This window comes from Phoxinus phoxinus (assembly GCF_949152265.1).
Source record: "Phoxinus phoxinus genome assembly, chromosome: 1".
Classification (NCBI taxonomy): Eukaryota; Metazoa; Chordata; class Actinopteri; order Cypriniformes; family Leuciscidae; genus Phoxinus; species Phoxinus phoxinus.
The window spans coordinates 1,400,178-1,529,840 of NC_136876.1; the positions used below are offsets into that span (position 1 = coordinate 1,400,178).

The window sequence follows — 129,663 nt, forward strand, 5'->3', positions numbered from 1 at the left end:
TAGTAATTTCCTACTACTAAATTCAGAAAAAACAGAGATTCTAATTATTGGACAAAAAACTTCCACACGTAATAATCTAGAGTACTGTCTAACACTTGATGGCCGCTCTGTTAAGTCTTCGTCGTCGGTTAGGAACCTGGGTGTGCTCTTTGATACCAATCTTTCATTTGAAAGTCACGTGTCTAGTATCTGTAAAACCGCTTTCTTCCATCTTAAAAAAATATCTAAATTACGTCATATGCTCTCAATGAATAATGCAGAACAATTAGTTCATGCGTTCATGACCTCAAGGCTAGATTATTGTAATGCTCTACTGGGTGGTTGCCCTGCACGCTTAATAAACAAACTACAGCTGGTCCAAAACGCAGCAGCTCGAGTTCTTACTAGAACCAGGAAGTATGACCATATTAGCCCCGTTCTGTCAACACTGCATTGGCTGCCTATTAAACATCGTATAAATTTTAAAATATTGCTGATCACTTACAAAGCACTAAATGGTTTATCTCCGCAGTACTTGAGCGAGCTCTTAACGCATTATAGTCCTTCACGTCTACTGCGATCTCACAATTCCGGCCAGCTAATAATACCTAGAATATCAAAATCGACTGCTGGCGGTAGATCCTTTTCCTATTTAGCACCAAAACTTTGGAACAGTCTTCCTAACATTGTCCGGAAAGCAGACACACTCTGTCAGTTCAAATCTAGACTAAAACCACATCTCTTCAGCCTAGCATACACATAACACATTATAGACTTCTATAACTCAATGTTAGGCTGCATAGTTTACAACAGCCGGGACCGGGAACACTTCCCGTAAATCCTGATGTACTTGGTACATCATAAGAAGGATGGCGTCTACGCTAATATTAGTCTCTCTGTCTATCCCGAGGTTTACCGCTGTCCACCGGAACCAGGCCGTATCCAGATCTGATGAAGGACCAGCGCCAGGACACGACGACGCCGCTGACCTGAAGTGTCAACCAGTCCCTCCTCCTCTCCACTCCGACTTCACCCAACCGGAACTGGACAAATACTCTGATTCATTCTGACTTCTGACCTGTAATGCTCCTGAATCATAATCATACACTGTTCACTCATTGGCCAGAGAACTGGCCCCCGACTGAGCCTGGGTTCTCCCAAGGTTTTTTCTCCATTCTGTTCCTGATGGAGTTTTGGTTCCTTGCCACTGTTGCCTTACCTTCTGGCTTGCTTAGTTGGGGACATTTAATATTCTACAATATTATAGATCTGCCTTAAAGGTGGACGATGATGAAATTGTTTTTTGTATCATTTTCATGTTATCACTGTGAAGCGGCTTTGATACAATCTGTATTGTAAAAAGCGCTATATAAATAAAGGTGACTTGACTTGACTAGCTGTGTACATAGGTTTCAATGTACTAAAAGTGAACATATGGTTGATTAGCATGTATGTTAAGTGCATAGGAAATTGAGTGATAAACCGGACAATTTGTTTAATCTAAAGTTTATTGAACAGCTGAATAATGATTATTTTTGTTTTCTCTCGTTTTTTCTTCTGTTTCTGAATTCATCGAGATCGTTGCCTATTGAGTCCTGATCTGTCCCTGCTGTGGATGTTCTGTCTGTGGTTTGGACATGGCGAGCCAACCATCTACTTGAGCGTACCTGGAAAATTAAAACATCTATTGTTTTGCTGAACTGGTAGGACAAAATATACTCACCCTGAACTGTGCTATATTGTTTTTTTTTGCTCTTCTGGATTTTCCCTGGATCAATCGTTGGATTTTTCCTATTGAACCGGAACTGAACTAAAAATATTCAGTGACAGCTGAACATTGAATCTGATTCCCGAAGTTGTTTTTCTTTTGTTAATCTGGACACTGTTTTTTGAATTGTGAAAACTGGTTTTAAATCTTGATTTTTGAAATCTAAATGTCAATTGTGAACTGAACTACTGTTTATTATTGCTTTTTATTTGTTTATTTATATCATTTTATTTGTCAAAAGATTCAATTATCTTTTTTCCGTAATAACAATACATTTAATTTCTTAGTAATTAACATTTATATTTGAGTCTGAGTTGCTTTCTTTCTTTAGTCTCTGTTATAAATTTCCTATACTCCAGTGAGTCAAACCTACCTTCTGTAATCTGGTCCGAGACACAAATAGATCACATGTACCCAAGTTATTACGCCATAAAACGGGTAGCTGCGGGTTACATGTAGCATTGACTACATGCATCGACCCTGTTACTGTTGTGGAAAATTCTAAGTCTTCAAAGTCTGGTTCAGGGGCCTCATTTATAAACGTTGCGTACGCACAAAAGAAGGCGTACGCCGCTCTCTACGCAATAATTGGTATTTATAAAAAGCAAACTTCACGGGAAAATGTGCGGTCCTTCACGCAAGCTCTGACCCAGGCGTACGCACAAAAACGGGTGAAATGAGAAATGGCGACACCGTCGGCAGATGGAAGAAACACGTGAAAGTGTTTGAAACTGTAGACCGTTGTGTAAAAGAAATGGCAATACTGCCTCTCATAAATAACATGAAGACTTCACAAAGCAAGTCATTCAATTAACAGCCTACACGAACACCGTTCGATCGATCTGCAGTGTAAAACAAACAAAATCAAACGAAAATTACAACAAATGCAAATTAACACATATTTGCAAAAAGAAAAGTGAAATATGTTCTGCAATAATATTGGCATGTTATGCAAATCATCCTCATAAATAATATGGTAAACAGAACGAAATAATGTACAAAACTGATATTCTCGTCAATGTGTCCGTCTGGCGGAGCAGATAGATGCAATTAGATCAGACAGATAGATAGATAATTAGATAGATAGATAGATAGATATAAAGATAAATAGATAGATAGATGTAGCCTATTAATTGTCCACTGGGGAAAGTTGTTTTCATAGTAAAAATGTCTTCATCAGCTACGGAATGGTATTCATGCATATGCCTTTAGTTTGTTTGATTTTTGATAAACGTATGAGGCCTATGTCTCAACCATTCAGAAAGCTGCAAGAAATTACATTTGCACTGAACTATTTCCCATTTCCACGTAGATTATAACCGACATCGGTAGCTTGTCAGATGCAATTAAATGGATGGAAATAAAATGCCCCATCACAATGCGTAATGACGCACAATGGCTGATCTTGTCCGATCATTTCTTTTTTATTTCGGCCACGGTCCGAGGTTGTGAGGCTACAGCATTTACGGCGTCTGCAACCTTTTGCCACTCAAGTGCCTTTTTGGCATTAGTAATGCCCACACTGTGCCCTCCAAACAACATCTCCTCTTTTCCACCTCGCCAACGTTAACTTCTACTTCACATTGAGTGAAGTTACGTTTTTTTTTATTTCCTCTCTGTGTTTGCCATGATTTCGCAATCGATGAATATTAACTTGTGGGCGTTTCACTGACTATTTATGGGCAACTATGGGCGTGACATGAAGTCGCAAAAGCTGCGCTACATTTAGAACTGATTGTGATTTATTAAGGGAAAACTGCGTAGGATGTGCGTGCGCATGGTTTTATAAATCTGGATATTTCTGTGCGTACGCACGTCCTATGTTTCATCCGTACACCACTTCTGACGCAAATCCTACGCAAAGTTTTATAAATGAGGCCCCTGGTTTCAAAGAAGTTCTAGCAGAGTCGAAGTTTCAGGTCTCAGAAGAATCAACTTTATTGAGCAGTTCAACAAAGTGAGATGTTAGCTAGGCATCTGGATTTTACATGGGCCAGTTTACAGGTCTTATACATTTTCTTATCTCTAGGTGTCCAATTAGTGGTCTTCCCGCTATCTTTTAGCGGTTGCTCCTCCCCACTATTTCACCACTATTTTTCTCATTTTGTACCATTGCACCTTAGACACATGTATTTGATAGATGGATTTCTCCCACATTACCAAAGCTACTGTAAGAAGAATCTCTATAACTATGAATAACTTGTATGATATTTGACAAATACAACTTTATCAGTAACTTGGTGTTCACTGATTGTTCCTAAAAAATAAAAAATAATGTGGAAAATGACAAATTCTGGTAATGCTGTTGCAAATTGGAAACCAGGTATAAAATAAATGTTAAATAGTATTTAGCCTGATCTGATATTGACAATCAATATAAAAATGTCTCAAATCTCCCTTTACTGACCATTTGTTGAAGAAAACCCCGAACATTCTGTACCATTTCATAGTTGAACTGTTTATCAAAATGTGATGAAGTGCTTGAATATTTCTAACATGAATGTTGTTCAGCATCATGAATGAATGAAGAATAAACACCAACCTCTCTGTTCTTCAGGATCTTCAGTGTGTTTCATTCTGCAGGGTTCTGGATCACTCGTGTTCTCACTGTCCTCTTTAATAAACTCAGTCTCTGCAGATTTCAGCTCTTCCTGATGCTTTCATGCTCGTCTTCACTTGTAGCTGACGGGGATTTACAGCATTTATTGGGGAATTGCAGTGGGAGGAGCTTCACTGATGATGTGATTCAGGAGATCTAATAAATAAGGAGAAAACACAAACTATTGTCATGAAATAAAGAGTGTTTTCAGCAGATCTGTTAATATTGATGAGCCTCAGACTATCAACACTCATTCAACTAGCCATTCAGGATCATCAGCAGATCATCTCACTTTATTCTGAGTGTTTGCTGTTAGAAACACATTATTTGAGTCAGATAGATGACTAAAGACTATTAAACTGCTCCATTGAAAGACAATACTGTTATTTCTCACACTATGACATGGATAAAACATTTTCATATAGTAGCCAACAATTACCCTCAGTCTGCTGACACCAATGAAATTAGATTTAAGTGTCAATTTACAGGAGATCTGAAGACATCAGCATAATAAATGAGGTGAAAACAGGAACTATTGTCATGAAATAAAGAGTGTTTTCAGCAGATCTGTTAATATTGATGAGCCTCAGACTATCAACACTCATTCAACAAGCCATTCAGGATCATCAGCAGATCATCTCACTTTATTCTGAGTGTTTGCTGTTAGAAACACATTATTTGAGTCAGGATACATGATAAAAGCCTGTAAAACTGCTCTACTGAAAGAGAAAATATGCGCGCGGCACGGAGATTACAAGCTGCACGGAGAGCGCTGACACTAAAGTACATATTGCCATATCATTATAAAGTAATTAATTTGTTGACTAGATGCTGCATTAGCAGAGAAAGAACAGAAGTATGTTTGCCGTCGAGTCTGAGAGGAATAGCATTAGTAACGGCTACCTCAAGCGATTAAAGCAATGTGACAAAAACACACGGAAACCTGACCCAAATGTTTTATGTCGCAATTGTTACCATCTATGTCCATTAGTTTATATCCAGCTGGTCACTTTTATGCATTCATTAGCCGGCGAAGTTGCATATTTAAAGCTAGTGACGTGATTGCTTTCTCAACATTGATGTTCATGCAGCCGACAGAAACAAACAAATCAGAGACGCAATCGATTTCAGTACTTTTTTATCACTACAATACATATTGTTATTTTGTTTAGATATCAAGTGTTCTTAAATCTAAGCAGATAAAGTGAGAGACTGTAGCCTACATGTAATATAGGTCTACATTTATGTAATTTTAATGCTCTGGGCTTTGCAGATATTTAAATATGGCCATCTTCTTCAAACATGATTCATATGAATGGTAACACTTTACATTACAATTAGATTACAATTTTTGCATTAACTATAAGGTTAATAAATGTTGAAATCATTCATTGTTTGTTAATTTCAACATTTACTTACATTTTAAATTGAGTTTAAATTTGTATTTTATCTGTAATCACCTTAGTTAATGTACTATGAACTAACATGAATGATCAAGGTACAATTGTATTGCTCAAATATTATTACATGCAGTAAAAACCTATATTGCATAATGCATATAGATCATGAAAGCTAGCTTATACATCCTTGTTAACAAATGGGACTTGCAAAGGGTTACCTATAAATGTACATAGGCTGTGTTTCTAGGTTATAGCTAAATCTATTTGACCTGTAATATTTAAATGTTTAAATTATTTTCTTTAGAGTTCGTTCTGTACAACTTCTCATTTTAATATATTCATATTTATATATTTATTTCATTTAGCACATTTCAGTTTAGCACTGTTTTACTTGGAGTGTTATGTTTTCTTAAAATCCCAGTACCCATTTAAAAAAATATCGGTTGAATAATTGGTTATCGGAATGTACGGTCAAACCTAAATATCGGTAAAATCCACTATCGGTCGAGCTCTAATATTAACATTTAAGAGTTGATTTAAATGTCTCACGTTGGCTCAATCAATGTAAAGTAACTTATATCAGTATAACACTTGAGATCGTTTCGCATCAATTCCCCTCACAGATCTCAAACTTTACCTCTTGACTTGACATTCAGGAACAGTTTTCAGTCCAAACATCGAAACAATCACACAAAAACACAAACTCGCTCAGGACTGAATGAACTCCACATGTTCTCCTCATGCTCGCTGCTGCACTAGCCTACATGTTTATTTCAGTGAGAAGACGCCAGAAAAGACGCACAAGTATCGCTGTGATCGATGAAAACAATACAGAAATGAGTCTGTCGCTTAATCAAACTGTATAAAGTGTGTTTGCTGGTTGTGTAAAGATGAGAAATACCGTGAACTGCTCTCCTCGCCTCAGAAGACTCGACGCTGAAACTCAATGACAAAAGAGAGTAGACTGCGCGAGCGAGCGCTGACGTCATCGGCCACCAACGCACGCGGTCACGCGCGCACGGGACACCTCCGCAGCCAATCAGGGCCACGCAGCTTCAGCTTTACTAGTAGGCTCCCATTATTATTATTTTAGAACTGAAGTGACTCCAGTTACCCTTATGAAACAAAAATATATTGCAGTAGGCCTATATTGGAAAATATCATGTAATATATTAGTCAATATATTCTCATATATGGGATTTAATATTTATCAGAGGTGGGGACAAGTCACACATGGTCAAGTCCAAGCAAGTCTCAAGTCTTAACCATCAAGTCTCGAGTCAAGTCTCAAGTCTTAACCATCAAGTCTCGAGTCAAGTCTCAAGTCACAGTTCAGATAAATCAAGCAAGTCAAGTCAAGTCAAGGGTTCACCCTAAGCAAGTCAAGTCAAGTCCTGATAAGTTTCAAGTCAAGTCAAGTTTTAGTACTAAAATAAATAGAGGTAAAAATTTTCGATACATATTTTTGCACAGAAAAGATGAACTTGTATACATATGTATCTTATTCATTATACATTTGCTATATAGCCTATATATATATAATATGCATCCCCACTAACACAGAACGTTTAGGGAACGTTAGTTTATGGTTCTCTAAAGGTTAGTTTGAACCAAACCAAAAATGAACGTTTAGGGAACGTTCCCTCAGGGTTATACGTTCCCTAAACGTTAAGGGAACCAACCAACTAAAACGTTCTCCCGTGGTTGCACTGTACCTCCACACAACGTTCCCGTTTGGTTGTTTTTGGTAATGTTTATTTAAACAAGCTCCATTTAAGTTTTTGACCTAGCATATAAAAGGTTTGCAGTCAGTTGATTTAATTAACTCAAAAATGATTGGTCTTATGAAATCCAAGTAAAATAAGCAGATTATCAAAAGAATATATTTAATTTTAGACTGATCAATTTAGCAAACAATACTTTTGTGCCTGATTTCGTTTTTTTAACTGTATTAGTTGAAAATACTTAAAACAAGAATCTATCAATCGAACGATTTTCACAAATAAGAAAATTCACTTCCAACAAAGTAGCTAAGTTCAGTGTACAAATCCAACAGTTACACCCCCACGCCAGTAGGGGCAAGTGCCTCTGTTTTCAGGTGACCGAATGAAATCCTGTCCTGTGTCCTGACTTCCGTGTTCTGCGATTTACACCAAAGTCCTTCTGGATACACAACTTGCCTGGGAATCCGTCTTCTTTCAGTGGCTTTCGTGTAAATGGACGCTCAAGATAAATTGTTTGAGCACAGGTATGGAGCCCTTAACGTTATAGTGCTAGTTCATTTTCGTCTCTTTAGAAATACACACGTTGCACCCACTGTTTGTGATTTTCACGTAGGATAATAATAGTTTGGTCAAATATTTTTAGAATACGTTTCTGCTATCACTGTTAGAATACATTCAGAACATGTTTAATTTATTCCTGTACCGTTGGCATTTTACACTCACTTATTTGCATGTATGCAAAGCAAGGCCTCTGATTAGGTGGCAATGACATTCCAATGCCGTGTTAAATGTGCTAACGTTATAGCATTGTGTGTCTGATCGCTCCTCTATCAGCTTTAGAAACTGGTCAGACAATAACAGCTATAGTCTACATAATCCTATTACTGAAATTGACAATCTAAAACAGTGAAATTAAAAAAGCCATTTCACTACATGCTAATCTTGAGCAATATCATTTCCCCTTTTTTCCACCTTTTCTCACACCAAACAACGACGTACAACGTCATCAGAAAGCGCATTTTGGGAAATGTGTGGATCCGACCGTTCGCATTTCTGTGTTTCTATGAGCATCATTGTGGTACGTGTATGTTTGCCTGAACCATGTTTGTACAACTAAATGTAGAACAATTTGTGTGTATATATTATAAAATAATCTGTATAGTGGATGTAATGTCCGTCCGTAATGCTCGAACCATGATGCAGTATCTGTCTGCTTACTCGAGCACATACCGGATGTGTAATGTCACACACTGTAGCATTATACTTTTACGTTTAAACAGTGCATTAAAAAAAAAAACTCCATATCTAATGTTTAAGAAAGAAATAACATATATTCGTGGTCGGAGATAGCAACACTCCATTTTAGTTTAAAATTACCCTCTAAAATGCTGATTGGCCAGGTTTGCTGACGTCAAGGCATGTGACGCAACACGGACGTTCCTGATTGGCTGGAGGAAATGGATAAGTCTACGTAGAACTCAGTAGACCGTTCACTATCAGGAAGTCTTGGAAAAACAACCAACAACAGCAACCATCGAGCTTCACATTCTCAAAAAGTAAGTGAAATACGTTACAGTTTCATGGTTGTAATGCAAGGGTTTGGGGTTTAACTTTAAGCCGTCTTTCTCGTGGGGCTTTGTTATATTGCGGTACTGCGCATGTTCATATGACTGTTCTGGGTCCTGTAACCATGGTATTATCTTATGATACAGCCGAGGGATGTATGTAATGTTATGTATGCTGTAAAGCCTGTTACATGGATGTAATGTTAACGTCATTAATGGTAGCGTTTCCCAAAACTGCCGGGGCTATTGGTTCAAGGTATAATGGAGCTAGGTAGCGACGGTTAACTTAATATCTTATATGTCCCTAAGAGCCGATGTGGGTTTAAAACACCATTTCCAGTAAAACACCATATTAAATAAAAACAGTAGAAAACAAAACTCTAAATTAAACCGATAACAATCGGTGCCAGTCCTACAATACAAATGCACACGTTAGTACATTTCTAAAACAAAAACAATTAACATCAGGTATCGACTCGGCTAATACCTGGTTTTAATAGCTCGTGCTGTCCACTGATATATTAGCAGTGTTGGGGAGTAGTTAACTACAAGTAGCGACGCTACTAACTTAACTACATTTTTCAGTAGCTTGGCAGTAACTCAGTTGCTTTTTAAACAGTGTAGCTTTTCCAGTAGCTAACTACTTTTTGCAGCAAGTAGCGGTGTAGCGCGAGCAAAAGCTACATTGCGTTTTGTCGAGCCTGCGCGAATCAGCCCGATGTCAGGATATGCTTCTTTTAGAGTTGTTGTGACGTTCGCGAACGAACCGATTCTTTTGAATGGCTCATAAACATGAACGATGGGAGCCGAGTCGCGGCTGGAGGGGAGCCGTTCTTTCTGTCGTTCTTTTTTTCACAGAGATGCACACAAATTAGCTCCTCCGCGAGACAGAACAGTTATAGGGGGAGGGGCGCACCCAGCGCAGGGGTGTTGTGTGATGATAGTTGTGTTCCATTTTATTTATTCTAATTTTATCTACAGTATATATTTAAAACTTTAAATATTTTTTGTTTTCTATCAAAATGTTCTTGTGTGATAACAATGTTCTTGTGTGGAAGTGTTTTAGTAAAAGCTGTTTTGCACAGAAATTCATTGCAGCCGGCTTTGTTTTTGATGTTTATTTGTGAGTATGTATGTGTAGCCCTATGGAAAAAATAGTATTTCCATAAGCCAATATTTTATTTTGGTTATTTTCATTGTAATATATATTTAACTGTTCTACAAGTGTTTATATTATGTTTACATGTGTTAATATATTAAGTTTGTTTGAAAATGCACTTACCCGTGAGAGTGTCCAATCAGGAGCGGGGTGAGAGGTGAGGAAAAAGAAAAAGGATGAACTGAAATGAGATGGAGAGACATGTGAAGATTGTGCTGTGAGAGATACGATTTAAAAGTTGGTAAAACACTGAGTTAAATGTTTTATGATAAGTGACATTGTATACTGCGCGAAGAGTGAGTTACAGACACTTAAATAAGTTACAGTGTGATAGTGCATTTCGTGGATTTTGCGGTTATAGTTCGCGAATCGCACCACGAGGAGAAAGTGTGGACGGCTAGTTACCACGCGCGAGCAAAACAGACTTTGCCAGCGAGTAGCCTGCTCGGTTGCTGTGTTGAGTGCATCGCCTGAAAAGCCTAATCCTCGAGGAAAAGACTGTGAAGGTTCGGAGGGATTCTTTCGGGCTGTTGAGCATTGGAAGCATCGTGTTCCGGAGCGCTGAAGGACGACACGGTGACTCATCAGTTCTGACGCGTGAGTTTTATTTTGTTTGTTGCGCCGAGGCGTGAAGCGACCATTGTGTTTTAGGTCTCAACGATCTCAAGCTACACAACAGGCCTGCCACGGGTATTCATTTGACTGTCGGGGTATTCATTTTGTTTATTCATTTTGATGGCCATCTAGTCACTTGCCGGCATTAGATTTATAATTTAAATTGGTTTAATTTGGGGAATTGAATGTGATTGAAAATTGTGATTATTTGAATTTGTTTATTTGAATCTAATTGTATATTTGTACATATTTTATATTTTCTTTAAGTAAATAGTTCATAACTATTTCCTGTGAAGATTGTCTTTATATTTTGGGGGTTATATATTTATACGGGTGATTATATTGAAAGTAAATAATATAATTTAGCGTATAATAATTTGGTTTAGAGTGGATGTAATCAGTTGGGTTAAATTAACATAATAATTCCTTTCCAGTCAAAGTAATATTATACTTATAGTAGTATAGTAATTTAAGTAGGAATAAAAGTGGACATATAGTGAGAAGTTAGTAATTTACATTAGTGCATTAATTAATTAACAGAAAGAGAGATCTTTTGCGAAGTAGGAATTCGGGGAGCGCACTTCAATAAAATAGCTAACACACGCTAAAGGGGCGCTACATAAAATGGGGGCTCGTCCGGGATAATTAATTAATGCAAGTAATTAATTAGTGAGTTTCGCTAATAGAGTTAGCAACTAGAGAGAAGTTTGTTAGCGTTCAGAGAAATTAAACACTAATTACTGAGAAGCTAAAAAAAAAAAAAAAAAAACGTATAGAAAATGGAAGCTAAGTGTAGTGCAGTGGAGTTAGTCCAAGAGCTCAAAGACTGGTGCAGAAGAGAAGAATTGGATGATGCCCATGCTCTCATGGTACTGATACCAGAAGATGTTACAAATGCCCAGGTCGAAGACGCTCTAGGAGCCATAAAAGCATTAGGGCGAGTACGAGTGAGGGGACGGACAATCAGTCTGAAGCTGGATAGCCACAGAGTGCTATGCGAGTCCAAAGAGATGGTGGATCCCACCAAAGTCCCTCCTGAGTTGTTGCCCGAAGGTAAAACGAAAAATTGGAGGACTGTCGTTGCTTCTGAAAGTCATGCTCCTCCCAGCCCGTTAAAGAGCTTGTTGGAGGAAACACAAGAGAGTGGCTCGGCTGAGTCTATTATTCGTGCAGTAGGTGATTTGCTTACCAAGATGGGGAAACCGTCAGGGGAAAACAGCAGTTACCGTCGACTGAGAGTGTTCTCAGGAACTGTGCCGACGCCAGTGGGAGAAGAGTCTCTTGAACATTGGTTGGAACATGCACACCTAATGGTCGAGGAGAGCGAGTGTTCAAATAAGGAGAAACGACAACGCATCATGGAAAGTCTGAAAGGTCCTGCACTCGCCTGTGCGGACTGCTGATCCAGAGGTTAGTCCTGCTCGGTGCTTAGAAGCTCTCGAGAGTGCTTTTGGTTCTGCTGAGACTGGTGAAGACCTGTATTTTGCCTTTAGATTGCTACAGCAGCAGCCAAAGGAGAAGATGTCTGACTTTCTAAGACGCATAGAACTGTCATTGACCAAAGTAGTTCGTCGGGGAGGTTTACCCACGAGTCGTACTGACCGTGCCCGAGTGGAGCAGCTACTAAGAGGAGCTATCCACGCAGATATGATGCTTGTTCAGCTTAAACTCAGAGAGAGAAAGGAAAACCCTCCATCATTCTTGGAACTGCTGAGTGAGATAAGGAGTGAAGAAGAATATGAGTCATCAAGGATGAAGTTGAACACCTCTGTCCGAAGTGTCCACACAAATCCGACTACAGACAGTAGGCAGGATGATGTCGAGCGATTGAGAACAGAAATTCAAGAACTCAAGTCCATGTTCACTGCCATGAGTACTTTGCCTAGCCAGGTAGTAGCAGACCGCAAAAGACCTGAGGCTATGACAAAGATGCACACTTCAGAGATAAGTAACGAGACTGAAGTAGCGTTGTTGAGAAAACAGGTGAACGACCTACAAAAGCAACTGACAGACCAGAAACTTAAGAACTCTGAATCCCCTATTTCAGTAGCTCGAGTGGAGTCATCGAGACAAGCATCTAGTGATAGTAGAAGACAATCCTATAATGACTCAGATGGAAATTTCTGTTATCGCTGTGGTGAGAGCGGCCATTACTCTGTCAAATGCCAAAACGCAGAGAATCAGGCCAAAGTGATACAAAAGCTGATACACGCTCTAAAGAGAGCTAAACAGAGTGATCCATCGTTGGAAACGGCAGGAGGTCGTCACACAGAATGTTCAGCTAAGAAGAGTGAAGTTATCACCCTTGGAAAAGGTATTCCTCAAGGATTGATCGGCCCCTGTTCAATCATACCAGTGAAGATAAATGGCCAGTACTATGAAGCACTACTGGATAGTGGCTCTCAAATCACTATTATCTTCGAGACCTGGTACAAACACCACTTATCTGATATCCCAATTCAGCCAGTGTCAGGGTTGGCGATATGGGGGCTGAGTGACACAAGTTACCCTTACTTGGGATATGTAGTAGTGGAAATGGAGTTTCCAGAGAAGGTCACGGGCGCAAAGGAGACACTCTCCGTCCTTGCTCTGATTTGTCCAAGTTCCAAAAGCCCTGAAAAGACACCTGTGATTCTAGGCACCAATGCCAATCTGTTCCAGCGATTGTCTATGCTCTGCCGAGAGACCACAGGAGTAGACCTTGCACAGACCCTTGGCATAAGAACCAAGAACTCCCATGTTCGCACAGACACACCAATCACAGAGAGTGATGAGGGTGAAGTGGCATCTGTGAAATGGATGGGCCCAGGCTCACTAACCTTACCTCCAAGGGGTGAATGCTGCGCTATCTGTGACGTAGAGTTGAAGAAACCGCTGGGTAAAGACATGTTGATGGTTGATGCATCACCCGCTACGCCATTACCAGCAGGAGTACTGCTGCAGCCTATGGTGGTACATGGCACTGCCGTGGATGGTCACCTCACTGTACTTATCCAAAATGAGTCTCTAAGAGAAACCGTCATTCCAGTTGGAACTGTCTTAGGTCAACTGTGTCACGCTGATCCAGTCAGTCCATCCATGAAGGTTAAAACTGAAACAGTGACTGTACCAGCAGAGTTAGACCCTCATCTGATCCAGTTTGGCGATTCACCCATATCACCACAATGGAAAGCACGACTCCGTCAACAACTATGTGAGCGAGCAAACGTTTTCTCATTGCATGAGTGGGATGTCGGCCTGGCAAAGGATGTGGAACATCATATCAGGATGACCGACGAAAAGCCATTCAGAGAGCGGTCAAGACGCTTAGCACCAGCAGACATTGATGATGTTCGTCAGCACTTACAAGAGTTGTTAAAGGCTGGGATCATTAAGGAGTCACGGAGCCAGTATGCATCACCAATTGTGATAGCCAGAAAGAAGACGGGGCGTATCAGAATGTGCATTGACTACAGGACCCTTAATCAGCGTACCACTCCGGACCAGTACACGACTCCTCGCATAGACGACGCATTGGACTGTTTGACTGGGAGCAAATGGTTTTCTGTCCTTGACTTACGTAGTGGCTACTATCAGATTGCCATGGCGGAGGAGGATAAAGAGAAAACCGCCTTCATATGTCCGTTGGGATTCTTCCAATTTGAAAGGATGCCACAAGGAATAACTGGAGCACCAGCTACGTTCCAAAGACTCATGGAGAAAGCTGTCGGTGATATGAATCTCCTTCAAGTGTTAGTCTACCTGGATGATCTCATAGTCTTTGGACGTTCACTGGAAGAACACGAAGAACGCCTCATGCGAGTGCTGGACAGACTCTAAGAGGTGGGACTAAAGTTATCACTGGACAAGTGTCAATTCTGTCAACCAAGAGTGAAGTATGTTGGTCACATAGTGTCCGCTGATGGTGTTGCTACTGACCCTGAAAAGCTAGAGGCAGTTTCGAGATGGCCTAAGCCCACAGACCTTAAGTCCTTGCGGTCTTTCCTGGGGTTCTGTGGGTATTATCGACGTTTCATAGCAAACTACTCTGCTATCGTTAGACCCCTAACAGAACTGACAAAGGGATATGCACCCACACAGCGAGGGAAGAGACAACTCCCAGACAAGACCAAGACGTACCTTAAAGACTCAGAACCATTCAATGACCGATGGGATCAGTCCTGCACGGATGCATTCCACAGTGTCATTCAGTGCTTGCTAAATGCACCTGTATTGGCATTTGCTGATGCCAGTAAGCCATATGTTCTACACACGGACGCAAGTTTCAAAGGGCTTGGTGCAGTACTTTATCAGGAACATCCAGAAGGTTTAAGACCAGTGGCGTTCGCAAGCAGGAGATTGAGTTCTCCTGAACAGCGATACCCTGTACACCAGCTAGAGTTCCTAGCATTGAAATGGGCAGTCGTTGATAAGTTTCACGACTATCTCTACGGAGCCAAGTTCACGGTACGCACCGACAATAACCCGTTGACTTACGTACTCACAACGGCAAAACTAAACGCGACAGGTCATCGATGGCTTGCAGCCTTAGCCTCCTATGATTTTGATGTCAAGTACAGGCCTGGAAGAGCAAACATTGACGCTGACTTGTTGTCTCGCAACTTACCTGAAGGAGAGGAGTGGGATGGCATGGCTCAGAGCATAGTGAAATCCATATGTCAGAGGGTGGAAGTGAATGTAGAGCAGAATTCGTCCCCCAGATATGTGGAACAATTAGGAGCTTCACCAGACTGTATTCCCGAAGTGTATGCTTTCCCATCTCAGCTACATCTCAGTCCACTGGAGCAACTATCTAAAGCAGATTTGATGAAAGCCCAGAGGAGGGATGATGTGATTGGATGCGTGATGGATGCAGTGAAACAGGGAGTCTGGCCTAGTAACAAAGACTTAAGCCCAGAGACAAGGTTGATGAAAAGAGAAGTGGATAGACTTGTGATGAGAGATGGACTTCTGTACAGAGTAAGCAAGAAAGCTGCTGAGGAGGCACTACAGCTTGTGTTGCCTACTGAGTTCAGAGACACAGTGTTGCATTCTCTTCATGATGACATGGGACATTTAGGCGTGGAGAGAGTAACTCAACTCCTGAGAGCAAGATTCTACTGGCCCAAAATGGCTCATGACACCGAAGAATATGTGAGGAATTGTGGATTGTGCGTCACTCGCAAAACACCCGCCAAGAAAAGCGCTTCTCTACATCAAATCACAAGTAGTGGTCCTATGGATCTGGTGTGTATTGATTTCTTGTCAATGGAGCCTGATGCTGGAGGCATTGGTAATATTCTGGTCGTGACGGACCACTTTACCAGATACGCACAAGCTTTTCCTGCAAAGAATCAGAAAGCACTGACAGTGGCTAAGATCCTAGTTCAAAAGTACTTCGTTCACTATGGGTTACCTGTTAGGATTCATTCTGATCAGGGAAGAGACTTTGAGTCGAAACTGATAAAGGAACTGTTGACAACCTTAGGCATACGGAAGTCACGAACGACTCCGTATCACCCTCAAGGAGACCCACAGCCGGAGCGGTTTAACCGTACACTGCTCTCGATGTTGTCTACGCTAGGACTAGAGAAGAAAAGATCCTGGAGTCAACATGTAGCTTCGTTAGTACATGCGTACAACAGTACCAGAAATGATGCCACCGGATACTCACCTTACTACTTGATGTTCGGTAGAGAGGCGAGATTGCCGGTAGACCTGTGTTTCGAAACGTCGAAAAATGGAACCGACGAGAGAAAACATTTCCAGTATGTTGACTGTCTGAAACGTGATTTACAAAGAGCATATCAACTGGCTGGTCAAGCTGCAGACAAGACTCATCTGAGGAACAAGAGAGCCTATGATCAGAAGGTCAAGTTTCAGAAAATTCAGGAAGGAGACAGAGTTCTGTTGAAAAATCTAGGACTCAAAGGGAAACATAAGTTGGAAAGCCGTTGGAGTTCTATACCTCATGTAGTGGTTGGACAAATGCCGAACTTACCTGTATTCCGGGTGAAACCTGAGGAAGGAAGAGGTAGGGAGAGAACCATTCATCGAGATCATATCTTACCAATTGGACAATCGGTGAGGATTCCAGTGGAACAAGGGTGTGAAGAAACCCACGTGAGACCTAGAACACGTTCAAGCAGAACAAGACAAAGACAAAAGAACGTGAATCAAAGAGAAGAAATACCAGAGGTAACGGATTCATCATCTGAAGTGGAGTATGAATATGCCAGTAGACCATACATGGAGTATGGGGAGTGTCTACTGAAGAGGAGAGAAACTCGTGATGGAATCTCAGTACGTTCGCAGTATGAAGAGGACAGAGAACCTGATACTGTGCAATCAGCTGAAGAACTGGATTCTGACGAAAGAGATGATGATGATGAAAGTCAAGAAGCAGAGAGAGATGTGGATACAGATGATTCCGAAATGGACATGGATGGTGGAAGAAATTCTGTTAAAGCACCTGGAGAGAGTCTGAGCTCTAGGACAGAAGTTAATAGAGTACCTAGCACCAGAGTAACTGAGAGGAGAAGAATAAAACCAGTGTTGAGATTAACCTATGATGAACCTGGAAAAGCCAGTGAGCAACCTATTACTATAGTTCATAGAGGAGTAACTATTACTATAGGCAAAACCAAAGTTTCCACTTAGTTATAAGTAGGAACTGATAGTTCTACTTAGAAACAAAAGTTAATCTATCTACATCGCCTATGTGGGTTATGTGTTATGTCTTATGAGGACATGTAGACATTTAGTAAGGGGAGGATGTAGCCCTATGGAAAAAATAGTATTTCCATAAGCCAATATTTTATTTTGGTTATTTTCATTGTAATATATATTTAACTGTTCTACAAGTGTTTATATTATGTTTACATGTGTTAATATATTAAAGGCTATGTTGCAGGTTAGAGTACCCAGTGAGCCAATGTATAGAAAAATAATGTAGGAACTATATTTAAATATGAACATATACTTATAAAACGCTATTTAGGCTTCTGGAGTCGTTTTTGTGAGAAAATTTTACTTCCGCGTTTGAAAACCGCCAAACCGGAAGTGACGTAACATGAGGCAGAGCGGTCAAAGTAAACAATAGGAAAGCAATGGATCGCAATGACAGATCGGACGCTGAGGAAATTCTAGCCTAAATGTTTACTCGTATGATGGACCTCAGCCATATAATTATGTGCCTAATATGAAGCCAAGAGACTCTAGACAGGCCAGGATTAGACTGAACAACGGTCAGAGGAGACACATTGAGCTGTGGTGTGAGGAGAACAGGGCAGGGGTCTCGATGAGAGAACAGTGTTACTAGCTTAGATTTATTCACGTTAGCCGACGATATGTATAACACTATGCTCAGATCACAATATTGTACAGATTATTATCATGTATCAGGCAAAAGTAAAGCTATTATTTAGACCCTTACCTGCATGTGTTGTGTATGTCAGCCATTAGGAGACAGTTTCCAGAGGAAGAAGGACTTTATAAAGGCTTTGAATGGCCCCATTTGGTGACAATGAATACAAAAATAATCACAATCACAACTGTCTTACTGTATAAAAACTTTATATGTAGAAACAGCCAACACATACATTAAAATTCGGAGTACAGATTGGAAATGAACTTAATATATTATATTTAGGCTATAATAAGTGTCGGCTGCAGACTAATAACAAACACATAAATGCATTAGGCTACATTACAAGTTTATGTAGGATATGTTAATTAAATTAAGACAAGGCATATTAAGACAGGTAGGCTACATGTAGCCTATGCATTTTGTAAAACAGAAGTACAATAAGTGATCTCTGACTCTGACGGATCCGTGACCGTCATGTTTCCCGCCCGCGGCCGAAACACAATCTGACGGCGGACCGGGCGACCCGATGAAGGAGCCGGGACAGTGTGCACATATCGCCGTCATCATATAACTCCATGTCGCCGAGATTAAATAAACACAAGATTTTGACGCGTATCCGAGAGTGGAGTGTGAGCGCGCACTGCATGGCACGGGCGCGAACACTAATCAACAGTGAAACAATTTAAAATACTCTATCATTTCTGGTCATACAGAAAATAATAATACATTATTCGCAACTACTTTTATTTGTGTAAACTCGGAATAACAAGAAAGCGTTGTGCTTTTGTCAAATAAAATAAAACAATCAGGCGCGCTTTCATGATCTCCGTGAACTGGAGCGCGAGAACTGAAACTAAATATGTAGGCTAAAGCTTGAAATGTCCACTTCAAAACGAACAAATTCGAATCGAAAGCTAATACCTTCTGATTATGTAATCCGTATGAAAGGTGCATTTCTCTCTAAAAGCGCACCCGCTTAACAGCGGAGATGGAGATATAGAAAACAATAGTTTATTAATGAACAATTAAAATGCCTCGTTATTTTTTCAGACACATTTATTATTAAATCACCTATAAATCACCTTTCTGTAGGCTGTGGTTCCAGAGACATATGGCTCTTCTCATTCAGTACTGCGGGAATAATATCATTTCCAGGTTCTAATTTTGTCTCAGAAAAATAAATCAACAACAACAAAATCTATATTAATTTGTGAATATTTTAAATGTTTAATTAAGGGGCAACAAGTAGCCTAATAAACAAAAATTCGTCAATATTATTTTTTTTGCGCAGCATTTGGTGTAGCCTAGCCTACAGTTCAAATTAAAATTTTGCCTTTTAAAAATAGCCTACAACAACCGTTTTTGTTTTGTAGGCCTAATTACGGGTTAAAAATATTTTTGTTCTCTCTGTTTTGTAATTTAGTCAACTTTATAGATTTCAACCATATTATTCCTTCTTGAGTCTTTTTAACAAGAATTTAGATTAATGTATGAATTGAATAGTGATTGTGTGACCTATGATGAGGGAACAACCAGTGATACCCTTGGTAGTACCATCAAATGATGCCTATAGCGATGTCATCAGGATACACATACAGCGGTAGGCAGTGGCCCACCTTACCGGGTGACCACGTCGTGGTTCACCAGAATTTATAGTTTACCCACCTCTTTTTTTACCACTACACCTCTGACCACGACGATGATTAATTGAAATACAATAACCGCCGAAAACACACTGAATCACGACCGCTCCAACTGAATACCAACCTACTCTGCACTGAGCGAACGCACAACGCAGAGCCCGGCGGCAAACGACTGCCTCATGTGACGTAATATGACGCGATGGTGAAAAAAAACGGTTTTTCAATACGGTCAAGGAAACGGTCACGTTTTCTACTAAATTTGTGCCCTTATGTCTTGCAAAACGATTTTAAATCCTGCATTTACTTTTCATATGGTATTTTCATACAAGGTTATATATTAATTTTGAAAAAAAAAAAACCTGCAAGATGGCCTTTAAGTTTGTTTGAAAATGCACTTACCCGTGAGAGTGTCCAATCAGGAGCGGGGTGAGAGGTGAGGAAAAAGAAAAAGGATGAACTGAAATGAGATGGAGAGACATGTGAAGATTGTGCTGTGAGAGATACGATTTAAAAGTTGGTAAAACACTGAGTTAAATGTTTTATGATAAGTGACATTGTATACTGCGCGAAGAGTGAGTTACAGACACTTAAATAAGTTACAGTGTGATAGTGCATTTCGTGGATTTTGCGGTTATAGTTCGCGAATCGCACCACGAGGAGAAAGTGTGGACGGCTAGTTACCACGCGCGAGCAAAACAGACTTTGCCAGCGAGTAGCCTGCTCGGTTGCTGTGTTGAGTGCATCGCCTGAAAAGCCTAATCCTCGAGGAAAAGACTGTGAAGGTTCGGAGGGATTCTTTCGGGCTGTTGAGCATTGGAAGCATCGTGTTCCGGAGCGCTGAAGGACGACACGGTGACTCATCAGTTCTGACGCGTGAGTTTTATTTTGTTTGTTGCGCCGAGGCGTGAAGCGACCATTGTGTTTTAGGTCTCAACGATCTCAAGCTACACAACAGGCCTGCCACGGGTATTCATTTGACTGTCGGGGTATTCATTTTGTTTATTCATTTTGATGGCCATCTAGTCACTTGCCGGCATTAGATTTATAATTTAAATTGGTTTAATTTGGGGAATTGAATGTGATTGAAAATTGTGATTATTTGAATTTGTTTATTTGAATCTAATTGTATATTTGTACATATTTGATATTTTCTTTAAGTAAATAGTTCATAACTATTTCCTGTGAAGATTGTCTTTATAATTTGGGGGTTATATATTTATACGGGTGATTATATTGAAAGTAAATAATATAATTTAGCGTATAATAATTTGGTTTAGAGTGGATGTAATCAGTTGGGTTAAATTAACATAATAATTCCTTTCCAGTCAAAGTAATATTATACTTATAGTAGTATAGTAATTTAAGTAGGAATAAAAGTGGACATATAGTGAGAAGTTAGTAATTTACATTAGTGCATTAATTAATTAACAGAAAGAGAGATCTTTTGCGAAGTAGGAATTCGGGGAGCGCACTTCAATAAAATAGCTAAGACACGCTAAAGGGGCGCTACATATGAATAACATTTTGGTAAATCCAAAATAGTGATGTCACTGTCTAAGCAGAGGGATGTTGTGCGACCCTATATGGCCACATATGACAAATTAGGTAATAATGATTATTTCAGAATAATTCAAACTCAGATATTGGTGTGTGATATCTAAGTTTTAATTATTTGACTACAAATCTCACCTCATCATTCCTCCCAGTGATTATTTCCAGGCTAAACTGAGATGTCCCCAAGCTGGCTTCTTAAAACTGACTACTGGTAAATATTTAAAAAGAGCCAAAAACAGATCGCCAAGTTCCGGATCCCCTCAAAGAGCCATTTTTTGCCATTACCGCCACCTGTTGTTTAATCACGCATCTTGTGGCTAACGGTTCACTGACGTACAGAAGTGGGTTGACACACCCATATTATCCATGATGGAGCAAGACGTGGCGGCAGATTTGAAGGATGGATAAACAACTAATGTTAATTACCCATGGCCTTATTTGTCCAAGTTCATATTTGTTGCAATTTTGCACTTTTGACAAACAGTCTGATATATTTGAGTGTAGTGTGTAATAAAACAATACTCTTTGAAATCATAATTGTATTGCATTGTTTTAAACACTAAATATTTTACTTAAAACATTCCTCAGACACTTATTCAGTTATTTATAATATACGTTGTTCAAAAAAATCAAAAGTAGTTTCAATGTAGCTAGCTACTTTTTGATAGTAACTTTTAGTGTAGCTAACTACTTTTCCAAAAGGGTAGCTTGACTGTAGTTTAACTACTTTAACTTACGAGTAGCTTGTAGCTTGTCAAACTACAGTTTCAGAGTAGCTTCCCCAACACTGTATATTAGTCACCAGCCCCGCTCATGAAGATGCTTGCCTTGCTCTGCAATAATCATCAGCTCGCTCCTGAATGATCAAAGAGCCCAGCAGCTTCCCGTTCACCTTCTACTCTTCTGATCGTTTGTCTCCCTTTAAATTAGTTCTTTCACCTGGTCTAATTTGTGTGACAATTATTAATCCTAGCACCCTTATCGGTCATGCCTCACACATTTCTTTCCCAGGTCTTAGTGACCCCCTACCTACCACAAGCATAATTCTTCCTATTTTGTGCTTCATTTAAAAAAAGTTCCTTTCACATTTAATAACTGGACTGGAGTCACTTCAGTTCTAAAATATTAATAGTTGTAAAGCTGAATCTGCGTGGCCCTGATTGGCTGCGGGGTGTCCCGTACGCACGTGCGTTGGAGGCCGATGACGTCACCGCTCGCGGTCTCTTCTGTCATTGAGTTTCAGCGTCGAGTCTTCTGAGGTGAGGAGAGCAGTTCACGGTATTTCTCATCTTTACACAACCATCAAAGTCTATGGGAACACTGGGCGATTCTCGGCCAGGGTAAAATCGCCCCAAAAAGAGGCAGTACTCCACATAACGTGACTTGACGCTTATTGGACTATATCCAGAGGCAGAACAACAGGGAATGCTTGCATAACTCTGTGGTTGAAAGCGAATGTGATTGAAAAAGTCACTTTCACACTTTTGGTGGTGTGTCGCCCTACTGAAGAAACCGCCCATGGAAATCCCTACCCCTAAACCTAACCCTACCCATAACTGTTCCCTAAAATCAGAGGGAGATGGCTGGTGAATAATACTGATGTTGAAGCACCTCGCCCTTGTTCTAAGCCTAAACTTGACATAAACTGTAAACGTGTCCCTCAAATCTGATTGCTTGTTTGGAAAGTTGTTCCAGGATCAACAAAGATGTGGATCCAGGAACATGTGGTACTTGGTGAAATCACGTTCACCTTGTTGCTGTTGCCATTTTCATGTTTAACTTTATTTCTTTGTACATTTATCATTTACCGCACTATGCATCCTCAGCTAAATGATAAATGCATAGTACCGTACCGCTAGCATAGTACCGACATTTATCTTTGACAGATTACATTTACTTATTAAAATGGATGTCTATTTTAACTATTCTATTCTAGCATGTTAATGATGGAATTACTTTATTGCAATTAATAGTTATTATAAAGTCAAAATATATTTAGATTCACATATTATGGTGTTGTAGTTATTTGCCTGTAGAGGTTCATAAAGAGATGTTATTTATTTAATTATTTTGTTTTATTAATGATGATTTATGTCATATTGTGAAAAATAACAGTATTGTCTTTCAGTAGAGCAGTTTTACAGGCTTTTATCATATATCCTGACTCAAATAATGTGTTTCTAACAGCAAACACTCAGAATAAAGTGAGATGATCTGCTGATGATCCTGAATGGCTTGTTGAATGAGTGTTGATAGTCTGAGGCTCATCAATATTAACAGATCTGCTGAAAACACTCTTTATTTCATGACAATAGTTCCTGTTTTCACCTCATTTATTATGCTGATGTCTTCAGATCTCCTGTAAATTGTCACTTAAAGCTCATTTCATTGGTGTCAGCAGACTGAGGGGATTTGTTGGTTACTACCCAAAGTATATTTCTGTTTATGCTTTCAACTGTTTTTTTTACTATTATATATACATTATTATATTCTGTTGTCCATGAGCAAAAAACAAACAAACTCAGTAACTCAGTAGATTTGGAAAGATCAGCTCCTCCCACATCAATCACATCATCAGTGAAGCTCCTCCCTCTGTAATTCATCATCAGTGAAGCTCCTCCCACTGCAATTCATCATCAGTGAAGCTCCTCCCACTGCAATTCTCCAATAAATGCTGTAAATCCCCATCAGCTACAAGTGGAGACGAGCATGAAAGCATCAGGAAGAGCTGAAATCTGCAGAGACTGAGTTTATTAAAGAGGACAGTGAGAACACGAGTGATCCAGAACCCTGCAGAATGAAACACACTGAAGATCCTGAAGAACAAAGAGGTTGGTGTTTATTCTTCATTCATTCATGATGCTGAAGAACATTCATGTTAGAAACATTCAAGCACTTCATCACATTTAGATAAACAGTTACACTATGAAATGGTGCAGAATGTTCTGGGTTTTTCTTCAACAAATGGTCAGTAAAGGGAGGTTTCATATTGTCACCATCAGGTCAAACAAAATGTAAATATTTTACCGGTTTTATTTTACATTTATTTTATTTATGGTTTACAATTTGTAACAATGTTACCAGAGCTTGTGCATATTTTTACAAACATGTATAACAAATAATAATCATTCCAAAATGTAAAATGTTCAATCTACTCCGCTTTACTGCAAACATTTGTGTTCTTTCTCACAGTGAAATTCACTTGATCTTGTGTTTCTTGTGTCCCACTTTCACGTCCATGTAAATTCAACGGAAGGAGAAGTTTAGTGTGAACGGCCCTTAATTAAAACGTTTTAGTAGTTTTTAACATAATTAAATATCAAAAAGTTGGTGTCAGTATATGCCAATATTGTGTATTTTAATGTTCATATCATGTTAGATAAGTGTGTCATTGATCAAACATATTTAATAGTTCTCACTCCAGAAACATGGGATTTGTGCCTATAATTTTCAAAAAATAAATAACTGGAAGATCAGTGTACTTCATTCATGGAAAGTTTCAGGGACGTATAATACATTTTTAAAAATACATAAATTATTGTAATATTTTATAGAAGTTGTCTGTTACATCTGGGATAATTTTAATATCCATTCGCTCCATATTTCTCTCTGAATTATTTTGATTATTTAGAAAATTTTCAAATGAGAGTTTTTCTTTCATGTCAGACCCGATGGAAGAGAGCGAGGAGAGTGAAGAACTGAGTGAAGTGGAGGAGGAGAGAGAAGAACTGAGAGAAGTGAAGGAGGAGAGTGAAGAACTGAGTGAAGTGGAGGAGGAGAGAGAAGAACTGAGAGAAGTGAAGGAGGAGAGTGAAGAACTGAGAGAAGTGGAGGAGGAGAGAGAAGAACTGAGAGAAGTGGAGGAGGAGAGAGAAGAACTGAGAGAAGTGGAGGAGGAGAGTGAAGAACTGAGAGAAGTGAAGGAGGAGAGTGAAGAACTGAGAGAAGTGGAGGAGGAGAGTGAAGAACTGAGAGAAGTGGAGGAGGAGAGAGAAGAACTGAGAGAAGTGGAGGAGGAGAGAGAAGAACTGAGAGAAGTGGAGGAGGAGAGTGAAGAACTGAGAGAAGTGAAGGAGGAGAGTGAAGAACTGAGAGAAGTGGAGGAGGAGAGTGAAGAACTGAGAGAAGTGGAGGAGGAGAGAGAAGAACTGAGAGAAGTGAAGGAGGAGAGTGAAGAACTGAGAGAAGTGAAGGAGGAGAGTGAAGAACTGAGAGAAGTGGAGGAGGAGAGTGAAGAACTGAGAGAAGTGAAGGAGGAGAGTGAAGAACTGAGAGAAGTGGAGGAGGAGAGAGAAGAACTGAGTGAAGTGGAGGAGGAGAGAGAAGAACTGAGAGAAGTGGAGGAGGAGAGTGAAGAACTGAGAGAAGTGAAGGAGGAGAGTGAAGAACTGAGAGAAGTGGAGGAGGAGAGTGAAGAACTGAGAGAAGTGGAGGAGGAGAGAGAAGAACTGAGAGAAGTGGAGGAGGAGAGAGAAGAACTGAGAGAAGTGGAGGAGGAGAGTGAAGAACTGAGAGAAGTGAAGGAGGAGAGTGAAGAACTGAGAGAAGTGAAGGAGGAGAGTGAAGAACTGAGAGAAGTGAAGGAGGAGAGTGAAGAACTGAGTGAAGTGGAGGAGGAGAGTGAAGAACTGAGAGAAGTGGAGGAGGAGAGTGAAGAACTGAGAGAAGTGAAGGAGGAGAGTGAAGAACTGAGAGAAGTGAAGGAGGAGAGTGAAGAACTGAGAGAAGTGAAGGAGGAGAGTGAAGAACTGAGAGAAGTGAAGGAGGAGAGTGAAGAACTGAGAGAAGTGGAGGAGGAGAGAGAAGAACTGAGAGAAGTGAAGGAGGAGAGTGAAGAACTGAGAGAAGTGAAGGAGGAGAGTGAAGAACTGAGAGAAGTGAAGGAGGAGAGTGAAGAACTGAGAGAAGTGAAGGAGGAGAGTGAAGAACTGAGAGAAGTGGAGGAGGAGAGAGAAGAACTGAGAGAAGTGAAGGAGGAGAGTGAAGAACTGAGAGAAGTGGAGGAGGAACATCATGTCCAAACTGGAGAAAAACCTTTGAGTCGCTCAAAAACTAAACAGACATTTTTAAAGAAAAGAAGAGCCAAGAAATCTTTCACCTGCACTCAGTGTGGAAACAGTTTAATAAGCAAACATAATCTTGATGTTCACATGAGGATTCACACTGGAGAGAAGCCGTTCTCATGTGATCAGTGTGGGAAGAGATTCTCAGACAAACAATCTCTCAAGATTCACATGAGAGTTCATACAGGAGAGAAGCCACATGTATGCAATCAATGTGGGAATAGTTTCAGTCGATCATCATCCCTTAAGAAACACATGAGGATCCACACCGGTGAGAAGCCGTTCACATGCCATCAATGTGGGAAAAGTTTTAATCAATCATCACACCTTAATGTTCACATGATGATCCACACCGGATTAAAGCCGTTCACATGTGATCAGTGCGGAAAAACATTTCTTAGTGCTTTACACCTGAAGTCACACCTGACAGTTCATATGAAGGAGAAGCCGTATTCATGTTCTGTGTGTGGAAGGAGTTATTCACAGCTGCAATCTTTACATAAACATGAGAAAACTCACACTGGTGTGAGAGAGTACATGTGCTTTGAGTGTGAGAAGACTTTTCCTTCAGCAAGCCATTTAAAACTGCACCAGAGAATTCACACTGGAGAAAAACCTTACAAGTGTTCACACTGTGACAAGAGATTCAGTGAGTCATCAAATCGTAAATCACATGAGAGGATCCACACTGGAGAGAAGCCGCACACGTGTGATCAGTGCGGAACGAGTTTCGCTATTAAAAGTGACCTGAAGCTGCACATGAAGATCCATACAGTGGAGTAACCACATCACCACAGTCTGAGATCACAGTAAATAGTTCATCTTTATGTGCTGAGAAATAAAAGCTGCTTTTCCACCTTCGGAAAAGGTTCCAGTTGTGTTTCCACTTGAGCCTGGTACGGCACGGCACAATTACAAACCGTTCTCGGCCCTGAACTCTCAGCACACGTGGCTAACCGTGTGCAAAGTTCAATAATGACAACAACATGTTCCAAGACCATGGTTCGTGTTCTCACCATGCACCATTAATTTTCAACTGCGTTTTGTCCATAGAAATGTTTTTCTATGGAAGCAGCTTCAACTCGAGCTTAGATAAACCACCCAGTGGGACTAATGATGCTTGGATGATGAGTATGGTAGCAAGATACCTAAGTTATGCAGCTGGGGAGGTGGAGGAACGCCTGAGGGCAATTCCATGCAAAGATCATCCTTACCATGAAAACATTTTGGTAAGAAAATTATCAAAGTTTTTACCAAAAACACAAAACCCTTTTTAAGTTGTCCATTTAGGCCTATAATATACTGTAATCCACCAGATATGAGGTGAGCAACATTTTTAACCAGCCATATTTCATGCTTTCAAAAGAGGTCTCAAAGACCCTTCTTTTTGAACTTTATTTTAACAGTAAGCATTTTGCAGAAAGATGGAGGCATGCCTGATAAATAAATACACTCATTTAGTCATAACAGCACTGCCGTTATGCATATGACTATTGTGATCTGTTTCAGGTCAGAAATGATTTTGGCCACTTCATTAAGTTTGGTTTTGTAGAAAGACTTTCTTTAAAGTGAATTTCATTTTGTATAAATTGTATCTTCATTTTAAATAAAAGTTTAATCAACCAATTGCCTGGATTTAATAAATAATAACAAATATAGCAGACAATATAATCATGGAGGTGCCGGCGCGATCACTTGCATTGCACGTGAACTGGAGCGTCTCATAAATGAACAAAAACTCAACGTATGACTCTCACAGACATGAGAAGAAATATAGCCTATCTATAGAAAGATGGAAATGTCTACTTTTAAACTAAACAATTCAAACAAAAAGAAATGGGCTACTCTCTGATTGTGTAATCCGTATGAAATGTGCTTTTCCCACCATGTCCCTTTAGAGGATCGGTATGATCACAATGACAAAATAATAATAATAATAATATTGCGTGTCAATTATTTTGTGTCAAATAATTTATGTTATTTGACATTCAAGCTCAGGTTTTGACAGCTCGAAGATAGCGTTATCTTAAAGCTAATCGTCTACCACGACAACCGATGGATAAAATAGGGTTTGGAATAAATCCCACACTACAGCCAGAGCGTAACTGCTTTCACATGTGGCGAAAGACTGATGTGCAAATATAGTGCACAGTGCCATCTAGAGGTTGTTTTGGGATGTGTTTGGTAAATTGACACAGAAATTATAAGAACATGTAAAGGGAACATAAACGTTCATTTTGAATGGAATATTCTGTGTTTTTCCACCAAAAAAAATTATGGTGACTACAGTCACATAAATGTAAATTGTTATTTTGTTTCTTTATATTTTTTCACCTAATTTTATTACAGGTGTTCTAAAGCCTTTAATTTTGAGGAATCAATATTTGATGTAAAATCCCTTATTCATTATGGTTTACTCTTTTTCTATAATAAAAAACAAAACATTTGAACTTCCGTTTTTGTATTTATTGGTTGTTATATGCTTGGTTCTCTCTGTCAATCACTCTTCTCACAACCGCATGTTGCTCAGTGCTTTCACTTTACTTCAAGTGCTCGCGCATCTCAGTGACGTCATATACACAGGACTCACAATTCAACCATACATGGTCTGTCACATCCTTCTGACAATATATAACATATTGTAACATCTTTCCCTTTTTATTTATTTTTATATAACACTGTGGTCACTGTATGCAATAAACTTGTGACAAAGAACAACAACATAACACCATATACTCAAAGTAACTCTTCTGTGTCACAATAACATTTAAACAGGTTTAAACAAAATCGTTCAAGTGTGTTGGTGTCTTGACTATTCTGCCAAATCTGGTTGTCACAACACTGTTGCTGTTATCTGAATGTTGTGTGCGTGTGTGTGTCTCTGGTACTGTCTGTGAATGTTTCTCATCCAATTGGATCTTCTGATTAGACTGTTCAATCCTGACACTCATGTTTTGTGTGTCTGCTCTCTTTGGTCCTCCAGGCACAATCCTGAGATCTTTCCAATTTCTTTCCAATTAAATTTTGATATGTTTTAGCTTACCTGAAGTGCATCCAAGATGTAGGTGTCTTTGTCTCCACAGTAGTTTCAATTTTGATATTTTTAGGTCAAACCGTTGTTGTCTGTCAGTCATATAATGGAGGTCTATGGGTACAGACTCCAAGAGCATGCACAGAGACGTCCAAATTAAACAATTCCCCATCGTTAGTGCACATTGATGGCCTAAGACACGAAACGAGCGGTTTGTGTGAGAAAACGAACAGTATTTATATAGTTTTAATCTATTTCAAGCAACCACGTCCTTGTGATCTGTTTACTTAGTCTGCGCAAGCGCCGTAGGGCGCCGGAATGCTCCGGAAGTGCTCTCAGTTCTTGATCTGTATATTCTGGTTCAAATAAATACGGTTGTGAAAAAAATTCAATGTTGTCTGTTGATGTCTCAAAATCGTCTTCCATTGCGATTTCTTTTCCGTCTAAATAACTTTAGATGTTCTCAGTGAAAGGTAATACTGCAGAAATCTCTGTGTACACAATGAGTGACGTACATGCGCGAGAGAGCACTTCCGGAGCATTCCGGCGCCCTACGGCGCTTGCGCAGACTAAGTAAACAGATCACTAGGACGTGGTTGCTTGAAATAGATTAAAACTATATAAATACTGTTCGTTTTCTCACACAAACCGCTCGTTTCGTGTCTTAGGCCATCAATGTGCACTAACGATGGGGAATTGTTTAATTTGGACGTCTCTGTGCATGCTCTTGGAGTCTGTACCCATAGACCTCCATTATATGACTGACAGACAACAACGGTTTGACCTAAAAATATCAAAATTGAAACTACTGTGGAGACAAAGACACCTACATCTTGGATGCACTTCAGGTAAGCTAAAACATATCAAAATTTAATTTCAAAGTGAACTATCCCTTTAACACTTTTGCTGTTGTCCAATCAGATCTGCGTTTCGTGTCTAGCTGAACTGTTACGTGTTCTCCTTGCCAGAGTGGTCGAAGATCTTTTGCTCCTCTGTTGTAGTAGAATGCTTGTTTGCGTTGGTTGTCTTTTACGGCATGTTCTGTTTTTACAACACCTGGCTGCAGGAGGCTGTCATGTGTCGGCAGTAATGTTTTAGTCCTTCTGCTCATGAGTCTTTGTGCAGGACTGGCATGGAACCCCTGAGATGGTGTGTTCCTGTGTTCCAGAATAGCTAGATATGGATCAGTCTTTGCTCTCTTTGCTTTTTCCATTAGCTGTTTGGCTGTCTTTACCGCAGACTCCGCTTTGCCGTTGCTTTGTGGATATGCTGGAGATGATGTTACATGCTTAAATTCCCAAGCTGTGCTGAACCTCTTGAATTCTTGTGAGCTGTACTGTGGTCCGTTATCAGAGATCACAGTGTCTGGGATCCCGTGTCGTGCAAAATGGGCCTTTAACTTGTGTATCACTGTACTTGACCTGGTGTCTGTGAGACAGTCTACTTCCCAGAAGTTGGAAAAGTAATCCACTGTGACAAGATATGCTCTGTTGTTAAATGAAAACAAATCTGTTCCCACTTTTGACCATGGTCTCATGGGAATGTCATGTGGGCACATTGTCTCTTTCTGCTGCCGTGCGTCCACCGCTCTGCAGACCGCACAGTTTCCTATGAATGTTCTTAAGGCGGCACTCATCCCAGGCCAATATACACAGTCTCTTGCTCAGCGTTAACAGCGTTCTATGCCTAAGTGTGATGCATGAATTCTCTCCATGATTTCTGTTCTCAGCTCTGCTGGTATTACAGCTCTCTCTCCTCTGAAAATCAGACCATGTTGCACACTAAGCTCTTCTCTTACTGAAAAAAATGGTCTCATCTCTTCTTTCAGCTTAGTTTTCTCTTCTGGCCATCCTTGAACTATCACTTGCTGTAATATCTGAAATGTCCCATCCCTAGCTGTTTCTGTCTGTATCTTCTGTAGACTTCCTTCCTTCTGATATAGACAGGTACTGTAGCATGTTAATAGTCTCAATTTCTGTCTCTACGGATCCTTCTGCTGCACACTCTGGTAAGTACGCTCTGCTGAGGGTGTCTGCTAGGTACATTAGTCGACCTGGAACATAGACAACATTAATATCATACCGCTGAAGCCTCAAAAGCATTATCTGCAATCTCTTAGGTGCGTCTAGAAGTGGCTTTCTTGTGATAGTTTCTAGGGGTTTGTGGTCAGAATGGACTTCAACGTTCCGGCCATAGGAGTACTGGTGGAATTTCTCCATCCCAAACAGGATTGCCAGGCATTCTTTCTCTATTTGAGCATACCCCTTTTCTGTGGGTGTAAGTACTCTGCTGCAAAAAGCAACTGGTTGTCCTGCCTGTAGAAGTGCTGCACCCAGCCCTGTCTCTGAGGAGTCACACTGAAGAACCAGGTCTTCTTCTGGATTATAGTATTTCAAAACAGGTGCAGAGGCAATCATTTGTTTCAATTTATTGAATGCTTCTTCCTGTATCTCAGTCCATTCCCAAACCACATCTCTGTGTGTCAGTTGTCTTAATGTGTCGCAGCTATCTGACAAGTGTGCACATAATTTGGACAGATAGTTCACCATACCTAATAATCTCTGCAGCCCCTTCACATCTGACGGTCTGGGCATCTCCACTATGGCTCTCACCTTCTCTGGATCAATCTTTAGACCTTCCGAAGTCAGCCTGTGTCCGATGTATGGCACCTCTTTCTGTTTCAGCTTGAGTTTGTTGAAGTTCAGTTTGATGTTTCTGTCTCTACATCGCTCCAGTAGTTGTCTTAGTTTTTCGTTATGATCTTTCTCCGCTGTCTCATCATTATCACCTTCCCCACAGATGAGGATGTCATCCGCTATTATCCGGATTCCTGGGAGCCCCTCCAACGCCTGAGTCAACCTGTGCTGGAAAACTTCTGGAGCCTGGCTGATCCCCATGGGCATTCTGATCCATCTATACCTGCCAAACGGAGTAGCGAAAGTAGTAAGAAAACTTGACTCTTCTGAAAGCCTTACATGCCAGAATCCGTCCTTTACATCACACACTGTAAAAACTCTCGCCTTAGTCAGATCCGGGAGAACGTCGTCTATGGTAGGCAGAGGGAAGTGTTGACGCTTAAGTGCTCTGTTTAGTGGTCTAGGGTCAATACAAATTCTTAATTTTCCACTTGTTTTTTTTCACCACCACCATGCTGCTAATCCAATCCGTGCTCTTTTCCACCTGAGCTATGATGCCTCTCTCTACCAGGCTTCCCAGTTCATCTTTTAGATGTTTCATTAGTGCCACCGGAACTCTCCGCTTTGGAAGCCTCACTGGTTTAACTTCAGGATCCCACCTCGAGGACTTTACCGGAGAAGCGTGCCATCCTCAAAACGCGATGAACCATCCGTGAATCTGACGAAGAAACTGCGTTTTCATGCCATTGATCGGAGGGCGTGTGCGATGCGTAGATCACCTAAACTATTACCATGTGAATATAGATCACCTAAACTATTACCATGTGAATATAGATCACCTAAACTATTACCATGTGAATATAGATCACCTAAACTATTACCATGTGAATATAGATCACCTAAACTATTACCATGTGAATATAGATCACCTAAACTATTACCATGTGAATATAGATCACCTAAACTATTACCATGTGAATATAGATCACCTAAACTATTACCATGTGAATATAGATCACCTAAACTATTACCATGTGAATATAGATCACCTAAACTATTACCATGTGAATAGCGCCGGTGGGCGTGGCGGCCTCAGCTCATTAAAAATAATGAAGGGAGAACGAAAAACTGTGCCTCTCCTTGGTTTCAAACGGATTACATAAACTAAGAATGTGTTTTTTTATAAAAATTACTTTATTTAAAAGAAGAGAATTCTAGCTTCATAAAGACAAATCTCTCGTTCCTGAGTGACAAGTATTCGCAAAGTTAGTTCATTTTCGGACGCGTTTCAGAATGGACTTCCCTGATAGAGAGAAGGCAGAACTCGCATCATGTTTATTTTTCTTTATTTGGCGAAAGACACAACACTTTGTTTTTATTGTGAGTATACACAAAAAAATAGAAACTTAACTGGATCGAATGATGTAAAACACTTAAATGTAAGATCAAAACCAACAGAGTATTTTGAATCTCTTTTGCACTGATAAGAAAAAAAGCGAGCTGATCACGCCGGCGTGATTGCCGACCCCAGAGGGTTAACCCTATAGAAAATCTATGGGGTATTGTGAAGAGGAAGATGCGATACGCCAGACCCAACAATGCAGAAGCGCTGAAGGCCACTATCAGAGCAACCTGGCCTCTTCTAACACCTGAGCAGTGCCACAGACCGATCTACCCCATGCCACGCCGCATTGCTGCAGTAATTCAGGCAAAAGGAGCCCCAACTAAGTATTGAGTGCTGTACATACTCATACTTTTCAGTTGGCCAGCATTTCTAAAAATCCTTTTTTTTTTTTTATTGGTCTTAAGTAATATTCTAATTTTCTGAGATACTGAATTTGGGATTTTCATTAGTTGTCAGTTAAAATCATCAAAATTAAAATAAATAAACATTTGAAATGTAGCATCGTCTGTGTGTAATGAATGAATGAATATAATACAAGTTTCACTTTTTGAATGGAATTACTGAATTAAATAAACTTTTTCATGATATTCTAATTATATGACCAGCACCTGTATTCTAGATCTTGCATTACATTGCAACATTCCCTAAGGTGTAGAGCCTAGGCATGAAGAGATTTTCCATCATCAGCTTTTATGGCTGTCCAATTCAATGCCTTTTCTACGTAAGCATTTGCAATCATTTAATTGCCGAAATGTTACTTTAAAAGTTGCTGAGCTTCAGTATATCCTCTGGAAGCTTCCATGTGCAGACAGCTACGAACAAGATCTCTGGCTTGGCCAGCAGTGAACTGTTCAAGAAAGTAGAGTCTATCCTGACTGCTGCTAGTCTTGTCTTCAATCAGATATTTAAAATCATGAAAGAAAGACTGATAGGACAGTGGATCTCCATCAAAAACAGGTACTTCTCTCTTAGGCAACAGAGAAAGATTTTGCTGCATAATCATAAGATCAGTCATTTCCTTTTGCCTTTGAACCATTAAGCTTAAGCCTTTTGTCAGAGCCATTACTGACCTCCAACTGTGGACTTGATGGACTTGCGGCTGCTGCTACTCGAGAGCTTCTTTACACGTGACAAACTGCTCTCTGGAGTGGAGTTTTAGGTATTGTTGTCACAGGAGCGAATTCTATTGCAGAGGCATCAGTAAAGGTGGGTTCAACATTATCTTCCATGTTTGCATCATAATAGTCATTCATAACATCACCTTGTGACTCAGCATTATTTGTCAGCACTTTGATCTTTGCATCTGCTGCTGCCATTTGTGTTTGCAGCTCTGCTCTTTCAATCTTTGATTTTATAATGGCTTCTTCCATCTGCAACGCTTGTATATCAGGCAGAGTTTTGGCACATGCTTCTAAAGCAGCCTTTTCAGCGGCAGCTATTTTAGCTGCAGAAGAGGCCTTAGATCAGGGATGGGCAACTTCGGTCCTGGAGGGCCACTGTCCTGCAGAGTTTAGCTCCAACCCTAATTAAACACACCTGAACAAGGCAATCAATGTTTTTAGGATTACTAGATAGATACAGGCAGGTGAGTTTTAATCAGGGCTAAAGCTAAACTGCAGGACAGTGGCCCTCCAGGACCAGACTTGCCCATCCCTGCCTTAGATGATGTAGACTTTACAGACACACTAGAAATGTTTGAAATACTGTCTTTTGATTCCACTGCTATTGGCTGACTTGGTTGTTCTTTTTTCTACACTCACCTAAAGGATTATTAGGGAACACCATACTAATACTGTGTTTGACCCCCTATCGCCTTCAGAACTGCCTTAATTCTACGTGGCATTGATTCAACAAGGTGCTGAAAAGCATTCTTTAGAAATGTTGGCCCATATTGATAGGATAGCATCTTGCAGTTGATGGAGATTTGTGGGATGCACATCCAGAGCACGAAGCTGCCGTTCCACCACATCCCAAAGATGCTCTATTGGGTTGAGATCTGGTGACTGTGGGGGCCATTTTAGTACAGTGAACTCATTGTCATGTTCAAGAAACCAATTTGAAATGATTCGAGCTTTGTGACATGGTGCATTATCCTGCTGGAAGTAGCCATCAGAGGATGGGTATATGGTGGTCATAAAAGGATGGACATGGTCAGAAACAATGCTCAGGTAGGCCGTGGCATTTAAACGATGCCCAATTGGCACTAAGGGGCCTAAAGTGTGCCAAGAAAACATCCCCCACACCATTACACCACCAGCCTGCACAGTGGTAACAAGGCATGATGGATCCATGTTCTCATTCTGTTTACGCCAAATTCTGACTCTACCATCTGAATGTCTCAACAGAAATCGAGACTCACCAACATTTTCCAGTCTTCAACTACCCAATTTTGGTGAGCTAGTGCAAATTGTAGCCTCTTTTTCCTATTTGTAGTGGAGATGAGTGGTAGCCGGTGGGGTCTTCTGCTGTTGTAGCCCATTCGCCTCAAGGTTGTGCGTGTTGTGGCTTCACAAATGCTTTGCTGCATACCTCGGTTGTAACGAGTGGTTATTTCAGTCAAAGTTGCTCTTCTATCAGCCTGAATCAGTCGGCCCATTCTCTTCTGACCTCTAGCATCAACAAGGCATTTCCGCCCACAGGACTGCCGCATACTGAGAGTTTTTCCCTTTTCACACCATTCTTTGTAAACCCTAGAAATGGTTGTGCGTGAAAATCCCAGTAACTGAGCAGATACTCAGAATACTCAGACCGACCCGTCTGGCACCAACAACCATGCCACGCTCAAAATTGCTTAAATCACCTTTCTTTCCCATTCTGACATTCAGTTTGGAGTTCAGGAGTTTGTCTTGACCAGGACCACACCCCTAAATGCATTGAAGCAACTGCCATGTGATTGGTTGATTAGGTAATCGCATTAATGAGAAATTGAACAGGTGTTCCTAATAATCCTTTAGGTGAGTGTATATTTCAACTTCTTTAATAAAGTCATCGAAATTTATACTTCTAGGTTCAAACCAATCTACATGATAATTTTCCTTTTCTTCTTCGGCTAAGAGCTCTTGCACTGCTTTATGCACACATTTGAAGTCGTGAATAATGCAATCATCTACCTCTTCAACGTTTCCACCTTCAGCAAGCGGAACTTTAATTTCCTTTATTTTCCTTGTGCATACTCCTAATTTGCCTCTAAGCGTTGCAATACGTGAATTTAAAAGCTTTTCGACTACAGCGGCTGTCTCAATCTCCTCATCCATCATTTAATACAGGCCACAAATACTAGCAGCTCTTTTAGCATTTAAACGCACAATCCAAACCTCTGTTTGTCTGTTTGTTTACATGCATTTACTCAAACATTCAATCCGACCCTTTCCACCGCAGGAACTTTCCCCAGGAACTAGGAACTTTGGGCTGGTACTCGGTGTGTTTACACCGCATATTTATTTCCCCATCTGAAAGTCCCTGCTGGCGAGGTATTACTTTTTCAAAGTTCAGGAACTTTCGGGGGTGGGACTTGTGAGCTGAACATGCTGATTGGTTGTGTTCACGCCGTATTTTGATTGGATGACTCCACGCAGCATTTAATTTTAACCGCCATTAAAATCTATTGCGGTTCGTGGATTCGTGCAGTAAGAGTGTCTGTCTGCATAAAAAAACGGCCGCTGGACCGACGACGAGGTTCAGGCTTTATTAAGCGTATTAGTGGAAGAGGAAATTTTCTGCGCGTTCGTCCCAGGCATCTCACGGTCAATGTCCACCATAGCTGATAACATATTTTATATCTAGCATTACGAGCTTTCTGAACACGCTTTAGTATCAGTGCTCGTCTCTTTTCTGCCATTTTGTTTATTACCTCGTTAGTAAACCAATAGATCACAAACAACTGCAGCACAGCTTGAATCTACTCCATACTTATTATAAATGTGGCGCTCAAAACTGATTACTGTCCGTGGCCGACTGGGAGGAGCAGTCGTGCGCAGTTTACACAATCTTCCCGTTACTTTAGACCGCGGTGTAAACGCAGAAAGCAACCGGTCTGGGGCAAAAAAAGTTCCTGGGACCAATTTCTGGGTAATTTCGGTGTAAACTCGGCTTAAGATTCATTGATCAGTTGTGCTGCTTGTTTACACTCTCGTACTCACAGCTGATGCGTTGTTTATTCATAAATCGCCTCCATTCATTTCGGCTGTGAACAGCACAGCTTCCAAGATTTCTTGAGAAGATAATTCATAGTACAGTCCTTTCGATCTCGTCGATCGATCTCTAGTGCGAGTTTTCTTCAATAATTGTTGAGGCTTATCTTCTTTAAAAATGTATTTAGCACTTTGAGGTTAGCGGAGGAGTCTCTCCCGATACAGAGGTCCATAAAGCATGCACGGAGATGCAGTCATAACAACAAAAAGTTGCGGTTTATTGATCACAATCTCCGGTTTACATTCAAGCAAATACAATGGGGATTTTGCAGGCTTTCCTACTTACATAGCATGTAGAGGTTGTTATGGAAATTTTACTTTTTAATGAGTTCTTTTGCTTTTGTATGGGTACAACTTTTATTAACGTTGAAGATTCATTTTTACTCATGAGCATTTAAAGGAATATAATCATATAAGCAAAAAGCACATTATTAAAGATATAAAACCAAGCTTTTAGAAGTATAAAGTTAGGACAAACTTTCAGGAACGAAATGTTCTCTGAGTCATGTGAAGGCTGACAATATGTGTGTGCTCAGTTTCGATCAGCACACGAGATCTGTAGCAGGAAACTTTTTGCTGACATGACAAGTTGTTCTGTCTGATAGAAATAGTGTTGGACATGAGATCATGAGCACATGAGACCATGAGCTAAGAAGTCTGGGTTTAAGGTAACAAAAGGTTTTTTACACAGGATGTGTTAGGGTATATAACATTGGCGAAAGGGACTAGCCTTCGCCTTCTCATGTCAGATGCTCTCTGCGTGAGAAAGCCATGGGCCTTCTCATATCAGACGCTGTCTGTGTGGGAACGTCTTATTTCATGCATGAAATAAAATACTTTGTTTAATCTTTTGAGAATCGACTTTGTCTCCTTCATCCAGGTTTTTGAATATTGATCATTTCCACAACAAGGTCTGTAATTTTTATCATAGGTACACTTCAACCGTGAGAGACGGAATCTAAAACAAAAATCCAGAAAATCACATTGTATTATTTTTAAATAATTAATTTGCATTTTATTGCATGACACAAGTATTTGATGCATCAGAAAAACCTTTGTTTGCAATTACAGAGATCATAGTTTCCTGTAGTTCTTAACCAGGTTGTAGTTCTTATGTGGTTTCTCCACTGTATGGATCTTCATGTGTCGCTTCAGGTTCCTTTTAATAGAGAAACTCTTCCCGCACTGATCACACGTGTGCGGCTTCTCTCCAGTGTGGATCATCTCATGTGTTTTCAGATTTGCTGATTGACTGAATCTCTTGTCACAGTGTGAACACTTGTAAGGTTTCTCTCCAGTGTGGATCCTCTCATGTGTTTTCAGAGATGATGAGTGACTGAATCTCTCGTCACAGTGTGAACACTTGTAAGGTTTCTCTCCAGTGTGGATCATCTCATGTGATTTCAGATATGATGATTGACTGAATCTCTTGTCACAGTGTGAACACTTGTAAGGTTTCTCTCCAGTGTGGATCATCTCATGTGATTTCAGATATGATGATCGACTGAATCTCTCGTCACAGTGTGAACACTTGTACGGTTTTTCTCCAGTGTGGTTCATCTCATGTAATTTCAGAGATGATGATTGACGGAATCTCTTGTCACAGTGTGAACACTTGTAAGGTTTTTCTCCAGTGTGGTTCATCTCATGTGTTTTCAGATTTGCTGATTGACTGAATCTCTTGTCACAGTGTGAACACTTGTAAGGTTTCTCTCCAGTGTGGATCCTCTCATGTGTTTTCAGAGATGATGAGTGACTGAATCTCTCGTCACAGTGTGAACACTTGTAAGGTTTCTCTCCAGTGTGGATCATCTCATGTGATTTCAGATATGATGATTGACTGAATCTCTTGTCACAGTGTGAACACTTGTAAGGTTTCTCTCCAGTGTGGATCATCTCATGTGATTTCAGATATGATGATCGACTGAATCTCTCGTCACAGTGTGAACACTTGTAAGGTTTCTCTCCAGTGTGGATCATCTCATGTGATCTCAGATGTGATGATCGACTGAATCTCTCGTCACAGTGTGAACACTTGTAAGGTTTTTCTCCAGTGTGAATTCTCTGGTGCAGTTTTAAATTGCCCGCTGTAGTAAAAGTCTTCTCACACTCAAAGCACATGTACTCTCTCACACCAGTGTGAGTTTTCTCATGTCTATGTAAATATGGCAGCCGTGAAAAACTCTTTCCACACACAGAACATGAATGCGGCTTCTCCTTCATATGAATTGTCAGGTGTGTCTTCAGGACTGATGCACAGAGAAATGTTTTGCCGCATTGATCACATGAGAACGGCTTCTCTCCGGTGTGGATCATCATGTGAAGATTAAGGGATGATGATTGACTGAAACTCTTCCCGCACTGATCACATGAGAACGGCTTCTCTCCGGTGTGGATCCTCATGTGAAGATTAAGGTTTGATGATTGACTGAAACTCTTCCCGCACTGATCACATGTGAACGGCTTCTCTCCGGTGTGGATCCTCATGTGAAGATTAAGGGATGATGATTGACTGAAACTCTTCCCGCATTGATCACATGTGAACGGCTTCTCTCCGGTGTGGATCCTCATGTGAAGATTAAGGTTTGATGATTGACTGAAACTCTTCCCGCATTGATCACATGTGAACGGCTTTTCTCCGGTGTGGATCCTCATGTGAACATCAAGACATCGTTTGGTTGTGAAACTGTTCCCACACTGAGTGCAGGTGAAAGATTTCTTGGCTCTTTTCTTTAAACATTTATTTTTAGTCTGTTTAGTCTTTGAGCGACTCAAAGGTTTTTCTCCAGGTTGGACATGATGTTCCTCCTCCACTTCTCTCAGTTCTTCACTCTCCTTCTTCACTTCTCTCAGTTCTTCACTCTCCTCCTTCACTTCTCTCAGTTCTTCACTCTCCTCCACTTCTCTCAGTTCTTCACTCTCCTCCTTCACTTCTCTCAGTTCTTCACTCTCCTCCTCCACTCCTCTCAGTTCTTCACTCTCCTCCTTCACTTCTCTCAGTTCTTCACTCTCCTCCTCCACTTCTCTCAGTTCTTCACTCTCCTTCACTTCTCTCAGCTCTTCACTCTCCTCCTCCACTTCTCTCAGTTCTTCACTCTCCTCCTTCACTTCTCTCAGTTCTTCACTCTCCTCCTCCACTTCTCTCAGTTCTTCACTCTCCTCCTCCACTTCTCTCAGTTCTTCACTCTCCTCCTTCACTTCTCTCAGTTCTTCACTCTCCTCCTCCACTCCTCTCAGTTCTTCACTCTCCTCCTTCACTTCTCTCAGTTCTTCACTCTCCTCCTCCACTTCTCTCAGTTCTTCACTCTCCTTCACTTCTCTCAGTTCTTCACTCTCCTCCTCCACTTCTCTCAGTTCTTCACTCTCCTCCTCCACTTCACTCAGTTCTTCACTCTTCTCCTTCACTTCTCTCAGCTCTTCACTCTCCTCCACTTCCATCAGGTCTAAAATCAAAGAAAAAATAAATTTTTAGTACATCAAAATAATTATCTCCAAAGAGAGAAATATAAAGTGAAAGGACATGAAAGTGAGCCCTGATGCAATGGTAGAAAGTAGACAACTGTTATAATAAATTATGATAATTTCATGCCTTTTTATAATTTGATTATATGTCCTTGAAACTTTCCATGAATGAGGGAAATTTATCTTCCAATTATTATTTTTAAAACATTATAGGCACAGATCCCATGTTTCTTTAGCAAGAACTATTAAATATATTTGGTAAATTACACAATTATCTAACATATTAACATTCAAATATACAATACTGCCATGTTTTGACAGCAACTTTGAGATTGATATTTATTTTACTAAAAACGTTTTAATTATTAATGGCCGTTAACACCAGACTTTTCCTTCATAGACTTCCATTCATGCGCATGTGAAAGTGGGACACCAGAAACACAAGCTCAAGTGAACAACCCTGTGAGAAATAACAAGCATTTAGCATTCAAGTGGCATTGTTTATTTTTATTATTATTATTATACGTTCAATTTATGTTTGTGAAAAAGCTGCCACAGAATGTGACGTCATTTCACGAACATTGCAGTGTCTTTAACTAGTTTTAAATGAACATGTTAGTCCTACATGTTTCACTCAACACTGTTACTCCTGACATGATTTTCCTCTTTTCAAAAACAGAGCATTTCTTAAAAGTGTGACACTCAGGAAGTGACATCATCTGGGCTCTTTCTGACGCATGATGGGAAGACAATAAAATAATCTCAGTCCATTTTACACAAACTGTATGTAACCCAGGTCACTGACTAAATTAAAAGTAATTATAATTATTTTATTTTTATTATTGGGAATATTCAATTGAATTAATCAATGAATAATACTATTGATTAGCATTACCAAACATGGACGTTTTATTATTATTTTAATTAATACTGTGAAGCTGCTTTGATACAATCTGTATTGTGAAAAGCGCTATACAAATATTCTTGACTTGACTATTAATATCTGTTTAGTATTAATAACAAAAGAACACAGATAAGTAATTAAGTTTTATATTATATTACCAGAGTAAATCTAGAAAAAGAAATTGGCCAAAGACAGATTTGATTGGATGAGATCGGAGGTTAGTCCCGCCTCCTGGAAGTGAGTTCGTTTTTACAGCGCGAAGAAACCAAAACGAGAGCAGCAGAGAGTGTGACTAATGAGAAAAAGAGGCAGATTGTCGCTAGACAGTGCATCGTGTTCATAACTCCTGAAAGACAATCGAAATAATCTAAAAATAGATTTTAGTGAAAATTATCCTTAGAAGTCACAAAGAGGGAAAAGTTAAAAACCCACATTAAAAGAAGACTGAAACCATCTAGATTAAGGCCAAACCAAAAGAAAACTATTTTATTTTTCTCTTTCACTTACTTTTTCCTTGGTGAGTACCATTTTTGCTATTATAGGCTATATATATCAAGTGGTTTTGAAATATGGAAAGTTATCATTTGAAATGTGACAGACATGCATCTAAAGACGGTGATTTAATCTATATTTTCATGTGTGGTGGCAATTTTATGATATTCATTGATCTTTAGTAAAATATAGATGATTCAAAGAATGTCACATGTGTGTCTCTCACTTGTAGTGAGAGAAGATTCTGTTTATGTACCTGGGGAGGCAGAAAGGGGAGACACTCCAGAGAACAGACGAACAAGGACCTCTGACCTAGATGTCAGAAGGCCATTTGGTGCAGGGGGTGCTTAGTGGGCCAACTAGTGATGAATCTAAACTAGTGTTATGGCTTCCTTGTCTATGGAAAACTACTGGATGGAAAACTACTGAATGGAATACTACTGGGAGGAAGGCTCTGGCAGGAAGAAGGCCTTGAAACTGAGATTAAAGCTGGTTCAGTCTGTCTGGGGGTGTGTCACTCTTCTGCACAGGGTAACAACTGTGTATTAGACTGCTCCTATTCTTGCAAGAATAAATACTTCTCTATTTATAATTTGACTCATTAGAGAGTGTCTCTTACGCAGTGATGTTTGTTTGATTCATTTTTGCCACAACAATTTGGTGTCAGAATAGTGGGATTCCCTGGACGTGCCTCCTGGATCTGAGATCGGACGGTGTTTGGCCACCTGGACCGAGTAAGTTCCAGCTCTACCTCGTAAACTTGAGAGAGAGAGGCCGGCCGATGTCAGAGCCGGGAGAGTCGACCACTGGGATCTAAAGAACCCGCAAGTGGCATGAAACAGCATCTCTGGGTAAGGTAATTAAATTCAGTTTAATTGGGGGAAAGAGTGAAATTGAACCATATTGACTGAGGGCTTTTTCTGTGGTACGTAATCTGAGATTAATTGAGATCTATTTATAGATCAAGAAATTTCAAACAGATATGAGGGAAAATAATCTGAGATTAATTGAGGTCTGTGACAGATCAATAAATGTCATACAGATAGGTAACCTGAAAACTAATTGTTCCACCACGGAGCAAATTATTTTTGGGTGCTGAGGCTAATTAGGGGGAACCAAGACAATCGTAACAGATTTTTTGGTAAACCGTAATTAGGAGGGCACTGATAGTGCAACCCGACCGATTTGGGTTAAAAGAAAAATCGGGTCTGTGTGGGACGCCTAACAGATCAGGAAAACGCGCGTTGAAGAGAAATCCACAGAGAACAGAGAAGCAGCCAGTATGGGGATGTCTCAAAAGCAAGCTTGCGAAATTTGTTACACCAGTTTTGTCAAATGAGATCAAAATTAGGGGCAGAAATGTATGATATTGAGCGCCACAAGATTAAAGATGGTGCGGGAATCAGTTGAACAGAGCAGTGAGAAACAAAAGTTGTTGTGTCTGCGTTCAACGTGTGTAAAAATGTGAAAAGACAATGAGTTGTTGGCTTGAAGCAGATAAAAGATAACGGAGTCGATGTAGAATGTTTTTCCATATAGTAAGATTGAATATAACTGATAAAAGGGTTTTTATTTTTCAAGACATTAGATGTCAGAAGATTTTTTTGTAACAAGAGTTGAAGTAGCAAGCAGCAATAAGGCTGTCTTTGTGAGGGATTGAGATGCGAGTAATATGATATTTTTGGTTTCTGTAAAAACAGTAGAGATAAGTGGGACTGAGACAGTAACGATAATACTTGTTGAATCTGCAGACTAACCATTTTGAGAAGAAAACTGTAGAAAATTTATGTTATGAAAATAACATTTCTGATAAAATGTATGGAACTATTTATGAACGCCTGTTAAGTCAGACTAAGAAATGGTATGAAAGGGGGGAAGCGAAATAAAACTAAAATTCTCGAAATTTAATCTTAACCGTTCTATTTCATCAGATACGATCTGTAAACAGTGTAAAATGTAAAATACCGAACTTGTCCTTTAAGCAAAATGGGGAACAATTCTATATTTTAGTGGTAAAATAAAGAGTGAAATTATGTTTATTTTTAGTTTGACAACCATTGTCTTTTGAACCAAAACCTAATTTTGAAAAATACATTGTCTGTTTTATAAAGGAAATTATGGGTCGGGGATAATTTCCCTGGACAAGTGTTAAAGTTAAACAGAAACTTTGTGAAAACAACTTAGAAACAATTCATGCATTTCCGTGCAGTTTATGAAAATGAATGTTCTACCAATAATAATGACGAAGATTATGATATGGCTATTGATTGAATCCGCCACTGGTGGACTGTAAAAGAATACAGAGAACTGCTTATCAGCTCTGTTTACATTCCTGATTGGGACACACCGCTTCAAGTGTGTGCAGTAAGTTGAAGCTGTTAGAAAGCTCACGGTGATCGAACTATAAGCAAGGGGACAGAGAGATCGAACTATAGGCAAGGGGACAGAGAATGTTTTAATTGTGGTCAGCGGGGTCATTTAGCAGTAACTGTAAATGCCCACTCAGAAAGGTGTAAAAGAAAGTTGATGGAATGTGAAAGTGACGTGTATTAATGTGGGTTTGAAAGTAGAACAGGATTTGAAGACGATATTAAAGTTTTCGTCTGAGAAAGAACTAAGAATGTGAATGCAGTGCTAAGGAAAGTGAAAAGTGCAAGTAAATGAAAGAGAAAAGAAAGTTGATAGATGGAAGTCGTAAGTAGATTGAAATAGAAAATAAAGTTGATAGATGGAAGTCGTAAGAAGATTGAAAGACAAAAAAAGAAAGTTGAAAGATTTAAGTCATAAGGAAATCCTTTTTTTATATATACTTTTTATTTATTTATTTTTGACAAGAAAAAATTTAAATAAAAGACAGACAGACAGACCAAGGGACATCAGGCAAAATCATCGTGATTAACAGAAATGCTCAACATCCTATGAAACAAGAATTGCTTAATATCATATGAAACAAGAATTGCTCAACATCATATGAAACAATAAGAGCTCAACATCATATGAAACAAGAAAGGAGAAAAGAGAAAGGGAAAACAATAAATAAATAAATAAAGGCTTATACCTCTCAATTTGTATTCAGATAAGATATCCATTTTTCCCAATATGTTTCACATTTCTTTCGGGCATGTCTTAAAGAAAAAGTCAAATGTTCCATAACATAAATTTCCCTAACTATTTCTATCCATTCAGCAATTGTCGGGGAATCTTTACTCAGCCATTTCCTAGTTATTGCTTTCTTGCTACCCGCTAAAAGTATTTGTAGTAAATATCTATCTACCTTTCTCAGCCCTGTAGGTAGGTTTCCTAAATATATAACACTGAAATTAGACTCGAGTCCTGAGCCGACTATTGACTTTATTGCCTTCACCACCTCTGTCCAATACAAAGAAATAATAGGGCATTCCCAAAAGATATGAAAGGGACCAGCAGACATATTACCGCACATTCTCCAACACTGACCATGTTCAGAATTGTTACTCTAAGATTCTTTATAACTCCTAATATAAAAAAGTCATGTAGTGGCGGTTTTATGATATTCATTGATCTTTAGTAAAATATAGATGATTCAAAGAATGTCACATGTGTGACTCTCACTTGTTAGTGTGAGAAGATTCTGTTTATGTACCTGGGGAGGCAGAAGGGGGAGACACTCCAGAGAACAGACGAACAGGGACCTCTGACCTAGATGTCAGAAGGCCATTTGGTGAAGGAGGGCTTAGTCTATGGAAAACTACTGGTAGGATGGCTCTGGCAGAAGACGGCCTTGGAACGGAGATAAAAGCTGGTTCAGTCTGTCTGGGGGTGTGTCACTCTTCTGCACAGGGTAACAACTGTGTATTAGACTGCTCCTATTCTTGCAAGAATAAATACTTCTATTTTATAATTTGACTCTGAGTGTCTCTTACGCAGTGATGTTTGTTCGATGAATTTTTGCCACAACAATTTGGTGTCAGAATAGTGGGATTCCTTGGACGATGCCTCCTGGACCTGAGATCGGACGGTGTTTGGCCACCTGGACTGAGTAAGTTCCAGCTCTACCTCGTAAACTTAAGAGAGAGAGGCCGGCCGATGTCAGAGCCCGGGAGGATCGGACACTGGAATCAAAAAGAACTCGAGGTGGCTCAGAACAACACATCTCTGGGTAATGTATAATTAAATTCAGTTTAATTGGGGGAAGAGTGAAATTGAACCATATTGGCTGAGAACTGTTTTCTGTGGTACGTAATCTGAAATTAATTGAGATCTACGTACAGATCAAGATATTTCAAACAGATACGAGGAAAATAATCTAAAATTAATTGAGGTCTGTGACAGAACAAGATATTTCAAGCAGATAAATAATCTGGAATTAATTGAGAACTGTGACAGACCAAGACATTTCATACAGATAGGTACCTGGAAATGAATTGTTCCACCACGGAGCGAACTATTTTTGGGTGCTGAAGCTAATTAGGGGAAACCAAGACAATCGTAACAGATTTGTTGGTAAACCGTAATTAGGAGGACACTAATAGTGACACTAATAGTGTAACCCGTCCGATTTGGGTTAAAAGAAAGATCGGGTTTGTCGGGGACGCTTGACAAATAAAGAGAACGCGCGTAAAAGAGAAATCCACAGAGAACAGAGAAGCGGCTAATATGGGGAAGTCTCAAAAGCAAGCTTGCGAAATTTGGTACACCGGTGTTTTGTCAAATGAGATAAAATTAAGGGCAGAAATGTATGTAAAAATGGGAAAAGACAATGTCAAGTGTGAAAATGTATGATGTTATTGAGCACCACAAGATTAAAGATGGTGCGGGAATCAGTTGAACAGAGCAGTGAGAAACAGAAAGGTTGTTGTGTCTGCGTTCAACGTGTGTAAAAGTGTGAAAAGACAATGAGTTGTTGGCTTGATGTATTGCCATATAGTAAGATTGAATATAACTGATAAAAGGGTTTTTATTTTTCATCCATTAGATGGATGCATGACATTAGATGTGAGAAGATTTTGTTTGTAACAAAAGTTGAAGTAGCAAGCAGCAATAAGGCTGTCTTTGTGAAGGATTGAGATTTGAGTAATATGATATTTTGGTTTCTGTAAAAACAGTAGAGATAAGTGGGACTGAGATAGTAATGATAATAGTTGTTGAATCGGCAGACTAACCATTTTGAGAAGAAAACAACTGTAGATTATGAAAATAACATTTCTGATAAAATGTATGGAACTATATATGAACGGCTGTTAAATCAGATTAAGAAATGGTATGAAAAGTGAGGTTCAGATTAAAAATAATAATGATAAGGTATTGAGTATGATTAACAGGGATTAACATGATATAAAGATAATGAATGTTTCATTAAGCAAAATGGGGAACAATTCTATATTTTAGTGGTAAAATAATGATTGAAATTATGTTTATTTTTGGTTTGACCATTGTCTTTTGAACCTAAAGACTCCAGCTATGCTGGGAGTACAGCAACAGCGCGTGCTTATTCAGCCGGCTTCCGGATATTAGATGTGTACTTTCTATTGTAATCAGTGTTGTTGATGATAATAACGAATTAGAGAAATGTAAAGACATATTTTGGAATTCAAGAATGTAAAATGTCGGATATTTTGTTGATATTAAGTCATTGAGAGAAAAAAAAAAGAAAAAAAAGACAGTCTGTTTTATAAAGGAAATTATGGGTCGGGGATAATTTTCCCTGGACAAGTGTTAAAGTTAAACAGAAACTTTTTGAAGCCTGCTTAGAAAACAATTTATGCATTTCCGTGCAGAAAAATTAATGTTCTGCCAAAAATAATGATAAAATAATGATTTGGCTAGTGTGATAGAATCCGCCACTGGTGGACTGTTAGAAGAATAGAGAGAACTGCTTATCAGCTCTGTTTACAAACTGATTGGAACACACTGCTTCAAGTGTGTGCAGTAAGTTGGAGCTGTTAGAAGGGGACAGAGAATGTTTTAATTTTGGTCAGCTGCGTTTAGCAGTAACTGAAAATGACCACTCAGAAAGGTGTAAAAGAAAGTTGATGGAATGTGAAAGTGACGTGTATTAATGTGGGTTTGAAAGTAGAACAGGATTTGAAGACGATATTAAAGTTTTCGTCTGAGAAAGAACTAAGAATGTGAATGCAGTGCTAAGGAAAGTGAAAAGTGCAAGTAAATGAAAAGAAAGTTGAAAAGAAAGTTGATAGATGGAAGTCGTAAGTAGATTGAAAGAGAAAAGAAAGTTGAAAGATTTAAGTCGTAAGGAAATTCTTTTAAAAGGAAAAAAGTAAAGATACCAGTAAATGTAAAATTACGGATAAGAAAAATATTTGTAAAAGTAAAGATAACTAAAAAGATGATTGTCTTTTAATGAAACGTTATTGAGAACTAGAATATTTATTTGTATTTAAGATCAAATAAGTAGAAGTAGCACTGGGTTGCTAAATGTAAAAAACAATTTTGTAGAAATGGATCTGATTAAACAAACAGCTTGGAAATTGACCATGAAGCTAGAAGCTGATGTTTTGGTTTCAAAAGATAAGATTGGGACTTGACTGAAACTGTATGACAGTCTCAATATGAGTGGAATTTGTAATGTTTAAATTCCCTGTACGAGGTAAAAGACAACTATAAAATAATTTTTATATTGAAAACGTATGTAAAATTCTGGCAAAGGCTAGAATTAAAAGATAAAGTAGATAAAGGTGAGAATGTTTAGTATGACAAAAAGTGTACCAAGTCCTGAAGGCCTCAGAGTCTGTCTCTCATTCAATGTCAGAAGGCTGTTATCTTAGCCTGTCATGACGATAAGCTATTTATAGTAAAGTTTCAGTTGAAAATTATAGCATAATGAGATGTAAAACTGAAGTCTTTAAAATAATAATGTAGACCTGAATGACAGAAGTGACATTTTTGTACTTGTTATTTTAGGACCAGTAACGTATTTGTCTGATCTTAGCCTTCACCATGACACAGGACCTATGACCATGCTATAGATGTACACTGAATAGATGGATGTGAATAATGTTCACTGAGATCTCGTTGATTCAGACAGGTCTAACAGATTTGAGTGATTAAATACTGTTGTTATTAACCTGTCTCCCTTAACATTTATTAGGCATGCAGTCCAGATGGAGCTGACTCTTAAATGTGCCTTTCCTAAGCTCCAGAAAGCAGCTGAGTTCTGTTGAAGGAAACTGATTGTGTGATGCGAGCGGGTCCAAGTGTGTACGTGGCTACTCAAAGACGAATAGATCTTCCTGGCCAGGGGACTATTTAACGCAGGGGGTCCCGGACACTGTGCATCTCCGGATGGAGGTGTTATATGTGAGAAGGTATGAGAGTTGAGCGCTGATTACTGGGGGGCCACTGGGGTCAGCATAGCATTGGGAGGTGGGATTCGCTGTGAGGAGTCACGGCCTGTCTCTGACCGAGGAAATGTGAGCTCCTCTATATCACTCATCAGAGAGAAAACCCCGCAATTCACTGTATGGCTTGTTTTCAATTGTGACAAGTCTGATGGAAATTATAGATAAAGAGCTAATGTGAAATGTGCTTTCAAGAGTCAGCTGAGACCATGAGTTGATTGTCATTATTTGTTGAGGAGACAGTAACATAACTTATTAATCTATATCAGGAACATGATGATGGTTGCCTTATTGAGCAAGGAAAATTATAGAAGTGTTGATTTTGAACTAATATGTCTATAGGATGGTTTTAACTCCTGAAGATCATTAGAAATGGTGGTCGCTAAAGATTAAGACAGTTTTTTAGTAGAGTTTGGATAACAAAAGTTAGGTGAATTGAGAATTTATACAAGTATTCAAACTAAAGATAACATTAGAAATACTCATAGCATAATGTATTTTAGATTGTTGTAATGGTTCTAATTTGAGTTAAACATGTATATTAACATTTGTGAACTATTAAGGGTTCTAGACTATGATTAATTAAGTTTCAGTCTTAGGAGGCTGTTAAAAAAGATTATTTGTGTGAAAGAGAGACTGCTGAGTGGAGGAAGGGATTTGGTACTCTGTCTGTCTTTCTGTTATCAGGCCTGGTAAGGCAAGCTTAAACAAAATAATGATAATAAACCAAAACAACCCAGCTGACTTTTCTAAAGAAAAATGAATAATGAACAGATAGAACATTTGAAACGGGGTTAGAGGCCAAATTTCAAAGATGTAAAATTATATGAAAGCTACAGGAGAATGTGAAGTTTAAATCTAATTTAAACTTTAAATATTATACTTTTAGAGTTAATATAAAAAAAAAAAAAAAACGAACATTGTAAATGAGCAGTTGACCTATGTGTATCTAGCATGAGTGTGTGTGATGGTGACAGCACTTTATGTCTTGTAGGTGTTAGTTTAGGGCAGCTATTCCGCCTGAATAGTGAGTATATTGTGTGTTTAACCTCTGGAGAATGGTTTATCATTACAGATGAGTTAAGGCAAGTGACAAATTGTAAATGAAGGCAAATGCTGAGTGAATCTGATGGGACGAGATGATAGAGAACATGGGACGAGCTTTAAGTTGGTTGGTCATCACGCTCCGTCTGGTAGTAATTACTTTTGTCATTTATGATGTGGATTTGAATTACTTTTGGATAAGTTTAGGTATTTATGTAAATTGGAATTGTGGAGTTGTACAGTATATCGTCGTCTATCGTGGGTTATAGATTTGACGGCAACAACAAAGTGAGACATTGGCTAAGTCAATATCAAATTATGTTTTTTTTTTTGACTGACATTGACCAAGTCTGTACAGCACGACCTGACAACTTTTAAAAATGGTTGCGGGACAAAACAACAGACCTGGAAAAAGCAGGATACGCAGTGAGACTGAGGGCCGTTGCCCTTCAAATACTTCGATAAGGAAATGAAATTGTGGCTTTAAGTGAAGAATGTAATATTTTTGTTTCAGAGGCAGAGAAAGATGTCTGGAGAAAATTTGTCTGAAGGACAATGGTTGGGTTAGTGTTGATGGCAAACTTTATCGAAAACACTATGTTAAATGTTATGTTAAATTGATGATCGAGTTGTGTCGACCATCAAAAGGGGGATGCTTTGTGTTTTATTAGAATAAATGTTGGGAAGAACACTAGGGGTAATTGGGTAAAAGCCCTGAAAGAAGCCATTCTTCTGCCTAACAAAATTGCTGTCTGGATTGTTTTCAACAGGTTACGCCAGAGCATCGAAGGCCACGGGAGCACAGTAGACAAAAGAAACTACGTACTTTACTATCTGACGATAACCTCGAAATTTGTTTTGCTTTACAGGGAGCATGCAGGATTGGGAGACAGGGCAAACTGTGTTAAATAATGGCTATGGATGAATTTTGCTACCTGTCCTGGCCTGGCCTGATTGTTATTATTGTGGAAAGGTGCTACACCTTGTACAGAGCATAACCTAAAATTTTACTTTTGCAGAATGTCAGGATGGATTGCATCGAGCTGAACTGATTCTGTTTTCCAAATGTATGAATATTGACTTGTGAACGATATGTGTTTTTCAGGGGAAAAGGACTCTGACTCTAATAAGCAAGAAATGTCTAATGATAATTGAAAATGAAATGAAAGATAATGATTTTGAAAATTCCACAGGTCACACCAAAAGGGACGAGGGAAAGACAAATCACTAACAAAATACTTAAGGTCTCCATTCACAGGTGACACCTGGGTCCAAGCCGCTCACCTACACCAACACGCCTGGAGGAGGATGTGGACCAACTAATGAATTAAGAATGTGGTTTTGTGATGATTTTGAGGATTTTATCTGATTATATTGAAATAGGCCTTAGTATTGATATTGGTATATGACAAATGATTTGATTGGTTACTGATTGATTAGAAAATATTTAAGGCAAATGTTTTCAGGAAGAGAAGATCTATTAATTAATGTAAATTATAAGGATTATTATTGAAGCTGATTAAGTAAAACCACTGCCTGATTGAATTAAAAGTAAAAGAACAAAATATGGTTAGGGAAATGGATATGGGGAAAATGTTGAATGTGTAGGAGTTATGATTGTATGTGTTATTCTGATAATTTTGTTATTCATGGGTGAATATGAGAAAACTGGAATGTGAAAATTACAGTCTATCTGAATGATGATGGGGATGAACAAAATTATGCAGATGATTCAAGTAGAGATTACAGTTAAATGTGTGGATGTTTTCTTTCCTTTTTGAGAACGATTGATATGTAAAGGAGGTTTTTTTAATTTTTTAAAATTTTTTAATGCTTTTACCATTTGCATTTTATTGCATTGTTTGTTTTCCTACTGTTTATAACTATTTTTTTCCTTACTAGTGTGACTGCGGTCGAGCCCGGCATTAGTAAACATGTTTACTTGCTTGCAAAAATTATGGGTCTTACCCCAACAAAAACAGCCTTATGCTTCTTCATCCTAAACTCTTTTTCTTCACAGGTTCAAGGAGACTGATTTTTATGATGTGTGATGTAATGACTTGAACTTGCATTTATTATTATTGTTATTATTATTATTATGTTTGATTAATAATGATAAAAAGTGAGGAGTGTAGTGGCGGTTTTATGATATTCATTGATCTTTAGTAAAATATAGATGATTCAAAGAATGTCACATGTGTGACTCTCACTTGTTAGTGTGAGAAGATTCTGTTTATGTACCTGGGAAGGCAGAAGGGAGAGACACTCCAGAGAACAGACGAACAGGGACCTCTGACCTAGATGTCAGAAGGCCATTTGGTGAAGGAGGGCTTAGTCTATGGAAAACTACTGGTAGGATGGCTCTGGCAGAAGACGGCCTTGGAACGGAGATAAAAGCTGGTTCAGTCTGTCTGGGGGTGTGTCACTCTTCTGCACAGGGTAACAACTGTGTATTAGACTGCTCCTATTCTTGCAAGAATAAATACTTCTATTTTATAATTTGACTCTGAGTGTCTCTTACGCAGTGATGTTTGTTCGATGAATTTTTGCCACAACAGTCACAAAGTGTTTTTCCAGGTGAATTCCCTCCACAGACCTGAGCTGGAAGTGGTAGATTGTGTCCTACATATATTCAACCAGTCATCTTCGCTTATCTCTATATTAGCTTCTTTCTCCCACCTCTTTTTTACATACATTGTTGAAAGTCCCCTGTCTAACTCTAGGTATGAATATAACTTGTGTAGATTTAGAATTATGCCTTTTCCCCGTTATTATTTGATTCACGGGACCGGACACCAGTTATCTTGCCAAGAAAAATCTTTATTCTTATATGTCAGGAGAGAAACTTGAGAAGATGTTGTATTCATGCCAGGTCTGTGTGTTTCCGTGTTTCTCTGCTGTAGTACAGTAAGATTGAGCTTTATATACATCACAGAGAGACTTTCAGCTTCCTTGTAAGGTATAAAAAACATGTTAACCTATGCTTACACATGGTACAATCCACTATCCACATTAAGAAACTATTTCTTCAGTGTATACATTAGTGGTGTATACATTAGTGTTATACAAATGGTACATTTGCATCAGTTGAAACATTCATTTTCTTGCAAAGAGCATACGAACTGTACGAATTTGAAGTATCATCATTTTAACATCTCTGCTAAGTGAACATTGCATACCTCTAAGCACTTAACTCTACCATAACTCTACCAGCTCCCCTCCCTGTGTCTGTGTCTTAGAATATGATCCTTAAACACATGTGTACATGCAATCTATAGTCTAACTCATGCATTTTAAACTTCATAAGATAATACAATTGATTATGAATATCAATAAAGAATAATAATAGATACATAATATTAAATCATGAAATTATATTAGAGGATTCAATTTTAGTCTTCATCTCCCTCCACTGGAACTACGGCCGTCAGTTCCACACCATCATTCCCAGGTGGCCAACCTATTGAAGTGATAGTGAGGAGGAGAAATAACAGACCAAGACATAGACATAAAAGGACAGAAGAATGGAAACAGAAAATAAAACAAAACAAATAACAAAGAACCCCAACCCATGTTATGTTCCCACATACTATGTGTCATTTAACGTCTAAGACCTCCTCTCATGTAGCCTTATTCTTATATGCCTGTGTTTCTCTCTGTCTGACACATGACACATGTTCAAATAATAAATCTCTTGGCAAGATATCAGGTGTAGCTTCCGTGATTCAACAATTATGGGGGAAGCACGATTTTTAGAATCTACAGTTGGCGTCACGAACGAACAGGATCGCATCTTCAGGCATTTGTCTCAGTCATTCCAGGTAAGACTTTTTCTATTCTAAAAAAGTTTAAGTCTGCCTGATGATTTGAGACATTGACTGAGACTGCTTAAAAGAACTGTGTTATTTAAAGTACCAGATGTATTGCCAAATAATATATGTGTCAGACATAAATTAAAACAATTAAAATTAAGAAAAAATGGAATTAAATTAAGTAATTCAATTTAATTTGACTTATTAAAGTTTCTCTGAAAAGTAAACCTCTAGAACTATTTGATATGCTGGGATGGAGATGGATCTTTTTTAGAAAAAAGGCCATTTAGTCATTTGGGAGAATTAGCTATAAGACGGTTAAGCTAGAAAAGTTGCTTGATTACGACTGTTCACGTGGTTGGGCTGTGGCGGGACTGTTTAAAACGATGGCAGATCCCTAAAACATATCCAACACACTTGAAGATTCGATCTCAGAAGGAGACGAGGAAAGTGTGACAAGCGATACTTGATTGACAGAAGCGGTTAAGTGTGGCGATACTGTAAAAACGATGGCAGATTAATATCTAAAACATTGTAACACGCTGAAGTAATACAAGTATTAAAGGAGCCCTTTGTAACTAGCTAGGATCGCGGGCATTCTTATTTTGACCGTAAAGCTGTTCAAATATTTGAGGTTACTGATCTGAGTTAAACTTAAAGAAAAAGAAAATTCAAAGAAATTAATCTGAGATAAAAAAATAAAAAAGAAAGAAAAAAAAAGAAACTGATTTGAGTTAAACTGAAAAGGAGGAGAAAGATAACTGAGTGAGAAGGGAGTAGCAGCCCCTTCCTTTGGAATCTATACCCTGCTTTATACACAGACACACAGAGATATAAATAGAAAGCCTGTTGCTTCTCTAGTAAACACAGAGAGTGGTAAAATGACCGAAAGTAATTGTATAGCAAAACATTATCTTCGGGGTATTTGAGAGAAGAACAGAAACAAGCTAAGCTTTTGAACAGAAATTTCTGGTGTTAATGTGGGTTTAAAAGTAAATAATTGTTTAACGTTACAAAATTTTAGTTTTTGTCTGAAAAGAACAAGAGATAAAAAATAAGATCATAAGATTGAAGTTAAGGATTTACTTTGAGGAAAGATCTATGATAATAGTTGTATAGTTAATTGACAAGTAGAAGTTGATGAAAATTATAGATAATAACTCCAAAAGAATGTGAGTTGGAAAATATATAAGGCAAAAATTTAACAGAGATGTTTATTTGGAAAAACATGTAATTCCTGACTAAGTCAGAGTAAAAAGTGAATAGAATGAAATTATAAAAGTTATGAAAATGCAGAATTACTCTCAGAGTCTTTCTCTCAGAGTCTTTCTCTCAGAGTCTTTCTCTCATTCAAAGTCAGTTAGATTCTGATATTTGAGCCTGTGGCATAAGTAACAAGCTATTCAAAGTACAGCACAGTGTCTCAGTTGGAAATTATAGACAGAGATTTTAAAAGAAATGATACATTTAATTGGGAGTTAAATGTTTTAAGAATGATAATCTACCTTGAATGATAGAGGTGAGAGTTTTTATTTGTTTATCCCATGACCAGTAACTTCTTTGTCTCATCTTTGTCTTCACCATGTACAGGACGGATGGTACCGGTTATTGATGTAACAGAACATTACACTTAATGGACGGTTGTAATAACTAGATTCACTGAGTATAAACTCAGCATTGATATATTGATGTTTGAAGATGTCGAATGGATTTTGGTGATTAAATACTGTCATTAATTTGTCTCCATATGTTTACACTATTAGGCATTCCAAATGGCTCTGATGGGTCTTGAATAAACTTTCCTGAGCTCCAGAACATACCTGTTAAAATTTCCTAATGGGAAAGAGCGGTTACAGTGAGCATGAGGTGATTTCTCAAAGACGGGCAAGATTCTCTAATGGCCAACGGAGGACTTCCTAGGCAGGGTGTCACCGCCACTGGGCACCAACCCTGAAGGGAGGTGTTTATGTGAGATGGGTATGGTTGAGCAGATGTTTGTTAGGCCAACAGCATCATTGAGGGTTACAGCAGTCTGCCCAAAAATGTGAGCTCTCCAATGCCTGATCACCAGAAACCGCATTCCTTGGATGTGACAAGTGTCAAGGAGATTATTTATAAAAGAGCTGATGGGAAAGAGTTTTCAAGAACTAGCTGAGACCATGAGGGTGATTGTCTTTAATTCTGTGGAGACTAAAACAAACATTGTTCATTTATTTTAGAAATATAATGTTAGTTGCCTAATGGACAACATCTAAAGTATTAGATCCTGAATCATCTGTGAATTATTATGTCTACCATAGTTTTCACTTTTGCAGATCATTAGACATGGCATTTGGACAATTATAAGACATGGTGTTGTTAAGGATGAAGATTGTTTTTGCTAACTCAAGAGAGGTCTGGATAACAGGGGATAAATAAATTCATTATTTAAATTAAAGATAACTTTAGAAATGTTCCTTTGATGAACAAATGGATAAAACCGAGAATGGGACATAAGGAGTGAAATAGGAGATTTTACATATGCTACATTACTTACAAAACACAACCTCACAAACAATGAACACCCGCTTACTGATTTACAACCCTAAGGGATAGGATCCTTTAACATGGTTTTATTTTGGTTGTTGTTTTGGCCGGGAACTTGAGGAGTACTTAACGAGTCAAGGCACCGGCAGAAGACTTATTAGTTTTTTCTTTTCTTAGATGATTGGGGTACATTTTAAATGCTTACACATAGACGTTAAATGACACATAGTATGTGGGAACATAACATGGGTTGGGGTTCTTTGTTATTTGTTTTCTTTTCTGTTTCCATTCTTCTGTCCTTTTATGTCTATGTCTTGGTCTGTTATTTCTCCTCCTCACTATCACTTCAATAGGTTGGCCACCTGGGAATGAAGGTGTGGAACTGACGGCCGTAGTTCCAGTGGAGGGAATGAAGACTGAAAAATTTACTGTTTAATGTTATTTTTTAGTATTATTTTTCTTTATTAATTTTCTTTATAATTTCATAATGTATTTTGTGAAGTCAGACTATGTTTGTGCATGTGTGTTGAGCAGAGAGCTGGTAGAGTTATGGTAAAGTTATATTTTGCTTAGAGGTATGCAATGTTCACTTAGCGGAGATGTTAAAATGATGATACTTCAAATGTGTACAGTTTGTATGTTCTTTGCAAGAAAATGAATGTTTCAACTGATGCAAATGTACCATTTGTATACACCACTAATGTATACACTGAAGAAATAGTTTCTTAATGTGGATAGTGGATTGACCATGTGCATTAGGTAGACATTCCATCTTTAAACATAAGCAATATGTTTTTTTCTACCTTACAAGGAAGTTGTAAGTCTCTCTGTGATGTATATAAGCTGAATCGTACTGTACCAACTCAGAGAAGCATTAAGGCATGATGAGGGGGTGAGAGGAAGGAGGAAACAGAGATTATGGGGTAAGGGAGGAGAAACCCAGAAACCATTTACATCTAGCATGATGAGGTGAGAAGATAGATAATGGGGAATAGAGAAATCTAGAATGAAGACCTCCTCTCATGTAGCCTTATTCTTATATGCCTGTGTTTCTCTCTGTCTGACACATGACACATGTTCAAATAATAAATCTCTTGGCAAGATATCAGGTGTAGCTTCCGTGATTCAACAATTATGGGGGAAGCACGATTTTTAGAATCTACACTTGGAAATCAGTTTTCTGTTAGTATTACCCTTATATGCATCAACAAATATTTTAATTAGGTCCCTTCCCTTCTCTTCGGTAGTTTTAATATGCTTATCAAAGTGGTGTCTCAGTTGAAGGTATCTGAAAAAGTCTTCTTTCCCTAAATTGTATATATCTATAAGTTTTTTGAAAGTATGCAAACCGTCAGTGGAGGATATTATACAGTATGAAGTGATCCCTGAATTGGTCCAGTGTTTGAATCTACCATCCAGTCCAGCTGGTGCGAATTCTGTATCATATTTAACCCAACGTAATATTCGTGCATTTCTTTCAAATTCCTTATCTTTAAGTAGTTTATGCCAGATTTTAAGAGGTACTGCCATCCAGTTATTTAATTTTTTCAGAAGTTTTTTCAGGAGAGTTTTTTCACCCAGTATAGATTGAAGAGGTATGCTTATTTGATTTTTCTCTAGGTCCTTCCATTTTGCATCACACACGGGGTCACACCAACAGACCAGAGAGCGTAACTGCGCTGCTCTGTAATAATCTTCCAAGCATGGTAGAGCCATACCACCCTTGTCCTTGGGGAGTTGTAATGTTTGAAATCGAATCCTAGGTTTTTGTTTTCCCCAAATAAAAGATGAGATGGCTCTATTCCAATCACTGAATTGCTTGAGGGGCACTTCGACGGGTAATGATTGAAAAAGGAAAAGCAGCCTGGGAAGTATATTCATCTTAATAGTGTCTATTCTATTGTACATACTCATTGGTTATAGTGACCAACGGTTTAAGTCTGCTTTAATATCAGCTGTTATAGGAATGTAATTGTGGTCATAAATGGTCGAGATCTCTTTAGGTATTTGTACCCCTAAATATTTAATTGTATTACCTTTCCATTTAAATTGACAGATTTTATAAATATTTTCTTGTGGTTCGTAATTGAAAGTAAGCGTTTGAGTTTTATGCAGGTTTAGTTTATAGCCGGAATATGAGCCAAATTCTTTAAGAAGAGATAGTAATTTAGGCAAACTTGAATTAGGATTGGTAAGTGTCACGAGTATGTCATCCGCATATGCACATATCTTATGTTGTGTGTCTCCTATTACTACCCCCGTTATATCATCGTCTTCTCAAGGAAATCCTTTTTAAAAAAAAGAGGAAAAGAACTAAAGTACAAGTAAATGTAAAATTACAGATAAGGAAAATATTTGTAAAAGTAAAGGTAACTAAAAAGATGATTGTCTTTTAATGAAACGTTATTGAGAACTAGAATAACTATTTGTATTGAAGATCAAATAAGCAGAAGCAGTAGCACTGCGTTGCTAAATGTAAAAAAAAATTGTAGAAAGGGATCTGATTAAACAAACAGCTTGGTAGTGTTGACCATGAAGGAACTAGAAGCTGATGTTTTGGTTTCAAAAGATAAGCTTGGGCCTTGGCTGAAACTGCCAGTGTGACAGTCTCAATATGAGTGGAATTTGTAATGTCTAAATTCCCTGATGTATGGGCAAAAGACAACTATAAAATTATTTTTATATTGAAAACGTATGTAATTTCTGGCAAAGGTGCCTTAAGCTGGGCTAGAATTAAAAGATAAAGTAGATAAAGTTGAGAATGTTTAGTATGAGAAACAGTGTACCAGTCCTGAAGGCCTCAGAGTCTCTCTCTCATTCAATGTAAGGCGGCGGTTATCTTAGCCTGTCATGATAATAAGCTATTTATAGTAAAGCACAGTGTTTCAGTGGAAAATTATAGCATAATGAGATGTTAAAAGAAATCATGTTAAAGGAAATCATTGCCATTCAGAGGGCAATTTGTACTTTAATATTTCAGATTGTAAAACTGAATGACTTTAAAGAAGTCTTTAAAATAATAATATAGACCTGAATTGAGAAGTGACATTTTTAGGGGCCAAGCCCCGAAGGGGATAGACCCTATTGTATCCGTTAGTTTTTCAATTATTATTATTATTCTTCCCGGTGGAAGTCTATGGCAGCCCTATGAACCGTACATAGGAAAATCATGAAATTTGGCACAGTTGTAGAGATGGCCCTGAATAGTAATTGGACCAAATTTGGTGTCCCTAGGACCAACTCTATAGCGCCACCACCAGTTCAAAAATTCAACATTGAAATGGTTATAACTTTTGAACCCTTTGATCTAGAGACATGAAACTTAGTGCACCTGATTCCGCTCATCATGCTGATCAAAATCAATATAGTCAAATCAGACTCAGTAGTGGCCATTTTGAAAAGTACAGTGTTCAGTTTTTTTGCTACTCCTCCTTCAAAATTGGTCCAATTTTGTCCAAACCTGTGCTCAAATGATCTTCGGACTGAGCCGCATAGAAATGACTGAACAGATTTTTTTGCTATACTGGGAAAAAAAAAAGTTATGATGTTGCAAATTTAACGAGGTGCACAGAAAATTGGCTAAGATGCTGTATCTCGGCCAAAGTTCGATCAATCGAAACGAAAATTGGTACACTTCATCGGAAGCATGTTCTGAGGTTCCATTCCAAAGTTGGGAATAGCGCCACCTACGGGTCATGAGATATGAAAAATTGCTATTTTGGCCAATAACTTTTGAAAAGTTTGTCAGAATGCCAAATCCGTGGATATCGATTTTGTCAAGATCGGATGCACCATGTGTCCTCCATTTTGAATTTTGTCATAATTTGCAATAACTTTTAAACTATTTGACATATCTTCACACAATTTAGTATGGATGATCAACACAATGCCCTGACGGTACATGAGAAGACTGAACATAGCGCCACCTAGTGTTCCAGAGATATTAGCTCTTTTGCAAAAACGCTTATAACTTTTGAAAACATTGTTGAAATTTTGATTTCTTTACGTCATTATGTTCCTTGGCGTATGCTGATCTCATTTGTCATTTTCCAATAATGTGACTATCCGCCATATTGGAACAAATGAAAAACATTTTTTTCGCTAGATTAGATGTTCTGTGGGCTGAGCCGCACAGAAATGACTGAACATATTTTTGATATTCGCTACCGTTCCCGAGATATTCATCTTCGAAGTTGACCTAGCCTGTGTTTGTTGCCTTATACTAGTTAGCTTAGCATAATAATTTGTTAGCATGCTAACCAGATGCCATTCTAATGTGGCTCTTCAGCTATCAGGATAACCATAAGCTTTATTAGCATTAAGCTAGCTTAGCATGCTAATCTCGTTAACATGATTTTGTGTGCTTATTCTTACACTGAAGCCTCTCCTATGCAGCCTTGTAGTTTACGTCCTCTGAGTGGCGCAAATTGCTAAACCACGTGTCATGAATCCTGAACCGTTCCATTTGTGGGTTCGAATCCTGTGTGGCACATGAACAGACCGCAAGAAGTATTGTTGCCTTAAGTGGTGGAAAAGTTGCTTCTAATTGTTCTGTGACTTAAGAATGGTTTGGTTATTAAAGTTTATTTTAAAGATTTGAAAGCAAAGTATTTTTAACTACTTTTTGAACCCATGGGACCATTGGAAGGCTTGGCCCCGGAAAGGCTGCTTGCAGCTTTAATTGTACTTGTTATTTTAGGACCAGTAACGTCTTTGTCTGATCTTAGCCTTCACCATGACACAGGACCAATGACCATGGATATAGACGTACATTGAATAGACGGATGTGAATAAAGTTCACTGAGATTTTGTTGATTCGGACAGGTCTAACAGATTTGAGTGATTAAATACTGTTGTTATTAACCTCTCTCCCTTAACACTATTAGGCAGTCCAGATGGAGGTGACTCTTAAAATGTTCCTTTCCTAAGCTCCAGAAAAACTGTTGAAGAAAACTGATTGTGTGATGGGAAAGAGCGGGTCACCAGTGGCCTACCCAACGACGGGGAAGATCTTCCTGGCCAGGGGACTATACCTAACGCAGGGGGTTACGAACACTGGACACCTCCAGATGGTGGTATGAGAGTACCTCCAGACACCACCGGTATGAGAGTTGAGCGCTGATTACTGGAGGCCACCGGGGTCAGCAGAGCATTGAGAGGTGAGATGCGCTGTGAGGAGTTACGGCAGTCTGACCCAGAAAATGTGAGTTTCCTCTATACCACTCACCAGGGAAAAAACCCGCAATTCACTGTATGGCTTGTTTTCAATTGTCACAAGTCTGCAGCTATGCCAGGTGGACAACACCCTGATGGAAATTATAGATAAAGAGCTAATGGGAAATGTGCTTTCAAGAGCCAGCTGAGACCATGAGGTGATTGTCATTATTTGTTGGGGAGACAGTAACAAAAAAAGTAATTGCCAGCAGCCATATCACCCTGTAGCCCAAGACTGGTTTCCCACTGAAGCTAAGCGGGGCTGAGCCTGGTTAGTACTTGGATGGGAGACCTCCTGAGAAAACCAGGTTGCTGCTGGTAGAGGTGTTAGTGAGGCCTGCAGGGGGCGCTCACCCAGTGATCTGTGCTGGTCCTAATGCCCCAGTGTAGTGATGGGGAACACTATACTGACAAAGAGCGCCGTCCTTCGGATGAGACGTTAAACCGAGGTCCTGACTCTCTGTGGTCATTAAAAATCCCAGGATGTCTTTCGAAAGAGTAGGGGTGTAACCCCGGCATCCTGGCCAAATTTGCCCAGTGGCCTCTGTCCATCATGGCCTCCTAATCCTCCTCCTATATATATACTGATTGGCTTCATCACTGTCTCCTCTCCACCAGTAAGCTGGTGTGTGGTGGGCGTTCTGGCGCAATATGGCTGCCGTCGCATCATCCAGGTGGATGCTGCACATTGGTGGTGGTTGAGGAGATTCCCCCCTTCTATGTAAAGGGCTTTGAGTGTCCAGAAAAAGCGCTATATAAATGTAATGAATTATTATTATTATTATTAAAACTTATTAATTTATATCAGGAACATGTTGGTTGCCTTATGGGCAAGGAAAATTATAGTTGATTTTGAACTAATATGTCTATAGGATGGTTTTAACTCCTGAAGATCATTAGACATGGTGGTGACTAAAGATTAAGACAGTCTGTAGAGTTTGGATAACAAAGGTAAGGTGAATTGAGAATTTATACAAGTATTCAAACTAAAGATAACCTTAGAAATGCTCATCGCATAATGTATTTTAGATTGTTGTAATGGTTCTAATTTGAGTTAAACATTTGTATATTAACATTTGTGAACTATTAAGGGTTCTAGACTATGATTAATTAAGTTTCAGTCTTAGGAGGCTGTTGAAAAGATTATTTGTGTATAGTGAGAGAGCCGGCGTGAGGGGAGGAAGGGATTGGTACTCTGTCTTTCTGTTATCAGGCCTGGTAAGGCAAGCTTAAACAAAATAATGATAATGAACCAAAACAACCCAGCTGACTTTTGTAAAGACAAAATAATGAACATTTGAAACGGTTTGAAAGGCCATGTAAAATTATATAAAAGCTACAGGAAAATGTGAAGTTTAAATCTTATTTAAACCTTAAATATTATACTTTTAGAGTTAATATAAAAAAAGCGAACATTGGAAATGAGCAGTTAACATATGTGTGCCTAGCATGAGTGTGTGTGACGGGGAGATATATCCAGCTGCAGACCCGCAGCACCACCAGTTTCAGAACCCCAGCGCCAGAACCCCAGCGCCAGAACCGGAAGTGAGGGGCGGAGTCATTTACAATGAGACAAGCATGTAAACGATGACAGAATTTTCACTAATTTGAAGAATGTTAACCCTTTCACACGTAAGTTTAAAATATTCTAATTGACCCCCCAGCGTGAGTTTTTCAAGGCGACCGTTATTTCGAATCTGTCACTTTATGGTTTCCATGGTGACGCGTCACTGCTTGTCACGTGACACAGCGCAACCACAACACAGCGCTGAATGAATGATGATCTGCTTTTATGTAATTTTTCCTTTTTTATTCTAAATATTCATTACTTTAACTTACATATTTGTTGAGTCTCTTTTCTGTCTCTGCTTACTGAAAAAGGTGTATACATTTTATAAGCTACCATTGACTAAACATTGGGGATTAGTCTACAATAACTACAAATTCATTTAATATATATTCCTTCTGGAGATTCCCGAATGTTTTGTTCAAATATTTGACTTGCTGTATCCACATTATAATATAGGATCTACAGATGTACACTACTCTGCATTGTGAAAAGCCAGTGTCAAGGTCCAGCACACTTCTGAATGATTGGTGACAGTTTTCATAATTACTTTAACAATGGTATGTGTCACTTTACAATAGTTTGTGGCATTTTCTCTCATGCTAGTTTACAATTATTTGAAATACCTGATTGGTAAGTGTCAATTTGTGGTGCACAAACAACATACTCCTGCTTGTAAGTAGTACCACTTTAATAAGAACATTTTACTAAAATAGCTAAATAGTTTCTATATTCTTGTATAGTTACAAATGACAGCTTAACTGTCCTATATACAAATAGAAATAAATGTGTTATCATAACAACTGTATTTACAATATGTAGGTAAATACATTGTAAAAATTATTATAAAAAAAGAACCATAGTAAATATAAATGGACCACGATACAACGGATATTAAAAATATGGTGAAGCCCAATGTTTCTGTACCTTAATGTATCATTATAACATACGTATTAAGTATGACGTTTCGTGAGTAATAAAAGTATACCGTTTCGTGTCTAAGCAAATTACGCTCCAAAACGCGTTACTCGGTTTAGAACGTAAGCTCCGCACCTCACTTCCGGTTCTGGCGCTGGTGTTAGAACGTAAGCTCCGCCCCTTACTTCCAGTTCTGGCGCTGGGGTTCTGAAACTGGTGGTGCTGCGGGTCTGCAGCTGGATACTATAGGTGACGGGGGCAGCACTTTATGTCTTGCAGGTGTTAGTTTAGGGCAAGCTATTCTGCCTGAATAGTGAGTATATTGTGTCTTTAACCTCTGGAGAGTGTTTAAGTATTTATGTAAATTGGAATTGTGGAGTTGTATATCACCGTCCATTGTGGGTTGAAATAAAAGAAGATGTTATAGATTTGACGGCAACAACAAAGTGACACATTGGCTAAGTCAATATCAAATTATCCAGAGAGCCATTTATGATTATTGTAAACAGGAGGAGAATGTTTTTTTGACTGACATTGACCAAGTCTGTACAGCACGACCTGACCTGATAGAAACTATTGATGACTTTAAAAATGGTTGTAGAGGACTGAGTTGCGAGACAAAACAACAGTCCTGAAGAAAAAAAAAAGGATACGCGGCGAGACTGAGGGCCGTTGCCCTTCAAATACTTCGATAAGAAAATGAGATTGTGGCTTTAAGTGAAGAATGTAAGATATTTGTTTCAGAGGCAGAGAAAGATGTCTGGAGGAAATTTGTCTGAAGGACAACGTTTTGGTTAGTGTTGATGGCAAACTTTATCGAAAACACTATGTTAAATGTTATGTTAAATTGATGCTTGAGTTGTGTCATGCATCAAGAGGGGGATGGTATAACAATTGCCAAATATGGTAAATGGTAAATGGACTGCATTTATATAGTGCTTTCACAGACCCAATGGCCACCAAAGCGCTTTACATTGCCTCACATTCACCCATTCACTCATTCATACACTGACGGCGGTGTCATCTATGCAAGGCCATCCAGCTCGTCGGGAGCACTTGTGGTTAGGTGTCTTGCTCATGGACACCTCGACACTTGGTCAGGTGGAACCGGGGATTGAACCACCAACCTTTCGGTTTGTAGACAACCTACATGAACCACTGAGCCACTGCCGCCCCAAATATGGTTTATTAAGGGGTTCACATTTGCTGAATAAATGTTGGAAGAACACTAGGGGTAATTGGGTAAAAGCCCTGAAAGAAGCCATTTTTCTGCCTAACAAAATTGCTGTCTGGATTGTTTCAACAGGAAACGCCAGGGCATCGAAGGCCACGGGAGAACAGTAGACAAAAGAAACTACTGTGGCAGAGTGGAAAATTCCATATGCCGCATGTTGTGTTACTTTCATTTTCACTTTGCCAAAATCCATGACGGAAAGGGAGGTGTGCGTCAATTAAGTAAAACACGCCTAATATAAGGGCGAGGCTCACGCACCTGGGGAAGAAAGAAAAACCAACGTCACAAGTGAATGCAGGGCTCGTAAGAGGGTTGTCGGAGAGGAGAAAATAAGTTGGAGTGCCGTGTGGAGTGGGGCTCGTGTTTCTGTCGGCTTCCAGACGTGCTGTTTCATTGAGTCGGTGAACTGGCGCAACGCACCTTCGCGGATTTCATTCAGCCGTCCGTAGTGGAAAGCAACGCACCTTCGCGGATTTTATTCAGCCGTCCGTAGTGGAAAGCGCGGTCGGGAAAAGGTTCAGCTCAGAGTCCACGGCGGTTCCAGACACTCCTCCGAGACCTTGCGGTCTGCTACATTTGTTTGGGTCAGTGCCACCAAGCTTTTCTTCCGTACAAACAGTACGCTCTCTCAGAGACGCACATCGTCCGAAATTACACATGCCTCCCGGACACACCCACTAACTATACCTACACACACACACACACACACTTCCTATGAGTCTAGTTGACTGATGTTTTTTTTGGTTGTTTAAGTATTTTGTCCCTTTTTCTACTAATAACATGCTGAGTTACGGTGTTTGTGTGCTTGGGAAAAATTCTACTGTGTGCGGAAAATTTGTTGTGACGTATCTGCACTGATTCGCATTTTGTATGTTTTTTTCCCCCCCCCCCCGGGCATGTGTGAACAAAAACAAAAAAACACCAAAAAGAAGTAGTGGGGTTTAATATTATGGTACGATTATTGTTGTTATTTTGTTTTATTAGTTATTTTCCTCTCCATCTGAACTGATTTTGGAGATAAAGTTGTTGTTGTTTTTCTTATACAGCACTTGAATTGCTCACAAATTATTGACACTGGAATAAGTTTTGTGGCCATTAAAAAGTGATGGGAAGCAAACCCCAGACTATGTCAAATGTTTTTGTTTTGATATGTAACAGGTGGTTGATTGCTATCCTGGGTTAATTTTTTGACAGGCACACACCTGTCTGGCGCCCGAACAGCTACTTAAAATATTTATTGTTGATTTGAACTGTTTTTTGGGCCCACCACCGTTACAGAGTGGCGCCCGAACAGGGACTGTGAACTATATGAAACTTGAACTGTGAAATTTTGAATTGTGAATTTGAACTTTGAACTGTGATTTGAACTGACCTGTGAGGAAGTTTTGTTGTGGGGACTCCGTATACAGTGTGTGTACATTTGATGTGGCACTAAACCCAGTTGACTGTGAATTATAATTGGAATTGCTTTGCTTAAAAAAATGTGGGGCTCACTTTTCCATTGAAAAAAATTGTTACCCTATATCTTCTCTTTTTTGGGTTGAAATAAGTTTGTGACCAAATTGAAGAATTGCGTAACCTTTGTATAAATGATCTGGAACTGTTTTGTTCTTTGAACAATGTAGTTTATTGTTTTGTCCGAGTTTGTTGGTTTTCTCAGAAAGAAAATTGACACAAACACATTATACCATTTACTGATTTTTATTTCATACACATTTTGCACTTGTAACAATGACCACCCCATCCTCTCCATCCACGTTTGTGGAGATTGATGTCCCTGAAGTGGAAACTCCCATGTGGCCACCAGCAGCCCCTGTCTCTTTATTCCCTTACACCCCTAATTTGACCCAAACTGAGCCCCCTGGATCCAGAGTGCGATTTGCCACCTCTGCCTTGACTGTCAGCACTCCCGTACAAACCCTCACCTGGGAACCACCAAATTCAGACAACATGCAGCTCTGCACAACGCCTGAAACTTCCCCTCCATCTTCTGTGGGAGCGCAGGACTTGCAGGACTTGCCCTTTCAACTTCCCACACCTGGCAGAGGATTTCAACAAGTAACTCAGCAAGTACAAGGAGATTTGGATTCCTTAAAGGAGTCAAGCCAGAAACAAGAGAGGGCAATTATTCAACTTACCCAGGAGGTGAAGGCCAAGTCTTCTCAACAATCAACACATATTTCCAACATGGTAACCAAGATGGAGGACAACCAGCAACAGCTACTAAAGTGTATCACCGACAACAAACAACAGGTGGAAAGTGAGATGGACCAATGGACCAAAGCTACCAAACGTATGATTGCAGAGGAATTGACGAATGTGAAGACTGCTCTTATATTTGAGGTGCGTTTCCTGGTTGAACAGCTTCAGGTAGAAATCCAAAAAGACCTGAAAGACATGCGCAAGAATCTGCAAATTAGTCAAGAGCAACTTAATAAAGAGTTGCAACAAGGGAAAAAACAAATGGAGGAGCTTTGCACTGACTTTCAAAAATTCCAGTCAGAAGTGAACAAAAAAATCGAAACGCAGATAACTGACAGAACTGACCAACCAAAAGAGGCATCCCTAACTATACCTGCAACCGATAGTTCTTTTTCCTCACCACCCAGCCCAGAAGCAGCTGCCATCACATCTTCCACTACCCCGACAGCTAAAAGTGATCATCTTCGACTAACATTTCCCACATTTGGAAAGCCATCCGATGACTCAGACCCTTTGAGTTATTTGACTCGATGTCAAGACTTTTTGGCATTGCACCCCTTGTCCGACGTGGATCTTCTGGCTACTTTTCGTACAGTCTTACATGGAACTGCTCGTGACTGGTGGGAAGTTGCCCGCTCTTCCATTGTCTCTTGGACTGAATTTGAGGCAGCTTTCCTATCTGCTTTTCTTTCAGAGGACTATGAGGACGAGTTAGCTGAGCGAGTCAGGACAAGGATTCAAGGAGAGCGAGAATCTATTAGGGATTTTGCTTTTTCATACCGGGCATTGTGCAAGAGATGGAAAAGCACATTAACGGAGTGTGAAATTGTGAAAATGATTCTAAAGAATATTAAACCTCACCTCGCCAGTCAGTTACGCAGTCGAGTTTTTACAGTGGAGGAGTTGGTGAAGTTAGGCCATCAATTAGAAAAGGACTATGAGCAGCAATTCCGGTATGATGGAGGCGTACACCCTAAACAGCAGGCTATGGCACCTCGAGCTCCTGTTAATCGCTCTATGGACAAGTCCCAAGTTCAGTGCTGGCGGTGTAAAGGACATCATTCCCCTGGAAACTGTCCCTTTTTTACCTCATCTTTTTCAAGTCAGCCATCTCATCAGCATCAACCTTCTCAGAACAAACGTCCCCCTCAAAATCAAAAACCGGGTGTGTTACCCTCCCACAATGCCGTCTCAGCCACAACTGCATCACCCATCACTGACAGCCTTAAAACGAACCAGGTTACTGACCACAAACAGTTAACAGTACCCCAACAGCTTGTTGTCCCCGTCACCATTGGCACATGGAAGGGTAAAGCTATCGTGGACACTGGAGCTAGCTATACTCTTATACATGAGAGTTTGTGGAAGGAACTTAGCCCCCAGGAGAGTCTCCATCCATGGACTTTAGGGCCTCTCTACTTAGCGAATGGCGAGGCCGAAGTTCCACTGGGGTGGATAAATGTGCAGATTACCCTTCATAACACCAATATTTCTATGCGGGCTGTTGTTCTTACCTCAACATCGCTGACATATGTAGCAGTGTTGGGATTAGACTTCATTTTCCTGAGCGGCCTCCAACTTAATGTCTCAGAAAGGAAATACACTTTCCAATGTTCTCCTGAGGAGGAATACTATTTCCAACTACGCCACGCAAGTATTCCTGCAAGCAGAGTTCCATGTCAACGAAGACAAAAGAAATCTAAAAGCTCTCAGCTAAATCTGTCCTTGTTAAGTTCTGTTCCTCCTCCCCAACCTTTACTGGCTTCTCGAGATGCAGACCCTAGTCCGACAGAGGATCAAGTCTTGATTGACCGTGCATTAAAAGAAGCAACTTTACCTCATAATGAAGAAGACCAATTACGTCACATCTTGCAGAAACATCAGGTTGTGTGTACTCGCCGACCAGGACGTACGAATGTTCTTCAGCACTGCCTGTACACGCGTCATCAGGTACCTGTTAAACAACGCCCTTATCGGCTTACACCCGCAAAGCAAGATATAGTGAAAGAACAGATTGAAGACATGTTAAAGGCTGGCATCATAGAACCATCTTATTCAGCTTGGGCATCACCAGTTGTTTTGGTTCCCAAAAAAGATGGTAGTCTCAGGTTCTGTGTTGACTACAGAAAGGTCAATGCCCTCACTGAAAGTGATGCATATCCAATTCCCAACATCACAGAGATCCTGGAGTCGCTCTCTGGGGCAGCCATTTTTTCAACTTTGGATCTAAATAGCGGTTATTGGCAGGTACCCATGGAACCTGAGAGTAAGTCAAAGACCGCCTTCATCACGTCAGGGGGGCTATACCATTTCAATGTCATGCCTTTTGGTCTAAAAAATGCACCAGCAACCTTTCAAAGGCTGATGGAGATCGTCCTGAGAGGATTGCTTGGAACCATGTGTTTCGTCTATATCGACGATATCATAGTTTACTCTCCATCAATGGCTCAGCATTTTCTTGACATCCAGACCATCCTTCAGAGGTTACAAGCAGCTGGTTTGACGATGAACCTAAAAAAATGCAAGTTCTGCCTTCAGGAGATTGCTTTCCTCGGTCATGTAGTGAACGGACAAGGTGTTACCGCAGATCCCAGCAAGGTGGAAGCAATTCGCACTTATCCAGTTCCCCGTAACCTTAAAGAGGTCCAGCGCTTCCTGGGATTGGCTGGGTGGTACCATCGATTCGTGGCAGACTTCTCTAGGATCGCAGAGCCTCTCAACAACTTAAAAAAGAAAGGACAATCGTTTCTTTGGACATCGCAATGCCAACAAGCTTTTGAGCATTTAAAAACATGCCTTACATTGCCACCTATCCTTGGACATCCCAATCTCCAACTACCTTTTTCAGTGTACACGGATGCAAGCGACACTGGCTTGGGCGCTGTGTTGACTCAGCGGAAAGAACAAGGCGGTGAGGAAGTGATTGCTTATGCCAGTAGGACTCTAAATAAAGCTGAGATTAACTATTCCACAACAGAAAAGGAATGTCTTGCAGTGGTGTGGGCACTGGACAAATGGCAGCATTACTTAGAACCCCGATTGTTCACAGTGATCACGGACCATTCCTCGTTGCAGTGGGTGATGAGTTCCACGAAAACAACCAGCCGACTCATCAGATGGGCTCTCCGACTACAAAGGTTCGACTTTGTGATGGAGTACAGGAAAGGAAAGTTGAATGTAGCACCTGATGCTCTTTCACGAATGTACCACATACCTGGATGTAGTGTGTACACCAGTCAAAAAGAGGAGTCTGAGTTTCCAATCACCCCTGAAAACATCTGGGATGAACAACATCATGATCCTGAAATCAGTAGAATATTTCAGGCACTTGCAAAGAACGAACTCACCGAGAAGGAACAATATGTAGTAGTGGAAGACAAACTGTATCATACCACTCAACTGGCCAACAGCCAAGTCCACTATCGTGTTGTCATTCCCAGCAGTCTTGTGCCCAAAATTCTCCAATACTACCATTCCAGTCCCATGAGTGGGCATTTTGGAATTTTCAAGACATATAAAAGAGTACAAGCCGTTGCCTACTGGCCAGGCATGTGGACAGACGTCAAGAAACATGTCCAAAGGTGTGTAAAATGTCAAACTCTTAAAAGTGACAATAAAAAACCAGCAGGAAAACTTCAGCCTATTACTACATCACGACCAAATGAAATGTTAGGAGTGGATGTAATGGGTCCCCTGCCTAAAAGCACAAAACAACATGAGTATTTACTCGTCTTTGTTGACTATTTTTCTCGATGGGTTGAACTCTTTCCCATGCGACAAGCCACTGCTCAGAATATTGCAGAAATCTTGCGAAGAGAAGTGTTGACTCGATGGGGCGTGCCTGATTACATCCTGTCCGACAGAGGAACACAATTTGTATCTGCATTATTCAATGAATTGTGTGCGAAATGGAGTGTGACACACAAACTCACCACCGCGTACCACCCGCAGACAAATATGACGGAAAGAGTCAACCGTACTCTGAAGTGCATGATGGCTTCTTTTGTGGAAGATAATCATAAAAGTTGGGACCACTATCTGCCTGAGTTTCGTTTTGCACTTAATACCGCAGTTCAGGAGACTATTGGAATGTCACCTGCTGAGCTCCATCTGGGCAGAAAACTTCACAGCCCAGTGGACAAATTGTTGCATGGACACAACCTTTCACCCTCTGGTCATTCATATGAGGTCGTTCATCAGTTGTCTCAACTACACAGAAAGGCCATGGACAACTGCAAAAAAGCCCAAACGAGACAATTGAGATCTTATAACAAGAACAGAAGGGATGTCACCTTCTGGGAGAAGGATCGAATATGGATAAGAAACTTCCCTCAATCCAGTGCACAACGCAATTTTACTGCTAAGCTGGCACCTAAGTGGAAGGGACCATATCGCATAATTCGACAGTTAGGTCCCCTGAACTATCAAGTTGCAATGGAAAGCACAGGAGAAGATGTGCGCAATGTGCATGTATGCAATATGAAACTGTGTTTCCCTACTGCAAAAGAAGTTGAGGATCGTACTCAGGAGAAACTCCGGGAAATTTTCCATGAGACCTCAGACGAGGACGAAGATTTTCTAGGGTTTTAGAGGGTTTTTTTCCCCGTAACAACTATGTGTTGTTTTCTCAAGGGGGGGAGAGTGTGGCAGAGTGGAAAATTCCATATGCCGCATGTTGTGTTACTTTCATTTTCACTTTGCCAAAATCCATGACGGAAAGGGAGGTGTGCGTCAATTAAGTAAAACACGCCTAATATAAGGGCGAGGCTCACGCACCTGGGGAAGAAAGAAAAACCAACGTCACAAGTGAATGCAGGGCTCGTAAGAGGGTTGTCGGAGAGGAGAAAATAAGTTGGAGTGCCGTGTGGAGTGGGGCTCGTGTTTCTGTCGGCTTCCAGACGTGCTGTTTCATTGAGTCGGTGAACTGGCGCAACGCACCTTCGCGGATTTCATTCAGCCGTCCGTAGTGGAAAGCAACGCACCTTCGCGGATTTTATTCAGCCGTCCGTAGTGGAAAGCGCGGTCGGGAAAAGGTTCAGCTCAGAGTCCACGGCGGTTCCAGACACTCCTCCGAGACCTTGCGGTCTGCTACATTTGTTTGGGTCAGTGCCACCAAGCTTTTCTTCCGTACAAACAGTACGCTCTCTCAGAGACGCACATCGTCCGAAATTACACATGCCTCCCGGACACACCCACTAACTATACCTACACACACACACACACACACTTCCTATGAGTCTAGTTGACTGATGTTTTTTTTGGTTGTTTAAGTATTTTGTCCCTTTTTCTACTAATAACATGCTGAGTTACGGTGTTTGTGTGCTTGGGAAAAATTCTACTGTGTGCGGAAAATTTGTTGTGACGTATCTGCACTGATTCGCATTTTGTATGTTTTTTTCCCCCCCCCCGGGCATGTGTGAACAAAAACAAAAAAACACCAAAAAGAAGTAGTGGGGTTTAATATTATGGTACGATTATTGTTGTTATTTTGTTTTATTAGTTATTTTCCTCTCCATCTGAACTGATTTTGGAGATAAAGTTGTTGTTGTTTTTCTTATACAGCACTTGAATTGCTCACAAATTATTGACACTGGAATAAGTTTTGTGGCCATTAAAAAGTGATGGGAAGCAAACCCCAGACTATGTCAAATGTTTTTGTTTTGATATGTAACAGGTGGTTGATTGCTATCCTGGGTTAATTTTTTGACAGGCACACACCTGTCTGGCGCCCGAACAGCTACTTAAAATATTTATTGTTGATTTGAACTGTTTTTTGGGCCCACCACCGTTACACTACGTACTTTACTATCTGACAATAACCTCGAAATTTGTTTTTCTTTACAGAGAGCATGCAGGATTGGGAGACAGGGCACAATGTGGCCAATTAAATAATGGCTATGGATGAATTTTGCTAACTGTCCTGGCCTAGGTTATTATTGTGGCAGAAAGGTGCTACACCTTGTACAGCGCATAACTTAAAATTTTCCTTTTGCAGAATGTCAGGATGGATTGCATCAAGCTGAACTGATTCTGCTTCCAAATGTATGAATATTGACTTGTTAACGTAAGCAAAGTGGATATGTGTTTTTCAGGGGAAAAGGACTCTGACTCTAATAAGCAAGAAATGTCTAATGATAATTGAAAATAAAATGAAAAATAATGATTTTGAAAATTCCACAGGTCACACCAAAAGGGACGAGGGAAAGACAAGCGGTCACAAACAAAATACTTAAGGTCTCCATTCACAGGTGACAACAAGCAGGAAATGGTTCATTCCAGTGGGGGTGCGGTGGTGATCTCAGGAGATCAGTGTGACACCTGGGTCCAAGCCGCCCACCTACCCCAACAGGCCGCAACCATCCCATTAGTCCATGGGGCGAACGATAATCAACACACCTGGAGGAGGATGTGGACCATCTAATGGTTTAAGAATGTGGTTTTGTGATGATTTTTAGGATTTTATCTGATTATATTGAAATAGGGCTTAGTATTGATATTGGTATATGACAAATGATTTGATTGGTTACTGATTCATTAGAAAATATTTAAGGCAAATGTTTTCAGGAAGAGAAGATCTATTAATTATTGTAAATTATAGGGATTATTATTGAAGCTTATTACGTAGAACCACTGCCTGATTGAATTAAAAGTTAAAGGTAAAAGAACAAAATATGGTTAGGGAAATGGATATGGGGAAAATGTTGAATGTGTAGGAGTTATGATTGTATGTGTTATTCTGATAATTTTGTTATTCATGGGTGAATATGAGAAAACTGGAATGTCTGTTCAATTGGTGAAAATGACAGTCTATCTGAATGATGATGGGGATGAACAAAATTATGCAGATGATTCAAGTAGAGATTACAGTTAAATATGTTGATGTTTTCTTTTTCTTTCTGAGAACGATTGATATGTAAGGAAGGTCAAAAGCAGCAGTCATCCGTGTTACGAGATTGCGTACAAGGACAGGGTTTTGAAACTGAGGGATTTTTATTACACTTTTATGATTTGAATTTTATCTGTTTGTTTTTGTAGATTCAGAATTATTTCTCTTTTCCCCGGTATTGATTCACGGGACGAGACACCAGTTATCTTGCCAAGAAAAATCTTTTATTCTTATATGTCAGGAGAGAAACTTTGAGAAGATGTTGTATTCACGCCAGGTCTATGCGTTTCCGTGTTTCTCTGAAGTGGTACAGTGAAATTCAGCTTATATACATCACAGACAGACTTACAGCTTCCGTATAAGGTAACAAAACGTTGCTTTGAGCTTCTTAAAATTGGAACGTATATGTCATATGTCTTCTTCAACATGTCACACTCCACTTCCATATTAAGAACTATCCTTGTTGTTTACTTTGGTGATACACTTGCATCAGTGGAAACTGTTGTACACTGTACACACCCTTAGCAGAATATAGCTTCCCTCTGTCTGACATGTGATCCTCACATGGATCATGCTATCTATATTATCTTCATGCATTCAAACACATGCATTTAAACTCCATAAGATAATACAACTGATCATGAATAACAATAAAGAATAATAATACAGATACACACTATTTAATACTGAAATTATATTAAAAGATGAAATTTTAGATCTTCAGTTTTCCTACTGTGTTATAACTATTTATTCCTTACTAGTGCGACTGAGGGTCTGCTTGTCAGAAGCTCGGGAACAGTGTTTCCCAGTTTAGCCCGGCCTAGTTAACATGTTTACTTGCTTGCTAAATAATTATGGGGCTTTCCCCCACAAAAACAGCCTTATGCTTCTTTTTTCTAAACTTTTTCTTCACAGGTTCAAGGAGAGTGATTTTTTAATGATGTAATGACTTGAACTTGCATTTATTATAGGGCTGAACGATTTTGGAAAATAATCTAATTGCGATTATTTGTACCAATATTGCGATTGCGATTTAATATGCGATTATTTTTTAAGCTCTTTATCTTTTATATTATTCAACAAACACAAGCAATAAATAATTTTAAAATATGGATGGGAATCTTTAGGCACCTCATGAGCCGATCAACTTTTTTTATTTATCAATTAATCTTATTAATAAAACTTTAAATATTTATTTAATTACATATGTAATTATAAGTAGGCTACTTTTAAAAATAATTACACATTAAAAAACGAAATTAATACAATCACATGTTAAGAATTTTAAATAGGCTATATAAGCGAATAGCTTCAAAACATAAAAGTTATCAATAACAAAGAGGGGGAAAAAACATTAAAAGCAATAAACAAAGAGTGCTTTCAGTATTTAAGAGTAGTCTGAATGTTTTCCATTCAAGAGCTGTGATTAAGTGATTTTTCTTTCTCAGTTTAGATAAGATAAGCTGCTTCACACTTATGTACAGATATCTTATGAAATATAAGATGTGGTTTGTCCTGTCTGTTTAATAACTTAAGACATAACTGACTGTTTACATTAATTTCGCGTCATAAACGCATTTTGAGATGCAAGTACATTTAACCACGTAGACAGAGTCGCTCACAGCCGCATGTGAGAGCGCTCTTCACAAAGCGGCCGTGAGTATTTGAAATTGAAAGCAGCTTCTGTCGATGGTTTTCATATTTGTATTTTTAATATATAAGCCAACTGCATTCCAAAAGACATATGATGCCTTTATAGAGCATTTGTAAGGAAAATACCGGCGGGCGGGACCGCGCACTAAGTTACTAGAGTAACATCAAGCGCGCGTATTTCACAGCGAGTGCCATATGATCTTCTAGTCAGTGCAATGAAGCCCGCGAATGTCCAATTCGCTTCAACTTTTCCGAACTGTAGGCTATGAAAGACTATTTTTCGGAAGGTTCGAATGTGTGTTTGTGACAGAGGAATTAGAAGAAAGCAGAATATTGTGTATAAAGCACACGCAGCGTCATCACGCATCTGTGTTTAAAACTAAGCTCAGACTCAATTCTGAAAATATCTGAATCCATACAGAATAGTTGAAGAGAATGTATAACATTCTATATTGATATATAAAACATGATATATTTATTATCAAATAAATTAAACAAACTGTTCTTTCCTGCAGCCTATGCCAGGCCGTACTGATATTATCGCAAATGCAATTAATCGTTCAGCCCTAATTTATTATTACCATTATTATTACTATTATTACAAATGTTTGATTAATCAGTTATCAGAGAATGATAAACAGAGAGGAGTTGTGGTGGCAATTTTATGATATTCATTGATCTTTAGTAAAATATGGATGATTCAAAGAATGTCACATGTGTGTCTCTCACTTGTAGTGAGAGAAGATTCTGTTTATGTACCTGGGGAGGCAGAAGGGGGAGACACTCCAGAGAACAGACGAACAAGGACCTCTGACCTAGATGTCAGAAGGCCATTTGGGGCAGGGGTGCTTAGTGGGCCAACTAGTGATGAATCTAAACTAGTGTTATGGCTTCCTTGTCTATGGAAAACTACTGGATGGAAAACTACTGGGAGGAAGGCTCTGGCAGGAAGAAGGCCTTGAAACTGAGATAAAAGCTGGTTCAGTCTGTCTGGGGGGTGTCACTCTTCTGCACAGGGTAACAACTGTGTATTAGACTGCTCCTATTCTTGCAAGAATAAATACTTCTCTATTTATAATTTGACTCTGAGTGTCTCTTTTTTGCCACAACACATGATAACTGTGTAAATAATGTTTAACGGTTCATATTATTATGTATATTTGTTTAAGTAGTTATGTTATTTATGAAGACATGTTACATGGGACGCTAGCTTTGCACATAGGTTTCAATGTACTATAAGTGAACATATGGTTGATTAGCATGTATGTTAAGTGCATAGGAAATTGAGTGATAAACCAGACAATATATTTAATCTAAAGTTTATTGAACAGCTGAATAATGATTATTTTTGGCCTCGTTTTTCAAGGCCAGGTTTTTTTTGTTTTCTCTCGTTTTTTCTTCTGTTTCTGAATTCATCGAGATCGTTGCCTATTGAGTCCTGATCTGTCCCTGCTGTGGATGTTCTGTCTGTGGTTTGGACATGGCGAGCCAACCATCTACTTGAGCGTACCTGGAAAATTAAAACATCTATTGTTTTGCTGAACTGGTTGGACAAAATATACTCACCCTGAACTGTGCTATATTGTTTTTTTTGCTCTTCTGGATTTTCCCTGGATCAATCGTTGGATTTTTTCCTATTGAACCGGAACTGAACTAAAAATATTCAGTGACAGCTGAACATTGAATCTGATTCCCGAAGTTGTTTTTCTTTTGTTAATCTGGACACTGTTTTTTGAATTGTGAAATCTGGTTTTAAATCTTGATTTTTGAAATCTAAATGTCCAAATTGAACTGAGGTGTCAATTGTGAACTGAACTACTGTTTATTATTGCGGTTTATTTATATCATTTTATTTGTCAAAAGATTCAATTAATTTTTTTCCATAATAACAATACATTTAATTTCTTAGTAATTAACATTTATATTTGAGTCTGAGTTGCTTTCTTTCTTTAGTTTCTGTTATAAATGTCATATACTCCAGTGAGTCGAACCTACCTTCTGTAATGTACCTAGGACTGGGCGATATGGCCTAAAAAAAAATCCCAGGTTTTTTCACAAAAAATCCGATTTACGATTTAAATCGATTCCCCCCCCCCTATTTAAAATCAATCTGCAGATGACAAATAAATTGTTCAAAACAAGTTTTAGTTTTATTTAATTATATAAAGTGCAATCAGAAACAACAAGCAACCTTTGTAAACAGTGAAAATGTAACATAACATAACGTAACATAAAATGGGCGGACTGGGATTGGTGGGGATGTAAAAAAAAAAAAAAAAAAAAGCTTGCATCACAATTATAAGTGTATTGTGTTTGCATGGTACGCTGACTGTATGCTACTGTTTTTATTATTGCTTGACACAAATTTCACTTGTGATTTGATTCTGATCTTGATTCAATATCAATTCCTTTGGATAAATATTAGGTAGGCCTACAGTAGATACGTTATTGTGTTATGTTAATCCCCCCCCCCCCAAAAAAACTCACCTACTGTAAACATACAGAGCCCTGTCAGCTGGTATTATTATTAAAGGTTAAAAATAACATCTCAAATTTATTTTAATGTGTTTTTTAAAATGACAACGTTATCATATTTTAATGATAGGTAAAAAATATAAAAAAATTGTAATATAATTATCATATTTAGCAAAATACTCCTCTCTACAGACAATTTTTTAAGTCCAACTAACGTGCTATGGTCATTAAACGGCTTTCCTGAGGTAAACGTAACGTGACTGTTTTCCTGCGGTTTATGGACCGGTTAAAAAACATTTGATCGATCGATTTTATTACATTTCGGTAAGTTGACCTGTATCTTTCAAATTACCTACTGATCATTAGTGTTCATTTATGTTAACTAAGTTAGTAGCAACAGATGACCGGTTCACGTGCCGCTTGAACTGAGATCTGTCAGCGATCTGTCACATCACATTTACAAGCGCCAAAACGTTGTTTATTGTTTGAATTTTGTAATTATATTGACAGAATCTGAGCGCTGAGAATTTGCTTTGTATCAATAGTACCGTAACCTTCTCTGTCGGTGTCAGTTTCCTCTTTGCTTCGCGATTTTCTCTGCGTGAGAAATGGATGTGTGGCATGAGAGCGAGTGAAAAGTGACAACTGCGTGAGTCTCATGGTGAATGCGTGAGAGTTGGCAGCCCTGCAGATTCAGTTTGCAAATGTTTTTGGCGGGTGTGCTTGTGCAGCCGCGGTCTTGTTCATTTGCCATGTTGTTTATGTAGCTCTGTGGCAAACGCGCTGAGCGCGTTCGGAACTACGGGAGCCCAGAGGGGAGCGTCGGCGGATATTATACACAAATCCGCCGCGAACTCTATGGGCGCCGCCATCTTGCCTGCCGCCATTACTGCGTGCCTGCGAAGTGTGGTGAAGAATTCCCTCTATTGACATTTCAATGAAAGCGGATCCTGCTCATGAAAGAAAAAGTCAGCCAAATGTAATGCAGGGCTTGAATTTCAGTGCGGGAATGAGGGGATTGCGCATAATTTACACCAGGGCTATTCAAATACATTTGCAGGGGGGCCAAACTAGAAAATTCCAAAATTTGTGAGGGCCGGACGGACAAATTGATATCAGCTAAAGGAAATTAAAATATACTATATACTAAGGTACATAATATGAAATAAAGGTACATTATTCGTTTGGTTTCCTTTATTATTTCAACACATTAAACTTGTATTGAATAGGCCAAAGTGCAAAACTGCAAATATTGAGACATACACACAGCTTTTACCCTTAAACAGTAAACATAAGTAATAGCTTTTTAAAAAAATCAGACAATCAAAATAAAGCTGTCATAAGTGCAAAACTGTCTTATTTAAAGACAGTTAAAAAAAGGTCTTATTTAGGGAAATAACAACATTCAAATATCCCTGAAGTATATCTTTCAGACATTGAGTATTTTAAAACTAGAAAAAAACTTTTCAAGTGTACAGTAAGTACAAATCTGCTAACTATGTGCTGTAAACATACTCTTGATGAAAACTAACTAAAAACAAGAATATATATTTTATATATATTCTCGTGAGTATCCACGCCACTCGTAGAGAGGCAAAGAAAGCTCTCTCTTATTCGGTACAAAACCCGCCAATGGCACGCTGACTTTGCTCAAAAGAAGTTACCAGTCTGTCTATTCTACGTTGTCTCTCCACTGAGCCCTCTTGGTATTGCGCAGAAAAAGACGAATGTTTTGTAGTAAAAAGTATCTTCACATTATATTATTTGGCCACAGCCACTGATTCGTTGCACAGTAAACACACAGGTCTATCGGTCCCTCGCTTGCTTGCCGTAGTTGGCACCATAAATAAGTACTTCTCCGTCCATTCACTCTGAAACTTACGAGAATGAGTGTTTGTTTTTTATCACCATGGAGACGACCTGCTCCGCTCTAGAATCTTTGCCTGTTCTCTTGTCTGTTCGCCGCGGCAGATTCGTAGATTTTTTTTTTTGCCTTTTTGTTTTTTTGACTTTTTTTAATTTTTATTTGTTTAATCTGCCACGGGCCAGACTAAATTTCAATCGGGCCAAATTTGCCCCCGGGCCGCTATTTGAATAGGCCTGATTTACACCATTTCCCGCAAGGTTAGCTTTTATAGTGCGAGAAATTCCCGCACAAATATATTTGTGTATAGAGAAAACTGATTTTCATTAAAACATATCGACGTACACTACACATTCGAGTTAATCGATAAAGTCGATTTATCGCCCAGCCCTACATGTACCCAAGTTATTACGCCATAAAACGGGTAGCTGCGGGTTACATGTAGCATTGACTACATGCATCGACCCTGTTCCCAAAGTTACTGTGAGAAGAATCTCTATAACTATGAATAACTTGTATAATATTTGACAAATACAATTTTATCAGTAACTTGGTGTTTACTGATTGTTCCTAAATAAAAATTTTTTTTGAAAATGACTAAAATTCTGGTAATGCTGTTGCAAATTGGAAACCAGATATAAAATAAATGTTAAATAGTATTTAGCCTGATCTGATATTGACAATCAATATAAAAATGTCTCAAATCTCCCTTTACTGACCATTTGTTGAAGAAAACCCAGAACATTCTGCACCATTTCATAGTGTAACTGTTTATCTAAATGTGATGAAGTGCTTGAATGTTTCTAACATGAATGTTCTTCAGCATCATGAATGAATGAAGAATAAACACCAACCTCTCTGTTCTTCAGGATCTTCAGTGTGTTTCATTCTGCAGGGTTCTGGATCACTCGTGTTCTCACTGTCCTCTTTAATAAACTCAGTCTCTGCAGATTTCAGCTCTTCCTGATGCTTTCATGCTCGTCTCCACTTGTAGCTGACGGGGATTTACAGCATTTATTGGGGAATTACTGTTGGAGGAGCTTCACTGATGATGTGATTCAGGAGATCTAATAAATAAGGAGAAAACAAAAACTATTGTCATGAAATAAAGAGTGTTTTCAGCAGATCTGTTGATATTGATGAGCCTCAGACTATCAACACTCATTCAACAAGCCATTCAGGATCATCAGCAGATCATCTCACTTTATTCTGAGTGTTTGCTGTTAGAAACACATTATTTGAGTCAGGATACATGACAAAAACCTGTAAAACTGCTCTACTGAAAGAAAAAATATGACATTGATAAAACATCAAGCACTACCCACCTAAAAAAAACTCGTTGAAAAGACGTAGAAAAGACGACATTGCCAGACGTCTAAACAACGTTAAAATTTGGTTGAAAAGTGGAAGGTGAAAAGCCGTCTTTTTCAGGTCGTTGAAAAGACGCCCATAAAAGGACGTCCTATTCGCGTCTTAATACGGTTGTAAAGTGAGTTGAAAAGACGTCTTTTTCAGGCCTAATTTCAACCGTGAATTCATTAGATTTTATTTTCATAATTACTGTAAAAAAATAAGACAATTCACAAAATAGTAACAAACCATTTATTGACTCATTTATCAAATACATCTTTCACGTAAAAAGAAACACTTTCCTAATCACATCTTAAGCCTGCATTTGATCAAACATACCCTGAAATTTCACAACTTATATTGTGAAATATTACTACAATAACTTTTCTATGAATTAATACATAAATAAATATACATGTAAATATATAGTATGTACAAAAGTATGTTATTTATTCCTGTGATCAAAGCTGAATTTTCAGCATTACTCCAGTCTTCAGTGTCACATGATCCTTCAGAAAATATTCTAATATGATGATTTGATTCTCAAGAAACATTTATGATTATTATCAGTTGTACGGCTTCACATTTTTGTGGAAACTATGATAGTTTTCAGTATACTTTGAATATAACTTTCAAAAGAGCAGCATTTATTTGAAACTTTTTTTAACAATTGAAACGTTTTTACTGTGACTTTTGATTAAATTAATAAAATCTTTAAATTTATACAGAAAAGATAAAAAAATTTCAGTATAAACATTTTTTCAAAACAATAAATGTTTATATAACAGAACAATGACCAATTATAACCACATTAGAAAACATTAAAGGGATAGTTCACACAAAAATGTAAATACCCTCATGTCGCTCCAAACCCTTAAGACTTTTGTGGAGAAGACAAATTAAGAAATTTTTAACCGATGCCTTGTGTGCACAAATAAACAATTTCATCTTTATTCACAAATTATGTATCTCTGACGCATGTTGCACCATGAGATGGCCGGCTCTCACACCAACACAACACTGATGAATCGTGGTGCTCCGTAAACACGTTTCAGAGATATATATTTTGTGAATAAAGATGCAATGTTTTTTTTGCACACACAAAGCATTCACATCGATTCATAAAGTTGAGGTTAAACCACTGGAGTCATATTGATTATTGTTAGAATAATGTCTTTACTACCTTTCTGAAGCATGAAAGTTTTAGTTGCATAAACTGTGAAATGGAGGGACAAAAAGCTCTCAGATTTCATTAAAGAGATCTGTATTTGTGTTTCAATGATGAATGAAAGTCCTACAGATATGCAATGACATGAAGGTGAGTGATTCAATTTTTGGTTAAATTTGACACATTAGATAAATCAGTTCCCTCAGGGGCACCAGTAGATCTCTCCCTGATCTCTGATCTTCTGGTTCTTCTGCTCCTTCCACTCCCGGATTATTGAGCCACGACAGAAGCTTCCACTTTGAATGCTTTAGCCTGGCTGTTTTTTCTCCAGCATCTAAGAAAGAAAACAATAACCAAAATGTAAAGTATACACTTGAGTTTTCCCTCTACATATACGTGCAAGATTTCAGTCATAGATAAATTGTAAATGTCTGCTTGATTAGACATTACCTGTCTAGCGATGTATGTTTATGCTGAAATATATTGGTTTGTGTTTTAAAAGCATCTATCACATGTCATTTGTCTCGTGTGATTAAAGGTTTGAGCTTCAGAACTTCCGATAAGGGAACATACATAGTGAGTTTTTAGGGAGCAAATGTTTTAGTGCACGGTAAGGATTTTGTGATTAAGACGGCCCTTAACCACTAACTACTGAGCTAGGGACCTGAGTGATATGCATCCAGAGTTTAGCACCTTGATTAGCTTGTTCAGGTGTGCTGGACTAGGTTGGAGCAACACTCTGCATGTAAGTGGACCTTGAGAGACAATTTTAGGATCTCCTGCAATATGTTCTGAACTTACAACACTGGTGGTGTCCAGATCCAAGTTCTGCAGAGTTTCTGGTGATCCTGGATTAGCTGCTCAGGTCTGCTTAATTGGGGTTGGACTCTGTGATCAGGACTAGATGGCAAACAATACTGTAAAGAGAAAGAAGACAAACAATATTATTATGCTATAAATAATTTGTTCTGTGTTCATCTGCTTACCTGTACAAAGTATGCATCATCAATATGCAGTATATATTGAATTTGATCTTAATAGCACTGTTTTACTAGACAAACCTGATCAAAATTAATGGAGGAAAGCCTTATTTTGCCCTCCAGGTGGGCGTTCCCATGATGGTGTGACGTCACGTGAAAACTATGAATTAACTGGATAGTGCATATACTTTTAGGTTAAATAAATTGGCTTACTTCTATTCATCCATTGACCAATTGCCACCAAAACCTTTACAAAACTATCAAAATCTCTCATCTACACATAAGATGCGATTAAAAGCTCAAACATACAGCTCAAGTCTACGTTAACGTTACCTAACAGTTAACCTCTAATGTTAGTTAGCTAACGGCTAACGGACTTTTTCAAAGACACTAAACCATTTCTATAAAGTAAATATTCAACGGAAGCGAGCCATTTACATGAAAGAACGTGTCAGAAACATTTGTATGTATTATTTGTGTAATTTTAGGGACTAAACTTACCTGAAAGTAGTTAAAACAACAGTGAGAGACGGAGAGTTGCTGCATGTCAGTTGAGCTGCCGTCCCGTTTCCATAGTAACGCCCTCCGCTCCAGTTCAAATCATAGACAGTATGTTCAAATGCGTCTTGAATGTTCAGCGCGCGCGCCCATTAAAACACATAGAAGTCACGCAGCATTTACGTCAATTTAGAATTGATGGAGTTAATTATTTGATAATCAGATAAAATATCCTGAAACTTGATACATTATTAAGTGGATAGGGCTGTGGCCATCGTCAAACTGTAAATGGAATGAGCATACGAAAGCATTGAGAATGTAAAACAATGAATTTTATTATAATATAATAGGCCTAATATAATATATAGCTTTAGAAATGGTAAACGTGGTATAGAAAAACAATTGCAAAAACTACATGATATAAGGCATGAACATTATTTTATCATATACACAAATTTTTCAGATGTAACATGAGGAACAATTTAAATTATAAGCTTCATGTTCTAAGTATTTTTTAAGTGTATTTCAAATATACAAAATGTAATACAATAGGCCTATATTTAACATAGTAATATGCAGTTATTAATAGGCTATTTAAGTGCTGTTGTTTATTGGGGTCTGGTGTTATAAACTACTGTGATGTTTAATGTGTTTATGGATGCATTATAGCCATTACAGGCATATTAAATATAGGCATAGTGAATGATAACAAATGTTCAGAGATATGTTAACTAATATAGGCTACAGCACAAGTGTTTTCAACGAGACATAAACCACTAGCGCTTGCTGGATTTCTGCCATGCCAAGTCATGCAAGTCTATTATGGTTTGCGAACGTAGGCTATTGCTAAATAATGTATTTCTGGGATGTGCCGTTTATCTTTGAAATAATTTTTCTTCACTTGCTACAATAGATTTGTAATAATTTAATTATGTTTATGCTATATTGATAGATGTGGTCCGAAACAGACGCGCGTAATAAATAAACTAAATTTGGGCTAAATAAACAAAGCCACATTTTATATGTTTTGGGCTAAAATTGGACCAAATCAGACCGACCAAACAAAGCCCAAATTTCAACGTCTATTTTTGGGCTAAACTAGGACCAAATCAGACCGACCAAACAAAGCCCAAATTTCAACGTCTATTTTTGGGCTAAATGAAGGCCATGACGGGCCGACTTGATTTAGCCCAAAAAACAACGTCCAAATGACGTCCGGTGCTGGGTGGGTAATATGATATTTATCTTCATAAACCACTACAGATAAATAATCACAGCAGCATAATATGTAGGCTACATTTGAATCTAAATATAGTTAGATTTTATAACAATCACGAACTACTTAAATCATTAAAATATTACATTTTATGGGCGCTGAAACTGATAACGATCATAAAACGTTTAAAAATAAATAGCATCACAAAGCAATATTGTTCCAAGAGTAAAACGCTATTCATTTATTAATATGAACATTTAAAAGGTGATTTAAATGTCTCACGTTGCTCATTATAGGCTCAATGTAAAGTAACTTATATCAGTGTAACACTTGAGATCGTTTCCCATCAATTCCCCTCACAGATCTCAAACTTTACCTCTTGACATTCAGGAACAGTTTTCAGTCCAAACATGGAAACAATCACACAAACGAACACACACTCGCTCAGGACTGAATGAACTCCACATGTTCTCCTCATGCTCGCTGCTGCTGCACTACATGTTTATTTCAGAAGGAAGACGCCAGAAAAGACGCTCAAGTATCGCCGTGATCGATGAAAACAATACAGAAATGAGTCTGTCGCTTAATCAAACTGTATAAAGTGTGTTTGCTGGTTGTGTAAAGATGAGAAATACCGTGAACTGCTCTCCTCGCCTCAGAAGACTCGACGCTGAAACTCAATGAGGGAAGAGAGTAGACTGCGCGAGCGAGCACTGACGTCATCGGTCACCAACGCACGCGGTCACGCGCGCACGGGACACCTCCGCAGCCAATCAGGGCCACGCAGCTTCAGCTTTACTAGTAGGCTCCCATTATTATTATTTTAGAACTGAAGTGACTCCAGTTATTAAAGGTGAAAGGAACTTTTTCAAGTGAAGCACAAAATAGTCAGAATAAGCAGAGCAGAGGAGGATCACCTCCATATTCAAGCGTTTTAAGACAAATAGTAAAGCCATGTTGGTAGATTAGCACCTGTACACTGTAAAACATGATTTTATGGCAAAGTAAATAAAACAGGAAAAATCATGTATCTTTTGCTAAGAATCATTTTGTAAAAATGAAAACGTTAGTATATTAAGTAAATCCTAATTAAATACTCAATTTTTACTTGTAAATATTAGACATCCAACAGACAAGTAAAATTGACTTCTGACTCTCTGGCATATTTACATGCATTAATTAAGTACTTGAAGCAAATAAAAAAAATCAAGTAAAATTTACGTCCTTGAAGAAAGAAATCTGCGCATGCGCGGAAAGAAGAAAACCCGCGATGATTGAGGGATTTCCAATCTCCACTCCATCTGCTCTCGACAGGTAAGCAACAGTAAAAAACTGCATTATATTACGGAGTTTAGAATAATTCAATGATTGTGTTGTCATCACTTAATTCTATACATTAGAAAAGTTTAGTGTTCTTAAGTTTGAGACGTGCTCCAGAAAAAAAGTTCACGGAGACGGAGAGGCAGAAAGCACCCTGTTTATTTTCTTTCTTTTACAAAAGCACAATGTGTTATTTCGATTGTAAGTGGACACATAAAAAAGTAGACATTTAACAGTTTATTTTTTCATATTTCTTAAGTCTGTAATCTGTATGGCCAGCGCGTTTGCCGACCAAAGAGGGTTTATGACGAGTTAGCTTTGTAAAAGACGTTAGCCATATTTTTTTTGTGCTAACCAGTGCTAAAGTTAGGCGGTGGTCTGTTTGCAAGAAAGGCCGCGAAATTTAAAAATACTACTGTTATTGTGTCATGAAATGTAGTTTTAAGAGTTGTTCAGTCGAGAATGTAGTTGTTTAAAGTTCAAATCTGTGGTTTGTTTATAAAGATAGCGCCTTTTTAAAAAATTATATCTGACGGTTTCGGAGTTGTGAGATCCAGGCGATCACCGGGCACTCAGCGCTGATGTAACCGGCCTGGAGCAGCCTTACCTCGGCTAGTCCTCCTGACGTTTGCCGCTAAATTCACAATCTATAGCTTCGGTTGTATTATATGAAACTTAAGTTCCCTCATCGTGCACAATAGAATTCATTCCCTCATTCATTTGCTAACTCGTGCATACTATCTATTAAATGGTCCCTGCTTTTACTAAATCGTGACCACGTTGTAAATGGCAATAAATCGTTGACTTATTTAAATAAAAACGAATGAAATATTACTATTCCTAATTCGTAGCCATGATATCCGCATGATGTGTGTGTAACATGTTAGAATTAATGATGACTATGAGAGTAAAGTCATGCAGGATATTTTTAATATTATTTGGTATAAGTGAAATAAATAATGTGAATGCAAATGAATTAACTTTTAATTTAAAAGTATTTGTTGTTTACTGATTATTGTTTTTTTTCTTCTCTCTTTTCTTAATTTCAGGATATTTCCCAAATACATTCAGTCCTTTGTGACTTCATTGCTGTAAACCGGTTGAGAGGGACAAAGAGAGAGACCGAACACACGTTAAACAAACGAAACAAAGTTTTTACATTTACAAATTGCAGGATTTGTATTTCAGTTTTTTATTAGCTTAAAGGACAAGTTCGGTATTTTGCACTTAAATCCCTGTTTTCAGATCGTTTCTGATGAAATAGAACGGTTAAGATTAAAATGCTTTGTCAAGATTTGGTATGCTCACACAAAAATAGCTGCAAAAGATGCTTTCCAACAGGTTTTATCACAGTTTTTGTCCAACTCCATTGACTTGTATTGGATGTGCTGTGAGGTAGCTACAAACAATGGAGTTGGACAAAAACTACGATAAAACCTGTTGGATTTTTGTGTGAGCATACCAGTGAACACCCCTGACCACTCGGTGAGTTTCACGTCTTTGTAAACTAAATTTTAATGTGTTTTAGGAAGAATTATTCCTGTGCACCTATGCAGCCATTGCGGAGGTGGGAGGGAAAGCGAATGAAACCGAAAATTCTCGGTACATTCTTTAAGTGCAAAATACCGAACTTGTCCTTTAAAAGGCTTTCTAAATGTATTGTGTATGTACTTAATGAGTTTCCTTGTTAAAGGATAATTCCGGTATTTAACACCTTGAGTCTATATTGTAGTTTGTTTAGGATGAACAAGAGTGGTGGACAACATTTTTTTGACAATGGTTCCGCTCTCGAGTTTTTGACTATAAAAGAATTGGCCATGGACCCATTTAACATTGGAGTCAATGGGCATGTCCGAAAATGTCATTAAAACAGCCAATAATGTTCGTTTACAAAACTGTGCAACTCACCGAGTGCTTGGTGATGTTAGTTGATGTTCCCAAACCAAAAAGTGTTGCGAAATACAGGTTCTGTCGTGTTTTATTCGTCATTTTGTAAAATCCCATTGTTGAAAAAATAGTTCCACTATAGCAAAATAAACGGATTGGAATCATATATTGCGACGATATATTGTTTATAATCATCAACGAACACCACTAACCACTCGGTGAGTTTAACAGTTTTGTAAACGAACATTATTGGCTGTTTTGATGACATTTTCGGACATGCCCATTGACTCCAATGTTAAATGGGTCCATGGCCAATTCTATTATAGTCAAAAACTCGAGAGAGGAACCATTGTCAAAAAAAATTTGTCCACCACTCTTGTTCATCCAAAACAAACTACAATATAGACTCAAGGTGTTAAATACCGGAATTATCCTTTAAGGGTAGGGGGTGGGGGCTGGTTAGCAGGTTTAGTTTGTGACAGCAGTTTGTTAATGTCATGTTTTGATACTGAAATTTAGAATGAACTTGACTTAATTTACATGTTTTTGTACTGTGGTTGTTCATAGGCATTTATCTGCTTTGCAACTGCTAATTTTAATATGCATTTAATGTATTGTTGAGATTAAAGGTTTAAGCAGCTTGAGCGGCAATAAACATACACACTGACCTTAAGCATATGTTTCTGTAGATGCTTATTTCTTAATAAATTACTCTTAACTGCACATTGTCACAGTATTATTGTCACGTTATAAGAGTAACATTTAATTTAATTTAAAATAATTACCAGCACTGCATAAAACAAGTAAAATTTGTTTAAAATATCAAGTGGTTTTACTTAATTATATTAATTACATCAGATTTGTAAGTAAAAATTACTCAATATAATTTAACAGGCCAGGTTATATGTACTTATTCACTTTGTTAATTTTACTTGGCTTAGTTAAGTAGATTTACTTAATTTCCTTAAATGTGAAATTTACTTGAAAAATATTTGTGCAAAAACTTGCCAAATAAAAATTGAGTAAATTCTACTTGTTGTTTTTCTCAGTGTAGGTCTGCGGTGTCCATATATGGGATATCCGGCCCCGTCTTGACGTCAAGTCGGGGCAGAAAATTAAATCTCGTATTTGAGTGCGCGTGCACGTGGGCTGGTTTACGAACCCTGGGGTAAACAAACGCTTCACTTTTAAATATCGGCTTCCCGGCCAGTGTATAATCGTTAGACAATCATAACACATTGATTCTCGTGGAAAAGTGAAAATTACAGGTCATGACTCCTTTAAATATAATTCTTTTGAAGTGTTGGTGCTCAATGTAAAAATATATAGTGTAAACAATAAATCACATTTGAGATTTGTGCTGGCTACTGTATACAGGCCACCAGGGACCATACAGACTTTATCAAAGAATTTGCGGACTTTCTATCAGAATTAGTATTGGCTGCAGATAAAGTACTAATTGTTGGTGATTTTAATATACACATAGATAATGAAAAAGATGCATTGGGATTGGCATTTAAAGACATTGTAAACTCAATTGGAGTTAGACAACACGTGTCAGGACCGACTCATTGCCGTAATCATACTCTAGATCTAATACTATCACATGGAATAGATGTTGATGCCGTTGAAATACTGCAGCAGAGCGATGACATCTCAGATCATTATCTATTCTCGTGTAAATTACATTTAGCCAAGGCTGCAAAGCCGACTCCGTGTTATAAATATGTTAGACCGATCATTTCTGCCACTAAAGATTGCTTTATCAATAATCTTCCTAATCAGTTTCATCATCTCAGCATCCCGGATAGCTTAGAAGAACTTGATATTGCAACAGAAACTTTTAACTCTCTCTTTTCCAGCACTTTAGACACAGTTGCTCCGCTGCGCTTAAAGAAGATTAAAGAACATAGTCCAACGCCGTCGCACAACGAGCACACTCACACACACACACTCACTCAGGCCCTTAAGAGAGCAGCCAGAAAAATGGAGCGCAACTGGAAGAAAACAAAACTAGAGGTGTTTAGGATTTCATGGAAGGAGAGCTCGATTGCTTACAGAGAGGCTTTAAAAGCTGCTAGATCGCCTTATTTTTCAACCCTATTAGAAGAAAATAAACATAATCCTAGGTATTTATTTGAAACAGTGGCTAAACTAACGAAAAAGAAAGCTTCAAGCCCAGAAGTTTCCAAGCAACACAGCAGTAATGACTTTATGAACTTCTTCACTTATAAGATCGATAATATCAGGGACAAAATTATAACTATGCAACCGTCTAATACAGTATCGCATCAGGAAGTGCATTGTAGTCTCCCTGAGGGAAAATTTGATTCATTCATTGCTATAGGAGAGGAAGAATTTTGCAAACTCGTCAAATCATCTAAATCGACAACGTGCATGTTAGACCCTATACCGACTAAGCTGCTGAAAGAGATGCTTCCAGATGTCATAGATCCTCTTCTTAATATCATTAATTCATCTTTGTCTCTAGGATACGTACCAAAAACCTTTAAGCTAGCTATGATTAAACCGCTTGTTAAAAAAACGCAACTTGATCCTACAAAATTAGTCAATTACAGGCCGATCTCGAATCTGCCTTTTCTGTCAAAGATATTAGAAAAAGCAGTATCCTTCTGAAGAACTGTGTTCTTTTCTTGAAAGAAATGATATCTGCGAGGATTTTCAGTCCGGATTTAGACCGTTCCATAGTACCGAGACAGCTCTCGTTAGAGTCACACATGATTTGCTCTTATCATCCGATCGTGGTTGTATCTCTCTATTAGTATTACTCGATCTTAGTGCTGCATTTGACACCATTGACCACAACATCCTTTTAAATAGACTCGAACATTATGTTAGCATTAGTGGAATAGCACTAGCATGGTTTAAATCATACTTATCAGACCGTTATCAGTTTGTAGCAGTAAATGAAGAGATGTCTTATCAATCACAAGTTCAGTATGGAGTACCACAAGTAGGGCTGGGTACCGAGTCTCGATACTTTTTAGGTACCGACCGAATTGCCTCGATACTATCGAGTATCGAAAAATGACTATCAAAAAACTATCAACGCGCATACTTATGAGACGCGAGCACACACACACACACACAAACTCTCCGCGCACATATTCATATGAGACGCGAGCACACACACATAATACCTTAAAGATGTGGAAAAGTCGATCAAAAGTGTGTGTACATTTCGATTTCTCCAGGCTCGATGCCAACAGCGCACAATGCAGTATTTGCGGTAAAATTGCTGCAAAGACCGATATCTTACCACGACAAATATGATGAAGACCTTGACAGTGCACAGAGTAAACATAAGAGCAGAAAGTTGCCCCGTCTTCGACTGGTAAATGAAGAGATACCTTGTTGATCACTCTTGTAATGGAAATTTAACATTTAGATGTGTTCTTTTACTTTTAGATGTGTACAACTTTTATTAATGTTGAAGATTCATGTTTACTCATAAGCATTTAAAGGAATATAATCATATAAGCAAAAGCACATTATTAAAGATATATAACCAAGCTTTTAGAAATGTATAAGTTAAGACAAACTTGCAGGAACGAAATGTTCTCTGGGTCATGTGAAATGTGACAATATGTGTGTGCGCAGTTTTGATCAGGAGTTAAGATCAGCAGCTAAAAACTGGAAACTTTGAGACATGAGATCATGAGCTAAGACCTCTCCCTTTAAGGTAACAAAGGTTTTTTTACACAGGGTGTGTTAGGGTATATAACCTTGGCGAAAGGGACTAGCCTTCGCCTTCTCATGTCAGATGCTCTCTGTGTGAGAATGCCATGGGCCTTCTCATATCAGACGCTGTCTGTGTGGGAACGTCTTATTTCATGCATGAAATAAAATACTTTGTTTAATCTTTTGAGAATCGACTTTGTCTCCTTTGTTAGGGGGTGTAACAGTTATAAGACCCGAGACTATGATGAAAGAAGGACCAGGAGTCGTGGAGTTCAATCAAAAGGATAACAATTTACTGAAGAATAGTTTGCAGTTCCATCGGTAGAGCGAGCGTCAAAGTCTCACGAGGAGGTCGCAAGCAAACTCTACCTTACACAAAATAATACACCAATTATACCATTTTGCAAGGGCAAGCATCGCATCATCATACATCTGATTGGCTAAGAGAACATAAAACCCTAAACAATTTCACACGTGTGAGCAGATATAGATGCCCATCTCCATTAGTTAGGATAGCTGTCGCCAATCCTTAGATTTAGGTCAGTTTTGACCTTGCAGGTTAGAACCGAGCGCCGATGAGGCTGAGCGTTGTGTCCCAAATGCCTACGTAGAAAGTCAAACGCACACACACAGAACACCACCAAATAACATCGCCAAGGCCGAAGAGTGCTTGAGCTTCGTATTATCAGTTAGCCAAAACATAGCTCCTCAGGAAGAAAGGCAGAGAAATGGCATTGCTCTCAAGAGAAAATATATAATTTCACATGCACAAAAAAATATAGAAATGATTATGTGATAATGCATATATATATTTGATTATTGATTTGTATAAAAGTAATGTAAGCATTCAAAAGGATATAGAATGAAACGTATATATAACTGACTGAAGAGACAAGGGATTTTGACCAACCCTTCACCTTCATCCAGGTTTTAATATCGATAATTTCCACGATACTCTGCAGTGTTAATATTGCAATAAATAATAACCTACTGAATGTACACTGCCGTTCAAAAATGTGTTGGTTAGTCAGAATTTTTTTTCAGTAAGGATGCATTAAAGTTATCAAAGGTGACATTAAAACATGTGTAATGTTACAAAATATTTCGTTTTTAAATAAATGCTTTTTTTTTTGAATGTTTTATTCATCAAAGAATCATGAAAAAATGTATCATAGTTTCCAAAATATTAAGCAGCAAACTGTTTTCATATTTCTGAAGGGTCATGTGACACTGACGTAATGATTTTGAAAATTCAGCTTTGACATCACAGGAATGAATTACATTTTAAAATATATTAAAATAAGATTTTAAATTGTAAAAGTTTTACTGTATTTTTTTATTTTAAATTCAGCTTTGGTGAGCATAAGCTCTTTTAAAACATTTTTTGTTCCTTTGTGCTTTTTTTGTTCCTTTGTGCACTGGCCAAGGAGCATGAGTCAAACTGAAAAAATAAAACCAAAGTTTTTCTGAGGTAATGCGTTATGTAATCTTGTTAAAATGTATTTCATAAAATTGGTATCGAAAAAAGTATCGTTAGGAACCGGTATCGAAACTGAGGTATTGAAATTGGCACCGGATCGAAAGATTTTGAACAATACCCAGCCCTAACCACAAGGCTCAGTACTAGGACCGCTGCTGTTCACTATGTACATGCTACCATTAGGAGATATCATTAGGAAACATGGAATTAGCTTTCACTGTTATGCCGACGATACTCAGCTGTATATTTCTTCAAAACCTAACGAAACCTACCAATTCACAAAATTAACGGAATGCATAGCTGATATAAAAAATTGGATGATCTCATTGAGTCTCATTGAGTTTAATTCATGCATTTATAGTTCGAGTGTTTTAAGTATTTGATGCAAGTTTAGCACTGCTGCAGTTCACGGTGTTGACTATTAGGGACAAGAAAATTTATGTCAAATACGAATGACGTTTTAGTCATTAATGACCGTATGAGTGAGTTTAATTTGTTGCTTGATCGATCGTTAATCTAGTAAATTATTTAACCCACTGAATACTGCTGTGGTAATATAAAAACACTCTCCCAACAGCATACTGATTCTTTTGAGCCTTTAATTTCTAGTCAAATTAAAATGATATAGTTGTATCACTTGTGATGATATTTAGTATAGATATGGCCAGACGTCCAGTCAACCAATAACATTACAGCGACAGCCCAGCGCCCACAAGCGACTTCACAGTACAGAGACTAGCGACATACAGCGACAAAATCGCTGCCGGTGTGAATGGGGCTTAACACTTGATGGCTGCTCTGTTAAGTCTTCGTCGCCGGTTAGGAACCTGGGTGTGCTCTTTGATACCAATCTTTCATTTGAAAGTCACGTGTCTAGTATCTGTAAAACCGCAATTTTCCATCTTAAAAATATATCTAAATTACGTCATATGCTCTCATTGACAAATGCGGAACAATTAGTTAATGCGTTCATGACCTCAAGGCTAGATTATTGTAATGCTCTACTGGGTGGTTGCCCTGCACGCTTAAACAAACTACAGCTGGTCCAAAACGCAGCCGCTCGAGTTCTTACCAGAACCAGGAAGTATGACCATATTAGCCCCGTTCTGTCAACACTGCATTGGCTGCCTATTAAACATCGTATACATTTTAAAATATTGCTGATTACTTACAAAGCACTAAATGGTTTAGCTCCGCAGTACTTGAGCGAGCTCTTAAAGGAGAACTCCGGTCAATTTTAACATTGAGCTCAATTTTTAGTAAATTTGGAGTGCTGTCAATACAGAGAACAACGACAAAAATCGGTGTTGCCTACACTGTTTTATCCTATTTTTAAAATTTGCACCCTATTGACTTGAATGGGGCAAGTTTTAAACCTGCTTTTATCCTCTTAACATATTTGATGTGTCATTACAAGTGCCCAGCCATGTTGAGTGATTCCTTAAGAGTGAACACGAGTGAATCTGACTGCAGTAGATGTGAAAGATATGAATAAAAATGATGTTATATCAGCCAGCGCAAATACCTGTATTTAGTTCCTGTTTTCGGTGGAAGTCCAAAGTAGTCGATTGTCGAGTTCACGCGCATAGGTTTAGTTGCTATGATCGCGCGCGTGAACTCGACAATCGACTACTTTGGACTTCCACCGAAAACAGGAACTAAATACAGGTATTTGCGCTGGCTGATATAACATCATTTTTATTCATATCTTTCACATCTACTGCAGTCAGATTCACTCGTGTTCACTCTTAAGGAATCACTCAACATGGCTGGGCACTTGTAATGACACATCAAATATGTTAAGAGGATAAAAGCAGGTTTAAAACTTGCCCCATTCAAGTCAATAGGGTGCAAATTTTAAAAATAGGATAAAACAGTGTAGGCAACACCGATTTTTGTCGTTGTTCTCTGTATTGACAGCACTCCAAATTTACTAAAAATTGAGCTCAATGTTAAAATTGACCGGAGTTCTCCTTTAACGCATTATAGTCCTTCACGTCTACTGCCATCTCAAAATTCCGGCCAGTTAATAATACCTAGAATATCAAAATCGACTGCTGGCGGTAAATCCTTTTCCTATTTAGCACCAAAACTCTGGAACAGTCTTCCTAACATTGTCCGGGAAGCAGACACACTCTGTCAGTTCAAATCTAGACTAAAAACACATCTCTTCGGCCTAGCATACACATAACACATTATAGACTTCTATAACTCAATGTTAGGCGGCATAGATTAGGTCAGCCGGAACTGGGAACACTTCCCTTAAAGGTGCCATGTGTAAAAATTGAGGTAAAAATATCCCAAAAATGAGCTACACACTTCAAAAGAATGAGAAGAAATAAGGGTGATGATGTCATTAAAAAAATTTCAAGTTATAGTGCTGCAGAGATATCAACCTTAATTAGCATTAGCATTACTAGCCACGGCCCGACAGGTGTCGTAATACCAGTTTCGGCCATGGGAGGCGGTATGCGGGCAACATAACCACCAGCCAACCTGCAATACACGAAGAACTCGCACGGCTTGTGGGCGTACTTGAACCTGATGTCAATCGTGTGGAAAGTACAGCCCACTACTTCATTTCAATTCAGGGAAGAGAGCGGAAGGATGATAGATAGCGCGGGGGACGGCGAGCGAACTGCAGCGCATAGCCCTGTTTTACAACGTTCAGCACCCATTCTGACACGCCCGGGATCGCTTCCCATGCTTTCGCACGCATAGCTAGGGGCAGAATGGTCTCCGTGTTCTGACCGCCGCACTGCGCGAGTTCGAGAAACTGAAACGGAGGTATCAGCGCGGCGCGCGCGCCCTCGTTGTCTGAATATTGCTGCTCGCTGACGACAGCAGCCGCTGTTTCACATTCAATGACTCGGTCGCTTAGGACGGAGAACAACTTGTGTGGCGCGAACAGGTCATTTGTAGCCTACTGTATCTTTCAACAGTGTTCGTGTTTGTTTTACTATAGTAGAGATGATCGGTTCACGTGCGCTGTCTGATGTTGACCAATGATGTTGACAGAATGCTGTCTGTCAAATTAATTTAATTCAAACAATGTGTATATACAACTCAAAATGTAATATGAACATATTCACTGGTAAAGGTGAAGGAGTAGCTTGAAGATGTCATGTTTCGATTCTGACTCCTGTATAAGTTCACTGCAAAAGAGAATGTTGTTTGCTGGGTTTACAGCTGCAAAGACGACAATTATACAGAATTGGTTTACCCCGCACATGTGTGCAAAAACATTGGATTCATAGTCTCCATAAAATAGTGACTTGTGAATGTACAACAGCACGAATTAACAAGGCTAAACCTAGAACCATTGATGCATGGCAATGTTTTTCTTCCAACATATTGGACTATATAAAGGAATGACTACATAAAGATGTTTTTTATTTTATTTTATTTTTTATATTATATATTTTTTTATTACTTTTTTTATGTATTTTTATTTATTTATTTACTTTTCCTCTCTCATATTGTTAAATTATGGATAATATGTCTGTTGCTCCCCCTTCCCTGTCTGTTTTTTTTAATGTATGATATTTCTAAAGACAATAAAAAGTTGATCACAAAACAAAAAAGATGTCATGTTTCAAAATCACTTGACATCACCCAACGTTCCTCTGGAGGCAAAACGTCCTCTATTAGGCTTCGGCTATGGCTCTAGGGTTGTTGTGAAGGTAGGGGCGGAGCATAGAGACTATGCCTTTATCGTCTGTTACTCTAGAGTAGACCAATTCACTTTATGGAGGTATTACTGCCCCCATCTGGTGTGGAATGTGGAGTATGACTTGATTTTTTTTGCCAGACATTACACATGGCACCTTTAAATCCTCATGCACTCGTTACATCATAAGAAGAATGGCATCTACGCTAATTTTAGTGTCTTTGTTTATCCCGAGGTTTTCCCGCAGCCTGCCGGATCCAGGCCGTATCCAGATCTGAGGAAGGACCTTCGCCTGGACCCGATGACAACGCAGTGCTGAAGTGCCAACTAGCCTCTCCCTATGGAGGATCCCTTTACCACTCTACAGATAAAGCATTGTGGAAATTTTGCGCATCTCCCCCGTAGTGATAAAATAAAATAAAATTCGGTATCAAATTTTATAGGCAGGACAAGTAGTTTGTTTAGGCTTGGTTTGTAGAGAATTACAAACATGCGCACATGTATTCATTTCAAACGCACATAACTATAGAATTAATTCTTGATGCGCACGTGAACGCCATCAGTGTTTCTCACAGGTTCACGTTTAAAGTCTGTGTAGAGAGAACAGTGTCGTCTTAGCGGCCCCTAATTTAATAACAAATTATCCTTTTGACGGAAGTGAATCAATCAAAACTAACTTTAGCTGGAAAATAACATTATTCAAGAACCGCTATAAAGCCAAAACAATCTATTACCTTACATTATCTGTTTATCTCTGTAAAGCAGCTTTGAAACAATCTACATTGTTAAAAGCGCTATATAAATGAAGATGACTTGACACCAGAAACACAAGCTCAAGTGAATAACCCTGTGAGAAATAACACAAGCGTTTAGCATTCAAGTGGAGTGGATTGTTTATTATTATTATTTGTTATATGTTAAATAGAGCATCTCTTAAAATTTTTACATCAGGGCAATTTCTACTGCATGAGAATAATCTCAATCCATTTTCACACAAACTGTAGCATTGACTGTATTCATCAACCCTGTTACCAAAGTTACTGTGAGAAGAATCTCTAGAACTATGAATAACTTGTATGATATTTGACAATCATCATCAATATAAAAATGTCTCAAACCTCCCTTTACTGACCATTTGTTGAAGAAAACCCAGAACATTCTGCACCATTTCATAGTGTAACTGTTTATCTAAATGTGATGAAGTGCTTGAATGTTTCTAACATGAATGTTCTTCAACATCATGAATGAATGAAGAATAAACACCAACCTCTTTGTTCTTCAGGATCTTCAGTGTGTTTCATTCTGCAGGGTTCTGGATCACTCGTGTTCTCACTGTCCTCTTTAATAAACTCAGTCTCTGCAGATTTCAGCTCTTCCTGATGCTTTCATGCTCGTCTCCACTTGTAGCTGATGGGGATTTACAGCATTTATTGGAGAATTACTGTGGGAGGAGCTTCACTGATGATGTGATTGCAGTGGGAGGAGCTTCACTGATGATGTGACTGCAGTGGGAGGAGCTTCACTGATGATGAATTCCAGAGTTTGAGGAGCTGATCTGCCAAAATCAAAAGTATAAATTACGGAGTTTGTTTTTATAATAAACGACACTTCTAAGTGTAGCTGGCGCGGTCTGCACTTCGCCGACTACTGCGTTGTGTTCTGGTGCACTGATGACAGGACACTGACGATCTTCAATCAGAATCAGTCTCTCTCAGTCAAGAAGAATGCAGACTCAGTATTTAATCGCATTCAAAAATCAGAAAAATTACCATGAAAAATTAACATATCGCATTAGGCTTGTGTATATAATGTGTAGGCTATGTGTCATATTGCGTGTTATTTCTGTTATTAACTATAGGTAATAACGTTAATGTTTTAGGGGGGGTTGGGTTGGGGGAGGGGGAGGGGGGGGGGTAAAAAAAACTTAACTACAATGTACTCACACAAAAAAACAGATTTATTGACAAATAAACCAATAGGACAATAATACATACATCAAAGAAAAGAAAAAAAAAGAAAATACATTGTATTGTAGAGCAAAAACTAATTTCCCCTTGTAGTGGCGGTTTTATGATATTCATTGATCTTTAGTAAAATATAGATGATTCAAAGAATGTCACATGTGTGACTCTCACTTGTTAGTGTGAGAAGATTCTGTTTATGTACCTGGGAAGGCAGAAGGGAGAGACACTCCAGAGAACAGACGAACGAGGACCTCTGACCTAGATGTCAGAAGGCCATTTGATGCAGGGGGGGGCTTAGTGACGAATCTAAACTAGTGTTATGGCTTCCTTGTCTATGGAAAACCACTGGATGGAAAACTACTGTGGGAGGAGGGCTCTGAAGAAGAAGACCTTGAATCTTAGATAAAAGCTGGTTCAGTCTGTCTGGGGGTGTGTCACTCTTCTGCACAGGGTAACAGCTGTGTATTAGACTGCTCCTTCTTGCAAGAATAAATACTTTTAATTTCATAATTTGACTCTGAGTCTCCCTTACGCAGTGATGTTTGTTTGATGAATTTTTGTCACAACAATTTGGTGTCAGAATAGTGGGATTCCTTGGACGATGCCTCCTGGACCTGAGATCGGACGGTGTTTGGCCACCTGGACTGAGTAAGTTCCAGCTCTACCTCGTAAACTTGAGAGAGAGAGGCCGGCCGATGTCAGAGCCCCGGGGGGGTCGACCACTGGAATCAAAGAACTCAGGTGGCTCCGAACAACACATCTCTGGGTAAGGTATAATTCAATTAAGTTTAATTGGGGGAAGAGTGAAATTGAACCATATTGGCTGAGAACTGTTTTCTGTGGTACGTAATCTGAAATTAATTGAGATCTACGTACAGATCAAGATATTTCAAACAGATACGAGGAAAATAATCTGAAATTAATTGAGGTCTGTGACAGAACAAGATATTTCAAGCAGATAAATAATCTGGAATTAATTGAGAACTGTGACAGACCAAGACATTTCATACAGATAGGTACCTGGAAATTAATTGTTCCACCACGGAGCAAATTATTTTTGGGTGCTGAGGCTAATTAGGGGGAGCCAAGAAAGTCGTAACAGATTTTTTTGGTAAACCGTAATTAGGAGGACACTAATAGTGCGAACCCAACCGACTTGGGTTAAAAGAAAAGATCGGGTTTGTTTCAGAGACGTCTGACAAATAAAGAGAACGCGCGCAAAGGAAAATCCACAGAAGACAGTGAAACAGCCAAAGTATGGGGATGTTTTAAAAGCAAGCTTGCGAAATTTGGTACACCGGTGTTTTGTCAAATGAGATAGAAATTAAGGGCAGAAATGTATGATATTGAGAAACAAGATTAAAGACGGTGCGGGAATCAGTTGAACAGAGCAGTGAGAAACAGAGGTTGTTGTGTCTGCGTTCAACGTGTGTAAAAGTGTGAAAAGACAATGAGTTGTTGGCTTGAAGCAGATAAAAGAGAACGGAATCAATGTAGAATGTATTTCCATATAGTAAGATTGAATATAACTGATAAAAGGGTTTTTATTTTTCATCCATTAGATGGATGCATGACATTAGATGTCAGAAGATTTTTTTTGTAACAAAGGTTGATCCTCTTTGTGAAGGATTGAGATTTGAGTAATATGATATTTTGGTTTCTGTAAAAACAGTAAGTAGGATAAGTGGGACAGAGACAGTAATGATAATACTTGTTGAATCTGCAGACTAACCATTTTGAGAAGAAAACAACTGTAGAAAATGTATGTTATGAAAATAACATTTCTGATAAAAGTTATGGAACTATTTATGAACGGCTGTTAAGTCAGATTAAGAAATGGTATGAAAAGTGAGGTTCAGATTAAAAATAATAATGATAAGGTATTGAGTATGATTAACAGGGATTAACATGATTTAAGATAATGAATGTTTCATTAAGCAAAATGGGGAACAATTCTATATTTTAGTGGTAAAATAAAGAGTGAAATTATGTTTATTTTTGGTTTGACAACCATTATCTTTTGAACCTAAAGACTCCAGCTATGCTGGGAGTACAGCAACAGCGCGTGCTTATTCAGCCCGGCTTCTGGGTGTTAAATGTGTACTTGCTATTGTAATCAGTGTTGTTGATGATAATAGCGAATTAGAGAAATGTAAAGACAGATTTTGAAATTCAATAATGTAAAATGTCGGATATTTTGTTGATATTAAGTCATTGAGAAAAAAGACATTGTCTGTTTTATAAAGGAAATTATGGGTCGGGATAATTTTCCCTGGACAAGTGTTAAAGTTAAACAGAAACTTTGTGAAAACAACTTAGAAACAATTTATGCATTTCCGTGCAGTTTATGAAAATGAATGTTCTGCCAATAATAATGATGAAGATTATGATTTGGCTAGTGTGATCCGCCACTGGTGGACTGTCAAAGAATAGAGAGAACTGCTTATCAGCTGTGTTTACATTCCTGGATGGGACACTTCAAGGGTGTGCAGTAAGTTGGAGCTGTTTTGAAAGCTCACAGAGAGATCAAGTGTGCAGTAGGCAAGGGGACAGAGAATGTTTTAATTGTGGTCAGCTGCATTTAGCAGTAACTGTAAATGCCCACTCAGAAAGGTGGAAAAGAAAGTTGATGGAATGTGAAAGTGACGTGTATTAATGTGGGTTTGAAAGTAGAACAGGATTTGAAGACGATATTAAAGTTTTCGTCTGAGAAAGAACTAAGAATGTGAATGCAGGGCTAAGTAAATGAAAGAAAAAAAAGAAAGTTGATAGATGGAAGTCGTAAGTGAATGAAAGAGAAAAGAAAGTCGATAGATGGAAGTCGTAAGTAGATTGAAAGAGAAAAGAAAGTTGATAGATTTAAGTCGTAAAGAAATCCTTTTAAAAAGGAAAATAACTAAAGTACTAGTAAATGTGAAATTAAAGATAAGGAAATATTGTAATTGAAAACCTGACAACTAAAATGTAGATGTTTTAATGAAACGTTATTGAGAAATAGAATAACTATTTGTTGCTAAATGTAAAAATGTAGAAAGGGATCTGATTAAACAAACAGCTTGGTGTTGACCATGAAGGAGCTAGAAGATGATGTTTTGGTTTCAAAAGATAAGCTTTGGGACTTGGCTGAAACTGCCAGTGTGGCAGACTCATATGAGTGGAACATTTTTAATGTCTAAATTCCCTGATGTATGGGCAAAAGACAACTATAAAATTATTCTAAAATTGAAAAACGTATGTAATTGCTGGCAAAGATGTCTTAAACTGGGCTAGAATTAAAAGATAAAGTAGATAAAGTAGAGAATGTTTAGTATGACAAAAAGTGTACCAAGTCCTGAAGGCCTCAGAGTCTCGGTCTCATTCAATGTCAGAAGGCTGTTATCTTGGCCTGTCATGACGATAAGCTATTTATAGTAAAACACAGTGTTGAAAATTATAGACACAGATGTTAAAAGAAATGATGTTAAAGGAAATCATTGCCATTCAGAGGGCAATTTGTACTTAAATATTTTAGATTTGTAAAACTGAATGACTTTAAAGAAGTCTTTAAAATAATAATGTAGACCTGAATTGAGAAGTGACATTTTTGTACTTTGTTATTTTGGGACCAGTAACGTATTTGTCTGATCTTAGCCTTCACCATGACAGTGACACAGGACCTATCACCATGACTATAGATGTACACTGAATAGACGATGTGAATTTTGTTCACTGAGATTTTGTTGATTCGGACATGTCTAACAGATTTGAGTGATTAAATACTGTTGTTGTTAACCTGTCTCCCTTAACAATATTAGGCAGTCCAGATGGAGGTGAGGTGACTCTTGAATGTGTCTTTCCTAAGCTCCAGAAAAACAGCTGAGTTCTGTTGAAGAAACTGATTGTGTGATGCGAGCGGGTCACCAGTGGGTACGTGGCTACTCAAAGACGGGATGATTTTCCTGGCCAGGAGACATTCTAACGCAGGGGGTCCCGGACACTGCATCTCCGGATGGAGGTGTTATATGTGAGAAGGTATGAGAGTTGAGCGCTGATTACCAGAGGCCACTGGGGTCAGCAGAGCATTGTGGGGTCAGCAGAGCATTGTTTGACCGAGAAAATGTGAGTTCCTCTATACCACTCACCAGAGAAAACCCCCCCTCGCAATTCACTGTATGGCTTGTTTTCAACTGTGACAAGTCTGATGGAAATTATAGATAAAGAGCTAATGGGAGATGTGCTTTCGAGAGCCAGCTGAGGCCATCTGATTGTCATTATTTGTTGGGGAGACAGTAACATAACTTATTAATTTATATCAGGAACATGTTGCCTTATGGGCAAGGAAAATTAAAGAAGTGTTGATTTTGAACTAATATGTCTATAGGATGGTTTTAACTCCTGAAGGTTAGACATGGTGATAGTTAAAGATTAAGACAGTTTTTGTAAGAGTTTGGATAACAAAGGTTAGGTGAATTGAGAATTTATACAAGTATTCAAACTAAAGATAACCTTATAAATACTCATAGCATAATGTATTTTAGATTATTGTAATGGTTCTAATTTGAGTTAAACATTTGTATATTAACATTTATGAACTATTAAGGGTTCTATGATTAATTAAGTTTGAGTCTTAGGAGGCTGTTGAAAATATTATTTGTGTAAGAGAGACTGCTGAGTGGAGGAAGGGATTGGGACGCTGTTTGTCTTTCTGTTATCAGGCCTGGTAAGGCAAGTTTAAACAAAATAATGATAATGAACCAAAACAAAGCAGCTGACTTTTGTAAAGAAAAAATGAATAATGAACAGATAGAACATTTGAAACGGTTTGAAAGGCCATGTAAAATTATATAAAAGCTACAGAAAGATGTGAAGTTTAAATCTTATTTAAACCTTAAATATTATACTTTTAGAGTTAATAAAAAAAAAAAAGCGAACATTGTAAATGAGCAGTTAACATATGTGTGTCTAGCATAAGTGTGTGTGATGGGGACAGCACTTTATGTCTTGTGTTAGTTTAGGGCAGCTATTCCGCCTGAATAGTGAGTATATAGTGTCTTTAACCTCTGGAGAGTGTTTTTTCATTACAGATGTGTTAAGGCAAGTGACAAATTGTAAAGAAGGCAAATGCTGAGTGAATCTGATGAGAAGATGATAGAGAACATGGGACGAGCTTTAAGATCACGCTCCGTCTGGTAGTAATTACTTTTGTCATTTATGATGTGGATTTGAATTACTTTTGGATAAGTTTAGGTATTTATATAAATTGGAATTGTGGAGTTGTACAGTTATAGATTTGACGGCAACAACAAAGGGACACATTGGCTAAGTCAATATAAAATTATCCAGAGAGAGCCATTTATGATTATCGTAAACAAGAGGAGAATGTTTTTTTTGACTGACATTGACCAAGTCTGTACAGCACGACCTGACCTGATAAACTATTGATGACTTTAAAATGGTTGAAGAGGACTGAGTTGCGAGACAAAACAACAGACCTGAAAAAGCAGGATACGCTGTGAGATGGGCCGTTGCCCTTCAAATACTTCGATAAGAAAATGAAATTGTGGCTTTAAGTGAAGAATGTTTCAGAGACAGAGAAAGATGTCTGGAGGAAATTTGTCTGAAGACACTATGTTAAATGTTATGTTAAATTGATGATCGAGTTGTGTCGACCATCAAAAGGGGGATGCTTTATGTTTTATTAGGAATAAATGTTGGGAGAACACTAGGGGTAATTGGGTAAAAGCCCTGAAAGAAGCCATTCTTCTGCCTAACAAAATTGTTTCAACAGGACGTTTCCAAGGGCATCGAAGGCCGTGGCAGAATAGTAGACAAAAGAAAATACGTACTTTACTATCTGACAATAACCTCGAAAATTGTTTTTTTCTTTACAGAGCAGGATTGGGAGACGGGGCAAAATGTGCCCAAATGAAATAATGGCTATGGATGAATTTTGCTAACTGTCCTGGTCTGGGTTATTATTGTGGCAGAAAGGTGCTACACCTTAACCTAAAATTTTCCTTTTGCAGAATGTCAGGAGGATTGCATCAAGCTGAACTGATTCTTTTTCCAAATGTATGAATATTGACTTGTTAACGTTTTTCAGGGGAAAAGGACTCTGACTTTATTAAGCAAGAAATGTCTAATGATAATATGTTTCAGTTTGTAAACAGATGGTGAAAATTCCACAGGTCACACCAAAAGGGACGAGGGAAAGACAAATCACTAACAAAATACTTAAAGTCTCCATTCACAGGTGACAGTAAGCAGGAAATGGTTCATTCCATTGGGGGTGTGGTGGTGATCCTATTAGTCCATGGGGCAAACGAGATGATCAACACGCCTGGAGGAGGATGTTGGCCAATCTAATGGTTTAAGAATGTGGTTTTGTGATGATTTTGAGGATTTTATCTGATTATATTGAAATAGGGCTTAGTATTGATATTGGTATATGACAAATGATTTGATTGGTTACTGATTCATTAGAAAATATTTAAGGCAAATGTTTCCAGGAAGAGAAGATCCATTAATTAATTTAAATTATAGGGATTATTATTGAAGCTTATCAAGTAGAACCACTGCCTGATTGAATTAAAAGTAAAATAACAAAATATGGGGAAAATGTTGAATGTGTAGGAGTTATGATTGTATGTGTTATGCTGATAATTTTGTTATTCATGGGTGAATATGAGAAAACTGGAATGTCTGTTCAATTGAAAATGACAGTCTATCTGGATGATGATGATGATGATGATGAACAAAATTATGCAGATGATTCAAGTAGAGATTACAGTTAAATGTGTTGATGTTTTCTTTTTCTTTCTGAGAACGATTGATATGTAAAGAGAGTTAAAAGCAGCAGTCATCCGTGTTACGAGATGGCGTACAAGGACAGGGTTTGAAACTGAGGGATTTTTTTTATTTTTTTATTTTTTATTTATTTATTTATTTATTATCTGTTTGTTTTCCTACTGTGCTATAATCTTTTTCCTTACTAGTGTGACTGCGGTAGTGAGCCCGGCATTAGTAAATTGTTTACTTGCTTGCTAATTAATTAAGGGTTTTCCCCAACAAAAACAGCCTTATGCTTCTTCATTCTAAACCTTTTCTTCACAGGTTCAAGGAGAGTGATCTTTTATGATGTGATGTTTTAATGACTTGAACTTGCATTTATTATTACTATTATTATTGTTATTATTATTATGTTTGATTAATAATGATAAAAAGTGAGGAGTTGTAGTGGCGGTTTTATGATATTCATTGATCTTTAGTAAAATATAGATGATTCAAAGAATGTCACATGTGTGACTCTCACTTGTTAGTGTGAGAAGATTCTGTTTATGTACCTGGGAAGGCAGAAGGGAGAGACACTCCAGAGAACAGACGAACGAGGACCTCTGACCTAGATGTCAGAAGGCCATTTGATGCAGGGGGGGGCTTAGTGACGAATCTAAACTAGTGTTATGGCTTCCTTGTCTATGGAAAACCACTGGATGGAAAACTACTGTGGGAGGAGGGCTCTGAAGAAGAAGACCTTGAATCTTAGATAAAAGCTGGTTCAGTCTGTCTGGGGGTGTGTCACTCTTCTGCACAGGGTAACAGCTGTGTATTAGACTGCTCCTTCTTGCAAGAATAAATACTTTTAATTTTATAATTTGACTCTGAGTCTCCCTTACGCAGTGATGTTTGTTTGATGAATTTTTGTCACAACACCCTCAAAAGATATTAATAAACAGCCAACCCCATTATAAACCCCAGTACAATCCCAACTTTGTCACACCGAACAATTCAAAATCAAACAAAATAAATTACACAAGCAACCCCAAAATCATATCAAATAAAACTATAGCACACTCAAACCCAACCAAAGAAATCAATTCCACTGCAAACTTAAGTAAACAGTTCAGGCGTTTTAAAGCTTCAAACTAGTACAGAGAGTACAAGGGTTGGCTGACAACATGAGGCTGGGAAGTGATATACAAACAAAAAGGAAATGAAAATCAAAAAGAAAATACCCCACTAGCCAGTACGATTCACCAACTCTATACACTCATTGGCTGGAGGCATACAGCGCACACATGCAGGTACTGGCTAGATGGGGAAATCAAAACAAAAACACAAGAGGAACAGCGATCAACTAAACCTAATACCAAAAACAAAAACATTGTTAACAATACCCAACAATGACCACAAAGCTTATTTGTTACTTTATTCTCATTATAAAACTAAAATCAAGACAATTACAAATACTATACAAAAGCTTCAAATTAGGCCTACCTGCCACCAGCCACCAATCCTGGACTAACTTCCAAGATAGGAACGGGCGTGACCAACGGCCTACACATCCACAATGTTTGCGTCTGCATTAAAAACAATTCCCTAATGTAGTAAAACAAGGCTTCTTAAATATGACACAAAACAATCACTATTTATTTAGCCTACCTGCTCACCAGACCGCTCATGCACAAACCAACACGGACATGTCACCGGACAGCACAATGTTTGTGTCTGCATTAAAAACATCTAATTCAGTGAAACAGGCTTTGTGAATGTATAAAATAAAAGTCAATATTCACTTGGCCTACCTGCTCACCCAGACCGCGTCTGTGCACCAACACACAAGGAAAGGCTACCAAACAGCACAATTCCACACAAAAGATTGGACCTCCTCTCTAGGCCTCTTCTTCTTCTTCTTTTCGATTAATGGCAGATTGCAACCATGACTATAAGGTGCATACCGCCACCTACTGTACAGGAGTATGTAACATGAGCTACATTGTAACTATATCATATTAAAAAAAAAAAAAAAATCCTACTATATATCCCTATATTTTTAAGATATTGTACCTCCTGAGGGACTTATACTTCCTGAGTATCATTAACCCCATCTCCTATTGTTCCTATAAAACCTTCAAGATTCCATTCTCTTCCTGTCTGTCTTACTTTCAAATTTAGACTCCTTCTCTCCTCCCTATATTTCCTACAGTGTAGTAGTACATGTTCAACATCTTCCTTTGTCCAACAATCATAACAGTCCTCTGTTTGACTTTTGCCTATTAAAAACATTGTTTTATTTAACCCTGTGTGATCAAACCTCAGCCTGGTTAAAACACACTCTTCTCTTCTATTATTTCTTATTACACCCTGTGCATTAACATATTTTTGCAATCTATAATAATTCCTTCCACATTTATCCACATCCCACCTACCCTGCCATTTCTTCCTCTCTAGGCCTCCATACAGGTGCCTGCTTAAAAACCCTCTACCTACCTAGCCACGCCCTCTATTAATTGCCACCTCACCGGCTACAATAAGAAAAGGAAAACTGAAACATGTGGGCTTCATCACAAGACGACAGAATGGCGAGCGCTAACTTACAGCAAAACAAACCACGAGACTAGCTATGTTAGCAATTCCTTAAGCACTCAAAACAGCAGTTCTCGACACATCTCGACTAAATATGTGCACTCATCATAAAATACACGTACAAGTTACCATGTGCACTAAAGTTACAACCGGTATATTTCAAGTTTACATTGCTGATGTGAACACGTACCTCTCTCAGTCCAGTAGAATGCAGACTGAGAAACGCACTTACATGACAAACAACTCTCCCAATACCTGTGAGCTACCATGAAGTGACTGAACAATACAAGATTATGGTGAAATAAACTCACATACCCACAAGATAGAAAATGGAAGGTTGCAAAAATATTTGTCATTCTTTAACCTGTTACATAAGCATTTATGTCTGTCTATCTATTCATCGTACAGTAACTGATGCCAATTTAAAAAAAAAAGTATTGCTAATCCTAACATTATATTCTGCTTCTTCATTATAAATCCAGGTATCTAGAAATATAGAAAATAATATAAATAATTTAAATTATTCCAAATATAAATAATGGTAAGAAAAACAGTTCATAAACATAAACACAGAAATACATTTTCATATAGTAGCCAACAAACCCCCTCAGTCTGCTGACACCAATGAAATGAGCTTTAAGTGACAATTTACAGGAGATCTGGAGACATCAGCATAATAAATGAGGTGAAAACAGGAACTATTGTCATGAAATAAAGAGTGTTTTCAGCAGATCTGTTAATATTGATGAGCCTCAGACTATCAACACTCATTCAACAAGCCATTCAGGATCATCAGCAGATCATCTCACTTTATTCTGAGTGTTTGCTGTTAGAAACACATTATTTGAGTCAGGATACATGATAAAAGCCTGTTAAACTGCTCCATTGAAAGACAATACTGTTATTTCTCACACTATGACATGGATAAAACATCAATAACACAAAAACAATCACTAATGACACTCATCTTCATAAACCACTACAGATAAATAACTACAGCAGCATAATGTAGCTTTCCTGTAGCTCAGTGGTAAGAGCATTGCGTTAACAACGCAAGGTTGTGGGTTCGATCCCAGGGGATTGCACATACCTATGTATAAATGTATAGGATAATGCAATGTAAGTCGCTTTGGATAAAAGCGTCTGCCAAAAATGCATAAAAAAAAAAAAAAAAAAAAAAAAAATTATATGTCCAAATTAATCTAGTTTGATCTTATGATAACTACATGAATCACTATAAAGTAAAATAGCCTAATAACATGTTACATGCGCAGAAACTGAAAATTATTAAAGGGATGGTAAAATGCCCTTTTCACAAGATGTAAAATAAATATCTGATGTGTGTGTGTGAAGTTTCAGCTCAAAATACTCTATGATATTTGTGAATGTTAAAGTTGTCACTTTTTGAAGGTTAGCAAAAACGCACTGTTTACTAATAAATGTGCTCGACTACAACAACCCCTATGCAAAGACCTGCCCTTACAAGACCCTCCATCCCTTCACCGGCCCTTACAAGACCCTCCATCCCTCCACCTGCCCTTACAAGACCCTCCATCCCTCCACCTGCCCTTACAAGACCCTCCATCCCTCCACCTGCCCTTACAAGACCCTCCATCCCTCCACCGGCCCTTACAAGACCCTCCATCCCTCCACCGGCCCTTACGAGACCCTCCATCCCTCCACCGGCCCTTACGAGACCCTCCATCCCTCCACCTGCCCTTACGAGACCCTCCATCCCTCCACCGGCCCTTACGAGACCCTCCATCCCTCCACCGGCCCTTACGAGACCCTCCATCCCTCCACCGGCCCTTACGAGACCCTCCATCCCTCCACCTACCCTTACGAGACCCTCCATCCCTCCTCCTGCCCTTACGAGACCCTCCATCCCTCCACCGGCCCTTACGAGACCCTCCATCCCTCCTCCTGCCCTTACAAGACCCTCCATCCCTCCACCGGCCCTTACAAGACCCTCCATCCCTCCACCGGCCCTTACGAGACCCTCCATCCCTCCACCGGCCCTTACGAGACCCTCCATCCCTCCACCTGCCCTTACGAGACCCTCCATCCCTCCACCTGCCCTTACGAGACCCTCCATCCCTCCACCGGCCCTTACAAGACCCTCCATCCCTCCACCGGCCCTTACGAGACCTTCCATCCCTCCACCGGCCCTTACGAGACCCTCCATCCCTCCACCGGCCCTTACGAGACCCTCCATCCCTCCACCGGCCCTTACGAGACCCTCCATCCCTCCACCGGCCCTTTAAATCCTGCCTGTTGCCTTTCACCATCCACTTATTTAGCTGCTGTTGCATCAATTTACTTGCCATCTCCTTTTCGCTCTTTCTTTTTCTAGCCCCCGACAGCTTTTTTGCTTTATCCATCTTTTTGCGCCACTGTGTAAATGTTAGGGTTGGTGATGTCACTAACCCGGGAGGAATGTCGTGTAGTCTCTACCAGCCGTTTGTTGCAGCTGTTTAAAAGCAAATATCTCCCTTTGCTTTGAACTTTGAGCGTTGTAACTTTGCAGATGTTGTTTATGCTCAAACAGCAACATTACACACTAACTAAAGTTAGAAAAGAGAAATCATAATCAACCACCCCTTTAAAACGTTTAAAAATAAAGAGCACCACAAATCCAAGAGTAAAACGCTATTCATATTGTTTTATGGTGCTTAATTTAAAAGACCTTTTAATTCATTTTAATTATTCTAAGGTTAGGTACAGTAAGTAAAATCTGTTCTAATTAATAAGCATTTTAATTTTCATACTAACAGTAATTAGATTACAGAAGACTTCTCTGTGGTAAGTTCAGCTCAATCTTTTGTAAAAAAGAGACTTATGGCAGGCAAGCTTCTTACTTTAAATTAAATGTAATTTTATTAAATACAGGTGTACTAGTTTACATACAAATTACTAATATATAAAATACAATAAATCAAAACCAAACAGTTTACACGGTTTGACTGCAGGGATGGGCAGTATTTCAGATACATGTTTTTAAAATACCTATTTGAAATACAAAATACTATTTTGTATTTTAAAGCCTTTGGGGAAAAAAATCAAATGTAATTTGTATTTATCCACACGTCAATAGTAAGAAGAACTGGCATACACACACACACACACATATTGAAACAGCCAATACTATATGATGCTTAATGTAATACTACAATAAGACGTGAAAGATAACTATATTTTTTTATTAGTCCAGTAATCAGACTCTGTTCGACAAGCTTTTAGTGCAAAAAATAGCATCTGAATAATTAGGTTTTTCCTGGTCTGTGGCGGAATTGTTTTCTGAACCTGCAGAATATCAGCAGGGAACGTTTGCGCCAGAACACGCCTCCTCTGTTCACTGAACTGCCCCGGGAGCGCAAGTTCATTCCCTAATTTACCGACGTGCGTCTGTGGAGGGAAAAGTCCGCTGTGTGTCGGGTGTAAAATAGGAATGATACATGCCTTGGTGTACAAAGTAAATTGCGCTGGGTGCAAGATAGGGCCCATAAAGTCTGAATCGATGGAACTTTTTCTAAATCGTTTACATAGATAGGTCCATTTGTGGGGTTAGCAAATTTATCCGTGCAGCTTTTAGTGTGCAGGATTTATTGGTTAATAGTGTCAAATGAATCTAAATGAATTCTAATTTTAAATTTTAGATAAACTTTCAAATTTTAATAAACCTATAGAAACAAATAACCTTTACATCAGATAAATATAAAATGACTATACTCAGAAGAGTTTGAACTTATCACTGTTTGGGTTTTGTTTCTTGTCGTTGTCATGTTTCAAAAGGCTTGTTCGACTTGAACCGGCGCTGGACAGACCGATCGGTTTATGACATCAAAGTACCGCGAGAGCAATTCAAAAGCATACGGACCCGTCTGCTCTCAAATCACTCTCGTGGTACTTTGATGTCATTCACTGATCGGTCTGTCCAGCGCCGGTTCAAGTCGAACAAGCCTATTGTCTTGTCATGTGATTCCGTTTGTCATGTGATCCTGACATGTGTCTTGTCATTTGTTTATGCTCTGATCATTGTTCACAGGTGTGTCTTGTTAATTTGTCATCATGAATTTGTTTGTCCCAGCTGTGTCTCGTTTCCCCTGATCTGTGCTGTGTATTTAAGCCCTGTGTTTCAGTCTGTTGTCGTTGCTATCTGTCTGGTTGTTCCTGTGTCTATCTATGTGAACTTTTGAGTTTATTTAATAAAGAACTATTGCATACTTGGATCATGCTTCCTCCTCTGCTTTAGCCACTACGGAACACAACAACAGACCCATTAAGGATCCAGCAGTAGAGACCGGACCAATATGGACCCAGCAATCCGTCTCTTCCGTCTCAGCCAAAATGACCGCCCGATTGAGGACTACGTGGAGGAGTTTTGTGGGCTTTCCCATGGGGTGGATTTTCGTGACAAGGTCTTGAAAAATATGTTTCGCCATGGACTTGATGAATCGATTTACTACCTCATGCCTGACAATACCCCTCACTGCACTCTTGTGCAGTATTTGGACTTTGCCCTTTTGTGAGCGGCTCATCATTTACTGTGGACTTTTGTGGATGAGGAGCCCCGCCGGCCCACAGTACGAAAGCTGTCCCTAAAACGCTCAGCCCCGATTTGCCGGCTTCTTCGTGTCATGCCTGCTGAGCCTGAGATTCTTCACGTCATGCCTGTCGAGCCTGAGTCTTCTGACAAGATTGCGCGCATGAGTCAGCCCGTCCACGGAAGCTGTCCCTGAGATGCTCAGCCCTGATTTGCCGGCTCCACCCTGTTCCTCTGAACTGCCGGCTACGCCCTGTTCCCTTGAACTGCGGGCTTCGCCTTGTTCCCTTGAACTGCCAGCTACGCCCTGAGCCCCTGAACTGCCGGCTCCATCCTGTTCCCTTGAAATGCGGGCTTTGCCTTGTTCCCTTGAACTGCGGGCTCCGCCCTGTTCCCTTGAATTGCCGGCTCCGCCCTGAGCCCCTGAACTGCCGGCTCCGTCCTGTTCTTCTCATAATGCCTGCCAAGCCTGAGCTTCTTCGTGTCATGCCTGTCGAGCCTGAGTCTTTCGACAAGATGGTGCGCATGAGTCAGCCCGTCCACGGAAGCTGTCCCTGAGATGCTCAGCCCTGATTTGCCGGCTCCGAACTAGGTGTTTGCTAATATTAGTATTTAATTACAACAAATCATGAAATATTCATAGGAAAAAAATACTCTTAGACTTGTTTAAAAAGTTTTATGAATCACCACAACATGATTTCATTTTATTAAAAAAGATTCAGAATAATACAAAGGGAAAAAAAACAAAGGACCCGTAAAAGTAAAATGTAAAAGACCCGAAATGTGGCCCCGAAAAAAACCTCTCCAAGGCTTTTTATACTAACCCTGGTCCGGGCCGCCTTCTAACAATGGGCTGTTATTCTACTACAGCCAATTCCCTTAAAGGTCAAACTTTGGACTTATCCTAGTCCTTCATTAACATAGGCTTGCAGAAGCACATATTCAAAATATCCATTTTCTTTTTACACCTATTCTATGCAGCACATAGACAAAAGCTTTATTTGGTAAGTGTCACGGGTATATGAAGGAGGGCTCAAATGCAGAATGAGTGTAAACATGTTTTTTTAACAAACAGTAGACAGATGACAAGATGTGGTGGGAGAGGTGAACAGTCCAGACAATAGGCAGGGATGAGACACAATGACAGCCGTTGTAACTAGCCGAGCAGCAGTTGTAACTAGCACAAGATGACTGTAGGCTGGAGAGTAGTAATGGCAGAGCAGAATGAGACCTGAGAATACCAGCAATAGCCAGGCAGGAACTTCAAGTACAACAAACAGGCAAAGCACTCAGGGATCTCAGGCTCAGCACCAGGCTTGCTCCAAAGCTAAGAGTGTAAGCAGCCAGGGACGCTCTGCTAGCAGGACAGGACTGGAACTACAGACACAGGAGACAAGACAGACAGGACCGATGGCAGAGCTAAAGAACAAAACAAAAAAACAAAACAAAAACTTCTACAAATAAAACACAAGAGGAACAGGTGAGCACACTCAGACAAGGAACAGGTGAGCACACTCAGGTAAACGAGGACTTAACTAGACAAGAGGGTGTGGTTCTGGGAAACAAGGAGGCAGGAGCAAAGGAGCACATGGCCAACACAAACAAAGACAGAGCCATATGTTGAAGCACAACACAAATATAGAGACATGAAACAAAAACACAGACAAAGCTTCCAAGGCAGAACCCTGACAGTAAGTTTGACTGTCGCAACCCTTTTGACCTTTCTCTAGTTTCGCACATTTTCAAGGTCTAAGGCGAATGATGTTCACAGTTACTTTTAAAAATACATGTGGTCCTAACAGTCTAAACATATTGAGTCCACATACACAGACACACACAACACCTCTGACAATGAACCATAAGTTCGTAGGCCAAGCTCAAATTAGGCTTTAAGTAATTTGAGCTTGTCCTGCAAATTCAACATCCTCATTTGAGCAGTTTATTTCAGTTTGCACTGTGTATTATTTTCCTATTTAATCGCTCAACTGGTTCGATAATTTTAACTAACTGCTGAGTACGATGAATCCGTCCGTTCTTAGGGAGTCGAGCCTCAGTGGGTGATCTTCGCCTTTCTCTCCCTTCTCCGTCTTGCGAGCTCTCTTTGTGTTGTCCCTCTGGAGGTGTTCAACTATAAAATAATCCATAAAAATATCAGCTTGTCTGTTACATTAACATTTCTAATTTCTGGGTCATCTCCATCCGTTACTTTCAAAGCATGCAGATAGTCGTTAATATATACCATTTCTTCAGAAGAAGTTTTTTTTCTGGGAATTTATCAGAAGAAGATTTATCAGAAGAGTTCATAATCCTATGATCTCCAATATTTATTACAACTTCAAAACAGAAACAGTAACTCACTGCCATTATAAGTGCATTATGGGGAGCCAGGACATTTTTTTATATATCTCTGATTGTATTCGACTGAAAGAAGGTCATACACACCTAGCATGACTTGAGGGTGAGTAAATCATGGGCTAATTTTTCTTTTTGGGTGATCTCTTTAAAATGCTTTCTCAACGGATCTGCCAGCGCTGTGTAGTAATGTTGCTGCGTGATCGAGATCGGCCTACGAGTAAACCGCTGTCTAGTATTGCTCCGAGCGGATAAACTGTTTGCGCTGCGCAGCTCAGACGAGTAGCGGGGTTTCATTCTGCTTTCGTTTGCCGTGTGATGTGTCTCGTATGCGGCAGAAATGGCAGCTCTCTTGCACCGGCAGAAAAAAAAGTTCTCTCCAAAAAGTTTGCAAAATGTGACCACTTACTCTCAGTCTAGAGCCCTGTATAGTGCTGCATTTCTGCTTTACATGAGCGCCACCTACTGTCAGAGAGTGAATTAGTGGGTTCTTTGCATTGATCTGAACTGACAAATTAGACAATCCTGTTGGTTGAAAACGAGTTAATAGATATCAAGCTAACAAAATGTCCTGTGGCTTTAGGGTGATGTGTGGCTAACTTACACAGAGAGACTTTGTTGCTCAGCATATGAAAATAAACTACTTACCGGGATCTCAGACTGTGTTTAAGTGGTTTCTCCACTGTATGGATCTTCATGTGTCGCTTCAAGTTACTTTTAAAAGAGAAACTCTTTCCGCACTGATCACACGTGTGCGGCTTCTCTCCAGTGTGGATCCTCTCATGTCTTTTCAGAGATGATGACTGACTGAATCTCTTGTCACAGTGTGAACACTTGTAAGGTTTTTCTCCAGTGTGGATCCTCTCATGTGATCTCAGAGATGATGATTGACTGAATCTCTTGTCACAGTGTGAACACTTGTAAGGTTTTTCTCCAGTGTGAATTCTCTCGTGCTGTTTTAAATGTTCCGCTGTAGTAAAAGTCTTCTCACACTCAAAGCACATGTATTCTCTCACACCAGTGTGAGTTTTCTCATGTCCATGTAAATATTGCAGTTGTGAAAAACTCTTTCCACAAACAGAACATGAATACGGCTTCTCCTTCGTATGAACTGTCAGGTGTTGTTTCAGCTCTGATGACCTAGTAAATGTTTTGCTGCATTGATCACATGAGAACGGCTTCTCTCCGGTGTGGATCATCATGTGATGTGCAAGACATCGTTTGGTTGTGAAACTGTTTCCACACTGATCACATGAGAACGGCTTCTCTCCAGTGTGGATCGTCATGTGTATCTTCAGGGCACTTTTAATAGAGAAACTCTTTCCACACTGATGGCATACATGCAGATTCTCTCCAGTGTGGATCCTCTCATGTGTTTTCAGATGTGCTGACCGACTGAATCTCTTGTCACAGTGTGAACACTTGTAAGGTTTTTCTCCAGTGTGAATTCTCTGGTGCAGTTTTAAATTGTCCGCTGTAGTAAAAGTCTTCTCACACTCAAAGCACATGTACTCTCTCACACCAGTGTGAGTTTTCTCATGTCTATGTAAATTACGCAGCAGTGAAAAACTCTTTCCACACACAGAACATGAATGCGGCTTCTCCTTCATATGAACTGTCAGGTGTCTCTGCAGGTCTGATGCAATACGAAATGTTTTGCCACACTGATCACATGTGAACGGCTTCTCTCCGGAGTGGATCATCATGTGAAGATTAAGGGATGATGATTGACTGAATCTCTTCCCGCATTGATCACATGAGAACGGCTTCTCTCCAGTGTGAACTCTTATGTGAATCTCAAGACTTTGTTTGGTTGTGAAACTGTTTCCACACTGAGTGCAGGTGAAAGATTTCTTGGCTCTTCTTTTCTTTAAAAAAATATTTGTAGTCTTTGAGCAACTCAAAGGTTTTCCTCCAGGTTGGACATGATGTTCCTCCTCCACTTCTCTCAGTTCTTCACTCTCCTCCTCCACTTCTCTCAGTTCTTCACTCTCCTCCTCCACTTCTCTCAGTTCTTCACTCTCCTCGCTCTCTTCCATCGGGTCTGACAGAAAAGAAACAAATATTATTTTTCAGTACATCAAAATTATTCAAAGAGAGAAAAATGAAGTAAAAGGACATTAAAGTACTGAAGAAAACCCATTCTGGTATACATTCTGTACCATTTCATAGTGTAACGGTTTATCATGTGACAATCTGGGCCTCAGGTCAGGAAGCAGACGGACTGGCTTAACCGACCGTCTGCTAGCGGCCTCACGTCACCAAGGTCAGATAAATCCCATCACATAGAGACTCTTTCATCTAGATATCATCATATAGAGACTCTTTCACCTAGATATCATCATATAGAGACTCTTTCACCTAGATATCATCATATAGAGTCTCTTTCCCCTAGATATCATCATATAGAGCCTCTTTCACCTAGATATCATCATATAGAGCCTCTTTCACCTAGATATCATCATATAGAGACTCTTTCACCTCGATATCATCATATAGAGACTCTTTCACCTCGATATCATCATATAGAGACTCTTTCACCTAGATATCATCACATAGAGACTCTTTCACCTAGATATCATCATATAGAGCCTCTTTCACCTAGATATCATCATATAGAGTCTCTTTCACCTCGATATCATCATATAGAGACTCTTTCACCTCGATATCATCATATAGAGACTCTTTCACCTAGATATCATCACATAGAGACTCTTTCATCTAGATATCATCATATAGAGACTCTTTCACCTAGATATCATCATATAGAGCCTCTTTCATCTAGATATCATCATATAGAGACTCTTTCACCTCGATATCATCATATAGAGACTCTTTCACCTAGATATCATCACATAGAGACTCTTTCACCTAGATATCATCATATAGAGCCTCTTTCACCTAGATATCATCATATAGAGTCTCTTTCACCTCGATATCATCATATAGAGACTCTTTCACCTCGATATCATCATATAGAGACTCTTTCACCTAGATATCATCACATAGAGACTCTTTCATCTAGATATCATCATATAGAGCCTCTTTCACCTAGATATCATCATATAGAGCCTCTTTCACCTAGATATCATCATATAGAGCCTCTTTCACCTAGATATCATCATATAGAGCCTCTTTCCCCTAGATATCATCATATAGAGTCTCTTTCCCCTAGATATCATCATATAGAGCCTCTTTCACCTAGATATCATCATATAGAGCCTCTTTCACCTAGATATCATCATATAGAGCCTCTTTCACCTAGATATCATCATATAGAGCCTCTTTCACCTAGATATCATCATATAGAGCCTCTTTCCCCTAGATATCATCATATAGAGACTCTTTCACCTAGATATCATCATATAGAGCCTCTTTCACCTAGATATCATCATATAGAGCCTCTTTCACCTAGATATCATCATATAGAGACTCTTTCACCTCGATATCATCATATAGAGACTCTTTCCCCTAGATATCATCTTATAGAGACTCTTTCATCTAGATATCATCATATAGAGCCTCTTTCACCTAGATATCATCATATAGAGCCTCTTTCACCTAGATATCATCATATAGAGCCTCTTTCACCTAGATATCATCATATAGAGCCTCTTTCACCTAGATATCATCATATAGAGCCTCTTTCACCTAGATATCATCATATAGAGCCTCTTTCACCTAGATATCATCATATAGAGCCTCTTTCACCTAGATATCATCACATAGAGACTCTTTCACCTAGATATCATCATATAGAGCCTCTTTCACCTAGATATCATCACATAGAGACTCTTTCACCTAGATATCATCATATAGAGCCTCTTTCCCCTAGATATCATCATATAGAGACTCTTTCACCTAGATATCATCATATAGAGACTGTCTGTTCCCCGAACTTGGAAATCCAAAAAACTTTCAAACCCATCTAAGGTTAAAAATTGAATTGATGTTCAACAATTAAAAAAACAGATATAATACAAATGAGCAAATGATAAAGCTTGGGTTGCTGAATATTCGATCTCTTACTTCAAAAGCGCTAATAGTTAATGATATGATTACAGATTATAACCTAGATGTGCTGTGTTTGACAGAAACCTGGCTAAAACCAAACGATTACATTGCTTTAAATGAGTCAACCCCACAAGATTACTATTACGGAAGTGCTTGAATGTTTCTAACATGAATTTTCTTCAGCATCATGAATGAATGAAGAATAAACACCAACCTCTCTGTTCTTCAGGATCTTCAGTGTGTTTCATTCTGCAGGGTTCTGGATCACTCGTGTTCTCACTGTCCTCTTTAATAAACTCAGTCTCTGCCGATTTCAGCTCTTCCTGATGCTTTCATGCTCGTCTTCACTTGTAGCTGACGGGGATTTACAGCATTTATTGGAGAATTGCTGTGGGAGGAGCTTCACTGATGATGTGATGACAGTGGGAGGAGCTTCACTGATGATGTGACTGTAGTGGGAGGAGCTTCACTGATGAATTCCAGTGTGGGTGGAGCTGATCTGCCTAAAATCAAAAACATCAATTACTGATCATTTTTATAATAAATTACACTTCTAAGCATTTATGTCTGTCTATCTATTCATCTTACAGTAACTGATGCCAATTAATTTATTAATTTAATGCTAATCCTAACATTATTCTGCTTCTTCATTAAAATACAGGTATCTAGAAATAAAGAAAAGAATGTAAATAATGTAAATTCTTCCAAATATAAAAAATGGTGAGAAATCAGTTAATAAACACAGAAACCATAAACACAGAAATAAACATATATATAGTAGCCAACAAATCCCCTCAGTCTGCTGACACCAATGAAATGAGCTTTAAGTGACAATTTACAGAAGATCTGAAGACATCTGCATAATAAATGAGGTGAAAACAGGAACTATTGTCATGAAATAAAGAGTGTTTTCAGCAGATCTGTTAATATGGATGAGCCTCAGACTATCAACACTCATTCAACAAGCCATTCAGGATCATCAGCAGATCATCTCAATTTATTCTGAGTGTTTGCTGTTTAACAGATAAATCTATGCGTCGCGCAGAGCCACGTCTTTAAAATTCTAACACTTTATTCTCTGAGTGTACACACACACACACACACCGGCGGCGCCATTCGCCGTCTGTCCGCAGCGCCCAGCAACGGCTCAGGACCTTGTTCAAAATGAATCCTGCCGCGCCAGAGAGCGCCATTCACATAGTTGTATATTACATTTATTATAAATTAATACATTTTATATACATTTATTTGTCTCAAATCGTCGTTATGACTTTGCTGCAATATACATGTTTTACATTAATTTACAGAAATCAGCTGGTTGAATGAAAATTGCTGATGTTATCGGATTTTCAGTATACATTCAGTTAACGGACGCTCTCTGAGATAGAGATAAAGTGCAGACTAAGCAACGTTGTACAGTAGCCTCATTACATAGACATGATCTTAATTCCATAATGTCCTTAAACATAATATTGCAGGCCACATGAAAGTGCGCGTCCGGTGTATGATACCTCGAGTTGTCATAGACGCGCCGCGGCGCTTCTCGTCCGGTGTGCGATACCTCGAGTTGTCAAAGACGGCGCTTCTTGTCCGGTGTGTGCGATACCTCGAGTTGTCAAAGACGGCGCTTCTTGTCCGGTGTGTGCGATACCTCGAGTTGTCATAGACGCGGCGCTTCTCGTCGGGTGTGCAGCCCCCAGAGGAGGTTGACTCGCAGCATTTCAACACGCGTTTTTTTTCTGCTTGACAAGCCGACCGAACGTGACATGGGGGCGTGGCAGCATCGACGATTCCATTTCCATTCGAAATCGTGACACCCTTAGTTAATATACTATATTTTTGATACTATATTCATCCCATAAATGAACTTGGGAAATTTCAAATCTATACGGATGGGAATATAGATAAATATTAATGTTTGAACTGAAGTTTGACACTGGAAGCATGACTTTTTTTTTGATCATTTTTAGTTTCTGTACATACAATCATGTAACATGTTAATGATTGAATTTCTTTATTGCAATTAATTATTATAAAGTCAAACTATATTTAGATTCACATATTAAGGTGTTGTAGTACACTATACATACCTCATAAAAGCATCACAGGGCGACTCTAAGAGGTCCTGGAAAGTGCTAAATGAAGTCCTTAACAAGAGCAAAAACAACGCTGTGCTTCCAAATGCTGTGGGCATACACTCTAACTTGGGTAATAAATACATGCATGACATTGATTTAGCAAATAATTTTAATAATTACTTTAACTCTATTGGGGAAAAACTCTCTAACAAAATAGTTCAACCTCAGGGTATTAGTTTTGACCATTACTTGCGGGGCTCTTATGTAAATTCTTTTTTTATGAAACCAACTAATTGTGATGAAGTATATAAAATAATTACAAACTTACGGAGCTCGTACACTGCTGGTGAGGATGAAATTTGTAGTAAAATTCTTATAGCCATAGCACATAATATCATGGAGCCATTGACGTATTGTATTAATCTCTCTCTGCTTTCTGGAATTGTACCAAAAAGGACAAAAATTGCCAGAATTATACCAGTGTATAAATCTGGGAATAAAAATGATATGTGCAATTATCGTCCGATATCAATCTTGCCCACAATTTCTAAGGTTTTAGAGAGAGTAGTGTACAATAGGCTATATGGCTACCTTGATCAATTTAATATTATTGCTTCTTCTCAATATGGTTTTAGGAAAAAAAGAACCACATGCATGGCGGTACTCGATCTGATTGAAAAGATTAATGATGCCATTGATAAAGGCGACAGCGGGATTGGTATTTTTTTAGATTTATCTAAGGCGTTTGACACTATTGATTTTGACATCCTATTGAATAAATTACACCATTATGGAGTTAGAGGATTAGGCCTTAGTTGGATCACAAGTTATTTATTTGGTAGACAGCAGTATGTAAGTATCAATGAACAAACCTCAATAAGTAAACCCATTAAATGTGGAGTCCCTCAGGGATCCATTTTGGGCCCCCTTCTTTTCTTAATATATATAAATGATTTTGAAAATTCCACAATGGCGTTACACAAGGTTTTATTTGCTGATGACACAAACTTATTTGTGTCACATAAGAATCCAGATGAAATGGAAGAAACAATAAATAGAGAGCTAAAAAATGTTGCTATCTGGTTTCGGTGTAATAAATTATCTCTTAACATAAACAAGACAAACTACATCGTGTTTCATTCCAAAAAAAAAACAATTGGCAGATAAGCATTTTTGTATTAAAATAAATGACCAAATTATTGAAAGAGTAAACACCACTAAATTTCTCGGAGTCTTTATTGATGAATGTCTACAATTTAAATATCATATTGATCAGTTAATAAAAAAGTTATCCAAATACGTTGGATTATTTTTTAAAGTAAGAAATTTTCTGCCACAGTCAGCACTTGTCATCTTATATAAAACCTTGTTTGAGCCTCATTTAAATTATTGTAATGTCATATGGTGTAATACTTTTACGAGCTACCTGAAAAAAATACAGTCTTTACAGAAAAAAATTATACGGGTATTAACGTGGTCTGAGCCAAATACCCCCTCGCGTCCATTGTTTCATCGTCTTGGATTATTAAGACTTACCGAATATAATGTTTTTCATAATGCCTGTATGATGTTTTTGGTTGTTCATCAGTTAAATTACCGATTGTGTGAACTTGTCCCAATCAGTCGACCCCATCATACATATCACACAAGGGAAAAACATTTAATTACTGGTAAAATAAGACGATTGAAATGTACGAGCCTGAGTGTAGTCTGTAGAGGTCCTCAGATTTGGAACGAACTTGAGGAAAATCTTAAATTGTTGCATTCTGTCTCCATCTTCAAGGAAAATCTTAAGGAAAAATTGCTTTTAACATACACCTTCTGAACACTTTGTAAGTGTTATACTTGAGCTGGGATCGTCTGTTTGCTTGTAGTGTTTGTGTTTTGTTGTATTTATTATATTTGTTTATATGTGTTTATGGATTGAGTTTTTTGTTTGTATATTATATGTTGTATGTTGTTATTGGGCCCCCTTCTAAAAGCTTTAAATAGCTTCTTTGGGGTTTCCCCTTTTTTCACACAATAACCATTCTATATTGTACTTAGTATGTGTCTTCAAAATGATAACGTGAAAAAAATAAATAAAGAAAGTAAGTTATTTGCCTGAAGAGGTTCATAAAGAGAGGTTATTTATTTATATTTTATATAAATTATTATTTTATATAATTATAAATTATAAGTTATTTGATTATTTTGTTTTATTATGGATGATTTATCCATGTTATTTTTGTGAAAAATAATATAGCAGTTTCACAGGCTTTTATCATCTATCTGACTCAAATAATGTGTTTCTAACAGCAAACACTCAGAATAAAGTGAGATGATCTGCTGATGATCCTGAATGGCTTGTTGAATGAGTGTTGATAGTCTGAGGATCATCAATATTAACAGATCTGCTGAAAACACTCTTTATTTCATGACAATAGTTCCTGTTTTCACCTCATTTATTATGCTGATGTCTCCAGATCTCCTGTAAATTGTCACTTAAAGCTCATTTCATTGGTGTCAGCAGACTGAGGGTATTTGTTGGTTACTACCCAAAGTATATTTCTGTTTATGCTTTCAACTGTTTTTTTTTTACTATTATATATACATTATTATATTCTGTTGTCCATGAGCAAAAAACAAACAAACTCAGTAACTCAGTAGATTTGGAAAGATCAGCTCCTCCCACATCAATCACATCATCAGTGAAGCTCCTCCCTCTGTAATTCATCATCAGTGAAGCTCCTCCCACTGCAATCACATCATCAGTGAAGCTCCTCCCACTGCAATTCTCCAATAAATGCTGTAAATCCCCGTCAGCTACAAGTGAAGACGAGCATGAAAGCATCAGGAAGAGCTGAAATCTGCAGAGACTGAGTTTATTAAAGAGGACAGTGAGAACACGAGTGATCCAGAACCCTGCAGAATGAAACACACTGAAGATCCTGAAGAACAGAGAGGTTGGTGTTTATTCTTCATTCATTCATGATGCTGAACAACATTCATGTTAGAAACATTCAAGCACTTCATCACATTTAGATAAACAGTTCAACTATGAAATGGTACAGAATGTTCTGGGTTTTTCTTCAACAAATGGTCAGTAAAGGGAGGTTTCATATTGTCAACATCAGGTCAAACAAAATGTAAATATTTTACCGGTTTTATTTTACATTTATTTTATATATGGTCTACAATTTGTAACAATGTTACCATAGTTTGTGCGTATTTTTAAATTTGAACTTCCGTTTTTGTATTTATTGGTTGTTATATGCTTGGTTCTCTCTGTCAATCACTCTTCTCACAACCGCATGTTGCTCAGTGCTTTCACTTCAAGTGCTCGCGCATCTCAGTGACGTCATATACACAGGACTCACAATTCAACCATACATGGTCTGTCACATCCTTCTGACAATATATAACATATTGTAACATCTTTCCCTTTTTATTTATTTTTATATAACACTGTGGTCACTGTATGCAATAAACTTGTGACAAAGAACAACAACATAACACCATATACTCAAAGTAACTCTTCTGTGTCACAATAACATTTAAACAGGTTTAAACAAAATCGTTCAAGTGTGTTGGTGTCTTGACTATTCTGCCAAATCTGGTTGTCACAACACTGTTGCTGTTATCTGAATGTTGTGTGCGTGTGTGTGTCTCTGGTACTGTCTGTGAATGTTTCTCATCCAGATGGATCTTCTGATTAGACTGTTCAATCCTGACACTCATGTTTTGTGTGTCTGCTCTCTTTGGTCCTCCAGGCACAACCCTGAGATCTTTCCGATTTCTCCTTACAACAGTTCCATTTTCCAGCTTGACTGTGTATGATCTGTTATTTGCAATTCTTAACACTTTTGCTGTTGTCCAATCAGATCTGCGTTTCATGTCCAGCTGAACTCTTACGTGTTCTCCTTGCCAGAGTGGTCGAAGATCTTTTGCTCCTCTGTTGTAGTAGAATGCTTGTTTGCGTTGGTTGTCTTTTACGGCATGTTCTGTTTTTACAACACCTGGCTGCAGGAGGCTGTCATGTGTCGGCAGTAATGTTTTAGTCCTTCTGCTCATGAGTCTTTGTGCAGGACTGTCATGGAACCCCTGAGATGGTGTGTTCCTGTGTTCCAGAATAGCTAGATATGGATCAGTCTTTGCTCTCTTTGCTTTTTCCATTAGCTGTTTGGCTGTCTTTACCGCAGACTCCGCTTTGCCGTTGCTTTGTTGTAAATTCCCAAGCTGTGCTGAACCTCTTGAATTCTTGTGAGCTGTACTGTGGTCCGTTATCAGAGATCACAGTGTCTGGGATCCCGTGTCGTGCAAAATGGGCCTTTAACTTGTGTATCACTGTACTTGACCTGGTGTCTGTGAGACAGTCTACTTCCCAGAAGTTGGAAAAGTAATCCACTGTGACAAGATATGCTCTGTTGTTAAATGAAAACAAGTCTGTTCCCACTTTTGACCATGGTCTCATGGGAATGTCATGTGGGCACATTGTCTCTTTCTGCTGCCGTGCGTCCACCGCTCTGCAGACCGCACAGTTTCCTATGAATGTTCTTAAGGCGGCACTCATCCCAGGCCAATATGGGGCGGCAGTGGCTCAGTGGTTCATGTAGGTTGTCTACAAACTGAAAGGTTGGTGGTTCGATCCCCGGTTCCACTGGACCAAGTGTCGAGGTGTCCATGAGCAAGACACCTAACCCCAGCTGCTCCCGACGAGCTGAGTGGCGCCTTGCATGGCTGACACCGCCGTCGGTGTATGAATGTATGAGTGAATGGGTGAATGAGAGGCAAATTGTAAAGCGCTTTGGTGGCCATGGGTCTATGAAAGCGCTATATAAATGCAGTCCATTTACCATTACCATACACAGTCTCTTGCTCAGCGTAAACAGCTTTCTATGCCTAAGTGTGATGCATGAATTCTCTCCATGATTTCTGTTCTCAGCTCTGCTGGTAGTACAGCTCTCTCTCCTCTGAAAATCAGACCATGTTGCACACTAAGCTCTTCTCTTACTGAAAAAAATGGTCTCACCTCTTCTTTCAGCTTAGTTTTCTCTTCTGGCCATCCTTGAACTATCACTTGCTGTAATATCTGAAATGTCCCATCCCTAGCTGTTTCTGTCTGTATCTTCTGTAGACTTCCTTCTGATATAGACAGGTACTGTAGCATGTTAATAGTCTCAATTTCTGTCTCTACGGATCCTTCTGCTGCACACTCTGGTAAGTACGCTCTGCTGAGGGTGTCTGCTAGGTACATTAGTCGACCTGGAACATAGACAACATTAATATCATACCGCTGAAGCCTCAAAAGCATTATCTGCAATATCTTAGGTGCGTCTAGAAGTGGCTTTCTTGTGATAGTTTCTAGGGGTTTGTGGTCAGAATGGACTTCAACTTTCCGGCCATAGGAGTACTGGTGGAATTTCTCCATCCCAAACAGGATTGCCAGGCATTCTTTCTCTATTTGAGCATACCCCTTTTCTGTGGGTGTAAGTGCTCTGCTGCAAAAAGCAACTGGTTGTCCTGCCTGTAGAAGTGCTGCACCCAGCCCTGTCTCTGAGGAGTCACACTGAAGAACCAGGTCTTCTTCTGGATTATAGTATTTCAAAACAGGTGCAGAGGCAATCATTTGTTTCAATTTATTGAATGCTTCTTCCTGTATCTCAGTCCATTCCCAAACCACATCTCTGTGTGTCAGTTGTCTTAATGTGTCGCAGCTATCTGACAAGTGTGCACAAAATTTGGACAGATAGTTCACCATACCTAATAATCTCTGCAGCCCCTTCACATCTGACGGTCTGGGCATCTCCACTATGGCTCTCACCTTCTCTGGATCAATCTTTAGACCTTCCGAAGTCAGCCTGTGTCCGATGTATGGCACCTCTTTCTGTTTCAGCTTGAGTTTGTTGAAGTTCAGTTTCATGTTTCTGTCTCTACATCGCTCCAGTAGTTGTCTTAGTTTTTCGTTATGATCTTTCTCCGCTGTCTCATCATTATCACCTTCCCCACAGATGAGGATGTCATCCGCTATTATCCGGATTCCTGGGAGCCCCTCCAACGCCTGAGTCAACCTGTGCGGAAAACTTCTGGAGCCTGGCTGATCCCCATGGGCATTCTGATCCATCTATACCTGCCAAACGGAGTAGCGAAAGTAGTAAGAAAACTTGACTCTTCTGAAAGCCTTACATGCCAGAATCCGTCCTTTACATCACACACTGTAAAAACTCTCGCCTTAGTCAGATCCGGGAGAACGTCGTCTATGGTAGGCAGAGGGAAGTGTTGACGCTTAAGTGCTCTGTTTAGTGGTCTAGGGTCAATACAAATTCTTAATTTTCCACTTGTTTTTTTCACCACCACCATGCTGCTAATCCAATCCGTGCTCTTTTCCACCTGAGCTATGATGCCTCTCTCTACCAGGCTTCCCAGTTCATCTTTTAGATGTTTCATTAGTGCCACCGGAACTCTCCGCTTTGGAAGCCTCACTGGTTTAACTTCAGGATCCCACCTCGAGGACTTTACCGGAGAAGCGTGCCATCCTCAAAACGCGATGAACCATCCGTGAATCTGACGAAGAAACTGCGTTTTCATGCCATTGATCGGAGGGCGTGTGCGATGCGTAGATCACCTAAACTATTACCATGTGAATATAGATCACCTAAACTATTACCATGTGAATATAGATCACCTAAACTATTACCATGTGAATATAGATCACCTAAACTATTACCATGTGAATATAGATCACCTAAACTATTACCATGTGAATATAGATCACCTAAACTATTACCATGTGAATATAGATCACCTAAACTATTACCATGTGAATAGCGCCGGTGGGCGTGGCGGCCTCA

At 38.8% G+C, this 129,663-nt stretch overlaps 3 protein-coding genes and 1 long non-coding RNA gene across 8 annotated transcripts in view; 1 reads left to right on the forward strand and 3 right to left on the reverse strand.

Moving 5' to 3' along the window:
- The window catches only part of LOC307006089 (uncharacterized protein), a 137,381-nt gene extending 130,598 nt beyond the window's left edge, over window positions 1-6,783 (reverse strand). For all 3 annotated transcript variants that reach the window (XR_013799401.1, XM_079626728.1, XM_079626727.1), the window contains exons 1-2: window positions 6,648-6,783; window positions 4,290-4,502 (exon numbers count right to left, since the gene is read on the reverse strand). Coding sequence is in view for 2 of the 3 variants with exons in the window: in XM_079626728.1 (XP_079482854.1) it covers window positions 4,290-4,323 (34 nt within the window). In the remaining variant the exon portion in view is untranslated. The remainder of the gene's footprint in view (window positions 1-4,289; window positions 4,503-6,647) is intronic.
- Window positions 6,784-23,943: 17,160 nt separating this feature from the next.
- LOC307003151 (uncharacterized protein) lies at window positions 23,944-29,412 on the forward strand (the record flags this gene model as incomplete). Its single annotated transcript, XM_079621300.1, has 4 exons — window positions 23,944-24,185; window positions 25,021-25,656; window positions 27,471-27,646; window positions 29,401-29,412. Exons 1-4 carry the CDS (start codon window positions 24,152-24,154, stop codon window positions 29,410-29,412), a joined length of 858 nt encoding a protein of 285 aa, XP_079477426.1. The 5' UTR covers window positions 23,944-24,151.
- An 8,471-nt stretch (window positions 29,413-37,883) lies between these two features.
- Window positions 37,884-87,222, reverse strand: LOC307006071 (uncharacterized protein). 3 transcript variants are annotated; one of them, XR_013799394.1, is made up of 4 exons: window positions 87,117-87,222; window positions 85,269-85,392; window positions 84,589-84,704; window positions 82,859-84,121 (listed from the first exon to the last, which is right to left on the reverse strand). XR_013799394.1 is itself a non-coding variant. In XM_079626695.1 (3 exons), exons 2-3 carry the CDS (start codon window positions 82,155-82,157, stop codon window positions 38,754-38,756), a joined length of 2,403 nt encoding a protein of 800 aa, XP_079482821.1. In that variant the 5' UTR covers window positions 82,158-82,336; window positions 87,117-87,211; the 3' UTR covers window positions 37,884-38,753. The 3 variants fall into 3 exon arrangements, 2 of the variants coding, with proteins under 2 accessions (XP_079482821.1, XP_079482822.1); XM_079626695.1 differs by lacking the exons at window positions 82,859-84,121; window positions 84,589-84,704; window positions 85,269-85,392 and adding exons at window positions 37,884-41,122; window positions 82,124-82,336 and having other exon boundaries at window positions 87,117-87,211; XM_079626696.1 differs by lacking the exons at window positions 82,859-84,121; window positions 84,589-84,704; window positions 85,269-85,392 and adding exons at window positions 37,884-41,122; window positions 82,124-82,336 and having other exon boundaries at window positions 86,858-87,183.
- Window positions 87,223-108,755: 21,533 nt separating this feature from the next.
- On the reverse strand, window positions 108,756-109,178 carry LOC307006146. The gene is made up of 3 exons (XR_013799407.1): window positions 109,066-109,178; window positions 108,923-108,988; window positions 108,756-108,840 (listed from the first exon to the last, which is right to left on the reverse strand). It is a non-coding gene; the product is annotated as an uncharacterized lncRNA (long non-coding RNA).
- Between the last annotated feature and the right edge of the window lie 20,485 nt (window positions 109,179-129,663).

Coding starts and splice junctions, on each gene's coding strand:
- LOC307006071 (XM_079626695.1), bottom strand. CDS start 82,157: ATGAAACACACTGAAGATCCTGAAGAACAGAGAG. Junction 41,123..82,123: donor AGATCCTGAAGAACAGAGAG/GTTGGTGTTTAT, acceptor CTTTGATTTTAG/ACCTGATGGAAGTGGAGGAG.